The 144,179-nt window shown below is 36.2% G+C and overlaps 1 protein-coding gene across 5 annotated transcripts; it reads right to left on the bottom strand.

The window, feature by feature from the left end:
* Nucleotides 1-26,446: 26,446 nt before the first annotated feature.
* On the bottom strand, nucleotides 26,447-130,887 carry DNAJB6 (DnaJ heat shock protein family (Hsp40) member B6). Of its 5 annotated transcripts, XM_031939557.1 has the most exons (11): nucleotides 129,825-129,966; nucleotides 102,740-102,784; nucleotides 98,478-98,568; nucleotides 96,121-96,230; nucleotides 91,420-91,482; nucleotides 89,583-89,693; nucleotides 76,462-76,593; nucleotides 75,704-75,845; nucleotides 75,052-75,122; nucleotides 38,267-38,455; nucleotides 26,447-28,293 (listed from the first exon to the last, which is right to left on the bottom strand). In XM_031939557.1, the coding sequence occupies exons 3-11, from the start codon at nucleotides 98,540-98,542 to the stop codon at nucleotides 28,211-28,213; spliced, it is 966 nt and encodes a 321-aa protein (XP_031795417.1). In that variant the 5' UTR covers nucleotides 98,543-98,568; nucleotides 102,740-102,784; nucleotides 129,825-129,966; the 3' UTR covers nucleotides 26,447-28,210. The 5 variants fall into 5 exon arrangements, with proteins under 5 accessions (XP_031795417.1, XP_031795420.1, XP_031795418.1 ...); XM_031939560.1 differs by lacking the exons at nucleotides 102,740-102,784; nucleotides 129,825-129,966 and adding an exon at nucleotides 130,793-130,887; XM_031939558.1 differs by lacking the exon at nucleotides 102,740-102,784 and having other exon boundaries at nucleotides 129,825-129,985.
* Between the last annotated feature and the right edge of the window lie 13,292 nt (nucleotides 130,888-144,179).

Raw genomic sequence — 144,179 nt, 5'->3', positions numbered from 1 at the left:
CTTCAGGCTTTTATGGACAGGTTTTTGTGCACTATTTATTGGTTGATCTGTCCTTGCCCCGTCCTAACTCACTCTTGCCATTTACAGAATGGATTTGGATGTTAAAAAATTAAGGAGCAAGAGCTATGGGAAGAAAAGGTAAAAGAAGTTAAGAAGGATGTTGAGGGCTTTTGGCCCTTTCTATATTGAGCCAGTTCCCTGGAAGGGAAGGGAATAAATATTTACATAGTATACTATTGTATATTTACAAATAAATTACAGTATATTTATATACTAGGTGCTAGGCACTTTACTAATATTCTCTCATTTGATCAGGACAGATCATACTCCACCCTAGGGAGTGGGAGTGGGAGGTGAAGGAGGATAATAAAGGATTTTTAAAAAGAAGGTATATCATTAGCAGTGGAATGAGAGATGCCACAGACACCCAAAGATCAAAGGCATCATGAGCAATCTCACTCTTCTAGACGTCTACTAGGATACAGGTCAGTCAGTAGCCGGGATATTTATGGAAGAAAAAAAAGATGGCTACTACCTGTAGATAATTAGTCATATAACTGTAGATAATTTGATGCCTTTAATCAATTATGATATCCTTGTTATTGTTCAGTTTTTCAGTCACGGTCAACTCTGTGACCCCATTTGTTTTTTTGTTTTTGTTTTTGTTTTTTTGTTTTGTTTTTTGGCAAAGATTCTCAAGTGGTTTGCCATTTCCTCTCCAGATCATTTTACAGATGAGACAACTGAGACAAAAAGGGTTAAATGGCTTGCCAAATCTTGGAAATTTGGAAAGGGTTTGGCTTCATTGTCTAGATCCATTGGAAGTGACTTTGATCTGAGAATCTTTTCTAGTATGACCATCAGAGAGATAATTGAGAGAGTAAAATATATGTCTTTGTTTTTCTGGATATTTTATATCCTGTGGCAAAAAGTGGTATATCCCCCAGTAGCAGGAGGTTGGATTTCTAGCAAGGGACGAGTCTTTGATGATAAGTACTTTCTGAAACAACCCAGGCTGCATCTCCTCAGGCTGCAAATCTTAAAGCACTATATAAATGTTAGCTATTATCATCATCAGAGATGCAATCTGAGTTATTTCAAAAAGGCCTTATCATCAAAGACACAGCCACAGACAGAATATTTATAATGCAGTTTCTTGGGTATCTCATTTTATTTTTTGAATCTTTGCTTTATAAGATAGCATGATGGTTACTTCCGACTTTTTTGGTTTCATTTGGAAATGGTTTTTCCATCCTTTATTTTGTATGTCTTGGGTTTTTAGATGCATTTTTAATAACAGATTAAGGGCTTTGTTTTCTTATCCAACCTGTCACATTTTTTTTTAGATTTATTTATTTGATGCATTCACATTTAAAATTATAAGAATTAGGCTTATATTTTCCTCCATTTGTCTCTAACATTGGATTTTTTCAAGTTATGATTTTTTTCCCTTCTCTAAGTACTATGTTTCTCCAGTTACTTTAGCATAATCTTTTTAAAGGTAGCCCTATTCCCACTGGCTCTCTTTCCCTCACTCCAACTTCTTCCTCCCCTTCATTATCCTTTTCACTTTGGGGTTTTGCTTATTAATTCCCTTTCCTTGCTTGCTTTTATCTGGCTACTTAATTTGTGCTTTGTCTTTTTAACTCTGTCAAGTAGATTTCCCCTTTCTCTCTTCCTCTTCAACTACATATGTCCATTAAGTTTTAAATTTCATCATTTCCATCCCTTTCCAGAAAGGATTTCTCTCTCCCTCTCTTCATTATCCATCTGCTCTGTCTGGTCCAGACCTTTATTCTCTGATTCATGTCCCCTAACATTATTTAGCCTCTATTCTCTGTATGCCTCATGGAATCAAAACTTCCAAGGTATCCATCCTGGGCTCTCCTCTCTAGACAGTCTCTGCCATTGCCTTATAGAATTTACTCTGGGGATTCCCTTTTTCCATGGTGCCTCATTCTCAGAACAATTCAAATTTCTACAGTTAACAGAGAGGACACTGCCCGGTGGTAGTGTTAGAAATACACTCTAGACACTGAAAACCAAATATTGAGGAAAATTTGTTAAAAAAGAATCTTAAGAAATCGACTTAACGTTTCTAGCCAGAAGCGGGTTCCTGTCCTCTTGGGGAAGAGAGAACACTGAGCATTAACACACGAGAAGCTTGATACTTGTTACTTTGGCGCAGATCCTCCCTTCAGAGGCCAGATTGGTCCATTCCTTCCAGGCACAATCTTTCTGATATTCCCACTATATGTTCTCCCCTAACTATGTATAAGCAATTCTTCCCCACCCCACCCCCATCATGCATCCCATGTTCAAAAATGGCAGAAAACTCCTATGGGGTGTGTTGTTTAATATTCAATTAGCCTATTATTAAGCAGGCTCAGTAGTGATTTGATCAAGTCAGGTCATTGACCCCAACTAGTTTGTGGTTTTCTCCAAACTACAAAGCTCTTTCTGATTGGCTGAACCCACCTGTGCTTTCCTGGCTCCCCAATTCCTTGTTTGTTCAAGGCTTCCCTTTATCAATTAATTGTTCTGTGAAAATCTTAACCTATCAACCTCTCACCTTCTGAAAATCTCTTGGTCAGTGGTACCTGCTATCCCACACTACCTAGAAGCTTGCAACACTCTGTGGAAACCCAACTTTTCAGCAGTTCTCACAATAGAATACCCTACCCCTCTCTCCCAATATCCCTGATTACGCATCCAATCACTGGTCTATATTCCTTCCCTGGTTACCTTCTGCATTGCCTCAAAATCTCTTCCCTGAAGCCATATTCTTCCATTCCCTCATGTGCCAATCGCCCCAATAACTTCACCTCTCCCATCCCACTCTCACCTGGCAAGGTATGATGAGTGGTCTTTTTAAACAACATATCTCCAAGACAATGTCCTGTACAAGGTTCCATGTCCCTTCATAGAATATCTTTTTTAATTAAAGCGTTTTATTTTCAAAACATATGAATGAATAATTTTTAACATCGTCCTTACAAAACCTTGTGTTCCAAATTTTTCCCCACTTCCCCTCTTCCTCCCTAGATGGCAAAAAATCCAATATATGTTAAATATGTGCAATACTTCTATATATATTTCCACAAGAAAGCTCAGATCAAAAAGGAAAAAATGAAAAAGAAAACAAAATGCAAGCAAACAACAACAAAAAGAGTAAAAATACTATTCTGTGATCCACACCCAGTTCCCAGGGTCCTCTTTCTGGGTATATATAAGGCTTTCTTCATCACTGAATAACTGGAACTGGTCTGAATCATCTCATTGTTGAAGAGAGCCACAGCCATCAGAGTTGATTGTGGTATAGTTGTCTTGTTGCCGTGTACAATGATCTCCTGGTTCTGCTCACTTTATTTAGCATTAGTTCATGTAAGTCTCTCCAAGCCTTTCTGTATTCATCCTGTGGTCATTTCTTACAGAATAGTAATATTCCATAACATTTATATACCACAATTTATTCAGCCATTCTTCATATGATGGGCATCCATTAAGTTTCCAGTTTCTGGCTACTACGAAAATGGCTGCCACAAACATTTTTGCACAAGTGGGTCCCTTTCCCACTTTTAAAATCTCTTTGGGATATAAGCCCAGTAGAAACACTGCTGGATCAAAGGGTATGCACAGTTTGATAACTTTTTGACCATAGTTCCAAATCGCTTTCCAAAATGGTTGTGTTCGTTCACAGTTCCACCAACAATGTATCAGTGTCCCAGTTTTCCCACATCCCCTCGACCATTCATCATTAAATTTTCCTGTCATGTTAGCCAATTTGAGAATGTGTAGTGGTAGCTCAGAGTTGTCTTAATTTTCATTTCTCTGCTTTATAGTGATTTAGAGCACTTTTTCATATGACTAGAAATAGTTTCAATTTCTTCATCTGAAAATTATCTGTTCATATCCTTTGACCATTTATCAGGTAGAGAATGGCTTGAATTCTTTTAAATTCAAGTCAATTCTCTATATATTTTAGAAATGAGGACTTTATCAGAACCATTTATTCCTATACTCCCCAATGTTTTTAATAGGAATGGGTGTTAGATTTTATCAAATGCTTTTTCTGTGTCTATTGAGATAATCATATGATTTTTGTTAGTTGTTTATTGATTGTCAATTGGTTATTGATATATTCAATTATGCTAATAGTTTTCCTAATATTGACCCAGCCCTGCATTCCTTGTATAATACCTACTTGGTCATAGTGTATACTGGAGATAAATTGCTATAATCTCTTTGCTAATATTTTATATCTCTAGATGCTTATTTGCATAAAATAGAGAAAGAAAAGATCAACAAATTGGGCATACAACTAAAACTGCTAGAAAAAGAACAAATTTAAAACCCCCCATTAAGTATCAAATTTGAAATTCTGAAAATAGAAGGGGAGATTAATAAAGCTGAAAGCAAGAAAACTATTGAATTAATAAACAAAACTAAGAGTTGGCTTTATGAAAAAACCAATAAAATAGATAAACCTTTAATTAATTTTATTAGAAAAAGGAAAGAAGAAAACCAAATTGTTAGTATCAAAAATGAAAAGGGAGAACTTTCCACCAATGAAGAGGAAATTAGAGAAATAATTCGGAATTATGCAATTGAAAAATTGTCAAAGGATATAAACAGACAATTTTCAGGTGAAAAAACTGAAACCATTTCTAGTCATATGAAAAGGTGCTCTAAATCACTATTGATCCAAAAAATGCTAATTAAGAAACCTCTGAGGTGCCACTACACATCTCTCAGATTAGCTAAAATGACAGGAAAAGATAATGATGAATGTTGGAGGGATATGGGAAAATGGGGACACTGATACATTGTTGGTGGAATTGTGAATATATCCAGCCATTCTGGAGAGTGATTTAGAACTATGCTCGAAAAAGTTATCAAACTGTACATACCCTTTGACCCAGCAGTATCTCTACTGGGTTTGTAAGCCAAAGAGATCTTAAAGGAGGGAAAGGGACCCACATGTGCAAAAATGTTTGTGGCAGCCATTTTTGTAGTAGCAAGAAACTAGAAAATGAGTGGATGCCCATCAGTTGGAGAATGGCTAAATAAATTGCGGTATATGAATGTTATGGAATATTATTGTTTTGTACAAAATGACCAACAGGATGATTTCAGAGAGGCCTGGAGAGACTTACATAAACCGATGCTAAGTGAAATGAGCAGAACCAGAAATCATTATACATGGCAACAACAAGACTGTACCACGATCAATTCTGATGGACGTGGCTCTTTTCAACAATGAGATGATTCAGACCAGTTTCAATTGTTCAATGAGGAAGAAAGCCATCTACACCCAGAGAAAGGCCTGTGGGAATTGAGTGTGAATCACAACATAGCATTTTCACTCTTTTTGTTATTGTTTGCTTGCATTTTATTTTCTTTCACATTTTTTTATATTTGATTTGATTTTTTTGGGCAGCAAGATAATTGTTTAAATATGTATGCATATATTGGATTTAACATATATTCCTCCCATCTTAAAGATATGTTGGATTACTTGCCATCTAGGGGAGGGTGGGAGAGAAGAGGAGGGAAAATTGAAACACAAGGTTTTACAAGGGTTAATGTTGAAAAATTATACATGCATATGTTTTGAAAATAAAAAGCTTTAATTAATAAAAAAAAGTAATAAGGAGTTATTTTGTCCAACTATATGTCAATAAATTTGATAATCTAAGTGAAATGGAGGAATACTTACAAAAATATAGATTGCCCAGATTAACAAAAGAGGACACAAATTACTTAAATAATTCCATTTTAGTGATTAATCAACTCCATAAGAAAAAATCTCCAGGGTGAGATGGATTTACATTTAAATTCTACCAAACATTCAAAGAACAATTAATTCCAAAACTATGAAAACTAGCTGGAAAATTAGGCAAAGAAGGAGTCCTACCAAATTCTTTTTATGACACAGATATGTTCAGGTAGGGTCAAAACAGAGAAAGAAAATTATAGACCAATTTTCCTAATGAATATTGATACAAAAATCTTAAATAAAATATTAGCAAAGAGATTACAACAGGTTATCCCCAGGATAATACACCATGATCAAGCAAAACATCTTTCTTAATCCATAGGAACATTCGTTAGTGGAACTGCCTGCCTTTTATCACCAAAATAAGGCCCCCTTCATTTCTCTCACCTTTTCTTTTTCCTCCCCACTTAATATTTTATTTTTTCCAATTACATGTAAAGAGAATTTTCAGCATTCATATTTATAAGACTTTGAGTTCCAAATTTTTTTCTCTCTTTTCTTCCTCTCCCCAAGATGACAAGCAATTTGATGTGGATTATAAGTGTACAATCATTAAACACATTTCCACATTAGATATGTTGTGAACAAAGAATCAGAATGAAAGGGGAAAACCACAAAAAAAGAAAAACAAAAAGTGAAAATAGTATGCTACAATCTGCATTCAGATTCCATAGTTCTTGTTCTGTATATGGATAGCATTTTCCATCATAAGTATTTTGGAATTGCCTTAGCTCAACCTAAGCCTGTCAAAGTTATTATTGCACAATATTACTATTATTGTATATAATGTTCTCTGGTTCTGCTTACTTCTATAAGCATCAGTTCACATAAGTCTTTCCAGGTAGTGATTTTTTTTTTTAAATACATCTGCTGTTCATCATTTCACAATTAAGGGACATCCACTTAATTTCCAATTCCTTATCACCACAAAAAGTTGCTCCCTTTTTCAAGCCTTTTCTCCTCCTCCTCCTCATTCACTCCCCTTCAGGCTCTTCTCTAAGAGACTATAAAATCACCTTCCCTCATTCTTATTCCTTGATTTGACCCAGCTACACCACACATTCCTCTATATTCCCTGCTCCTCTTTTCTCTTTTATGCACCTTCCCATTTTATAATGTAATCCTACAAAAAATATTGATTCACCTCTAAGCAGGATGATACAAGGGTTCTATCTATTATGATCTAGGCTACTGCTTTCACCCGTCTCCTTGTACAAATTTAGAAAAATATCTCTTGCTGGTCTTTCTGCTGTCACTCTATTGCTGCCATTGTCCTTGCCTATGCTTTTATTTGCCCTTTCTGCATTTCTATTGCGTGTTCAAGAAGCAAATGATTTCTTCAGGTCTGGTTTTCTTTCTAGGAATTATTGAACATCCATTTTTTCATTTATGGTTAAGCTCAGGGCTGCAGGGCAGGTCACCCTGGGTTGCATCCTGAGTTCCATTGCTCTTCAAAACACATTGTTCCATTCCCTCCTGCATTTTCTGGTGGGTACAGAATAATCTTATGTTATTAAATTTTCCTTTCCTTTGTATCTGAAGGTCTTTCTCCTGATCCCTTGTAGAACTTGTTTCTGAATTGAGATGTTAAATTTAACCACTGTGTGTCTTGGAGTTTGCAATGTTGGGTTTTGTTTTTTTTTGTTTTGTTTTGTTTTGTTTTTACATCTATAAATCCTTGCCACTTCATTTTCTGTGTTCAGAAATTCGGGGCAGTTCTCTTGCATTGTTTCTTATATTATGATGCTCAGGTTATTTGTCTTGTCATGTTCTTGAGGGAAACAATGAACCTTAATTATCTCTACAAATACTGTTTGAGACTAGTATATTTTATTGGAAAATAAACATATTTTCTTTGAATATTACTGGGCTTTTGCTTCTCTTCTTATTGTCCTTCAATTCTGTGCATTTGCATTATCAATTATTTGTTCTCTCTTTTATTTTCTTGGTGAGACTTTACATCACAGATTCAAGTTTTTCTATTTTGGATTTTTCGTTTGTTTGTTAGTTTTGTTTTGTTTTTGTTTTTTTGCTGCACTGGCCATAATTCTACTCCAATTTCAATCTCCCTTCCCCCCTTATTTTTAACCTGTTGTTCACTTTTTTACTCCCTCCATTCCAAAGGTAGTTTCCCTGGGGACTGGATCTCAAAGCATCTCAGTGTTCTGCCACACTGGGCAATTAACAGTTCACTAGCCTCTAGGTCTCTAATCCAAGTGATTTTTGGAGGGATAGAACTGACTCCAGCCAGATGCTAGGTTCTTTGCCTCAGTGTTTAGTGAAGTGTGTTTTGTACCAGTGTCCTATCCTGTTCCCTCTATTCCTCAGTTCTTTGGCCCAGTACTAGCAGTTCAGAGAAATTCCATGTTGGTGCTCCAGGACTGACTTTCATAGTCAGGGTCTCCAAGATTTTGGATGAGGTGGTGGGTTTTAGCTCTATCCCAAGCTCAGACTTATCTGTATTATACATGCATATGTTTTGAAAATAAAAAGCTTTAATTAATAATCCTTTCCTTCTATTCCTCTGCTCTCCTAGAGATGTTTGTACACAGAATTCTACCAAAGGACTGGCTGTTTGTGCTCCAGAATACCTCTGTAGCCTGAAGCCCAGATCTTCATGGCACTAGAAAGAGAAAGGGGGTCCCAGAGTATGGGACTAGGTTTTGTTGCAAGCCTGTGAGTCATGTCTTTGGTTTGGCTATTGTACCCTCATTGCTAGTAACATGGTGGGGAACTTGGGGGAGAGAATGCTAAGTGAGCTCAAGGTAAGCATCATCAGTTCAGTTTATGGTGTTGCTTTTTTTAAAAACACACTTTCTGGTTATAGGTGTCCTAGACCATAGAGGTAGCTGAAGTTGCTTTACCTTTGGTGTATAATTTCTGTTTTAGAGAGATTTGAGAGATCATAAGAATGAGAATAAATGTCTAATCTTACATATTGTTGGTCACATTGCCTGGAAATCCTTAACAGAATATTTAGACCATATCATATTATTTATGGGAAAGGATAATAAAAATGGAAAGAAAATATCCTGAAAAACCATCAAATAAAGATTCAATTAGCAAATATTGGTTAAGAGAGACACTAAGTGCCCTGTACTTTTTCAGACTCTTAAAAAGAAAACTAACAATAGCAGTATATAATCAATGTGTTGTAGACCAAGATAAGACATATGTGTTTGTAGAAAGAGTCCAAAGCAGCCTTAGAATTGAGGGGCACCCAAGTTCCCAGCTTTATCTAGACAGTTGCTAATCTGCTAATCATAACCATCAGTCTTCAGTTCTGGGCCCAGTTCATTATCTACCTGTAATACCTATCTAAAATATGTGCACTGATGGACTAATTTACTGGTTTACTCACCCAACTGCATGTAACTGATTTTTTTAATATAATCTGCTATAAAATCCAGTCGCCTAAGTCATTTTGTATTTTATTCTTTTTAAGTTTAAGATAGAACTTTGCATTTTTCCTTATTACACCACTTTTTAAAAATTCTCAGACTTAGCTCTTTTCAACAATGAGATGATTCAAGGCAATTTCAATAGACTTGTGATGGAAAGTACCATCTACATCCAGAGAGAGAAATATGAAGACTGAATGTGGATCAAAGCAGAGGAGTTTCCCCTTCTGTTGTTGTTATTGTATGTTTGCTTGTTTTTTTTTCCCCTTTTGATCTGATTTTTTTTTTTTTTTTGGCACAGCATGACAAATATGGAAATATGTTTAGAAGAACTGCAATGTTTAGCCTATATCATATTGCTTGCTGTCTTGGGGAAGAGAAGGAGGAAAAGGAGAAAAATTTGGAACACAAGGTTTTGCAAAGGTGAATGCTGAAAACTATCTTTGCATATGTCTAGAAAAATAAAATTCTATTAAAATAAAAAATGACAATAATAAAACTTTTTTCAAAAATTTTCAACATTTCATTCTGTTGACATCATGCCAAACCTTGATTCAGCATCTTAGCAACATCTTCTCATTTTTGCATCAGCAACACTTCTAATAAGCAGGCCTTTATTTATTCCTCTAAAGCAGCTGTGAAAAAAGGGGCCAAGTAAAGAGCTCTCTGACGCTCCTAAGAGACATGACACAATGAGAAAGATACAGTATCTCCAATCAGAGAGTTCAAATTCCTCTTCTGCTGATTACCATCAAATAGGTAGAGCAATAGAGAGAACATTCAGGCCTAGTCAGAAAAATTCGAGTACAGATCCTGCCTCAGACATTTATTAGCAGAGTCATCTTAGGCAAGGTACTTATCCTTTGTTTGCCTCGGGTTCCATATCTGTAAAATTCAACAGCACCTGCTCACTTAGTTATTGTGAAGATCAAATGAGATAAAAATTGTAACATGCTTTTAGCACAGTGCCCAGAACATAGAAAACACTATAGAAATGTTAGCTATTACTATGTATGTAACCTTGGGAGGCCTCCCTGAACCTAAGCTTCCTTATCTGTTTTAATGAGGAAGCTAAAATAGAGGACTCTGAGGTCTCTTCCAGTTCTAAATCTCTTAACTGAGGGGTCCTTCCTCGAAGTTCATATCAATCCATTAACTTACACGCTCATGGGAAAAATTCAGTCTTTGATTAGTCATTCTGTAAATGATACACTTGAGTTTCTAAAATAAATCCTCACTGGATGGCTGACAGGATGACTCCTAAGGTATAAATTGTCCTGGTGATGGGAAATAACCTACAGTTCCTTAAGTTGTTAAATCTCAGACAGGGAGGCTTCCTAAACCTCAGAAAGAAGAACCCAACCAATTTCTCCTTTTCCATTAAGGTTGCAGATAATTATTAAGACACCAAAGTTTGAGTTGATATAAACATAACTTATTCCAATTATTCAAGAGTTGATCATCTAATATCATCGATTTAATAGGGGGAAGGATCAAAAGAGATTACATGCTGTATAACTAAAACATTTTGTAAACCCTAAGGGACTATATAGCCAATACTTAGGTGAGTGTCATTCTGGTACTTTTCAAAATTTCATCTCTTCATTCATTTAGTAAATACATATTGAGTTCTTACTATATACTGTAAACTGTGCTAAACCATGGAATTCAAAGAGAAAAATGAAGCCAAAAAACTCAAGAAATTTACATTCTATTGCAGGGGTCTCTTGCTCCTATTTGTCTTTAAGGGCACTTCCTTAAGAAAGGCTAACATTTGGGAAACCAACAAGAGCAAGAGTCATTAGATGTATGGGAAATCAATAGAGTAAGAATATATGAATTCAAAACCTATTTATGATAACTGTGTAACTGCAGGCAAGCTCTCTAGATTCCAACTTCCTCATCTATAAAAATATGTGAGTTGTACTCAAGGGTGTACTAAGAACCAACTTGAATTCACATTTGCAAGCATACGGTTAAATTTTTAATGTGAGAATTCATATCTCTGAAATTGGCAAATGCTACAAATCAGGGTTTGATTTATTAGTGTGATTGTTTAGCCTTAAGAAAATGATGGATTTTTTTCACTTTCTTTTTTTGTTGTTCAAATTTTCTTCCACAAAAAGGACTAAAATGGAAATACATTTTATATGATTGTACATGTATAACTTATATCAGATTGCTTACTGTCTCAGGGTAGGAGGAAGAGAATTTGGAGCTCAGAATTTTTTTTTTTTTTAATATATGAATGAATGGTTTTTACATGTGATTGGGGAAAAGTAAATTACATAAAAAAAGAAAGTAATGGAAAAAATTTTAGTAATGCAGATTAAACTTTTAAAGTACTCATATTTTATCTTGAGAACTGATCATTAATCTTTTATCACTATATCCTTGATTGTGCTCATTAAGTTCTTAACTTATGTTAAGTGTTTCTTAAGTCTTTTCCACGTCACATCCACATCTTATGAAACATTCTCTTATCGGTTTTATTGCAAATTAACCTTGCTATCCAAGGACTCCAAAACCACATGCAATTGAAGAGTGGATTTAAAAAGAGTCAGCCCAAATTTCCTCTAATCCCACCTTGCCATCACATACATGTACACAGGTCTGCAACCTCAGAAGACCCTAATGAGACACCTGCCCAGTCCCAGAGACAGAAACCCAATTCCTGGCGGCTGAGCAACCCAAGATGAACACTGTCTTATTTATGAGCTTCCAAATGTCAAAGGACCCAACAAATAGTGAAATGCATTAAGATGGATGGAGGAAACCCGGCCTGTGTCTGGACTCACAGAAGTAATACAGTATTAGATGTAGTCTCTGGTGAAACCAACTACTCAGAGCAATAAGGTCTGCACCAGAAAGCTATTTATCTTAACTAGACATTCCCCTTTTAACTTCTCAAAGTCAGATTCATTCACAATTAGCTCTCTTAACTACCTGGGAGCTATAGAAACCAAAAGAAAGGAGCTCAATATTGAGAAGAACAGAACAGCCCGTGAAAGAGGGGCCTCCTCATTTCTATGATATTTTGGGTTTGATTTCAGAGGAATAAAACCTAATTTTAGAAAACAAAAAAAAAAAAAATATTATCTGTCAATACAATCTGGCCCTATAATCTGGAGTAATAAACCGAACCAAATGTCTCCAGTCTTTCTTTATTCCGTGCCTGACAACCACCACCAACAGGCAAAAACTTCTGAAAAATTCCCCCCTGTCTTCTGTGTTTTGCAAAATAAATGAAGCTAACCCTCACTTCAAAGAACCATTGGTAAGGCCCATCTCCTTCCTCTTGGAGGCAAGGTGGTGGACTAGAGATGCATTAGAAGACATGTACCATCTGACCTGCTCTGTCACACACTGCTTGGGAGCTCTTGAGCAACCCCTGTCGGCCTGAGTTTCTCCACTTGAGGAGGCTGAGCTAGGTAACCTCTAAGGTCCCTTACAGCTCTCCATCTACAGACCACTGCATGGATCAAATGAGAATATCTATGAAGTGCTTACCAGTGCCTGCCACATTTGTGACCTCATTTGGGGTTTTCTTGGCGAAGACAATGGTGTGATTTGCCATTCCCTTCACCAGCACATTTTACAGATGAGAAAACGGAGGTAAACAAGGTTAGGTGACTTGCCCTGGGTCACACAGGTTATTATCTAAGGCTATATTTGAACTCAAGTCCACGCCTGACAATCTATACACTATGCCATTTCACATAGTAGGTCCTTGATAGTTGTTTGTTCCCTTCCCTTTGCCTAGTTTTGTTCTGCTGTGCTTCTTTGGGGGTAGAGTTACAGAATGGTGATTAGTGACAGCAAAATCAAAACAGAAGAACATTATTAAAACATTTATGTCAAAAATTTTAAAATAAAGATACCCCTTTTGGGGAGAAGTGCTCCCTTTTTGCCAGAGGGCGTGCCTGCCATGAACATTTTCATTTTTGTGTATAGACTATCCCAATCATATAGCTAATGGAATACTAATGGAATTAGCTGCTTACTGCTTTAATCTCAGCTAAAAGATTTTAGGGAAAGAACTAATGGGTATATTCACTTCCCTTTGCTCTCCTCATTGTCCACTTTAAGCCCTGTTCTCACAGAAAAAGAGAGAAAGCTACTCACTACCAGCTTCCCATAAAAACCTCCAAGGAAAAAGTCATTATTTCAGTGAACTGAGCTAGCTCACTCTCGGGCTCAGAAGGCTATTGATTGCCGCTCCCATAAATCAAATTTATTTTCTTAATGATTGGAAGATTCATTGTCTCTTGACAACCAGTGTCAATGGGTAACAGCCAGCCAGTCAGGAAAAACGATAATTTTTATGCCATAAAAACCGAACTCCGTTTGTTCACTGAGAAGAATGAATGCTGCTTATCAAGCGAAAACATATAAAATCCCAAGTGACAAAAGGCAAGGAATTAAGCCATGATGTATGGTGGGCCAGCAGACTTTTCATTATCCATGTCCATTACCCAATGGCTTCTCTCTCCCTCATTTGGGGGAATTTACAACTTGGCCACTCAACAACCCCTACTGCAGCCAGGGATAATCAAGAATCATGGAATCCTGAAGTCAGAATGGACCCTAAACACTCATTTAGTTCAACCTCCTATCTTGTATATCTCCAGGAACACGAAGCCCACACCCAGTTCAGAATATGTCAGCATTTTGTCCAGTACAAATACAACCAGGTTGTCCATCCCACCAAAAATGTGAGACGTGACCTAAACTAAGTATACCTCTCCTTGAAAAAAGAGGATAAGTTTCACACCAAGGAATCACACTGGAGCCTCACTATACTGATATCTCTAGGATTCTATAGAGATTAAAGGGTATTTATAGGAATGACTGACCCATGACAGAGTACAGTCAGTCCTGCTATAATTAACAAATTCATTCCTAAAAATCACTGAGCTATGTAAAACCTCACAATAAAAGCCAGAGGGCTTATGGGGAAAATAGGATTGGGGCATAAAGCTTAAAAACTTCATTCCTAACAAATTCTTCAAAATATAGGAATTTAATAAAAACAGAGGCATAGTTTTATTCATGTAAAATGGTTAAGAAATGCATAAATATAATTCATTGTTAGTAGTGACATCCTCAGCTTTGAGTTGATTAAGGGGGAGAGTGGAGTATATGAGTACAGACCATCCCTCCTCAGTCTATAGCTCCGATTGCATCACAAGATGTACAATAAATACACTACTTTACTTTTTTAAAAGAACTGAAACTTACTTGGAGAAGAGGGCTTCTGAATTCATCCCAAATCCAGCCTGTCCAACACAAATCCAGCTGGATGATCCATCCCTTCCAGAACGTGAGACATGTAAGCTCATCACAGGAGAACTAATGCCTTCTGTGCTTGACCTTTTCCAAGACATAACCCAGAAGCCACTCAGATGGCAGAGGTCAAAGAGATCAGCTCATCAGTTGGTTCTTGGTTGTGAAGGCAGTATTGTTCCCGCTACCTCTCTCTAATCTACTCTCTCTAGCTCTCCTGTCCAGGCCCCTCAGCTCCATATTGACAACATGCTGGACAGTCCCCTCCCACCACTAGACCCTCAAGGTCACTCTCCTGATGGAATGTCCCATCATGGTGCAATTTTCTTTGTTCTCCCTGATTCTGAAGGGCAAAATCCCACATTAGCAAACACAAAATTCAAGTTATGCTCAAAATATTCCCTAATATTTCAACTTTATTGAATCAAATTCACGTTTTCAACACGAGTATTATAGCAGAACTAACTACTTCAGTAAATTTCATTGTATCCCTTAACTGGTTTTAATCAAAAGGCATAAGCTTTGTTTCAAATTTTGTACCAAATTGTCCTGTAACAAAGTAACTAGGAAAATAAAGTTCCTACAAAAGGAATATACCTCATCCCACATTCTTCAGGAAACAATATTGCTGTAAGACTCAGGGAAGAAGCTTTGCTATTTAAAAAATACAAACTTTGCATGGAATTTCTAATACAAGTCAGACTTCAAAATCATTGTCACTGTGCTTGGCTAATTTACTTAACTGATTTAAAAATATCATGTAATTAAATATTATTTTATAAGAATTTATCTCTCCCTCCCATTGGTCTCCTCATTGAATAAATTTTTTGAATAATTTTTTTAAAATATAAAAAGCAAAATTCTCATAATAAACATGCACAGTCCAGCAGAACAAATTCCCACAATGTCCACATCCCAAAAGTATGCAATGTTCTGCATTTTCGGTCTGTCTGCTCTGGCAGGAGGTGAATGGTTTTGAACTGCTCTTTTTCCTCTTTCCTTCTCTAGTTTGGCCCAGTGGGTAAGAAAAGGGAAGATTTTATCTGAAGACAAATGTGATATAAAATGGGACCGCTAGATGGCACAGTAGATAATAGATAAGAGTCAAATTTGACTTCAAGTGTGAACCTGGTCCAGTCACTTACCCTGTGCGAGCAGAAAAGTAAAGGAAATGGCAAATTACTCTAACAGTTAGGTGGTAAAGTCAAGCACCAGGCCTAGAGTTAGGAAGACATGAGTTCAAATCCCACCTCAAACACTAACTATATGACCTGAGGCAAGTCTGTTCACCCTTTTTGTCTCAGTTGCTTCATCACTAAAATGAAGTGACAAAGTGTTTTTGCCAAGAAAACCCATAAGGTGTCATGAAGAGTTAAACACAACTGAAAAATGACCAAACTACAAATTAAAATGATGCAAAACACACATGCTGTAAAATAAGATAATTTTCTCAAAGGAAAAAAAAATATTGTTTTCAAATTATAAGCAATCGCCACAAATCAGTGATTCTCCAAAAGTAAGTGGACAAAGAATATTTATGAAATACATCACCAGTGAACAATGAGTTTGACCCAGAATTTAATTCTATTAAGAAGAGAGTGAAATGGATTTCCTTTTTTTTTAACTTTTTTAAAAAAAATGTTTTTCTGATTATACTTGTATATTCATTTTTTTAAAAATACATTTCCTTATGAATCATGTTGAGAGAGAAAAAAAAAGGGGGGGGAAAACTATAAGAAAAAAAACAGAAGAAAAAAAATAAATGAACATAGCATGTGTTGATTTACATTCAATAACTATAGTTTTCTCCCTTTGGATGCAGATGGCATTTTCTGTCCAAAGTCTATTTGGGATTGCTTTGAATCACTGAACCACTGAGAAGAACCAAGGCTTTCATAGTTGATCATCACACATTCTTTTTTTTTTTTTTATTGTGTACAACGTACTCCTGGTTCTGCTTGATTCACTCATCATCAGTTTGTGTAAATCTTTCCAGGCCTTACTAAAATCAGCTTGTTCATGTTTTATAGAACAGTAATATTCCATTACTTTCATATACCATAACTTATTTAGTCATTTGTGAAGTAGATTTCCTTTGTGAAATTGCTGGGCAGGGCTTTCAATCTTTCAATAATAATTGAGGGTTACATTTATATAATACTCTTAAGTTTGCAAAAGTATATTACATACATTCTCTCATTTGATCCTTTGAACAGAAGCAAAGCAGCTGTTCATCTGCACTGATAGAGAAAGAGCCTTATTAGGAATTCTCTATCCTAAGAAAAAATAAATCTGGTCCCAGGGAAAAGGGAAGAAGACCATGAATTTTAATCGTAAACACCTAAATGAGTACAGAGGAGAAAGAAGGTAAGGGGAACCGAGGCATCAGTTAATACTTCCAAAAATAGGGCAGTCACTACTGGATCTATATCTCATGGAATCTTAAAGAATGAAAAAGGTTCCACATGTGCAAAGATGTTTTGTGATAGCAAAGAACTGGAAAAAGAATAGATGCCCATCAATTGGGGAATGGCTGAACAAGTTGTGGTACATGAAGGTAACAGAATATTATTGTTCTATAAAAAATGATCAACAAGCTGATTATAGAAATACCTGGAAAGATTTACACAAACTAATACTGAGTGAAACAAGCAGAACCAGGAAGACCCTGTATACAGTAAAAGCATGAATGTGCAATGCCCAACTATGAAAGACTTGTTTCTTTTCAGTAGTTCAGTGATCCAAAGCAATCCCAATAAACTTTTGACAGGAAAATGCCATCTGCGTCTAAAAAAAGAACTGAGGAGACCGAGTGTACATCATTACATACAATGTTCACTTTTTTCTGGGTTTGTTTGTTTTCTCTCCCATGGCTTTTCTCCTTTATTCTGATTTTTTTTCTCTCAACATGATTCATAAAGCAATATATGTATTAAAATTAATTGATTTTTCAAAAATAGGGCAGTCAACCTCCAAAAGAGGGAATAGCAGGGAACAGAAACAACCAGGGATGTTGGTGAGAGACTCTGGGACATCGGAATTCAGGTCTAGACAGGGGGAAGGAGTCCATGTGCCCTTGTGAGATACGGCTACCAAGACTTGTTACAAATCACACCCCGATTTTGGTGCTCCTTCTGACATCAGTATGTGCATCAGGGCAGCTCAGGAATGCTAAGGGGAATCCATGCTTTATAGGCACGGGCAGGGTCCTGTTCAGGCCCCTCTGTTTGGCTTTCCACTTTGGATGCCACAGGCAGGGAATTCTGCCATTCCCAAGACTGCATGGAAGTTAGAAGCACCTAGCATGGAAGATCCCGGGAAGATTTCAGAAGAGGAAATACCAAATAGAAGAGAGAAGACTGTGTGTTTGTGAAAGGGAGAGACAGAGAGACACAGAGAGAGAGACAGAGACAGAGACAAAGAGAGAGACAGAGAGAGAGAGAGACAGAGAGACACACAGAGACAGAGAGAGACAGAGAGAGAGAGACAGAAACAGAGAGACAGAGAGAGAGAAAGAGACGCAGAGAGAGACAGAGAGAAAGAGACAGAGAGAGAGACAGAGACAGAGAGAGAGAGACAGAAACAGAGAGACAGAGAGAGATGCAGAGAGAGACAGAGAGAGAAAGAGAGAGAGAGAGAGACAGAGACAGAGAGACAGAGACAGAGAGAGACACAGAGACAGAGAGAGAGACGCAGAGAGAGACAGAGAGAGAGAGACAGAGAGAGAGAGAGAGAGAGAGAGAGAGAGAGAGAGAGAGAGAGAGAGAGAGAGAGAAGAAGAGAGAGAACCTCTGATTACTAGGCCAGCGTTGCCCCCGTACTACATGCGGAGAGTCTGGGTCAGCACAAGGGGGGACACTAGGTGAGGGGAGGGCAGAGTGCCCTGGCAGGAGAGGTTGGGGCAGGAGTTGAGAGGAGTCTGCCAAAAATAACTGCTTACCCTGCCACATTCCTTGGGGTGGGGCTGGCCCGGCCCTGAGAGAAGCCGGGCAAGATGCGAGCACCCGGCGATCTCTCGTTGATAAGCTCCGGGGAGAGGGCTCCCTGCCAGTCTCTGCCCACTCCTAACCCGGCTGCTGTGAACTCCCCACAAGCCCCTTCTGGTTCCAGAGTGAGGGCCTCGGGAGCTGGCCGAGGGGCAGCTACAATGGGCCAGAAGGCAGTGGCTGCTGCCTGAGCGACGGGCCCAGGGTAGGAGCCCTGAGGAGCCCCAGCTTGAGAAAGCTAAGCCAGCATTTACTCTCTGCTCCTGACGTCCCCTGCCCGGCTTCTGGCTGACACACAGCACTAAGAGCTGACGCCCTCAGTCTGATTCCAGGACCCCGGGCAATATGGTGAGACTTTTGGACCCCCTGCTGTTCCTTTGGGCTTTAAGGAAAGAAACACTAAAAATAAATAAATGAACAAACAAACAAAGAAAAGAAACACACAAAGAAGTTTAGGGAAATGAAAGGGGATGTTGGGAGGCCCAGGGGAGGCCAGGAGATTTAACTTTTAAATGAGATGGTAACGTTAATCTGTGGTTAGATTTTAATCAGAATCAGAATATTAGATCTCGGAAGGAGTTTAGACCAATCTAGTCCAGTCTCTGGGGTGAGGGAGAATCAACAAATCCCCTCCTTACTCACTTCCACCACCTCCATGATTTACAGGGGTCCTCAGACTTTATAAACTGGGGGCCAGTTCACTGTCCCTCAGACTGCTGGAGGGCCGGACTATAGTAAAAACAAAAACTTTGTTTTGTGGGCCTTTAAATAAAGAAACTTCATAGCCCTGGATGAGGGGGATAAACGTCCTCAGCTGCTGCATCTGGCCCATTGCTGTAGTTTGAGCATCCCTGCGTCCTTTCTAGCTCCAAATCTTAAGATCCCACTCCCACCTCCTGGGAAAAGGAGTAGAGAGAGGCCTGACCCAGGGGAAAATTCAATTCACTTTCAATTCAACAAGCATGGATCAAATTCTCACTATTTGCACATTCCCACTTTTAGTTGCTAGGGATTCAAAAAACAAAACAAAACTAAACTAAAAACAAGGCAGTCCTTGCTGTCAAGGAGTTTACATTCTAAGAAATGAAACATGTATACAGACAAGGTACAAGTGAAGAGAGAATGTATTCTAGCCTTGGTGAACAACAGGTACAGGGGTTTGGAGATGGAGGCTGGAATCCGAAAGTGGGCCAGGCTGGTTGTTAACACAGAGTATAAAAAAGTATATTATAATAAGTCTAGAAAAATAGGCTGAAGCCAAGCTGTGAAAAGTTTTAGATGGCAGATAGAGAATTTGGCTCCCAAAGGTGGTAGAGAGTCACTGTAGATTCCTGAGGAGGATGTGACTAGATACTTCAGGAATATTGGTTGGTCAACTATGTGGAGGAAGGTTTAGGAAAGGGAAAGAAGAAACAGGGAGGCTAATTGGAAGGCTAATGTGATGATTAAATTGAAAGGGCATGAATGGAAAGAAAACAACAGAGATGAGAAATATAGAAGTAGAATTGGCAATACCTAGCAACTCATTGGTTCCAGGTATTTTCCTCTGGCTATTCTCCACACTTGGAATTCTTTCTCTCTTCTATTGTCTATTTTTTTTTAAAGTCCCAACTAAAATCCCATCTTTTTTTTTTTAACTAGAAATCTTCCTCAATCATTCTTAATTCTAGTGTCTTTCCTCTGTCAATTATTTCTTATTTATCCTGTGTATGACTTGTTTTATATAATTTGTTTATGTGTCATCTCCGATATTAGATTGTAAACTCCCTGAAGGCAGGAACTGTTTTGCCTCTTTTGATATCCTCAGAACTTAGCACAGTGACTGGCACATAGTAATTGCTTAATAAATATTTAGTGATTGTAATTATGTATGGAATGAAGAAGGGGAAGAAGCCAAGGATGGCTCTGAGGCTGAAAAGCTGGGTGAGTAGAAGCTAGGAGTCAGGAATAGGGATAACTTTGGGAGGAAAGATGAGTTCTGTTCTACATATGTTAAGTGAAGATGGTGAGATGTGAATTATTTCCCCCATTTCAGAGTTGAGGCCAAACTTCAGTAACTTGCGTGAGGATATAGAGCTATTTGTTTAGAGGCAGGAATATTATGTCTCTTCCCTCCGAGTTCCCCATATCTGAAATCCCCACCTGTTGTTTTTCTCAAATTCTATCAAAATGTCACAGATCTGGGCAAATAGCAACATGTGGGCCTGTTTCAAAAGACAAACCTGTTCCTAAGAAAACCCAGGCCCTAGAAGTCCAGTACTGTCCCCATATAACCTCAGGGTTCCTTTCCAGAGACAGTATAGCACTTTCCAGTTTCTGGACTACACAAAGTCTTGGCTAAATGATCTAAACAAGGTCACGGCTACCCTTACTGTTAAAAAAAAAAAAAAAAAAAAAAAAAAGTTCACAGATCAGTAAGAAGAAAAAAGAAACTAGAGTTTGCATTATTAGTTCCTCATCCTCCACTTAATTTGAATCAAATCCTGATTCAGAGATAACAAACTTGCTTTTATCTTAAATGTTTTCCTTTCCCACTCCATCTTTTGACTTTTACTGAGATCTGACTCCCTCCTGAAGAGACAATCTCTTGGCAACTCTTTGCAACACTGGTTTTATTCATTTCTTGTTTCACTTCCATCAATGGTCAAAGGATGGTAGTGGAGTTGGAATATTCCTTGTCTCCTATTGTCACTTCCAACTGCCTCCAGCAAAGGAGACTCGAGGAATAGTCAGTTAAGTTTGAGGAAAACCAGGTTATAGTAGTGTCATGGAAACTTAGTGAGAAGGGAGTATCAAGGAGAATAGCGATAATGTCAAAACTAAAGAGAAGTCTAGGAAGACTTAGAAAAGGCCATTCTTTTAGGTAACTGGAGGGAGGTGTTAGGGTTGGATGATGCAGTCTAAAACCAGACTGACTGTAGAGGTTGTAAAGAAATGAGAAGAAAGGAAGGCACTCATTGTAGATGACTTCTCAAAGAATTGCTACAAAAGCAAAATGGAATTTAGGGTATTTTCTATCCAAAGTTTATTGGGATTGCCTTGGATTCGTTATTTTCTATTTCTCTCTGAGCACTGGCTATTTCCTAAATACCCATAAACTAATCTTTGTCTTCCCCATTCTCAAAAATAATCACTTGCTCCATCCATCCCACTCACTTGAGATAGAAAATACCATCTGCATCCAGAGAGAGAATTGTGGAAAATTCGAGTCTCCTTTGCTGGATCTTCATTCAGATCACTCCTTCCACTGGTGGGTATCCCCCAGGTACCCACCCCCAGGTGGGTATCTCAAAAGGTATCATGCCTTTTGAGCCTTTTTTTGCCTCTATACTTCACTTGGTCATCTTATCAGCTCCCATGGATTCAATTATCATCTCTATGTAGATGGTTCTCAGATTTGTCTCACCCTAATCTCTCTTAACTTCCAGTCTCACATCTCCAACAGCCTATTAAATGTCTCAATCTAATGTTCCATGGACATCTTAAACACAAGTCCAAAACTTTCTGATCTTATCTTTCTCTCCAAAATTAACTCTAATTTTCCTATTACTGTTGAGAGTACTATCATCTGTTCAGTCATACAGGCTTGCCACCTAGGTAACAACATCCTTGACTCCTTACCTCATCTTACTCCAAATCCAATCTTTTGCCACTTTATATTAATATCTCCCTTAATATTGCCTTTCCTTCCTCTATAACTCGACTATACACACTCTACCCCAACCCTCCAGTGCAGGTTTTCATCACATCCATCTTATTTAGCTGCTCTTCCTGACATGTCTCTCCCAAATTTAGAACATTCTCCACTTAGTTGTCAAAATTGGCTTAAATCGCAAATCTGACCATGTCATCCACTCTGTTCAATAAACTTCAGTGACCTATCACTTCCAGAATCAAATATAAAATCCTTTTATTCAAAGTCTTTTATAATTTGACCCGCCTCTTACCTTTCAGACTTCTTCACTTTGCTCATTTTGGATTCCTTGACTTCTCTTTACACAGGATGTTCCATATTATCAGCTGTAAGCATTTTTATCAGCTGTCCCCTTGACCTAGATTCTCTTTCCTGCACCTTATCTACCTCCTGACTTCCTTCCCTAGCTTCCTTCAAGTCCTGCTAAATTCTCATCTTCTACAAGGCTTCCCAGTTCCTCCTTATCGTTGGTGCCTTCCCTTTGCTGATTATCTCCAGTTTATCCTGTATCTATCTTCTTTGCCCCTAGTTGTTTGTATCTTGTCTCCCTGTGAGACTGTGAGTCCTCCTCAAAGGCACAGATTGTCATTTTTTTTTTTTCTATATCTGCAGTGTTTCACACAGTCTCTGGCACATAATCGGTGCTTAATAAATGCTTAGTCACAGTTCAGACTGAAGGATTTGGAAGTGGGAGTAATAGACAATGAAGCTGGAAAGATGGTTTCACTTCCCAATGAAATGGCCCACAACTGTAAGACACAGACAATGGAGTGGGAACCAAATTAGATTCCTGTTGTTTATACTTACCGGTCACATCGCTTCCAGTAGTCTATTAACCTCCAGGAGCCTCAGTTTACATATCTGTAAGGTGCACAGAACACTACTTACATTACTTCCTCCACAGTATCGTGAGGAAAAGCTCTTGGATAAGAACCGTCCCACTGTCACACAGATGCTTTTCTTTTGACCCAAAGCTATGGTGACTTTCTGTATGTCCACAACCCTGGAGAGAGGGAGTATCTTCTCTAGATTTGATACATCTCAGAACTAAGCATAGCAGGTGCTTTATGGTTGTTCACTGAGGGAAGCAAAAGCTTCCTTAAGACACCAATATTTCCAGAAACTTTACTTCCAGCATCTGAGGAATGAATACTCCTTAATCCTTTATTAAAGATAGAGGAGGCCCAAGGTTTGGGAGCTCTGATTTACTAAAGTATTGTTATGGAAGCTAAACAACTTTGCCAAGCAGACTCTTGGCCATTTAAGAGTCTCTTTTCCTATTTGACATGGGGACATGACCATACCTCCTGACTCTCTCAATGGATGCTAAAGAAAACAAAAGGAGAGGTGTTTTTTTTTTGTTTTTTTTTTTTAAAGGACGGAGTTTGAGTGAAAGGAGGAAAAAGAGGACAGAGCCAAAAGTCAATCTAATCAATGACTAGACTTCACTCAAACTCTGATTAAGGATTTCTGCAAAACACCCTTTTCTACACTTGTGATGGCATTGTTCTTTCCTATTCAGCCTCAAAACATTTTTTTTAAAGAAGAAATTCCAAAATATATTAAAGTAACTACTATTGTAAGGGAAAATAGCTTTGAAATGCTTCAGAGCCCTGATCATGTCAGTGACCCATCAGGACCCCAGAAAAATTTTAGTGAAACATACTTCCCACCTAAACTAAAGATGCAGATAATACATAAATTTTCTGAAATGACCAGCGTATATAATCTATTTTACTTGACTATACTTATTACAAGGGAAGGTTTTTGTTTGTTTGTTTTTTTTTCATTTTAATTTTAGTAGAAGAAAGCCATAGGGGAGGAAAATAAATAGGGGTAACAAAAATCAGAAAAGAATATTGATATATTTTTAAAATACACAGATTAGAGCAAAAGGAAGTCCAGAGACACAAATAGGATCCATGTTAAATTTATTATATACTTCTCAAGGATTATACATAATGCAACTTCCTATACAAATTTTTTTCTTCTCTTGTTTGAAAATGGAAATGATTATTTTCACTGACTTCTGTCAAGGTCATTTTAAGAGAGAAAAGCCTCCCTTTCCAATTTTGCCTTAATGGAAAAGAAAAGGGATTTTTTCCAAACCTTCATTAGCAGACTTAAGGATATAGTTACAGACACCACAGGAGGGGATAAAAGTGAGAGCATTTTTGCTCCAGAATTCAGACAAGGAGAAAACCCCTAGAAAGTTTAGAACCCCCTCCAATGCCTAAGCTACATCTTTTCCAGCGCAGGAAAAGCTCCTCTGTTCAATGATAGGGGGAAGACATAAGATAGCACTCTTAGCGGACCCACTTTGGATTGCTTCACAAATGCATCGACCAATTAGAAACCACTTCAAAGCAGGAATAATTTAATATTTTCCTGGTGCATGTAACATAAGGTTTTAATAAATGTTTGCAGAGTTAAATTGAAATTCCTGTTTCTCTGACCTTAGGATTGTTTGTTTGTTTTGGGGTGGAAGAGAGGGGCACTGACCACCTCTCATTTCCCATCCCTATCAGGATTCCCACATCAGCTGAAAAATCTTATCCTTAACTGCCCCATTCATTATTATTTTGTGGTAACATTCTTCTACAGCTGCTCCCATCCCTGATTTGATACTCTCCGGTCTTCCATTCCTACCATCTGTTTAGATATATAATCTCTGTTTGGGCACAGCTCCAATTGGGCCCCTAGCCTTTGTGATACCAGTTGCTATTTTATCCTCTGATCTCCTGTTGTTTCCTCTGTCTGCAAGCTGCATCTTTCATCTCCCTTCACACCCACCCACACACTCCTAGTCTCTTCTCCCTACTCTTTAGTTGTTCTGCTAGTCCCTGTTAGCACAGCTATATTATCTATTCTCCCCATTGCCCACCAAAACCAAAATTAACAGGGGAAATGTGCACTGAAGTTGTTTCATCTTTAATGGACAACACTAGTGTGTTGGGAACTGAAATAGATCACAGCATCAGCGATGAACTTTTAGTTCTATTTGTGGTTTTAATTTTTTAGATCAGGGGTTCATAACCTTTTATTAATTACAAACCCCTTTAGCAGTCTAGTGAACCCCTTCTTAGGTTTTTTAATTTAAAAAAATTTTTAAACAATTTACATTTTACTGGTGGAATAGAATATGAAAAAGAATATAAATATGTTCAAAATAATGGGAGAGAGTTGTAATACTAAGGGATCAGGAAAAGGCTTCCTATTATAGGTGTCACATGAACTGATCCTCAAAAGAAAGGTTTTAAGAGTTTACTATAAGAAGAAAGTAAATTCCAGGCATATAGCACTGTAATTGTAAATATAATGGGGAATAGCTAAGGCATAACCATTCACAACAGAGATCTTGGAGTGGAAGAGGTGGAAAAAATGAGAAGTTGGGCAGACTGTGATTCAGGCACTGGACTTAATGGTGAATAGGGAAGATTCACAAAAGACATCAATGAGGGTCTTGATGGGATAGTCAATTTGGAGGCAATTCTTGGAGTATATCAGAGAATTTCCAGACTTGGAAAAATGTCAGGTATATTTAAAAAAAAAGCTAAGTTTTAATGAGAGTTAGAAGATGGAACAAACATGGAGAGAGCTAGGTAGGATGAAATTAAAATATTGGGGTTTCAAGAAGCACAATGGAAAGTTAAGACAGAGAATTATAAAAACTGGATTTGACCATGGCCGAGATGAAAAGGGAGCAATGTGTGTGTGGAGAGATAGCAAAGCAAAGATTTTTTTGTAAGGCAGACCAAACTAGGAAAATGTATACCATGATACAGAAGGAACTGTGTATCTACTTCTACTTCCTCCATGATCACCACTGATTGCTCCCTTGGGGTCCAACCCTCCCCTCTCCCTACCCTAGCCACTACCCTCAACTTCTCAGGGTAGAGGCATAAACCAACAAAAGAGCTCAAGAAGTGAAACATAGGGAAATATAGTGGGGAGAATGGAGCAATCCCACCTACCAATCCATCAATGAGAAAAAAAACCTAGCTGTCCTACCCCAGTTATATTTTGGGTTGATATAGTTGTTTAATGGGCTCTGTCTGGGTCATTTATATTTATTATTTTCTGCATAAAAGGGGAGAGGAGGATGATAGCTTAATTTCCTTTTTTTCTAACCTGCATCTAACATTGACCTTATGCCACACCTACTTCACCCTCACACTCTCCAAATAAAAGTGTCTCTGTATTTTCATAGTAATAATTTGAAAATTATCTCAAATCCACTTGAAACACCTACTCCTCCACCTCCTCTCCCATCTCTCACCCCCAAAAAAGACAAAGACAATGAGAGAATTGCTTTTATTTTTAAATATTAGTAACACAGCACAAACAACTTAGTGGTACTTATCAAGTGACCGACAAAAAGGCTATGCTAAATCTTAATGTTTCACATATGTAGTACCTAAAATATCCTACATAAAAGTATCTTAATGTTTACTAAAGTTACAGTTTTCATGATAAGCATAAATACTAAACCACCCCAGGGTTCTAAATTAATCTACCCTCCCTCCCTCCCCTCTTCCCCCCACCTCCATATATAAGGCCCTTAAAACACAATTTTAACAATCAGTTCATACAAGCAGAGGCTACATTTGTATTCTGGCTTCCTGAAGCTCAGTATGTTGCTACAGCACACTGACATGCTGCTTTTTACCAGAGAGCTCGGCCTTCGACAGTGCTAGGTAGAAGCTGCTGGCTTTCTTCCCCTCCCACCCCCCCCCAATCACATCAAAGATTTCACAGTGACTACATCTTGAAGACACAAAAGAACAAACCAGTGTGACCCAGAGGCCCTGGTGTTAAGAGGGAAAGAATTCACTGCCAAGGAACATGCAAGGAATCAAGTTAAGTCAATACAAGGAGATTCTAGTCAGGCTCAAAGAAAAAAAATAATAATAATAAAGGTTAAGAAGCAATAAGGTCATGCAAATGAAATAATTATAGGAAGCTGGAAAATGATCCTGCCAGATTCAAAATGATTTTTTAAATGAAGAGAACGTTTGCAAACTGAAAGTCAGCTCGGCCTACTCACTCATGATAGCAGATGTCACTTTAAACTAGCTTATTCCTTCCCCTCATCATGACCCTATATGAAAAGAGTCAACCAATTGCTGTGGAACAAGGATTATTGGGGCAGAATCCTGGACATCCAATGAAAAGAAATCTTATAAATAAAATAAAGAAGAGATTCTGCATTGTACACACCCCAGAAAAAAAAAAAAAACACACCCCCCCCCCAAAAAAAAAAAACAACAGAACAGAAGTTTAAAGTAGAATTTGGACGGTTTGGAGAGTTTGGGAGTTAAGGTCATAATGAATGTCAGGAATGAATGATTTCACCTCTGGGGTGATTCAGTGGTCACCTGGCAGCATCTAGGAGACAAAGCCAGAGGTCTAGAAACATCTAGGCCCGGTTAACTTCTATTTAAGAGAAAGTACCTTCTTCACGACTCAATGTAACTCACAGTATGACAGTTTTCTTAAATTATGCAGTCTTTAATTATCTTGCTAAGTAGCATATGTTCTACCTCCCTTAGGGAACAAGGGTCACTTGGCAGATCCTTCAAGAGCCCATATCTGCTCACCAGTTAGGTTCACTAGGGCTTGGGCGTGCAGGGTTCTGTTGTAGCAGTCTGCATGAGTTGCATGGATGAAAAGAATGAGATGGAGGTTTAACACTAACCCTCAGCGGGGTGGTGCTCAATCCCCTCAAGGAGAGGACACAAAGTGAAAACATCTACGATCTTCCAAATCACCAGTACATCACACATCACCAAACCACCAATCACTAACCTGGCAGTCTTCTCACTTGCCTAACCCGACAACCCGTTATTAAAATGTCCAAAGTCTCATGAGAAACTGTGATGATAGTGCAGTTTTTGTACAATATTTAAACACGAGCTGTCTTGTACCTAACAATGTGTATGACCAAAACAACATACACACACACATGCGCACGCACACACATACATACACACACACACACAGATGTGTTCAAATGTTATAGGATCATGTGGTGAAAAGGTACTGGTGCATCTGACAATCCGTTTTAATGGTTCCCTTTGGTCGACTTCTTCTTCTTCTGCTCTTCTCTCTGTTTCTGTTTCTTCCTCTTGCCACCTTCTTTGTGTCCTGAGGAAATATGGCTTGTAAAACACTGTTCAGACATTAACTGCATTTCCTCTGTAAGAGGCAAATAGTTCTATATACCCCATATAAAATCACACACACAAATCAGCATCTTCACTTGCAAAAATTGCCATCGTTAAAACCTATATACAAAGGGGCAATCAGAGGAATCCCCTTTTCAGGGGTGTGGGGAGGAGGGAAGCCCCTGGAGCTGGGCAAGGATCCTCTGGCTCTGTGGGGGAGAATACATGCACTGTCCCCTTACTAGAGATCATATACAACCAGCAGCTTTTGTTTAGAGTTCCTGATTGCATCCTTATGTCCACATAACTAGGGGGATGTGCACGAGTCCCTTCCTATGGAGTCAAAGCCCATGCATAGGACAACAGATCAGGAGGTTCCCTCGATCAAACCAACTGCATCTAAAGCAAATCTAAATTCAGATTTTTTTTTTTTTTTAAGTTACAGCTGAAAACCTTTTAATATTAGGAAGAAAGAAGCCATTCAAAGATCTTCAAAGTCCTTCATATTTGACATAGAGGCTACCTATCAATCCATCTCTTTATCTGCATCCTCCTAAGTCTCTCTATCCCTTCTTTCAATTCAGGGGAATTTCAAACACCTTCCTAGTAAGCCGACATGGTAACAGAGCTCCCTCCTGGTGATAGGATTGGAGAACATTTGATTGTGTTGGAGCTTTCCAACAGGGCCAGCCTGAACTTCAGGGCAAGGAAGTTACTTTTCTGACATCTCTGCGGAAGATTGGGCTCATTCTGTGGCATGGTAGGATATTCTCCATTAGAGCACAAGTACCCAATATTCTGACTTGAGCAAGAATCCTTTACCTTTCTAGTCTACCATACTCCAAGTCAGGTTTTGCCTGCCCACGAGCAAAAAAGTCATTGACTCTAGACAGTGACAGCACAGCATGGCTCCATGCACTTATCTTTTGAAGTTCTAGCCAAAGGAGTCAAGGCCCTCCTTGACTCTCATCCTATAGTCACTCTGGTAGAAAGAGCTCCCAGCTGCAAAATGTGGAGGGACTACAAAATAGTTTAACAGATGGATAGGCCTGATGCTTTATGAGGCAATAAAAGAACATGAATTCAATCTGAATTTCTGGATTGGGAATCTGACACGTGAAAGTAGTAATACGGCAGAGCCACTACCACTCTGCACTTTACAAAACATAGATCTTTTAACCCACAGATATAAATCACAAAAACAGAAGATACTCCTCTTAACATGTAATAAATACTAGACTAAAGATGGCTGAAGAAGTTGAATTCTTAGTGGACAACCAGTTTTCACAAACAAACCCTAAAAATAGAATGCTATAAAATGCCTTCCATGCCTAAAAAGAATGCTCAATAGTGATCCCACACTAGTCAACTCACCAAACATTCATCTTAAGGAAAGCCTCTTTTGTTTTTGTTTTAGTTCAAGAAGGTTGTGCTGCAAAGCCCTCTCTGTGTCACAACCTGGCCTGAGGCCTGGGACACATTCCCCTATGGAGAGAAGCATCTTTCTCACGGCTAAAGGCCAACATATTTCACCAAGGGCATCAGCCTAATTATTTCCACATCAGCGCTAGCTGAGCTTGGCTCATCCATGCTAAATTCAAGTTATCTATCCATGTGGTTTACAGCCTTGGTTGAATGATGAGGTTTTTACTTAAAAACCAACTTTTAGCCTCCTAAACTGGAAGCTTAACCAAAGCATGACATATGGATTCTCTGATTATTCTTCCTTTATTCCACATTGGGCTTAGGCTTCAGGCATGACACCTCTAGGTATAAAACAACAATCCTCAAGACAGCCTCTAATCCCCATCCAATTTTATGCTGCTGCAGTACCTCTCTACTAACAGTCCACTTATTTCACTGGGACTAACCTGATACTCAGGATTTTGAAAAGTTCAAAGCTCTCTCAACATGGTCCTTTCCACAGCACAGTGAAAAGACGGATGCTCTTAACTCTTGAAAAATGTTCTAGCCATTCAATATGTAAATTGGTTTGGAGGCCCCTATGGATTTGAAAACAAAGGAAATTTTCCACTTCCCTGCCAAGATTCCACCATGGCACAAAAGGTTGGCCAGCAGTAGATGGAGACTAAAAGCCAAAGCTTTGCCAGCAGGAGGTGCGATCCAAAACCGAGAGCAGATCTCACTTGACCTCCTCCCACAAATAAGGATGGACGACAGAACTAGCTGAGGCAGAGAGCTTGCTTGGGAAAGAAAGCGTTGGTCACTCAGCTTGTCCCATGTGGTATGCGGAGATGGATGATTCCAATCCTCTTAATTCACCATCTCAGTCATTCCCGAAGCACGTTATGAAGCGGACATCCCAGCACGAAGCAAGTCTTGCCTACCTCACTTACTGTCACGGTGAAGAACAAATCTTTCATGGCAGAAAAAAAGGATTGCTTCAGTTTAGCTCCCCTTTTAATCAATCTGTGGCAACCTATCTTGTACCCCACCAAAGGTAGTTACATCTGGAAGCCTAAGAAGTCTTCTCTGACCTTCAAAACCATTCTGGGCACTCCTACTCCCTTTTCAGCTCCCTTTTTCACGTTGTCTTCTCCCACTGGGACATAAGCTTTCTGAGGACAGGGACTATCTATCTTTTTTGTTTGCATTTCTATCCCCAAATGCCTGACACTGAGTAAGCACTGTGTAAATGTTTGTTTTTAATCTAATTCAGGAATCTGGGGTCCAGATTCTAACTCTGAAACTTTCTACTTATGTGACCTTGGTGAAGTCTCTTTATGCCTCAGTTACATCTAAAAATTGGATTTGTGAATACTTTCACGACTTATTCTCCACATGACTGTCTTGAGGAAAGTATTCAGTGAACCTTAAAGGTACTATAGAGTGCTATCATCCTAAGGTATGGACTATGAACAGAAGAGAAACAGCAAAGACTTCTGGCTCTTGTTATCCTCAAACCTGCACCAGTTCTGGGAATCAAAGGAATCTATATCAGTGAGGGGAAGAGAAAAGATAAGAGAAAAGAAAGGCAACAAACTATACAACTCAAGTAACAACGATATTGAGTTGAGTGACAAGGCATGTATATGCCAAATAAATGCAAATTCATCTGGGATCCTTCTATTTCCTTCACTTGGGTTTTGGGGTGGAGGTAGAGGGGAAAATCTTACTAGACACTAGGCCCTGAATTCTTAGTAGGGGGCGGAAATAACAATTAATTAAAAGTGTGAACCATGTTTAATGGATATATAAAATGGTTATTTAAGATGGGGGGGGGGGGAGGTTTAAAGGAGAACTGATATCAAGGGAGGCACATTTGTCACTTTGTTCTAAGTCATGAAACATTGAAGAAGTGAACTTTATAAATAATGGCAAGTTAAGGATACTGATGACACCATTATTACTAATGGTAGATTAAATTAAAAAATCCCACACATCATGATGGAGAAAGGAAAAGACAATGTCCTTGAGAGGTGGGGGAAGAAGAGAAGACAGAAGCCATGAAAATTCACATGGCTTCCAATTCCAATTCCAATTCCAATTCCATGAAGACTGATCCTCTTAATAAATATTTATTAATCACCTACTATGTGCTCCAGACATGGTGCCAAGTTAGGGGAAAGAATAATTAATTCTATTCATACCAGTGAAGACCAAATAAAGTGATACTGTCTCTCAAAGGAGAGAGTCTTTCTAATTCCAAGCTGTACAAGTATAAACCTCATTGGAAATGTTTGCGGTTGACCTTAGCTTGGTGACTAGAAGCCTAGAAGCAGAGAAAACTGGAAAAATCCAGGCAAATATTACACTTAAAAATGCTTTCTAGTCTCCTTTCCTTGAAATAGAGCTCCTCCACCTTTCCATTGGTCACAGAGAAAGACGTAACAGGACTGGGCCACCTGCCTTGATGCAAAGAGAAAGAGAGTCTTAGTTTTGGTTCCTGACAGAAAGTTTGGAGAAATGCCTGTCAAAAGTGGTCCTTCAAAACCAATATCTGGGGTTTGAACCACATGGAAGAAAAGCCCAACAAGGGAGACTGGGCCTATTGTGATTAGGTTCTAAACAATCGTTCCTGCATAGAGATTGAGGACTAAATTAAATCCCATCATCATCAGCAAAGCCATGCTAGGCCAACACCAAGCAGAACTGTGAATATGTATTACTCACCAAATCATTGTGTAGCCCTGCCAGTAACTATGTTGAACTGTTAACTTTATGCCTATGGATGGTTCTCAATTATCCACAACAACGTGACTAACAGCACTGCACTTTCTACTAAGTTCTCTAGAGCTTTTATGCTCAAAAGTTATCTTTTTTACATACCATGGACCCCTTTAGCAGTCTGGGAAAACTTACTTTCAAAATAATGGTTTTAAAACAATTGAAAGAAATGCTAAATTTCAGCTGGAGGCTAGTGAAAATAAAAGATGCCTCTTGAAATCTATCCACAGACTCCTTAGGCTCATGGACTCTGTATGTAGAAGCTTTGCTTTAACCTAGATACCTCCCAAGGTTAAGGGGAAGAGGAAGAGACAGAGACTGTATAAAGTGACTTGCCCAGAATCACACACACAGGAAAGAAGCTACAAGCCCAGGTCTTCTGCCTCCAAATCTAGGGCTCTTTCCTAGGCCACCTTGAAAAAAGCCAGTCTCTTATTTTAAAATGTTTCACAAATGAGTCACATAGTGCTAAGAAGTGTCTGACTACAGTGTCTTCCTCAAGGTTTAGTTTGACACACTTTCTCTATTTGACCTTACATACAGTCAAGAGGTAGGAAAGGGGAGTGGAGGCAGTCTAAATTGCAAATTTTATCCATGTTCAAATGATTTTTTAACAAACTAGTAAAAGACCCAGCATCCATGACAGTTTTCTTTGAGGATTTTTTTTAAAGGCTATAATTCTTCTTACAAAAGTAATCAAATATACAGAGGTTAAGCTATTTATAGTAAAAATTATGTTTTTTAGGATGACAAGCTGAAAGTAAGATTAACTATGAGTGATTAGTTTGACAAGCTTCATGCTGAATGCAGTGTCGATCATTGCAATAACTGAAAACATTGGGCAGCATTTGTGGGCAAGTTAAGTGGTTTCTTAATTTAAAAAAAAAAAAAAAAAAAGGCAGTAGCACACACAACACTTTTCAACATAAAAACTTCTCAACAACGTTCATTGTCCAAAGGACTCCAGAGGCATCTTTTATAAGGTTCTCTTTTCCTCCAAAAGCCTATAGCATGTTTGGGATTTGTATGAATCAGAGGAAGCCCAAGTACATCCTTCTCCATGACGTATTCTGAGAAATGAATTTTCTTTTAAGATAAGCTATTAAGTTTGAAGCAACACAATCACTCTGGCCATTTGGAACAATGCAACTGAATTTTAAAAGTTTCAAATGGAGTAAGCAACAAGGCAAAGGACCAATGGGTCAAAACTGCACCATCTTTACAACACAGCCCATGCTATCGGCACAATGAATTATCTCATTAATCAGAAACAAAAGCAAGACTTGCTGTTGGCTCCCAAAAGAAAATGTGATCTGAGACTCTCCTTTGATTTTCATCCTCAAGGAAATTTAACTGGGAGTAGCTAGACTATTATTACTTATGAAGATACACCCTCATTTAAAACAAATAATGGATCATAAGTGAAAAATATTTTAGCACATCAATATGATTCATTAGAAGAAATCCAGGTGTATCCTGCACAGACACACACACATACATACACACAAACACACACACACACACACACACTGTGGCTGAAAAATTAAATGATTTCAGAGTTATACTTCTGGGTATCACACTAAGCTGTATGGCATAAGCTCTAACATCAAAATTCTCTGCTTAGCAACTAGTCAAACTGCTGAAGCATGAACACATCTGCACTATTCTCTTAAGGAACTCTTTACTCCCTTTTTGCTTCACTTTTCAGGGCCTAACATCTGGCTTTAACAAATTTCATCACAGTGTATACTGAAAGCTCCCTTCAATGGCATCAAAGAAATATTTCCCAAGAAATGTTTAACCAAGTGAGAACAAGCTAACACAGACTTGGAACAAAATATTTCTTAAGCATTCCTCCACTGAAGTCCTATTCTGATACTTTGGGGTGATATTGGAGGTAGTATGATGAAAACTCAGGCTCTGAAAAGATCACACCAGCCGAGTTCAAGCTGTCTAAGTGTGCTCATTGCCAAAAAGATAATCACTCCAAAGCTAGCTAATAGGGGAATTTTGAGGGAGAAAGGCCAGACCACTCACAGAAATCAATTAAGGTGGGGGAGAGGTTACCATTTTGATTGGTGGAGGAAATAGTATGTCATTGACATCATGAGTATTTAGAATAATGAGCACCCCCAGATATCTACCAAGTACCATTTCAGAAGTTGGAAATCAAAGTATTTCTGTCTCATTTAGCAATGAAAAGAATGACTGGTCAGAGGCAGTTTATGAAGATGATAAAACCAACATACTGAAGAGAGGGAATTAAACTTATGCATATAATAACACTACCATGGCTTTACATGAAGGCAAGGAGGAAACGGTTCCTAGGCCATGTGTCTACAATATAGTTATCTAGTTTATTCCTGTTCCAATGAACAAGAGCTTACATAGTGGATAATACAATGAATAGAACACTAAGCCTGAAGTCAACACTCTGAGTTCAAATTCCACCTCAGACACATACTTGAGCAAGTCAATCTCAATCTCAGTTTTCTCAACTATAAAATGGAGACAATAATCGAATCCATCCCAAATTGTTGAGGATCAAACGAGATTATTTATAAAAGCACTTAGCACACAGTAAATGCTATGTAAATGCTTATTCCCTTTTCTTCCCCCCCACTCCCATAACAGATGAAGCTCTTTCTTATCCCAGGCTTGCCGCCTAGAGAGGAAGGCGAGAGAGGCAACACACATAGCTAGGATCCTTTAAATTATTAAAGAGTATTTTGGAATGTACCAAATTCTCCAAACTCGGAGCAACTCAACTTTCTACGATATGGCTTGTCCAAAAGACAATAGTACCTGCTTCGGATTCCTGTGTCTTTCCCCAGTGTGTCTAAGCTCTACTCTTCAGCCCCATCCAACAAAAATACCTCTTTTCAACCCCTCCCCCCACCAAGCTGGTCAGTGCCCAGAACATTCTGGAAGTTTCTAACCCCACTGAAGTTAGCACTGAATTTATTCTGTATTCATACATGCTCCCCAATTGCCTCTATTTTTCATTCAATTACACAGGAAAGGGCTGATGCCTCTAAATCACCCATCTGCTTCTGCTGGCAACTCTCCATCTAGAATCCTAGTTTGATTTGTGCAGTTCAGATGGTTGCTATGCCCATCCTGATGAAGTTTCAGAAGAGAACTATTGAGTCCAGGTAGAGAAAATGGGTCACAGTACCAGAGAGTTTAGAGTCAGAAGGGAACATCTAGTCTCATTTTGTAGTTGAGAAAACTGAAAGTAACTTACCAAGGTCACAAAGGTAAGTTGTGCAGAATATGGACTCCAAATCCATTGTTCTCAACTCTACACAGACATTTTGCTTTTTATCAGGCTAGAACATTTCTAGAATATATCACTCACTAACTATACCCTTTCCTTTGCATTCTAAAATCATAGATGTGGAGCTAGAAGGATCTTAGTAATTAACTAAACCCTATCCGAGCCAGGTTAAAAAAAACTGAGGCTTAAATAAATAATAAATAAATGGCTTATCTAAGATTGGCCCTGCAATTAATGACTGAACTAATATTTAAATCTATACCCCTTCTCTATTTGTACATTATGTTGTTTTCCCAATTTATAAACACAAGTATGGTGCCCTGCTTTACCACAGAAAGATGAAAATCCCAAGAGAGTGCTGTTTCTTTATAAAATTTTAAGTTCTCCAAGAAACTAAGAAAAAGACCTAATCCCTCTACTTCCCAGATCAGAGCTTCAGACCACATTGCCTTTTAAGAGACAGAGATTTTCTTCTTGAGTTCTTACTATTGAGAATTAGGGGAAAAAATGTGGAAGAAGATTCACCAACCAAACATCTTTTGTTTCTTTTCCCATAGGAATAGTTTGAGTGGGTTCCACTTAAATTGTCCTGTGGGTATTTTCTCAGCATACCTCCAAAACTGACTATTTGGATTTCTGATAATCTGATTTCATCAAATTTCATGATAGCCAATCCTCTCACTTACCTAAATTAAGGAACCTATATTAACAAAGAGAAGAGGCATGGACAATATAAAACGATTATTTATGCTCAGCTTTGGGATACAGCCAGAGATTCACAGCTGTTCAGTGACACATACGAACCCCATACATGCACGTGTACACCATGCCTAGGTCTACTACCAATACCTAATGGTTTAGCACTAATAGAAACCACTGGGGAAATAAAGATAGAGGTGGTTGTAATAATGACTATAATTGGCTAACAGAAGAAATGCACTAATTCTATAAATAGCTTCAAAAGTCCTGGATCATAGTTTCCTTCAGTAGCAGCCTTTTAAAGTTCCTCATTTTTGATGATTGGGAGATCACAGGAAAAGATCTGTAAGAGGCTTTAAAGGTCAGCTTGTCCAACTCCTTTGTTTTAAAGATGAATTAACTAGGGCTAGGTTAAGTGACTTGCCCCAGGTCATGCAGATTATAAGGAGCCAAGATAAAACCAGGACCCAAGCCTTCTGACTCCAAATCTAGCATTCTTGCTACTGGGCCATTTTGGTGGCATTCTGCAATCTAGCTGCCATTTCTGTGCAGGTGCCCACATGAAGCCAACCCATGGCTGAACGGCAGAATGAGGACAAGTGGACTCAGTAATACCTGCAGCTCTAGATGAATGGGAGGTGGGGATGGAGAGGGAGGAGACAGACACACACACACACACACACACACACACACACAGTCTCTCTCTCTCTCTCTCTCTCTTCATGCTCACTCACAAAAGATCACTCAGTTTAGCACAATCCTTCTTACTAATAGGGTGTGTGGGGAGCTGAGGGGAAGATAGGGATGAAGAGAACAGGATGACTTCTGCAGCGGCCGTGAAGAGGAAATAGATGCAACACGTCTTTGGCACTTAAGAGACTTCCCACTTTACTTGGGCATGAGGGTATCCTATAGCTTATTACTGATACCAGGAAAAGGCATGAAGAGTATTTTTCCGTAGTTACAGAGTTCTCTACCTGCTCTACCTGTATGGAGTCCACCAGGCCTTAACGTTAAACATGCCTGAAACATGAGAATCCTCTTCCATTCCCATAGTTGCAGGTTAGGGGCCCAGCACATGTATCAGGGATGAGTTAGTCAGAGCCAGAGAACTAAGGCATTGGCTGATGTAGGGTGGGGCTTGAGAGTGTTTAAAAGGAAGCAGCCCTTTGCAGTGATAGCTAGCACCCGTTTTCTTGGAATAATGATGCACTTCACACACACAAAAAAGAACCATACAGAACCCCCCTCGTTTTAGAAGTGGGGGAAACTTGGAGGTTTGGAGAGATTAAGAGTTACTTGAAAGGATGTCTGTCTCCTGAGTTAGGGTAGAGAGTTGTGCATGGAAACCTAAAGGAATTCGCCTATGCCCCTGTGGGCATCTCCCCTAACTTCCCCCCAGCCTCCAGATTGCTCTGCCCAGGTCAGGTCAGGACACAACAACACTGGCTATCGTCTTCCTCTTTGTTTTGGTCTGAAAAAGGTTTTCCCTCATCTGGGGGGCTTTCTACATCAAGCTTTATCTGCTCTTTCAGCTCATTCTGCTCTTTCTGCTCATTCTGCTCTTTCTGCTCTTTCTGCTCATTCTGTTCTTTCTGCTCATTCTGTTCTTTCTGCTCATTCTGCTCTTTCTGCTCCTCTGCACAACTAAGGGGATCTGGGAGCACGATGACATTCTTTTCCTCATGGATATTAGTTTTAGAACTTTCACTTTTGGGAGAAACTGAAGGGAGTTTCTCCTCCAAAGGGATTGAGGAATACCCCTCATCAACCTTTTTTTCCACACCTGCTACGAATATGGGGGACTCCCAGCTGCTGCTGACCCGAGGTTTATCCTGCTCCTCCTCAAAAATATTTTGAGGTGCGGGTTTGGAAGGAGCAGGGCGGTTCATCTTCTGAGCACGGGACTGGAAAGGCAGGGCACTCTGTCCTCTGCGGCTGCACTCCTCCGCGAAGGCGTTTTCATCTTCTACACCTGAAAGAGCACACAAACGCAAGGGGACATAAGCAGCACATCCTAGGAATTGGCAGCCATCATCCCAGGCGGTTACACTCTAGCAGGAACAACATACCCAAAGTATTTCTTTGAGAAATTTGAAGCAAAGAGCTTGGCCTTTGCCTCATTCAAAGGTAATGATTCCTGAAATAGCAGAGAGGGCACCAATTTTAAGTCCTTCTTACAAACTGCATCTTTCACTATTTACAACCCATCTGCTTTCCATTTTAGCTCAGCTTAGAACAGAGCTACAAAGAGGAAGCACAGTGTGCCTTAAAAACCGAAGCCTGGACATCTCTGCCACTCTTGTATCCAATATTCTTCCTTCCATACATTTTTGAGAGTTCAATAGATCACTCCAGGGAATGATTTATCTTGTTCTAAATTTTAAAAAAAAAATGTTCCTGAGGTTGACAACCCTAGACAAATTCAACCATTACCATGCAGGGTGAAAAAGGCAAAATGACTTATTTCCAGGAAGCATTTATTCTAGAATCAGTGCAAGAAGCTCCTGAGTACTAAAAACATTTGCTAACAATTCGACATGAAAGGAAGAAGACTGATACAATGGTGGTGTCCTAATAGAATTTGAAATGATACGAACAGTCAATTGCCTCACCAAATTCTATCATCTATTTCCTAATTGACTCCAACTGGGAAGTAGTGTTCTTTCAAAGATTCCAGCCTTATTTGCACACATCATGAGAGTCTCGATGCCAACTTCTTGCCTTGGAATTTGAAGATTTATCATTCAGAATGTAGGCATTTCTAACTTGTTTTGCCAACTGGTGTCTTTTTTTTTTTTTTAAATAAAGCGTTTCAAAAATGGGGGTAGGGAATGGCATTGAATACTGGGGATTAGTTAAAACAAAATGTTGAACACCATGACTAAGAATAATTGCAGAATGATTTCAATTTAAATTCTTGGGAAATGCTTAGATTGAACTTTTGATTGAGTAATTAATGATGACACAGGAATAACTGAGAACTTGAAGCACTGGGAGAAATTCATTAATGTCATTTAAAAATCCAATGATGTACCCAATATACTTAGCATGACAAAGTGGTCCTATTCTCTAAACCTTCACCCATGACACTCCATCTCCCAACTGAGCATTTTCTCTGGCTGTCTTCCAGACTTGGAATGTTCTCCATCCTTATCTCTACTTCCTGGCTTCCTTTTAGTCCCAGCTAAAACTCACAGCTTTTGCAGGAATCCCTTCCTATTCCTTCTTAATCTTAGTGCCTTCCCTTTGAGACTGTATTCTGTTTCCTCCTCCCATTAAAACTGTGACCTTACATACACACACACACACACACACACACACACACACACGCGCGCGTGCGCGCCTACACTGTGCTAAGAGTTGGGGATACAAAGAGGACACTTAATAAATGCTGGTTGATTGGCTAAGTCAGGATACTTAGCACAGAACTATATACCAAGCAAATTACTGTTACCCTTAAGCTTTGTACCTTCACTCTTAACACATATCTTCCTCATCACCAAATCACAAAAGAAATACTGATGGGATCATGGAAAGTGTGATTTTATGGGGTTATAAAGTGTGCTTTTAAGAAGCATTCTTGATTGTGCCTCTCTGTAAGATTCAGTGCTCCCTCATCATCCTGTGCTGTTGTCCATCTTGGCTCTAGAAGCTAATTTAAAAAAAAAAAAAAAAAAGATTCTTTGACTTTCCACAATGGGACTCATATATAGATGTGTTAAGTCAAATTTTTCATGTCTCATCACTGGATCTAGGCTATAAAGAATCAGTTTAAATTTTTATGTTCTAAATGTATAGGCCTTTGGAAAAGGCTGTATCCCCCCCTTCTTGCCAAATTTCCACAGTTGGATGGGACCTTAGGGACCAGCAAATACTTTGCAATATGCCCAACAAATAATTAGTTGGATTTATGCCAAGTTGGTTCTTGCCGACAAGAATTCTGACATACTATTACCTGCTGTAAATATAGTAAATGAAACCTGTTAACAACAAAATGTTTTCTGGATAAAATGAACTTTCTCATCTCCCATTGTGATGAAATAGCTGAAGCCTCCTTCCTCTGATAACAGATCAATGAGTAAAGATTGTAATGATACTTCTGGGATTTTAGAAGATGATCTCATTGGGTAGTTATATGCAAATTACCAAATCCTCTTTTTGGCTGGAGCATAGGAATTTTGGCCTCAGTAGTCTGTCTCCTTAAACTGAGAATAAATTAGATTTTGAGGGTAAACTTGCAATCTTTTTATCACCTAAGGGAATTCCTGTTCCAATCAATATCCACCAAGTTACTCCCCATCACCAATCCATCACCAATATAATCTTCCATGAACAGCTCAATAATAGCTGCTTGTATTTACAAAGCAGTTCCCCAGACAATCATTTCATGAAGGCAGAGTTCTCAAGGTTTTACCCTTCACATGAAGAAAGCCTCCTCACATCCCAAGCCTACCCTATGCTCTCCTCCTCTCCCAAAAGGCACAGAACAGTTATTCTTGTAGGCATGGATATCGGAGTCCTCCAGCTCTGCAATCATCACATCCATAAACCAAGAGGCCAAAAGGCAATGGTCGGTAACTAATACTTTCATTCACAACATGCGATTACAACCAAAATGTAAAAAAGGAAAATCTGGTCTTTTATTTCCCACTCACAACCACATATTCCTTCCAAAGGCCTCCTGTGGACTCCAATAAAGACAATTATGAAAGCCCAACATTTACAGTTGGAAAAGGACCTTAAAAACATAATTACAAAGCTGGAAGAGACTTCAGAAGTCATCTAATCAAACTCATTTCTCAGATGAGGAAACCAAGGCCCAGGGAGCTTGTGATTTGCTCACAATTATATAGGAAGTTAAGTATCAGGTGGAATTAGAATCCAGATCCTTTAAGTCTAAAGCCACTGCAAATATTATAAGATCTAGGGCTAGGAGAGTCCTTAGATATTTAAAGTTCTAATTAACTCTTGAGTAGTTTAATGCCCCATTCACTACAGACATGAGGAAACCATGCCTCAGAGAGAAGAAAAGCGATAGAACAACTATTTACTGAAACCCAGGTCCTAACTCCCTCTCCAATGTTCCTCTACTTAACCATGGGGCCTGTAGGTCACTAGTCTCAGAAGACTTCTATCTCAGAAGTATATAATCTAATGACTGAGGAATCACTTCATTATCTGGTCGTTTCCTTGTTTCTAAAACAGAGCGACTGGACTAGATGGTTTTTCCCTAACTTTTAAATTCTGAGATTCTATATAGGGCTTACTTTAAGAAAAACAAAATGAAACAAAAGCCCCATACCAGAACTATCCATGGATACCTAGAAAATGGCTTTAAAGAAACATGGCAGAAACATTGAGTCTTCAAGCAGGTCACAACAGAAAGAACTTAACTGGGCTAATGGAAAAACTGGTCAGAGAACTCAGAATCTCCAGATGATTCACCCACAAAAGGAGTTTCCCCACCAAAGCTGATATAGCAACTAGAAACCAGTTTTGCTCCTGTCTGGGGTTTCTGTGGTATGATGCAACAAGCTGTGAAATTCCAAAATGTCCTGCCTGCAGGGTAAAGTAAAGCCCAGCATTGAACACAGACAGCAAACAATCAGGTTCCTACTTCTCTGTGAAAAGGAGTGGAGAAAAGGTATAGAAAATAGCTTTATACAGAGTACCACTACATCCTGATGGTTAAAAGCACAGTGTTTAGGACACATTTCAAAAACCCCAATTGTGAAACTGAACAGTAGGCAGGTAGGAAGGGGATTTTGGTGACCAAGTTTCTGTAAGCTCACCTGGCTGCTTCCTTTTGGTTTCCCTGGCAATAAGTCAGTTGCCAGTCAACGAAACACAGTAGAATCGCTAATCATATTCTCCTAAGAGCAAGCTTCTTTTTTTCAGCCCCTGGCCAACTTTTCAATTTCTTTCTACCTTGGGAAGGAAGAGGCTACTGAACCAATCCCACTTCAATAAAAAGTAGCAAATGCAGGCCACAGACTGGGATATGAGTCCCGGGACTGGAATGTTTGAAAGTAAGTCCACCTAAACCATGCCAGACATATGAGGAACTCATGAATTCATATAATTACATAAAATTTAACATATACCTTATTAATTAATAATGTAGAAGATTTAACAGTTTCTAAAGCTTTTAGCCTTGTGGCATTTTGCCTTTTGAGTTCAATATAAAGCGTTTCAAGATATTTTTCAGGTACTAGGAAGCAAAGAAGCAATGCTCTCCATTAGTCTAACTGCAGAGGTATTGGGTTGACATAGACTGGTGAAATACCCAGTCAGATCTCCAAGACAGCACCAAGACAGTGGGAATTTTCCATTCCCTGTGCCATGTAAATTTGAGAGATCATATGTAGAAGAGAGCAAGTACTGGATTGGTTCTGCCACAATAAAATGCATGACTTGGTCAAGTCACTTAAATTTTCTAAGACTCAGTTTCCTTGTTTTTAAGATGAGAACTGAAATTAAATAACCTTTAGGGTTCTAACTCCAAATTTGTAATCCTAAGAGGAGAAATTCATAATCAATATTAAGAGAGCATTTTTGAATGTGACTTTGTATGTAGGGGTGTGTGTGTGTGAGTGTGTGTGTGTATCTATCACACATCAGATGTTTCCATTTTTTAAAACTGGTAACTCCATAATTTTCTCCCATTTTTCTTTTTTTTTTTTAATTTGTTATTTATAAATCACGAGCTCTAAATTATCTCCTTCCCTCCAATTGAGAAAGCAAGATATATCAACTGATATCAATTATACACCCATATAAAATTTTAAAGAGGTAAAAAGTGATCTCAGCAATCTTGTCCAATCCCTAATGAAATCATTAAGAACCTTGCATAACAGTCTCAAAAAGTGCCAACTGAATTTTTGCTCAAATACCTAATGGGACATCCAAAGACAAACCATTCCATTGTCTGGCTTTTTTTTTTTTTTTTTAAATTATCAGTTAGTTTTCCTTTATGTTGAGCCAAAAAACTACCCCCTGTAATTTCCAATGTCCTAGTCCTAGTCCTGTCTTTTGTAGACAAAGAAACAGTCAGTCCCCCTTACCCATTAAAACCCTTCAAATATATCATAATTTTGTCCTCTTTTGAACTTTCTCTTCTCCCTAATAAATATTTCCATTTCTTTGAATGTATCTTCTTATGCCATGGTTGCAAGGCACATCTTAGTTATCCCACCTCTCTCTGTTTTCCAACTTATCCTTCATCTTATTTATTAAATTTGATAACCAGATCTATACACAAGATGTTTTCAGAAATGGTCTGGACAAGTGGACTTCATCAGGACTATCATGTTTTCCTAGGCCTGGATGTTATACACCTATGAATACAGTCCAGTTCACATTGGCTTTCTGGGTTGCCTACAACTTACTATGTAGTTACCATACTATGGACAGACCTGATTTAACAGACTAACAGAAATCCCTACTGATAGTTTTTTGACCTCCCTTTCCCCTACACTTCACCCATGTACTTCATTCTCTTTTAAACTTTATTAGTTTCAGCCCAACATAGGCATAAGAAGATGACAGTTTTGAATCCTATCATTTATCATATAAGTCATTGAGACATGGTACGTGTTAGAGATGATCTTCCACAGTTGCTTTAGAATTTGGGTCTTTCCTTTTACTTGCTTCAGCAGATATTTATACAACTTGCTGAACTTAACAAATTTAATATTCAACCAAGAAAAACTGCATTCCACCTTGAACACATTTCTACTCTGGGCCTTGCTATCTGTACTATATGTGTGTTAGGTTCTGTTTCGCATACTAAAATAAATCTTTTAATCACAATGAACTTGTGTTCCTTGAGTAAATCAAGGGCAAAGTACCAATTTGCACTTCATTTTCTATTCAATGTCCCTCAAATCAAAATGAAAGGCAATTGAAAAATGAGGATCAAGAATCCAATAATGCCTTCTATCCCTATCCAAAATTGCCACTTTGTATTCTGTTCTGATCTGTATAAAAAGGAATGATCTCCCAATAAAACTAGGGCCTATGAAAAAAAAAAGTTCAAAGCAATCAAGAAACATCTTAAAAAAAGAAAACACACTATTATCAGAGGTCATCGCAATACCACAAAACCTATGTTCATAGGTGGGCAGACAGTGAGGCATAATGAAAAGACCAATTTTGGAAACCAAGAAGCCAGATTTGAATATTTGCTTCTACCATTCTCCAGATAACTCAATTTATGCAAGCCAATTAGCCTATCTGAGCTTCAGTTTCCTGATAGAGATAACATTTGTAATTCACAGCACTATATTGTAAGCATCAAGATAATTACGGGAAGATCTTTATAAAATTAAAGTACTATCTAAATATATTTGATCATCATTCATTCAATATATGAATAGGTAGTACAAAAATGCAGTCAGCAAGTGTTTAAACAAACATTTGCTCCCACTCAACTCAAATTTTTATTAACATATTCCCTTCCTAATTTTTCATGTTTTTTCCTTTAGAAGATTACCCTATATTTAATTACCTACTTGAATGGTGATTTCCAAAGCAGAGCATAAGGCTGGGAGTATTTTTTTTTTTTTTTTGTATTATCAATATCTAGGGCAATACCTTGTACAAAGTACATAATAAAAACAGTACAGTGAACAGAACACTGAACTAGAGGTCAGGGCAGAGATCAGGAAGGCCCGAGTTCCAATTCTGTCACAAACATTTTCTAGGTCCGTAACCTTAGGGCAACCACTTAAAACACTCTCAGATGTTTCTTCTTCTATAAAATGGGAGTTATGATTAGCACTAACTCCCAAAGGTAGTGGTGAAGATGGAAGGAGGAATACCGAGTTAGGCACTAAAATACATAGACCAGCAGGAGTGCCCACTCTCATGGCCACACCTACCTAGGAATTTATGGCCCCTGGTAAGATCTATCACGATGATCTTTTTGCCAATAAATGGATGCAGGCTGGGCTGGAGCAAAGGGAGGGAACCTCGCCACAGTGTTATCTAAGAACATAAATACTATAAATTTGTTTTAAAAAGTTATAAACATTAAGATTTGTTCTGATTACTACTACCCACCAGCAAGAGACTATCCACTAATTGTTCTCCACCTGCTGCCGCCCACCCCTGAGGAAGCTTTTAGTTCTGACCATGGTACTTTTGACATTGTGAAAGCATCTGTGCTTGAGTCACAGAGCCACAGGCCTTGGCCATTTGCCATACAACAGTCTCAGAAAAGCCTGGCTGTTTCCAGAATCCCATGACTGAATTACTTCCATTGCCTCCTGGAACCTTAAAGAGTGAGGGGATAAGGTACAAGGGGATGTTAGGGAACTTAGCTACTTTTAGTTATTATGGCAACTGCACTCCATTATTCACTGTGGATGTCTCTGGCCTCTTTCTTAACTTATAATATGGGGGAGGGGAAGTGTAGGGGGCCCTAGAATCTCTTAAATTTCCTTCCAGTTTAAAATCTGAGTCCAAAACCCTAGAGAGAAAAGAGGCCACATTTAAGATTGAATCAGGACTACAGGCACCAACATTTCCCAAATTACCAATACCTTTTGAAAAGCCAAATATCTGGGGTGGGGGACAAACAACAAAAGTTGTCACTTTCATGGCACAATGAAGTCCCAGCTCCAATGAAGACCACCCTATTTTCTATAATTAAAGCAACCTGCCCAGGTCTCAAACAATGTTTGATTTAAACATTGATTAAACATTAAAAAATGTTTTGATTTAAAGATTTAAACCCAAATCTTTACCGAGGTAATCCACTAACTAAATCATGTTGCCTTTCATCTAGGCTGTTGATGGGAATTTCCAGGCACAGAATATAGTTATTTACTGAAATGAGTAGCAGAAATGAGGAGGGAAAAAAACTTTCCTATTTTGAGTCTGGTTGTTTTCTCGATCATCTCTGAATAATAAGTTAATTATTTATATAACACCTTAAGGCTTGGCAAACTTTCTATATTAACTCATTTGATCCTCAGAAAAACCTTTTGATACTCTGATTATCTCCTTTCATCGTTAAGGAAAATAAGGCTGAGAGAAAGTCACAGGCTCAGTAAAAAGAAGCCTCTTTCTGACGTGAAAAAATGAACTTATATTTTTAGAGTAGCCTTGGATATATCACCATTAAAATTCCAATTAGTGAGTCCCTAGCCAGAGCAAAATTACTTTTTCACACTTAACATAAGCTTTATTTTGAGTTTAAGTCTTTGGTGAGGCCTATATATATATATATTGTCATTTTTATAGCATGGGGAACAGGTTGGGATCCAAGCAAACAAACCCAGTATTCTCCCATGATTTCATAATGCTCTCTAAGTTATCAGCCACAGCAGGCTGGATTTTGGATAGTGACCCTGAAATGACTCAGCAAACTCCACACAGAGACTTGAAGTTGTAGACTGCCAAGGTTAAGAGCTATTCCCCTTTCCCACCCCCACCCCACCCCTCATTCCCTGGCCTGGCCATTGTCTGAAGCTATTTCCTTCTTCCCAAACCGGTTCCTCGGCTCTGAAAAGGTAAAGGAAAGAGCAGAGGGAGTGAAGGGTAGGGGGGAGGGAAGTTAGGAGGGGAACTAGGAAGAAAATTAAGGGAGAATACTCTGTTGAAATTTATTTTAATTTTTTAAATCAGAAAACAACTTGGAAGGGACTTGAAGCAAATTGTGGTATAAAATGATTTTTTAAAGTGGCTTAAAGTTTAAAAATAACAATAGAAGAAAGTGTAATTCTGGTAGAAGACTAGCAGTACAAAAAATATATGTGCACTTGCTTTGTAATAATGCATCTTTAATATTGTTGACACCCAGAGTTACAATTCCATAATTCAACAACATGCTGATGGCTCCTAAAGGAAAAAAAAAGACATAACTAGGTTTCTTCATTTGACCAACTTCCTCTAAGTTGAGATGTGTAGAAGGGCTTAGGTACATTCCAAGTAAACCACATGCAACAGTGTAGCTGCTCCTGATACACATGGAATACCTACAACTACAGAGCCAGGGTATTGCTGTCACAAAAACACTGGCCTCTTGGCTGGCTGACTCAAGGGTCTGATCAATCCTTCCATTCCTCACAGTATCACTTAAAAGACTCAGTCTCAATTTGGGAAAAACTATGGTATGCTCAAAACCATTTTAAATATACAAGTTAACTGTTACATTTGACTGAATATTATCTTTTAGTCTCTTTTTTGGGGAGGCAGGAAATAGGATTGCAAAACAAAATATCAGTTATAACCTTGGGACTTTTGACAAAGTAGATGGGTCTTTTTCTGCCCAGATCCACAAAGCCTGAACCTATTAAATTAAAGCAACCAGAAAGAAATCCTAGAGCAGGGGAATTCCCAAAAAGAAAATACATAGGTTTAGGTCTCCCAAGGATAGAGATTCAGGAGATCCCAGCATCACCTGGGAACCCTGGGTCGTCCTTTTTGCCACCTCCAACAAAATAATGAATTGTAAAAGCAATATTCAAATTGGAACTGTTATTTTTATATTTACAAAGTTCTCATGCTAGGTAATGGGCCAATATTTGCCTTAAATTCCCAATGGAGAAGGGAGTTTCACGTTAAGAGTTGCTTATGCTTAAACCCCTGAGTAGACCACTGCCATAAAGTAGGAAAAATCCAACAGGAGGTCAATGGTACTCAACACTCCAGAGTGGAGCTGCTGAACCAGATTAAAAAGTAATTGGGAATTGTTAAAAATAAAATTTTAAAAATATCCTGTAACCAATTTTTCCTGAATTATTTACCAGCAGAGGGCAATATTGTATACGAAGAGCTCAAAACAAGTAAAACATAGTTCCTAGTGTTGCTTAGTATTCTCTTCAAGATGATGGAGAATGCATTTGTTTGCTGCTAAAGACTTCACCTGCTTGCAGCAGCTTAGACAAAAAGCTTCAACAATAAAAACCCAGGAATTTGAGCAAATCCAGCAAAACTATCTCTACTTTTTGCCATCTGTTGCAAGGGTGACTAAATGCAACCTGTTTTTTTTCTGACCATGTGAAAAATACATTTAAAATCCAGAATGCTATGGATTGGAAAGATAACTTGCTCCTTGACTTGTCCAACCTTATTGTTCTACTAGAACAAATTCTACGAAAACAGGGCAATATGTATTTCCTTCTTTGTATCCCAAATGTCTAATACAATGTTATCTGACATCACACGTAGTAGGCACTTAATATTTTGTTGATTGGGCATAATATCCTTGATCTTTTATTAGGGAGCTGCAGGGTAGCTCTTCACTAAAGCAGCTTTAGAGTAGAGCAGCTTCACTAAACTCAGTCTCCTCTCCCTGCTGCCTTGAGGGCAAAGTTGTGGCTACCAGAGAAGTAATAAAGAGTTTATATGAGTTCTCTTCTCACAAAACCTCATTTAATTGCCAAATATGACCCTGTTATTTACTTTGCTCATTCATTATTCAGGGACACTCAACAGGTTTAAACCATTTTAGAGCCATTAAATTCATTACCCTCCTGTGTTAAAAACCCAAGAAGCAAAAGTTTAATGGCAGGGAAAGAAGAGTGTAGATTGTTTGAAAATGCATCTGTGAAATTTCTGGAAAATGCCTAGCCAAAAGGTAAAATGCAAAAGTAATATTCAAATTGGAACCCAGCTATGTATTTGTCTAAAGCTCTCCTGTGATCTAATGGTCTTCCTTTCTTACAACAATAGGGTTATTTACAAGGACCAAATATTATCACCTATGTAGTGATTTGCAGACTTTAAATATGTGGGTGCACATGTGTTAACTATTACATGAAAATCACTGGCTTCTAAGGGCTCAATAGAGTGAAGGTGATTTCCTAGTAAAAAAGAGATGGATTTTGTCTATATGTCTAGCCACACATTTCCCAGTTGCTGTAGGGACCAGAAGTATCTGTTTATTAGGTAGTGAGGCACAGACAATGTCACAGAGAAATGAAGAGGAGAGGAAAGCCCCTAGGATGTCTCCATGACTCCTTGCCCTCAATTCACTAAGTTAATTAACCATTCCATCTTTTATAGATCATATTATAAGGATTAAACTTCTAACTAGGAAAATAAATATTTCATCTCTGCATGGCTGAAATTGCAACTTGTGTGGCAGAAGAACAAACTGAAAGGATTCTCCCCCAAGAGTTTTTCTTCTCTGCCCCGCATCATAAAGTGATTTTGATATTATAAACCGTTAACCCTAGAAGGTTTGGGCTTTTGACAGCTGCTTTCTGCATTGTGATAATTCACAATCTTTTCAAGAACTCAACCCCAAAGCTGATATTCACATTGTAAGTTCGACTTCTCTGGAGCAGAGGTTCTATTTTAATACTCAGGAATAATAAGATGTGCCATTGGATAAACCATAAAAATTAGCACAGGCTTGAAAGACAAGTTGGGCAAAGGGAAAAAAGGGAGAAAAAGTAATGAATGCTAATAAAAACTGTAAATTAATGTTCGATAGCTTCACAGTGAAGAGGGCAAAATTCAAAGTTTAAAATTAACTTTAAATTCTGGTTGCCATTCTATGTAGTTATGTTGGGGAATATGATATAACAAATACTATGAACATATATACACGATGATCTAAGTTTAGCAAAGAAAAAGAACAATTTGGTAGAATTAGCAATCAATAGCAAGCCTTCTTAAATGAGTTCCTTTTAATAGGTAAAAAAAAGGTCTAGAAAGAGCCATCTACTTTAAGAAAGGTTGGTCAAGATCAGGAGAAACCAATTGTTAACTGGAATTTAGTATAAGATGTTAGGTTTGCCAAATAAATGTTTTTTCTCCCCAAAGTATGGGGGAAGGGCTAACATATGAAAATATCTATGACATACCACTTTTTATGATGATCAAAAACTGAAAACAAAGTCAGCGTCAAACAATTGGAAAATGGCTGAATAAAGCAAGGGTGTATGAAATTTTTGTAAAACAGAAAATAGATGAGATAGCTAGGTGGCACAATGGCTAGAGCTCTGTACTTGGGAGTCAGTAAAACTTGAGTTTGACTCCTAGGGTCAAGATACTGTGACCCAGGCAAGTCACCATCTGCCTCATTCTGCTCACCTATAAAAATGGAGAGAATAGAAGAACTCACCTCACAAGTTAACTCTGAGGATCAGATTATGTAACATATGTAAAGCACTTTTGCAAACCTTAAAAATATTATATGTAAAACATAAAACCTATAAATACACAATTGCTATTATTGTTATTAGCTTTTATTTTAGTTCATGCAGGATATAATCAATGAACTACTTGTTAGCACTTACTGAGTGTTCAATATGTGCCAGGTATTATGCTAGACACTGGCTATGCAAAAGAGCAGAATCAATACCACATACACACTTTAAAAAAAAAAAAAAAAAAAAAAGCTCAACTTTAGGTGAAAAGCCAACAATAGTCCAGAGAAATTCAGAGAAATTAATTAAACCATCTCAGCCTTTCAGTAGAGATGTAGAGGATAACTAGAACAGAATGTTTTAAATGCCGTAAGATTGCAATCGTTTGTTTTGTTATTGTTTTAAATCACTTTCATTATAAAATGTTCACTTTTGGGGTGAATACATCTCTAGAAATCATTTTGATGTTAAAACAAAAGGCATCAATAAAAGTATAGAAGAGGAATTAATTTGGTTTTGTAGATTTATTTTGTAAGTCACTATCATATTAGACATCAGAATATTATCTATTAAGCCTGAGAGATGTGCTAATCCCATGATGATTAATGTTCTGGATTTTTCATCATTTTCTTAAATATTAGTCACCTTCATGCACCAACGCAGAGAAAAGTTAATTACTACACACACACACACACACACACATAAATATAATCACTTATCACTAGTAATCACTAATAATCATTAGTGTTGTGATATACTACAAATCACTATAATCTCCATTTTACAGAATAGTAACTGAATCACAAATTTTCTTATGTCTTATTCAATCATTATTTATTAATAGCTGAGTTAAGGACTCAAACATAGACCTGATTCCAAAAACTATCCTCAAAATTCAAACTTAAAATGAGGTTATAAGTTATAAAATCTGAGATTTTGTTAAGAGTAGGTGAGATCTTGAAAGTCTAGTCCAATTCTTTGATTTTTCATGTGATGAAATTGGACCAAAAGTTAATGATTTGCCCAAACTCATAGGTCTTAAGTAGCAGTTAGGATTTGAACCCCAGGTTCTCTGAATGAAGAATGTGGGCTCTATCTACTTCATTGTTTTTGCCCCATTGCTTAAACTAGGTAATATGCTAGATAATAATTATCTAAAGAGATCTTGGCTTTCTTAGTTTAGTGGAATGAAAACAATTTAGAATCACTTTCTCACTGCCCTAAATAAGCACAGAAGGACAGTTTCACCAAATTAGGATAAAGCTTCACTAAGTCCTTACTAGTCTTACTTATAAACCGAAAGGCAGATGATTATCATTAAGTCCTGAATATCGATGTAAGCAATTCTAAACATTTCAAAAATGTTTTAGTTCTCAAATAATGCATTTCTACTGACGACTCTCACTACCAACTGAATCAAGCAAAAACAATAGGGGAAAAAAATCATAGAAAATCAAGTTATTAAGCTTCAAAAATCCAGGCTGGCCCAAATTTCTTATATTCAAAAAAGAACCTCAATTTTTTTAAAATTTTATTTAAATTGGCAACATTGTAAACGCGGGTACACAACTGTTCAAGCACCTTTCCAGATTGCTAACCCTAAAAATAGAACACTATAATAAATGGGCAAATAATTTTTTAAAACAAAGTAAGACAAATCTGTTGATATCCTCGGGTTTAAAAAGGGTGAAATCATTCAGAAGCTATCCTTGGAATGTAATGGCAGCTGTTACATTTGCACCATCATCCCACATATCTGTGCTCTTTCCCAAACTGGAGAAGTCCTCAGGCCATGGAGGAGTACAGTTGATAAAATGCAAACGAAAACATAAACCCAAATGCTCTTTTCCTTAAATACAAACTGAGAAACTTTGATCACATATGAACTGTTTTCCACAGAATGCGAAGATTGTGTTCTTAGTCTAATATTAGTTCCAGCAATGCATATCACCCATGAAGAACATTTTTCAGGATCACACCATTCAATACAAGGTATATAACAATAAACATTTCACTAAGAAGTTTGACCAGTCTTTGTTGGGAGCTACATTGAATCAGTAGGGGACATCAGGGCACAAACTCAAATTGTGGTACTAAGCATTGCCATTCTCAGGGCTTTGGATCTTTCTGACAAATGAGAAAACTGAGCCTCTAATAATAATTGCCTTTAAGAGGCAATACAAAAACTAAGGGGGAAAAAAAAAAAAAAAACCCAATTGTGTATTTAAATGGGGAAATCATCTCAATTCTCTTGAGCTTAGCTGCTGCTCATCTATAAAACAGGACTTCTTGCATTTCATGGGATTGTTGGTTCAAAAACAACATCTTAACACACAAAATGCCACAAGAATTTGTGGTACTGCTAATCACCAGTCCCAGAGCTCATGCCAGAACTGGAACTCGGATCTCTGTGGACTCCCAGGAGTGCTCTTTTCACTATTCCACACACATTATGTTCTTTATAGGTCTTTTCCCAAAACGAGTTCTTCCATTCTTCAGAGGAAAACCAAGATTTCAACTCAAGCCATACATCAGGAATTACTACTGGGAAAACAGTGTACTGAAATGACCAAGATCACTACCAAGTTTTTCTTCTGGTAATAATACCACAGTACCCTTGCAGTACAAGAACTCATAAATACTCAATTCTCAATGGTAATCCAGGTCAGGTTTTGGGGAAGCTCCCATTGGACAAACCACTTGTCCAACACTTAGATTCACAGAATGAAATATTTAGAATTGGAAGGCCTTGAGAAGTCATTTATTCCAAATCCCTAATTTTACATTTTAGGAAATTACACCCAAAGGAAGGGGATGTGATTTATCTGAGATGTATCAGAAGCAGATTTTGAGTTTGTGTCTTCAGGCTCCAGTATCAAAATTGTTCGGTATTACATGTGTCCACACATTTTTTGGAAGGGTCAGTGTCTCAACCCAACAAGGCATCAGTGGGGAAGAACAGAGAGAGAACTCCAGAAAAAGTACAAGAGACAAACCATAAACTGGATGACCCTGGACAAGTCACTTTAGGCAGACCTACAGAAAAGACATTTTTTTTCCCCTCTCAAATTAGAAAGTTGGTCTAAAGGACTTTCAGAGACAGAATCAGAATGGGGGGGGAGGGGAGGAGAGAATGAGAGACAAGGCACAATGGACAAAGGCTGGTTTAAAGGACTGAACTCAGTTGTTCTATCACTCAAACCCTAAGGAAATGATATGCCTTTAGAGAGTTTATATTTTTCATCTGACATACTAACCCCTCAAGAAATATCATTTGACAGTCATTTGACAGCACTGCCAGTTCACCCTGTTCCTCCCCTTCATACAAGTTAATTTTGTCGGGTGACTCAGTTGCCACCCATTAGGACTTGGGCAGTTCAGGGTGGAAAACAGGCTGGAAGGGAAGAGACGTCAACATAAGAAATAGTCCTGCCCCTTCTACCTACCCTCCCTCCCTCCCTCCAATACCCTGTAAAGGACTACTTCATGGGTATAGGGCCTGTGTGTACAGACTCGCTGAGATAAGGGGGAGGAGGAGCAGGGGAGGGAGCCGTTTGGGGAGAAGATGAAAACAATTTGGTTATTTGAACTTCCAGTTCTTCAAATACAGACCCAGAGGAATGATTCATGCCAAAACAAATCTAGCAACCAAAAGCCTATATTGACAATAACTAAAAATAGATATGTAAAACCTTTTCACCCCAAATTAGCTCACAGGGCTGCTTTCTCCATCAATACTCTTTTATCATGTTGGAAATGATACTGGTGTTATGGGTGATTTAACCATGATACGTGGTAATGCTGTTCACAAGAGTGGTTCTTATAATTTTTAAGAGGAAAAAACTATAAAATTATAAGACAGCTGAAATAAATCATTAAAAGACGCTCTAACTTTAGATGGAGACATGGTAACTTTCTTCAAGTATTTGAAAGACAAAATTTCATATGCAAAAGAAACTTGTTCTTCTGATTTCCAGCAAACAGAATTAGGATCAAGGAACAGATGTTACAAAGAAGTAGGCTTGATATATAGGAAAACTTCCTAATACATAGAATTATCTCAAAATAAAATAGATTTACCTCAAAGTTAGTAGTTTTTTCCTCTTTGGCAATCTTTAAGCAAAAGCTGGAGGACGTTGGATGTATTGTAGAGATTTTTTTTCCCCAAACCTTGGTTGGAGGAGATGGCTTTGAGGCCCTCTCTAATTCTAAGGTTCTGTGACTATGCAAATGTGTGTGAAAAACAGGTGACCCAATTTGAAATTCTGCCTCTAATTTACTAGTTGACTTGGGCTCCAAGCTCTTTAAGAACAGAGGTGGTCTTAAGTGACAAATACAATGAATCTCCTCCAATGGTTTCTATATGTACAATACAAAAACTTGAAAAGAATTGAGCTTACCATCTATTTACACTACTAAGATTTATGACACTGGGAAAATCAAGTAAGTCTTCTGAGTCTAATTTTCCATCCCTATTTAAAAAAAAAATTGTTAACATATTAGCAATCTACCTAAAAGGATTGTTAGGAGGAATAAAAAGTATATGTGATCATATTTATATGAATACCAAATAAATGTAAGTTTTTAAGACAGAAAAAAAAATGCTCTACAGGCCAATAACAAAATGCTCCAAGCAGTGACATTTTTTAAAGAATCTAATTTCTACAAGTGTTAGCTGCTCTATTAGCGTAGATAATTCCCAAAGAGGCACCAATCCTTTTTTTGGTTATAAGATGAACTTTTTCATTCAAGATCTATCTGCAGGAAACTTTGGAAAAAATGCAAAGCCTGGTAAACAATGCCAATCAGGCAAAAATATGAGTATATACCTCATTAAGCACAGTAATAACTATCTTAAACAGCTGTCCAAATGGCAAAACATTGTGCAACAAAATGCTTAATTCCCCATTCGTTTATATAAAGGGAAAGATGCTGTTGCAGAGCAGGGCAGGCCATACCTATTACACTTACTGTAATCATTTTAAGGGAACTCCTGGAAATTATCTTCTTAGAGTTTCCCTTAGATTAGCAGGAGGTAGGCAATTATCATTAGAAGAGACCCAATGAAAAAATTATAGCATGGAGTTTTCTCCAGAGCGTTGTCACTGTGGAAAAAATATACATGGGAGGAGATAGTAAAACTAGGTGGTACTCCCTGGTATTCATTAAAAAGCACACAGTCCCAGGATAGCTAAAGCAATTCAGGATTCCAGCCTGAGGTGGTTTCTAAGGGGCACTGCTACTGTTCCACAGATATATCATTCACTTGAATGATATTTGAGTTGTTTTCTTAATGGTCCCTTGACTATGGCTTCAAACTCAAAAACTAATCTAGAAAATATAACCCTGTAAAGATTTTTATTTGATGTTATAATGACTTCAAAGGGACTAACAAACCATTGTAGAAAAAGAACTTACAGTCTTACCTACTATATATACAACATATATATAAATAAAATATACAACATTATAACTATAAATGAATCCTCCCTTTACAATGGCATCAGAAGAGGGGTAGGGAGGAACCATCACTGCTAGGCTGACTATCTCACCTTCAGTTAACAAACACATACTATGTGCTAACACTGGCTTATTTAGGCAGAATATTAAATGGAGTGGAATGTCTTTTTTATGATCCTTCCTCTTAGAAATTTTAGTTCATAGGACTGGCCTCATGCAACCTTTTTGACAATGGAAGTTTGGAGAGAACTATTTGAAGGTTTTTTTTATCAATTCCATTCTCCTATAATAAAAATTAATTTAGCATTAGCATACTCTGGGGTCACATTTTTTTTTTGCGGGGGGGGGGGGGGGGAGAGACGAGTTACTTCTTTTTCCAACACAATTAGAAGCAGCTTAAGTTACACTGGCTTGGCACTTGTTAAGCTACACCTCCCCCACTAATAAATTCACTTGATGATTCTTGGTGAGGTAGGGGAGAAGTAGGGAGACTACAAATGCCTGCAGGTCCTAAATGGGTGATACTTTTACTATTTTTACTAAAATTCCTAAATTCAGTTTAAATTCAGTAAAGGTTCATCCCTAAGTTGGCTATGAGGTGATGAATTCTTCAACCACAGCTATTCTCAAAAACCATCTATTAAGCTATACAAAAGGACTGTACTTGGCACTCATGAAAGAAAATAGCCAGTTATATACTGCAGACTGCTGTATATAAGATTTTTTTAAAAGTACATAGTGGCTATGTGCCTAGGGACTGTCATTGGTCAACTCCTACAGTGTTACTTGTATTCATGTCTGCAAACACAATAAAAAATTGTTAAAATTGTTTTTAAAAAAAGGGGGGACTAGTGCTTTACATATCTCATTTTGAGTTTCTGAGTTTTATGATTTAAACACTACAGTATCTACAGTATTTTACAGATGAAGAATCTAAAGTAGAGATGATTTGCCCATAGTCATAGCTACTAAGTGGCAGAGGAAGGATCTGAACACAGGTCTTACTGTTCAATTCAGGACCCCATCTAATGTTGACAACAGCTGACAACTCTTAGCACATTGCTGACAACTCTTAGCACATTACAAAGAGCTGAACACAATACTCACTCTTATCAAGATTATAAGGCATAAGAAAAATGGAGTTTTTCTTAAAATAAATATTGAGCTAAAACAAACAAAAAACCCAACAAGATTATCAGTAATATGGATAAACTAGAACCTCTTGCCATAATATCAAAGGTGAAACAAGAATGTCCCTTATAATAATTAATGTTATACTTTAAATGTTAGCTATAGGAAAGGAAGTGAAGGAATACACATGGGGGAAAAAACACTTTGCAGATGACAGGATGAACTCCAGAGTCAACCAAAAAAAAAAAAAAATTAACTTCAACTAAGTTGCAGGATATGAAATAAACCCATAAAATATCAACATTTCTATATATTTCTACCTACCACAACACACAGGAAATCAAAACAATAACATAATATTCTTCACATAAACAAATCTAATTATTAAAGAAATCAGTTGTTCCCAGACTGATAGCCAATATAATAAAGATAACAATACTACTTAAAAACTATTACATAACACCCCAAATTACCAAGTAATTACTTTTCAGAGGCAGGGAATAATAACAGTAAAATTCATCTGAAGAACAATAAAAAGTATCAAGAGATATTTTTGTGTGCCTCCAAGTACCAGATCACACCATCCTACAAAGTGGTAATCATTAAAATAATTCGACAAAAGTAAAATGTCCTTGTTCATGTCTGGAACATATTTAATTCACATTATATAGAAAGAAATGATCACAGTAACCAAAGTTAGTGGGCCAAATTGGCTGGGAAAACTCAAAATATGCCAGAAACCAGGCACAGATTAATATCTCATAACACATACCAAGATATGCTCAAAATAATTTAGACAAAAATGGTGATATCAGAAGCAAATTAGGAGAGCAAGAAAAAATAACTGGTCAGATCCCAGACCAGAAAACTAATTCATGACCAAGTAAGAAAAAAAAGAGGTTCACAGGAGGTAAAATGGTTAATTGTGATTAAATTTAAAGATTTCTCAAAAACAGAAGAGCAGGAAATGAGAATAATTTTTGTAGCAAGTTTCTGATAAGGGTCTCATTTTTCAAATATATAGGGAACTGAACCAAATTTATAAGAGCCATTACCCAACTGATAAATGGTCAAAAGATATAAAGCTTTCAGAAAAAAGATCAAAGCTATCAAGTAGTTTGGAAAAAATGCTCTGAATTACTAATGTTCAGAGAAATGCAAATTAAAACAACTCGCAGGTATTACCTCAAATCCGTCAGACTGGCTGAGATGACAAAAAAGATGCTGGAGATGATATGGAGAATATGCAGTCTGGTTGCAGCTGTGGACTAATTCACCTATTTTGGAGAATTCCCCAACACTATAAAATTATTCATACCTTCTCATCCAGAAATAACCCAAAAAGATCAAAGGAAAAGAAAGCCTATGTACAAATGTATTTATAGAAGTACTATTTATAGTAGTAAATTGGAAAGTAAGGGGTTGCCAATGGCTGAACAAATAATGTCGTGAAGATGTAATGGAATAGTATTGTTTAAAAAAAAAAAAAGTTTCCAGAAAAATCTCAAAAAACATGAGCTGATTCAAAGAATCAGAATCAAAAAACAGCAATGTTGTACAGACTAACAACTTTTTAGCTCTAATCAATACAATTAATGATCCACCACAATTCAAAGGGCTCAGAATTGAAAATACCACCCACCTTCATTTAGAAAACTGATGAACTTGGAAGGCTGATTGAAGTGTATTTATTTTATACTTTCTTGTTTCTTCAAATGATGACCAAGAGAAATATTTTAGGCGACTCCACATGCATAATGGGTATTGTAATCTTTATCTTTTTAATGGGTGGAGGTGGGGCTAGAGGGAATTTGGAACTGAAAATAAAAATAAAATTGAACTTTTTTTCCCTGAGGCAATTGGGATTGACTTGCCCAAGGTCATACAGCTAGGAAGTGTTAAGTGTCTGAGGTCACATTTGAATTTGGTCCTCCTGACTTCAGAGTTGGTGCTCTATCCACTGTGCTACCTAGCTGTCCCCTAAAATTGAATTTTTTACAAGAGCTATAAAAAAACAATAAGTTTGTTATTTTTAATCAAGTATTTGGAATGACAAAAGTAAACATAATCTTGTCACATTCCAAACTCAAAACCAAATTATTAGTGTTTTTTAGCTAGGTTGCCCAAAGGAGAGTCCTCAGCATGGACTACAGAAAAACCGAGTTTAAATCCTTCCTGTCTCACATACTTGCTGTGTGACTCTAGGAGACATTTAACCATTGTCTGACTCAGTTTCTTCAAATATCAAATAGAGATCCTAATATCATCCACCACACAGAATGATAGCAAAAATCGAATGAGATACTGATTTTTTAAAAGCCTGATGCAGAGCAGGTGCTTAATATTTGTTCACTTTTCCCTCCCTCCTTTACCCTTGAGCCAGAAGGCAGCTGTCATTTTTTATCTTTTCAGGCCTAAACTTCATGTGTAATGAGTACAGAATAAGTTTTCTTTCTATCTATCATTTTCAGCAGTCTGAAGAATCTTTCAATTAAAAAACTCCTCTTCCAATGGAGATCTGCAGTTTCACTAACACAGAGTCTCAGGAACTTGCCTAAAAATCACACAGCTAAGTATGCATCAGAAGTGAGACAAACTCGGATCTTCCTAACTATAAAGCTAGGACTCTATCAATCTTGCCTCAAATTGGAAGATGAAGATAGTAATACAGCTTAATAAATGAAGTTACTACTTACCTCATAGAATATGTTAAAGGTACATTAAATGCAAATTAGTTTGATTTTTTTTTTTTTTTAAAGATCTGGAAGAGGCCCCTTAAAGCTTGCAAAAATTAATCAAAGCACGAGGAAGAGGAAAAAATGAATGTCAATGGATTGATGGTCAAGGAACATCCACACTGACTCTCTGTGTATGTAATGAAAAGCCACTGAGTCCTCAGTGGAACTAGAAGCATATTTAACATGCTATTTTCACCATGTGACCATGAAGACCTTTAAGTGCAGATGAGTGACAGCCCCTCCTATTTGAATTGGATACCACTGCTCTGAATTATAAAAGAGCCTCTCTCTCCTTCCCAAAATACTTCCCCATGTTATCTATGCCAATTCCCACAAGAGACTCAGTGCAAGGGAAGAGGGGTGGCTGGGTTTTGGAGAACAGACAAGATAGTACAGTACCTGGGATAGGACTCAAGGAAATATGTCCTGGCCCAAGTCTTGTGCATTTTCTATTACTCTCATCATTTTAATAACTTAATTAGAGCAACTCTTTCATATCATCATCATAGCTAATGTCTGGGGCAGAACTTAATCCTGACTCCAAACCTCAAATCCAATCCACTATGAAACCTAGCTGCAATAGCTACTTTGGTTCAGGGCTGAGTTTTGAATTGCTAAACTCAAAAGATTACTCCTTATTTCATCAGACAAAAATATTAAGGCACCTTCCAATGGAAGAAATAGTATCTTCATACAGGCATCTGTGAAAATGTGAATTAATGCACATGTCAATTGGAAACGCAAAGCTCCAATACTCAACTAAACTAGTCAATCTACCCCAACCATCTTAAAAATAATTCATAGTTTCCTATCCCCATGTTTTCCTTTGTGCCATTCTTCTGCAGCCAAAATACTGCTGCTCTATCAAAATCATATTCATTCTCCAAGGCCCACCTCAAATTTTACCTTGTCACATTTCTACCATGATGGAAATCAGTATTTAACATCTGTACCATTCACATATGAGATTTTACATATACAGTCATCTTCATAATCATTTTTATATATATTATTTTCCCCAATTAGACTAATCTTCCAAGAGGGCAGACTTTTAAAATTGTGCAATACCTGGAGGACTTAGGGGGAAAGAGAGCAAACCAGCAAGAAAGTAACTCATAATGGGAAAAGTATTTAATTAGCAGTTAAAAAAGTTAAAAATTCAAATTAATCATCTAAATTAAATGAAAAATACAGGTGAAAATTTCCCCCTATGACTCAAAAAGATTTGGTCCCCCCACCCCCCAAATGTGGCAGATAACCCGAGTTTATCTCAAAAGGGTTGATTAGTGGAAGATTATAATAAACATAAAGGGCAAGGAGAAAAATACATTTTAAATGTCTACCTATGAAATTAATGGCCCCAAATATAAAGAGTCATCTAGAAAATGTGAAATGGATATTGAAAATACCAAGATGTCATCACATTGAGAATACAAATTGAATAAATGTCCTCACTATTCATTTTCATGAAACATTTGGCTAATAAAGGTTAAATGAGAAGGAATCCTTTTATTGACAACAAATTGTTTTCATGTCATTTGCTTTTCTTTCTTATCCCTCTGATTTATGCCATACACATCGGATCGATATCCAGCCCAGCCCCCAAGCTGATTCCTTTAATTTCCCCCACAGGGGGAAAAATGTCTTCAACAAATGTTACAAACATGCTCTATCACCTGGACACGTTACAGTGCTTTTTAATTTCGAATTTTATCTGTAAAATGGGAGGGCTGAATTTAAGATAAACTGGCTGGTCAATTCTGTTATGTGACTAACACTTCCACCATACAGTTTTAATCATTCCAGACAACTGCCCCAAGAAAAATGATTATAATAAGTCTTTGGGAACTAATTAGAAGCTTACATGCTCATTAAAAACAGACTACAGTCCACACCGTAGTTAATTGCTGTTGCAAGGAGAGTTTTCTCACTGACTCCATGGCATCAGATTTGTAAGCAGACACTCAGGTTACTTTTTCTCTGGGGCCAGAGGAAAGTATGACTAAGCAAGGTTACTTAAATAATCAAAAGCTTATTGCAGAGTCTGAGAGGACTAGATGTCTCTTCTGGACCTAGAATTTAGCACGGCAAAGACAATGTCTTTAAACAATTTCCTTGCCATCACTCAGAGCTGTTTTCCTTTTGAATAAACAAGGAACCTGGCCTAGATGATATCCAACAAGTCTTCTCCAGCTATAAAATCCAAATAGTCTTAAGATTATTAGCAAATATTTAGATACCCAGTCTTCTGAAGTCTGGTTTGGTTTCAGGCCAAAGGAGGCAAACTAATATAGATCTAATTGATCTCAAATATTGGAGTGGAGAGAAATGGGCAAAGGAGCTTGCTCAAAGCCCACAAGTCCCTGGTATAATTAAATATTCTGTGGAAGTGACGATCAATTATGGTCAACTCTAATAAGGAAAAACAGCAATATAGAAAACATTAAGTAATTTACATGAGTATATATATTACATGTTCCCATTCTACTTACCTTCCTATTGATGTTGTTTTCAAATTAGGCTCTAAGTATTTCAAATGGAATCATGTTCAACCTAAAACCTACCTCCTCTTCTGAACTTCCTAATTTCTATAGCATTCTAACATCCTTCCAAACTCCCAGGTTCAGAGAAAGTCTCCTTTGGCTTCCTGGATTCCTCAACTTTTGCCCCATATATTCAAGCAATTGCTGATTCTTGTTTCTATTTCCACCCTATCTATCCTTGTGTCCACTTCCCAACCTATCTATCCTTGTGTCCACTTCTGTCTCAATAGTTCAACTCTTTGTTCACCTTTTGTTTAATCTACAGAATTGACCTTCCTGGTTCTTCTCGCTGTATCAGTCTTCATAAATTTTCAAATCGAGACACTTTCACATTCAAGCAACTTTTGGGCTTCTTATACTCTCTAAAAAACTGTCAATTTACAATTTAGGCACAATGTACTTTTCTATTCTAATGAAAACTCCCCAAAGCCAGTCAACCTGGCTTTTTTGGCTTCCTTCAAACTGATAACCCATTTCCTAATTCCATGGCAGTGCACTGGCAACTCATAACCTTCTCCTTTTACTTGTAAAGTGCACCTTCCTTACTCTGCCTGATGAATAGAAAATCTTTCCCCATCCTCCCTACCCCCAAAATGTTATTGCTTCTCCTCCCCAAAATTACCAATGTAATTAAGCTCTTTGAGACCAGGGACTTGTCTTTGTATACTAGACACACTGGTAGCTATTTATGTCTGTTGACTGAATTAATCAGGACAAGACTTGGGAACCTGGCTCTAATTTTTCCACCAATGTGAATGACCTTAAGGTAATTTTTATCCCACTGAGCATCAATTCCCCAGACATATGAAGAAGCACTATTACAGTAGCTCTCTAGAGGTGCCTTCCACCTTTTATTTTACAATCTGACAATGTGCAGTCTCTAATGCTACTAGCTATATGACAGCAGGGAAGTCACTTCATCTCTCATCTCACCAGTCAACTCTTTTTACTTGATATTGGTAGTTTCTTCACCTTACACCAATGTAAACAAATGGAATGTTTTTTTTTTTTTAATTCAAAGGGTCATGTCTTGACAGGATATGACATAGGCAACTTTAAATTTAAAACTCATTCATAATACTTCATTCATAAATAAGCAAAAACTAATGGTGTGAATTCATAATATATACTGTCATAAGATACTTTTTTATCTCAATTTTAATTTCATTGGGGGGAAAAAAACTCCCTATTCCCCAAAACGGATTTCCCTCAATTATTTTCAATGCAGTATGTACAAACATTTTTTATTATCAGGGGACTTTGATACATAAATATTGTTTGCTACACTATTGAAATATCTTTTTTGCCCTCTCTCATATGGATTTAGTTAGTACTAATTCCAGAAACACAGACTTGATTATCTTTGGAATCTGAAGGTCAGGTTTTTAAAAGGAAAAACTGAAGCAATGGAACACTGCATACTCTAATGCTATTTCATTATCACTATGGCTCAAGTCTAGAGATAAAGATAAGGATAGAGATCGAGTCCAGGCAAAATGGCCTAACAGTTCTGTAAGATCTTCTACAAGAGCTTGTCCTGATACTGTGTTTCATCCTTCAGAAACTGTGTTCTACTACACTTATCTGCATTCCTAGTGGAGAGTGCTTAATATGTGTTTTGTGGAAAGTGTTAATAAAAGGGGTGACTAAGAGGCTATATATTTAACTACAGTGTGCTCAATGCTCAATACACATTCAAATCTTTGAAATCAGCTAGATTATTTGCGATCATCTTACACACACACACACTCACATTCTTCTCATTACTTCATGTACAATGTGCTTATTGACTAGCAAGTCTTAACGATCATCATTAACCTACCTTATTCAGTTTTGGCTCCAAATACATTCTGCTGTTCTTTTCCACCCCCTTCCCCTTTACCCCTTTCTTCCCAATACCCTCAATGAAAAATGAAGTGCCACTAGTGAAGAAAGTAAAAAAGGAACAATCTGGATTTCTACAAAGCATTCCTATAAAAGTTTTGAAAATATTCTGGATACTAATTGTTGGTTAATCCTTTAACTCCTTCAGAGGAAATACTTAGTTACGTAAGACACGTGTAAATTTTTTAAAATAATCCATTACTTTTTAATAAAGGTACAAAAACAGCCCTGTACTTCAACTTTCTTTTCATCTAATTCAACAAATATTTATTAAAGATCCACTATATTCCAAGAAGGAACTGAAATTTGATAAAGGCCTCCTTCGTAAGGAGGAGGCAAACAATATATCAAGACAGAAATAAGTCATAAAATGGCTAAATAATGATATACATCATCTTCTTGAGCCAGCTCCCATCACATTATTTTGTGAAACCATTCTTATCTTCTTTAGAAAACACTACTTACCAAAAAACTCAACCAAAGGACCTCATTACCCTAATCTCTAAAACAAGGTAAAGAAAACTCAACATTACATATTTAAAAGCAACTTGTTTCTATTTTTTTTTTCTTGTTTCTATTTGTAAAGAAATGCAGGATGCTCCATTCATCTACTTTTGAAGACAGGAAAAAAAAAATAACTTTCCTAAAATGCATCTTCCATAATTATGTCTGGAATACTGCCATTCTCCTGATCACACAGGTTTACAACTTTAGGGTCATCTCCATCTTCTCACATAGGCCGTCTTGTCATTCTATATCATATTCAAATCATCATATTCAAATCATCTCCTATCTATCTCCTCCTCTCCAACCACCTAAGTTAATCAACAACTCATTACCTCTTGCTAAGAGTGGAGGGGAAAAAAAAACCCAGTATCTAAAGCAGTTCCTAAGCTTTGATTAAATTAGCCCCCCTTCCCCCTATCAAAATACTTCCCATTACTGTTAGGGTCAAATAAAACTCATTTGGCACTGAAGACCCTTGACATGGTTTCCATCTAACATTCCAGTCTTATTTTACTCCTCCTTCATAAAAGTCCTGTCAAGATGGCAGGTTCTTCACAAAAGTCATCATCATCCTGTATGTCTTTAATCATTCCAGACAATTCCAGATAATTTCGTTTGGCTGGCATGCATATTTTTCTCCCCGTCCTATATATTTTCCTGACCATCCCCATTTCATGCCTAGTCAAAAAAGAAAATTACCTTGTCTTTACTTTATATACATTCTATATATGCAGTAGAAAGAACCTAGCTTTTTATTCCCAATTCCCAATAGTATATAGTACTAACTTCATAATAACATTCATAACAAATACAATCCTTGACCTCTGGTTACACCAACTTGTAGAACTGAACTATCAATTCAGATACTTATTTTCTCAACCTATTTCCAGCTACTTTCATCAACTTGTAATTTCATCAATATTACCGTTCCCACCAATGCCATGTCATCTTATGGAACTCGTATTCAGTTTCCAATTCCTGGCCAATGGGATATTTACTCAACATCTGAGGGCTTTAAAATATAATGGTGTTACAGGATTACCACTAGATCACATATAGTCAAGTTATCATTTAACTGTCACTGGACAGTTGAATGAACAAAGTTATTTAACTTAAGCACTTATCTAACAAAGCACTATGCTAAGCATTTAGGATAAAAACAGAAAGCAGTTCTTGCTCTCAAGGAGCTCTTCAGCCACCAATCAGATGGAAATATCTCATCGCTCTAGAGGTGTAGCATCAAAGCAGGCAGTAACATGTCCCTTCTTTCCTGTCCTTTTCCACCGACAAAAATATCAGTTGTGATGCTGAGAGATCTGACAACCAAGGACCAAGGATGACAAAACTTTTGGAGTTTCTTCAAATTTGGGGTTACAACAACAAGGTTTCCAGGCTAGATCTCCAGAAGGATTGATTCCAGAAGATGGCAGAGGTCCCAAACACTCCTGAGATCAAAATCCAGGCAATGCCTCCATCAGGTCTGAACTAAAATGGGGTGGGTCAAGGTGGCTTTCATGCCTGTTCAATTTACTATGACCTATCAGTGTCCTTTTCTGTATACCTGGTTCTTAATAGAGGCAGGAATTAAGCCCAGATCTCCCCAACTGATGTCAGTTACCCCTGCTGCCACACCTCAAGAGCTTAATTTGGAGCCCACATGACTAATCCATCTGTTCCCTTCCAGGCATGCACTTCTGATGAGATGCTTTACAATGTTTCTCCTGAAAATCTTCTAATTTATGTGTTGCAGCCTGCTTGTATTCTTTGAGTAATGTTGAACTTCAATTATTCAAAAACTGGAATATTCCATGTCTTACAATGACATCACTAAAAGAGTAATGGTGTTATAAAATCATTCTTTCATGGAAAAGCTTGAAAAAGTATTCTTGGCCTTCATTTCTGGGTCCATTTCAATGTCCACGTCCAGCATCTATCCAAGACATATAAAAAAACTTACTGATACAAATAGTATGCTTCATCCCCTTGGTTTTTCCTTGGTTTTGGTTTTTGGATATTGTGCATTTCATTAAAGTGGTTCCACACTGTTCTAGAAGTTGATAAAAATAGATAAAAGGAACACTTTCTCCATCTCCATCTATTTCTCCATCTTATTTATACTTAATACTGAATATCTACCATGATATTTTAAAGATGTTTTATGTTACTTAATATTAACAAGGGCTGAACAAAAATATCAAAATAGTTATTTGAAATAATTTTGATTTTTTGCATATGCAAAAGAGATATTGACGAGTTCTAGCAAATCAAATGTTCTTTTTTTAAAGTCATGGAAGCATCTAAGCACTATGAAATTTTCTATACCATTCAGACAATTATAAAAACAGTGTATGTGCTCTATACATATATAATAAAGTATGCCCTAATAAAGCCTCTCATAAAAATTTTGCAGAGCTCAAAAAGTAGGTATAAGTCAGTCCATCATTTCTTTTGTGACATTATCTAATAAGGCCCAAAATCTTTCCAACATCATTAGCATATTTCTATACCTCAAAGTCAATTATTAGAGTCAATGCTTCAAATGGCTCAAAAAATTTGGAGAATGTCACTTCCTTTATATGCATTTGGTCTAGTTCAATGATAAATTTAAAAAACTTAATATAACATATTCAGGATACAAACATGAGGTCTACTAAACTTCAACTGTCAAAAGTTTGCAATAAAAATCCTAGCTGTGATCTGAGGTTTATTTTAACTCTTTATTTTAACAATGGATTTAAATTGTCAACCGAGTCTCCCGCCAGGCTCTTGTTCCCTCCATTGGCTCAATGTTTTTATGAAGAGTATTGTTCATAATCTTCTACTGAAATTTTTAAAAGGTTATATTCTGAACTGGAATAATGCTTGGCTGTACTTTCCCCTTCTGGTTAGCAAAGAGATCAAGTATTTACTCATAGATGGTTGATCACAATCTCTGTTCTCTGGCAACTGATTTAAAAGAAACTTCCTTAGGGCAAATGTCTACTTCAATATACATTCTTCTACTCATTTTCCATTTTTCAGTACCGAAAGCTCTTAAAAGTCATATTGAAGAAAGGTCTAAATTATTGGACTAATGTCCATGGAGTTAACTAGAGAACAATTCCCACATTATTATTAGCCATTTTGTGTCTCTTAAAACACATTTGATTCCATTTGTGTTATTTAGTCATTCCCACATCTATTGCCTCTCTCACTTCTTTTCTCAAAATGAATTTTCATAATAAAATTTTAAAAAATTAAAAAAAAAATAAAAAAGTCTTTGGCCTTACTGACTTCTTAATCCTCTACCATATTTTCCAACTTGGGGAACGAACGGATTCTTCCCTATGCACTAACGTCATGAAGAAACCAAGGTGATATGTTTAACTTGGAAGATTTATACATCTGTGATAGATAAGATATTGCAAAAACATCAATTCTAGACTGAGATGACCAAATGTCCCATTAAGTGAATTCTCTTGGCTTTTAGATTGGCTTTTCAGCCAACTTCTTTTCTTTGCTTTTCCAAGAACTATAAAAAGCAGCCTTTATCTGCAAAACTTTCATTTCTTGAAAAAGTTTTCATAGATCAAAGTCAAGGTTAATATGACTTTTTTTTAAGAACATCCATAGGTTATTTTTTTTAAAGACTCATTTAGAATAGAAAGAACAAAGTTTCTGATCTATACACTGGGGAAGTGGGTAGGATTAGAGGCTATTTTTATGAACCTTTTCATATTTACGCTATATTTGTCACTGAAAAACATGTAACACCTTTTACTAGGGGCCATATTCCAAGTCTAGCATAACTTGCCAGAGTTTGTGTTCCATTGAAACAAAGCAACTTTCCAGAATTCAGGGACAATGCTTTGCTATAGAGGACAACAATCCTATAATGCAGGACAACTGGGGAGAGGGAGAGGGAAATTATATGAAAATAGTGACAGTGACAGTAGAGGATTTTAGTAAGAACTTCAGAAAACTAAGGAAAAAGACCATGTTTCTGTTTAACTCTTTTGAAAATTGTTGGTGATTTGAATAAATTCCTTCAGCTGAATGATCAAGAATTTTATAAAAACAAAGATTGTTAAAAACAAAAGCTATTAAATGTAAAATGTAAATGTATTAAATGTAAAATTCTAATAGTTCTTAATAGAATAATTTTATACATACAAACTATGTCCAATTTGAATATACCAAAACAAAAAAACAAAAAAAAAAAAATTTAGAAAGCCCTAATCTGATTTTTATTTTATGTTAACAGCTCTAAAAGAAAAGCCTTTTTAGGGGAAAACTCCTTTAGGGTAAATTGCAAAACTCAAACCTACATGAAAATTTAAATCTAGTCCTGTTAAAGTCAAGTCTATATTTGGAAAACAGGGACTACCTTATAAAATAAATTTATATGCATCATTCAACAAAATTTTCAAATGCATATTTCTTCCCTATCAAAGTTATAAGTATTTTCTGATAGTTCATGTCAGAACTTTTAACTTTTCTTCTTAATAGCACAGGATAAAGACAAAATTCAGACAATACCCATATGATCAACTATCTACTATGTCAGATGAATGTTGTTTTTACAACACTGCCTTTTAAGAATCTATGTTCTTCTCTGGGAAATGAGTATGAACCACTACACAGAATTCCCAATCCCTCTATTTTGGTCCACCAGCATTTTTTATTTCCTTCACAGATTAATGTACACCATTTCAAAGTCTCATTCTTTTTGTGCAGCAAAATAACTGTGTGTGTGTGTGTGTGTGTGTGTTGTGTGTATTGTGTGTATTGTATTTAACATACTTTTAACATGTATTGGTCAACCTGCCATCTGGAGGAGAGTGGAAGGGGAAGGAGAAAAGTTTTTAACAAAGGGCTTTGCAATTGTCAATGCTGAAAAATTACCCATGCATATATCTTGTAAATAAAAAGCTATAATAAAAAAGAAAAAAAAGTATATTCTTATATGCCACTATGTCATACCTCCTTCATTCTTTTTACAATGTTAGAAGTCTCCATCATCTTGCTTCCCATTACTACTCCAAACCTCCCTTTCCTACTATGTTCAATAACCACTCCCCCATGAAGTGCAAATCGTCTATAACACCAGACCAAGCAGGTAATGCTACTATTTCAGCTACTTAGGAGCGTCATACTTTATCAAAGAGTTTAATACCAGTCCTTCCTTGGCCTTCTACTTCATAAACTTGATACTATGATCATCTCCATTCCCCTCTCCCCAAAGTATTAATCATACTTTGTTATTTCATCCTCCCCTACTCACTTCTCCAAAACGTATCATAAATATCAAATGAATGCTGCTAAGTCTAAGTCTAATAATAATATGTGAAAAACAAATAAGTTACCAGAAATTCACTAACTGCATAGCAGGAATGTCCTTAAGAACTTGGCTCTTCTAGCTATCATCAGTATTCCTCAAAACTATCTAAAGCTTCAACCTCCTTAACAACTGTGACTTACATCTTTCTTCAACCATAGCCAATTCCTTCATCCAATCATTTTAAGGATTCCAGTCTTTTCAGCATTCTCACTAGACTTTTTGTCTTTATTTTAGCCTTCCTTCCCAAGTTGTGGTACTCAGAATGCAAAATTCCAAATCTTGATTATATTAATTGGACTAATTAATGACATGCATATTGGAAACTATCACTTTTTACCTGGAAGCTATATTACCTCTCAATTGCTTGCATAAAATCACATTACCTTTTGTCCCTGAAATATCAAATCAAATACTTAGCTTATACCAAGTCCACAGTTTACTAACCACAGCCAAATCTTTTAGAGTAAAAACAGGTCGCTCAATTCATATCTCTGAAACTGATGTTTTGAATCCAAAGACAGAAACTTAATGATGCTATACTAGAGATGAGGTTAGTAGTAATAGCAGCTAAATATTGCTATATACCAAGATGCTTTCTACAAATCCTTCACAACAAATCTGGGAGGTAAATGCATCACCCAATGTTTAGTTGGAGAAAATTAATGGTAACTAAAATTAGAAAATAAAAAGTATCTAAGTTCAAATTTAAATACTACCTAGCTATTATTACAATTTAACTTCATAAATTGAGATCAATAGTCATGCTAAGTTGTCTATAATTGCTGATTTTGTCCAAGTTATATTTCTTTCAGCTCTGGTCATGTGAGAGTCCTGTCTTTGCCATAACCTCAGGAACAGGCAAAAAAGTAGAAAAGAGAAAATATAAGAGAAAAATCACAAGCTCTTAGATAAAAAGATTCAGTCAAGGAGTTGAACTTGTCCAATTCTGAAATGTCCTCCACCTCTCCCATTGACTTCAACCTTAACTTGCTTCAAGGATTTGTTTAGTAGGCAAGGTCTATGGGAAGTACTCATACTATTCTCTTACTCTTGATATTACTTAATATTTGTTTTGTTACATTTCCCTCCCCAAAAGAACTAAAATTCCTTAAGAATAATTGTATTTTTAATTTTGCATACCTTTCCAGTCTAAATGTCCTCTCACCCACAGAGTACCAAAGATGCTTAGAAATATTTGTTGAATTGAATTTTTCTCATTTAAGTTCTGCAAAGATGACAACTTGATATATATTATCCACAATTGACTTTTGACATTGAAGATTAGATCAGATTCTTAAAAATAAAATTCTTAAAAATAAAAATTCAATTCCTTCCTTTAGATGAAGGGGAAAAGTGCATAAATATAAAAAAACTAACTGTAGTTTAGGAAAGCATTTTACAATAATTTGAAAGAGATACTATCACCAGTCCAGTCAATAGTTTAGCTCTTAGTGATTATTATCTTCATAATTTGCCTGAAGGATTTTAAAACCAGTCATGTCCACATTCAAATTAAATTATATGATGCATTTCTCTCAAATTAATTTAGCTTGGTGGCAATAGGTGACCTATTTCACCTTCATTTAAAACAATAAAACCCCAATGCCTTAATTGTTTAAATATAAAACAAAGCTTATAAAACACCCTGAACATCCTAAGTAATTTTTCCACATTTAACAAATAATAAGAGATAATGGGGAAGTTATTTGACACTTTTATATATCAATATTATAAAGAAATTAGGAAAATATATCTAAACACTTGTTAGAGAATTATGATTGCCAACAAATTTCGTTAAGGATTTATTTGTAATCATGCAAGAGAAATGAGAATCATAAAAGGAAAAATCCTGCTGCCCCCCAAAACTTGTGTGATAAGCATTTTATTCAACTTCATAAAGTTTCAAGATAATTTATGAAAATTTGGGTCATACAGAGATTAAAGTCTAACAACACAAGATTTTCCATGGAGTCCACATAACTGGATCTCAGAATTATATTAACAAAAAAATACCATGGAATCATTACATTTATGTTTCAAGTGTTTTTGTATAATGCGTACTTTTGAGGTACTGCAGGTATTGGAAAGACCAAGAAAGAGCATAAGGAAATGTTTCCTATTCCTAGATTCTGGCTATATAATAGCCTTTGGTTATATAGTTTTATGTTAATAAAGAACATCCCCAGGTTCTCTTTCTATTCAAAACTAAATAGTTCTTGGCCTTGGGTGATGGGATTTATTTTCCCTGTGGCAATAATGCTAAATAGAGAAGAAAACAAAATGAAAGGAATAAAAGAAAGTCTCACTATATTTTACAAGCCTAAATCAATCTACAACTAGTACTTCTTTTTAAGCAATTTTTTTTTAATGTAAAGAAATGAATCTTTTCCCTATGATCAGTATTTACCAGGGCTACAAATATCACATCATACCCCAACTATTCAAAATTATCTAAGAATCAAGGAACTCAGGAAAGCAAACTTAATTACTCCTGCTTGACTAATAAACTTTTAATGAATATGAATTTCACAAAATTCTTGTCATTTGGAAAACAGTACAAGGGTAATGAGAAACAGATTGATGAAAATTTCACTTCCACATAATCGATGAATCAAAAAGTCAGAATGTAGCTATCTAACTTCTGGTGTGACAAAGAAAATAAGCAATCAATCATATAAGACAATCATAAGACAAAATAAGAAAATGTGTAATTACTCAAACATACATAACAGTATCGTAAAAGTTTCCTCATAAAAATAATTTAAAAATCATGTTAACTTGAACAAGTAAATTGTAAAGAAATAAATAACACTTAAAATCAAGATTCAGTCATCAACATAATGTTCTAAAATTGCTGAAAACAAGTATTCTTAAAACAAACAAAAAAAACACCACAATCTTTTTGATTGTTTTTAATAATAGAACCAGACTATTATTTTCTCTTTAAAACATATTTCAAGTATAGAAAATCCCACACTACATAATGGTGGCTGAAACCTAAAATCTCAAATCTCCTGACTTCCTTACCAACATTGATTCCTCTCACCCACGTATATACCATTTAAAACCTACAGCATCGAAACATGTTATTAACAGAATGCTTTTCTCATCCTAACTGCAAACATGAGATTTTTAATTCCTGATTGAAGTTCGTTCAAATGATTGCTTTGCCACCACTGATATTGGGGGATAAAAACCACTTACCTTATTTTTGAGGGAAGATGATGGTGAATTATCACTTAAAAACATATGTATAGATATCATTTAAGAAATGTACAAAAACCTTTTGTTTTAGTTTAACCATGTGCTCAAGATCTCTTCCAACACCTAACATAAAACTAAAACAAATTTTCTCAATTGCTTTGTCTTTGGCATGCTAAATCATGTTAGCTGCATTATGTTTATGATTATGTTAATCTAAACATACTTTTTTAAAGCTACCAAACTAAAATAATTGAAGTCACAGCAACCTTCATATTTTTTCTAAATATATAGTGTCTGGGGTTGTTTTTTTTAACTTTTTATCCCCCAAAATGAATCAAGATTAGTCTACCTCAGGAATTTTTTCATTTATTTGTACATACCCTATCAATTCACAAAGTTTTAAGACGGTAGATTACGATAGCTTAGATGCAAAATTCAGTACTTTGTATTTTTCCTTTGTGTAAAATTTTTAGCAATAGTGATAGCTTAATTTAAATTATTTCATCCATGTTCCAATTATGCCAAAAGATTTAACTATGCAAAGTGTCTTCAACTGTGTGCTTTCACAATGATTTTTTTATTCCATACAGCACACACATACATGCATGAACACACGCAGGCATACATGTATACACACACATACACACATCCCTCTCTGCCATAAAATCAAACTCCCTCTTTAAAAAAAAATAAAGTAATAAATAAATCCAACAACTGAAATGTTACTCAAGTCTTAAGAATTACCCTGCAGGTATGGGAAACTACATATATTTTGCAATTGTAAAAAGAAAACATCTGCATATAAAAGGCCCATATCCACCAACAAAAAGAAATTGGAATACTAGTAAAGCAGCTGACTTCCCAGGTACCCGAATCACACACAGACACAAGAAGGCTACAAATCCCATTCATGAAAGAATGCACCACAAACATTAGCATTTATTCATTTTCTTTTTTTCTTTTTTTCTTTTTTTTTTTTTTTTAGCAAATGACAAAGACCCAGTTTACCAGATTTACTTTTTTTGTTTTTGCCTAGGCTTAACATTACATATTTAAACAATTGTCAAAACTTACTAAGTTTTGCAGCATTCATGCACAACTAGAAAACATCCTTAATTTATTTCAAACCAGAAATGTATTATCATTAACGTATTAATACCTTTTTTTTTAACTACTAAATACTTTTAAAAAATTGAAATTTAAAAAAAAAAAAAAAAAAGATTCATCCTGGAAATGTTAACTTCACAGCAGACTTAAACTACTACTTGGCTCACATTTCAAACAAAATGGAAAAGCAAGATTCATGCTGGTGTTAGTGTACATTTTGCCCTAGCACTACTAAAGGATCACTGTTCACCTTGGATTAATTTTAATAAAAAGCAAAGTGCATACAGAAATTTACAACAATTTTAAAGACACAAAAAAAAAAAAAAAAAAAAAAATGGTCCTATTAATGTGGTCCCAAACAATAAACTCAAAAGTCTATGACAAATAGGTGCTTCGATGAGCCGTTTATAAATACTTTAGATTAGATACAGTTATACTGAAAGAGTTCTTTTGAAATCTTCAAAAAAATGTTCCTGTTAATCCTCAAATGGTGCTTGTAATAGCTTAATATTTCTGTTAAATGCGTGCGTTGAATTACTTGTTATCCAAGCGTAGCAGCTGCTCCTTACCATTTATTGTTAAGGACTTTAACTGGCCATCTTCTTCAACTTCTACTCTTTCTTGACCATTCTCAACAGTTCTGCAGGACAAAATTCATTTAAAAACCTTTTTGGAGTATGTTTATTAAAGTAAGTAACTGCTACAACAAATACAAGAAAAACCTAATCTCCATTCTTAGGTGACTGAATACACTATGATATAACAACTACAGTAAGCCAAGTTTTCTGCCATGAAGTTTGCTAAGCTACCTTTCCTACCTAAAAAGATTCTTTTCCAAATATGGATAAACTTTGGCTCAACAAATTGGTGGTTTAATCCTCAAACCTACAGAGATAATCTCCTGATCAAGAGAGATTAAAGTATTAATGATTTTTAAAAATTATTACTTTTCCAATTTGTAGATTACACATCAAAATAACTATTTGTAATTCAAATAACAAATCATATCAAGCAGAAAGGAAAAAAAGAAAAAGGCTTTTAATAATCATGGACTTTCCCCCCCACAAAAATATACAGGAACTCATAGTGAAACAAATTTATAATTTCAAGACCTAAGTTTATCACTGAAAATAAGCATATGAACATAAAATTTGTTAAGACTGACAAGAAATCATTAAGAGTCATTTAATTCATAAGATAGTGTTTAAAATACAACTGTACCTCTTTGTAGTGATTTTTCTGCCATTTACTATTTTAGTTGTAGTTGATATGGATTTGAAGTTACCCATCCCACTACCACCAAATGACGTTGAAGAGAAGGAAGTAAGTCCTCCATGCCCCACTGAACCAAATGAAGAAAATCCTGTAAAAATAGAAAAGTTATTACAATTTATTAAAATACTGTTCCTATTAAATGATATTAAGAGACAACTATTAAAAAATCCAATGTTGGAAAGTAACATGACCGAAATATAAGTCAATACAGCTACCACAAAACAAGGTTCATTAAAAAAAGAGCCCCAATTATGTCAAACCAGAAATATTGTGGAAATGAATCAACGGTCTTAATCACAATGATGTGTCAACAGAACCTAGAGGTAAAAGGATTTTTTTTTTTAAACTTTTAAGAAGTTAAGAACTTTTTAAGAAGAAAGATATATTCTCTAGACTTAGAAAACCAGTCATGCCCTTTTCATCAAAGCTCATGCTTTCAGTCATAAAAAAAAAATGCTTCAACTTTTGATTATTGTAATGTGAACATGGCTTAGTCCAACTAACAGGGTCAGGTAGCACATTACTTCCTATTCTTAGCTGTGAAAAATCACCATCAGCATCTTTCCTAAACAATATCATTTTCCCATTTTATTCTCCCAACTTTTAACTATGAAAGGACATGGAGCTATATTAAGTAATTCTGTTCAAATATTGCAGATACCATTAAAAAATTATAGAACACCTATAAGTTAAGTGTAAAATACCTGTATCAAATGAAGCAAGTCCACCTCCAAAACTTGGAAATCCACCAAAGGCAGAGAAAAAGGGTCCTGCACCTCTGCTTCTGTTTCCACGATTCCCTCTTCGATTTCCAAAAAAGTCCTCAAATGGATCTTCTACAAATAAACACAAATTTGTTATTTAAAATTCCATTTAAATTACTTGTTTTTACAAATGGGTAATAAGAGTAATAAAATATGAGGCACTTTCAATTTCAATATAGTATTCTTTAATTGCTAAGGAAAGTAATTCCATCATAGGGAAAAAAACTTACCAATTAGGAAAAATATAGCTATACTTATAACTGTCATTAGAAAAAATCTTTCCAAACAGCTCTTTTCTCTTACTGAGGATGAAAAATTTAGTTAAAACTAGAAAGTCATCATGAATAAAAATATTCAAATTTTCAAAGATAAGCCATAATCACTTAATACCTATAGGGCAAAATCCAAATGGATAAAGAATACCTCTAGTTCAATTCTGGGCAAACAGGTGAATCGGCAGCCTGCTGAATTAAAACATTAGTGCATACATTTTCAAACTACTGTAGATGGCACGATGGGATTGGTCCGGGGGGAGAAGGGGGAAACCACTCCATATTTGAAAAATATACTGCTTTAAAGCATTTTAAATAACACACCAAGATGTACAAAGATAAACCATCAGACAGCATTTTTAGAAATGAATGTTCTTTTGTTGATATCATTGTGATCTTAACACAAGAATTTTCAAAGAACAAAAGGGCAGTCAAGCAGGCCAAAGAGATTATTATGGTATATTTTAAGTGATGATTGTCACAAGTTAGCATAAAATATAATGCAAAAAAAAAAAAAAATAGCATGACACTGCAAAGGTAATGGACTGGTCACATACTGAAAGAGACAAATGGTCAGGATTAAAATCAGTACAGAGAAAGTTGTAAAAGAACTAGAAGGCCTTTACTGCACACCTAACAAGAGAATTCATAGAACCACATAAAAAAAAAATCTTGGACTGAAAAAACCCTTACTCTGGTGTAGAGAATACACACATCTTAAAAATAATTATTTCACATGAATATATAATTACATACACACACATATATATACATATATTACATCTTACATAAAATTATTCAAATAAGACTTTCTGACAATCTTTTATTTAGTTAGATGAATACCCCAAAAATACCCCCAAAACAAAACATGAAGATTTATAACTATTGTACAGTATGCAAATCATGCAGTAATAGTTTCAGTTAAAGAAGAACAAGGATACTGACTAACTTCCATGAAAAAAAAACCTTAAAAGATGAGCACTACTTAGAAACATGAAGGGCAGAACAAGGTAGGTGATGGGATCAAGGAAAGATATATCAAAATTAGTATATTGTACAGTGAGGATTGTATAGATTGCATAGTATATATTCCATCATCTGGTTAAATAACAAAGCGAATGTTGGGAAATAGTAGGAATTAAGATTATAGGTGAGCTATATTGAATTTATAGAAACCCATAAAATCAGGTAATTAGTTGTTATACACTCAAAAATGAGAAGCCACGTTTTTGAAGAAGACTAATAAGGATGTATGGCCAAAGTGAAAACACTGGACCAGTTGTAAGACTAATATTCATGAGGACCTGTGAAGAATGCTAGAAAAAAAAAATCAATATATTTGGTTACTAGTTGATGAAAATGAAGAGGAATATGGTAAACTACTGACAAAAAGGATTTATAACTAGTTGTATTTAACTACTCCCTTCCTACCCCAAAAAGAGACATGTTTGAATCATTCTACCAGGAAACAAATAATAAAAAATAAGGCTTAAGAACTTAACTTAAGAACTTTGCTAGTACCACTAAGATCAAGGCTTTTTAGAACTTAAATACTCATTATTTAGGGAACAGATGAACCAACTATAAAATACTAAAGTAATGCTTGACTATATTTGATAGATGAGATTCTGGTTGGAGGCCGTTAAAAATCACTGGTAAATGGTGACAGAAATATACAAAATATGTGTAAAAAAAAAATCTACCTATGCAGGGATAAAAAGCTCAAATTTTCAATATGGGAGGTGTGATTATAAAATTAATAACTCTGTGGAAAAGTTATCTATGGGTTGAGTAAGATGACAAGGGGTGCAAAAATAAAACATGAATAATATTCAAAGATAAGAGTTAAGTTTACAAAAGAACAACAAAGGAAAACATTAATTTGACTAGGAATTCACTAATGACTGAGGTAGATTCCATTAAAGTGATAATAATGGAAGATTATAAAGCATTAAACAACATAGTGAATGAATAGGAGTAAAAATATAGATCAACATACTAAACAAGGCTTGTAAATTAAGAGAAAGGGATAAGGCTTAACAAGTTTAAATTAGGTGTAATAGAAATATGACATCAGAAAAGGTTTAATAGTGAATAGTGCATAGCTGAATTGCTAACTACAGGATCAAATCTACAAAGAATTTCAGGATTTAGAATGATGATAGTAAGGTCAAAGCTAAATACTTTTATGGATAGCTAAACATACCCATAAAATGTAGGCTGAAATGACAATGTAGATTCATGAGAATTAAGGTTAATGAATTAGTATATGAAAATGTCAAAGGGATTCTTATTAATGGGTATTAAATTTAAATTCAAATATAAGAGCAGGGGTTGGAAACAGGAAGTGAAAGGCTGTCAGATACCAAACTAGAGGAGAAATGATATGGACACTAATATATGACTACAACAAAAATGTGCACTAGGTGATATAGAGGATGTTAAACTTACAAAGGCAGTGAGAAACAATATAATCAAGAAACATTTCCAGTATTTCCATCAATACCCTGTAGTGGAAAGGACTGTCAAGTTCTAGAGAGCTAGATTTATATAACCAATGAGTTAAGAGTTAAGAGCAAAAGAAAGTTTCTTGAAATTGTTTTTACAGTACAGTACAGTACAGTGGGGATGATGGAACTTTTGATGAAAGAGGAAGGCAGAAAAAAATGTGAAATGGAAAAGGTAGATGTGTGAAGAGTGTGATCTGCAAGTTTCTCACTTATAGGGGACAATGATCTGAACACATATTGAGAGGCAAAGGCTTATAAGAAAAAGTCAATATGGGACAGAGATTTCAATTTCTACCGCTAAGGGGTAATAATTTTGGAGGAGACAAAGAAGGGAAGAATATGCTAGAAACGGGCAGCAGGGAGCTTTTTCTAAGCACCTAGGGCAGATCTCGTGCTCAATGTTATCCCATAGAGGATAGGGCATACCCAAATATGGACAAGCGCTTACTCAAAAGTTTCAACAATTTTTTCTAACATGGAACATTAACTTCTAGAAATAACCATAATTCAATTATGCCTGACAAATATTAAAAAATATTAAATAATATTAAAAAACTGAGTTTTTAATTGCCATTAAATTTAATTGCCATTAAATATCAGAAATAAATTAAATTAAATTAAATTAAATATGGAAATAAAACTGCTGTTCAGATTTTTATTGCTCACTTACCCTACACCAAAACAAAAACAAAATCAACCATTTAAAAACAACTTAAATACAAATAGCTGAAGTTAAAAAGTCAAAAGGCAATTTATATTGTGCACTATAAAAAGCCTAGGGGCAGTTAGCTGTTATAGTGGATAGAAGACCACCAGTCCTGATGTCAGGAGGATCCTGTCAGGAGTTCAAATCTAGTCTCAGACACTTAACATTTTCTGGTTATGTGACCCTGGATAAGTCAACTCCAACTGCTTCAGCAACAAATGAATGAATAAAATAAAACCAAATTATTTCAATTTTACAATATCTATACTTCAGAGTTGTATTTTCACTGTCAGGTAAAATATTAAACAATTCTGTAAATAAACTTACAGTGACTCATTAACAGAACCACAAATCTTGTACATACATACAGGTGTACAGTCTCTATTAGATTATCCAATTATGCTCACTATTTATACTTCACCTTTTTAAAGCTACTTAAGTCCTTTCATTTAAATCTCATCTATTAAGACCTATTAGTACAGTGGGGAAAGAGCTGAATTTGGAATCAGAACCTATTATATCTTTTTTTCTGGTATATACTACTACCTTTGTGCCCTTGGGCAATATAATCATCTGGGTCCTAGGCTGTAAAATGAGCTCAACCAAATAACCTCCAAAGTGACATCTAGTTCTAATAATATGAGTCTTTTTTCTTACAATTCAGTATACTCTATAAAAGAAATGAGGTTAAATCTAAAAAGGGTAGAAAATATGGGGGAAATTCAAGGTTCTAATCTACCTTACAATTGATCAATTTATTTTTACTTTAAATGTCACATATATTTTTTAATAGCTCTACTACTCATTCTATATACTACCTACATACTACAAATTCAATTAGTAAAGAAAAAAAAAACCATGATTTTAGAGTTTGAAAATTTGCTCTAGAGGGAAGTAAGGGGTTATTCTTAAAGTGATTTGGATGTAACAAAATTTATTTCAAAAGAGAACTCATTTTTCTAGTTTGTTTTGTATCTGCATTCCCAATGCCTATTAAATGACCATATATGTTAAGCATTTAATAAATCGACAACTAAATAGATTCACATTTTGACAACTATATTTTGAAATGTTAACGTTTATCTATTAAGATAGTCAAACATAGTAACTCTACCAGAAAATCTTTTCACAAAAGTATTGTTAGTAACATTCACATGAATATGCAAAATCCTGTTATTCTAAAATACAATGTATTCTGGTTTTGTGAAATTAAAATTACCGAATACATTAAAAACAACAGATGAGATAAATATTAGGTTCAAGGCAGCATTTTTAATATGAAAAAATTATATAGATATGACTTGCCTTATTATTTAACTAATGTGACAATAGTTCCACATCTCAATAAGCTTTCACAGATTTTCATAGTCTTCTACTACAGCAATAACCAAAAAGATGAACTAATAGATTCCATCTGTCAATAATCTATTAAAGAGACCTTTCACATTTTTGGATTCTCTCATAGTGATAATGCAATGATTAAAGAAAATTTCTTTAAAATCTTTTAAACTTGTCTTGTTTGAACTTTCTGTATTACTTTTTCGATTACATAAAACTAAGTAATAATTCCTAGGATATATCATTAACACTTTTGAAATTAAACAGTAATTAAGATATGCTACATGTTTTTATCAAATAAAAATACTATTTAAGCAAAATCTTCCAAAAAAAATTATATATATATATATATATGAGAGAGAGAGAGAGAGAGAGAAGAGAGAGAGAGAGAGAGAGAGAGAGAGAGAGAGAGAGAGAGAGATTGAGTGGGACAAAATCCAGTTAGAGAACAACTTTTGATATTGAATACATAAATTTTAAGTAACATAAACAACTTTGTATAATCCTTATCAAATTTTTAGCTATTCCAAAAGTACACAGAATAAACTGCAATAAATGATGCTTTAAAAAAAAACATTTGGAGCATCTAAGTTACCAACCCTGACCTCAAAGAAGATCTAATCCACAGGTGGATGAGAAATGATATGGACAATATCCCATATAATAAAAGACAAGCACTGTCTTTTGCAGGGCTCTATGATGTGCCCTTGTGAAAGGGTCCCTGCCTTTAAAAGACTGACATTCAACTAAGGAAACACTCACAAAGAATTAGATGTGCAACTTGCATTAACCTAGAGCTGAATCTTGAAAGGAGATATTTTTCTTGATAATTTTCCATGTTTGGAATCCCTAAGAAAAATATTCCAAAATAACAGATAACAGTTTAGGCTAGAATTAATGGTATTCATCTGACTAAATGTAATGAGTATGTAATAGAGCCCAATTGAAAAGTTATTATTTTACCCTTCAGGTAATGAGAAACCCAATTCCCTAAACAAGGGGGTACTATGTTAGGAATTATCAATTAGGCAACATACTGGAGGCAATAAAGTTGAAATATAAGAGGATAGACTAAGAAGGGTATTCTAAACAATCCAGATAATAAAGATTGGAATATAATGGTTGTGATCCAAATATAGAACTATAAGCAGAGAGGGGAAGAAAGAGATGCATATGAAGAGGTGCATATGAAAATACATTAAAAAAAATATGTAAACTTGTATTACTTGCTAGAACCATAAACGATCTAAACAGCCTAACTCTTCTTTTACAAAGGAATAAGATGTGACACAAATAAGCTACTTATCCATAATAACCCAGCCTCCTAGTATCCAGGTCAATCTTCTTCCCAGCCAACTACATTGCCTTCAACCAAAACATCAGGAGATTGGAAAAGGGTTCTGCTGGGATAGGGGTTTGCTAGTACCACTAAGATCAAACCAAGAATCAACTACTTATCCACAGTGTCAATATTAGGTTTTTTAAGTTATTTGACCATTAAATTCACAATCATTAATCACTACTTTAGTGATCCCAAATCTCTCATTCATTTTATTTCTTTACTCTGCAAACCAAACAAATGAAGATAAGGAGTTTTTAATCTCCATATGCCTATATTTAACATTCTCCTTTTTAATATTAATTTAATATTAAATCAGTCAAATGTTAACAGGAACAAAATTCAAAAGATTACCTTTAAATAATTTCAAGAAAGTGCTAATTACCTAAATTTCTAGATGAAAATAGACTAAAAAAATTAAAAAAAAAAAAAGGAATTACAACTCAAAAATTTAGGAAAAATAGGTAACCATGTAACCATTTAATCCCCTTTTATTTCATCATCTAAATTTTCTTTTAAGACAGCCATGCTAAAAATCACACTTTATAAATACCCAAAAATAATTTTTAAAAACCTCAAGCATTGGATGTTTTTTGCTGATTGGGGGAAAAAGTAACACAGAAAACACTCATAAATGGAAAGTTTAAGCAGCTCATTACTGAATTAAAATATATCAAGATCTTAATCTCTTGCCTGAAAAGATCAGGTAAGTAAACATTAAAGAATAAGGAAGAAAATTAGAACATGCTGCTAAAAAAATTTAATTTAATTATCAAATTTAATTAAACAATTTTAAATAATTCCAAATTTTCTAATAGAAATATATCCTGCAATAAAATAAAATGCTAATATATGGTTTTCAATTCCTTTAAGAAAAGCTAAAATTTTAGAATACAACAATCTTTTTTAAATTTAGATTTCTTTGAGAAGTAATTTTTATTTCTCCATAAGAATTACTTTTTTCATTGGAGAATTGTAACATTTGAAGCTACTGTAAATTGTAATTCAGGCATTATTCATTCATTCCCTCAAATATCATGTACCTCTTTGTAAATTACCTTGGGTTTAACATGTTATATTTAAAAATTATTTAAGTTATACAAAAATATTTTAACAATACCCTACACAATTCATAGTCACCATCCATAATTGCTTCAACTTTTTAAGAAACACAAAATTTAAACCCTTGAGCCCAAGATCTAAGTGATTCATACTAGATGACCTTAAGTGAATACATTACCATATGAAGACTTAGAATTCTATGATATTCATAATAAAGTTTTCTTGGCTGTTGATCTTAAGTCATTCAAATTTTATATATATATATACTGTCAAAGCCGAAATACTTGCAGAAAAACATACACGTACAATGCAGAGACACATCAATAGTACTCACTGTGATTTTTCCCTATTCTATTGAACTTTTGTTAAATAACTGCTCACTAACATACGTGCACTGCCATCACCTCAGAGCAAGTTTACAGAGTTTCTTCTTGTTCCTGGGATGAACTCTAATTCTTCACGAAGATAATTACAGGTTAAGCAGGAAAGTATAAGTTTTGGGAAAACCAGCATCTGAGATCTTAAAACTCTGGTGCTGAGATGAACTTCTCAAAAATGTATGTATTTGTGTAGGAGTATTAAAATGGAGAAGTGAAAAGAAATATTAACTGTTTAAAAAAAAAAAAGTCGAAACACATCTTCAATTCTAAATGCTCCCAAGTCTCTTGCTCATCAGAGGCAGTTTCAGATGGCTCTTAGATCATTTAGTAAACTAATCTTGTCACTAGATTTAATAATAGCATATTTCTCACATAAGACTGATGTTATCATTGGATAGGTGGATGGGGAAACAACTTCTGGACTACTTTTTTCCCCCACGTTGAATATTTCCATGAAGATTTCTCGATTTAAAAACAAACGTTGGAAAAATAAAATATCCATAAATTATCTTTCTCCACCAAAACAGAATTAAATCATATTCAGGTCAGGATCTGGAGATAGAAATGATCACTGAGAGTTAATCCAATTATGTTAGTGGCTTTCCTGCTAGAGGGAGAGGAAAAGGAAAAATGGCAGGGGAGGGAAGGGAAAATGGGAGAAGTGAAGAACTATTTCCTTTCATGAAAAAGGGAACCGAATCAAAGATTAAATTACAAGGATCAGTTATCATATTACATCATACAACAAAGCCTTCTCAAGCCATTATTATTATTATGCAGTAAAGATAGCCCTTTACTACTTCCATGTTTTTTCCAAAAGAAAAAAAAAGAAAATCCACACCCACCCATAAACAAAGCAAAACAAAAAACTTTTTCTTCCCAGAGATCACCTTTTATTGCAGACATGGGGCAAGACCTCTTTCCCACCCCCATTTCTAATCTGTATTCTAGGGAACTACAAACTAATGTCTAAAACAAAAAGGCTATTAAAGTGAAGGGCTGAGGGGTTTTCCCAATAGGTAGGAAAATTCTTGAGCCTTAAATGTTTGGATTATGTGGCCTCTTATCTTTGAGTCCCCAAATGTTTTTTGCCTATTTCCTGGTGTTCTTCAGGATAACTGAGGTTCCCTGTTTTTGGTTACTGAGTAAACGGGTTACAGAATTCTGTTAAGTATCTTATAAAACAAAAATGAGTCATCACCCATATTTTCTTTTAATGTTTATTGTTAAACCAGTAGTGCCTCACGTTCCGCCTCACTATGTTCTTCCTCGCTGAGCAGCTCTTCATATTCTTCGCTGAGCTCTTCCATATCCCCATAATAGGGAAGCCTTTCACTTGCTTCTTCTTCACTAGATATAACTTCCAATTCCTCACTAAGCACTTCCCCTGGGCCCCGACTGTTCACCTCACTTGGTTCCTCTTCACTAGAGATAACATCCAGTTCCTCACTGGTCAAATCTTCAAAAAACTGATGTCCTGAAACACAGAGCTCATCCTCACTGGACACCATATCCAAAACCTCACTGCTATCTTCACTGGTAATTTCGTCAAACCCATCACTTTTCTCCTCAAAACCAGGCTGATCTAATTCCTCATTAGCATCCAAATCTTCACTGGTCAGCTCGTCGAATCCTGGTAGGGTAAAATGACTCACCATATTAATGTTTATTCATGGCTTAGAAAAATATAACATTAAACTATCTCAGATTCATATATGGACTGTGTTTTCAAATGGCCTAAACTCTCTCCTGTATTTCTCTTCTTTTGATTCTTATCTTTCTCTAATTCATTTATCTTATTTATTACCAAAGCTAAAATAAAAAACAATAAAATAAGGGAAAATGTTTAAATAAAAAACCACTGTGAACACTTGAGCTCATAAGCATTTTTAAGATTAGGATCCTTATGCCTGCCTTAATGAGTTCAAAAATCAGATGATAATTGCAAGTAATATAACTAACTATAGTCACCCCACCCCAAAATTTTATGGGAAAAAAATGTGGGTTCACAGTAAGGAAATGTCTAAGTAATTTACTTTAATGGTGCCATCAATGACATTAAAATATTTAAGTGGCTCTAAACCAAGTTGTATAATCCTTTTATGCTAAAAATTTCCAATTAACATCCTGATAAAAGTATGGACACAAAGCTTTTAATCACTAACTAATCTACTAGCCTCCCATAAAGGTAGGTATTTATAGCCACACCCTGTTAATCAGTTTTCAGAGTAAAGCCAGGATATGAATTTCTAAGCTCTATAGGGAACCCTTATCAACTTTTGAATCAAAGTTCATCCTAACCTCTATCCCAATTTTTTTACTGCTATAAATTAAACCCTCTTATTATTTTGTCCTCAAGAGATACTGCCTACCACCACGTGTAACATGTCCTTAGACATCAACTATATCCCTTTTTCAGACTTCCCCTGGTTTTTCTACCTAAATCTATTCTAAGATTTTAAACCAAAAAAGGATATTGCTCTTCTGCCTAATCTTCTTAATATTCCACATTAGTTATGATGCAGGGCACCCAAACAAGAAATAGTATTCAAGGTGCTTATAATAATTAAAAAAAATTCAAGTGTGTCTGGTATTATCACTTTTGAAACGAACAGTACACATATGTACATACATACCAGAACACTAGGAATAAGACTTGAAAAATTATTTTGTGTAATTAAGATTAAAATTAAGTTAGCTCAAACAAAAACCATAAAAATAAAAAAATAAAAAATAAAAAACAGCATATTCATTAAAGAGCTTTATAGATAATCTCCTGCATCGTGGAAATAACAAAAGGGGGGTAAAAAAAGCCCAATTTCAAAATAAAGCTATCAATCCCTGAATTCACCCAAATCTACACTAAACATACCACCAGCAGGACGGACAGTTACTTCATACACGTGGAAGCCATCAAGCATCCTCTTTTCCCTTGCGTAAATCCTTAGTGACTGAAAATGGAAGCCACCTAGAAGACCTATAAGAATGGAAGAAGTGTCACTGCCAAACTAATGTAAGTCATAAATATAAAAAAGGAGCAGGCAGTGGTAAGATAACAAAGGTTTGGAAAATGAGAAGTTGGGAAATATTAAGACTTCCAAAAAAGATATTTAAGAGAAAGAGTGCCTTTTACTATTACAATTGTGAAAGTTTTTGAAAGCCTTTATTTACATGTAATATAATCTCTTTACTATCAACTACTTTACTTTTTCTTATAAACCATATTCATACATAAAAACACTAAGCTTCCCTAGCAATAACCATTTTTAGTTTAAAAGATCCATATCTGAAAATTACTCATGAAAAATGTTTCAGAGAGGTCTATTTTGAGTCGTATAACCTTTTTTTTCTCCTAAATGGAAGATGGGATTTAAATGAAACAAGTCATTACAGAGTATTTCCCACAATGTTATCATTAAAGAAAAAACCATATTCAACAAGTCAAAATTACTAATTACTCTACTTCCAAAGGGAAAAGAGTTAAAATTACCTCCCAGAGAGGAGAATTCAAAGTATGAGTTTTCACTTTCTTCTGTCTGATTACATTATATATAGTCCATCCAAAAAGAAAATCTAAAAATTCTCTGCCCTTACTTTCCTTTTCCCCTAAGAAAAATGAGCAGCATAAGTACTCTATATTAGCTAAACATAGCAAGAAAAATACTGACAGAACAATTAGCAAGTACTAGTTCTAGTATTTCTACCATCTCTAACAATTTCTTGTTAAGAGTTCTGCCTTCATTAATTATGATGTGAATATTCATACATTGGACATTTAGATATACTTAATAGCCACATAAATTTATACTTGCAATCAAAACTTCTAGACAGAACCATAAAAGGCGTTATAAGCACAACCTGCTAGTGGCTGCTGGGGATCTAATTCTTATCAGCAGAATAGATGCCTTCACATGAAAAGATGATAATGACACAAGGAGACTGAGTAGTTGCACTCTCTAACCACCTCTTTCTTCTTCCCTCCAATTTATTTTCAGTCCCAATTCACAAGCAATATTTGTGTCAGTAAAGGCTGCTTTGCAATTCCTTGAAGTATATTCACAGCTGAAGGGGATGAGGGGGGGAGGGGCACGCTTCCAGACAACTGGTCCCTTAACATTTATCCTTAATAAAAAGGATTAACAAGATCCCCATATATTCACTGTGCTTTTCTTGCTATAAATATCTGCCCTTTTTTTTAGGTATGTACTTGGTCATTAGCTGTTACTTTGTATAAATGAAAATGGCAAACAATTACTATTGTTTTTCCTTTTTCCTATCAGGTTTCTTTAAAAGACTAAAAACGTGGGATCATGAGAGTGAATGATGGAATTTTTTCCATTCCCACACGATATTGTAGAGTTGCACCATAAATAAAACCTATTACCTACCCGAAGTGCTGATGATTTAATTCCTCTTCTGTGCCTACGATGGGCAGGGGGCTCCACTTGTTTTCCCCTGTATTCTTTGTAGACAGAATTGCTCTTCTTGTTTCCCTCCTGGGGGGAGGTCCAGATGGTGATCACTTTCTCCAATCAGGCTCCGGGGGAAATGAGGGGGAAACACAGGGTGTATTTCCCCTTTAATGAGCCAGAAGACAAAAGTGGCTGTAGCAGCACAATTTCAACCCTGACCTCCAACATAGGCAGTGCATGCAATTGAACACCCTGATAGTTCAAACAGCCAACTAGAAAAGGGGGAAGAAACACTACAGCAAAATGCTGACTTGACATCAAGGTACCTGATAAGCCTTGAAGGATAGCCAAAGCACAGTTCTTTGAAGAATAGGCGCTTAGTAAATGCTTCTTTAATAGTCCCGGTATATGTTAAAAAGTAGCAAAGACGAACAAGAAACCTACGTGATCATGAAGTCCATAATCCTAACCAAGGAAAAAGCAATCCTAATCAAACACTACCTACCTCTCCTTACAAAACTATTTTTTCACTTCAAATAACATCTCCAGGATCTGCATCTGGTGATATCTTTCCCACCCTCCTTTTGGCAAAACTGAACCCAAAGATCATACTCCACACTTAGGAAAAAGAGGATTATTGATAGATTAGACTAAAATTTCTGCTTCTAAAGAATACCTAAGCTATCACTTATGGTTTCTATACATGGCAAACATACACTTAGCTTAAGAACCAGTTTTCCAAATGGCAACCAACATATGTACGCAACATCAACAGCTGGCAAAAGAAAGTTAAATTCTTATTTTATACTTTCAACTATCTTAAAGAGATAACGACTATTTAAAAAAAAAAAAAAAAAAAAAACACCATGAGAAGTCGCTATAACACAAACCTAAAATGACAGTAAGAAATTTTCCATGTATTTTAAATAGAAAAGCACAATTCCAGTTAAATGAAAAAATCTGATTAAGTAAATCTTAAACACTGTTAAATTTTACATAGTGCCATCATACCAGGAATACAGTACCATAACCAGTAGCTTACCAAAGAAGTCAAATGAAAATGGGTCCCTTCCACCAAAAAATTCCCTGAAGACATCATCTGGGTTCCGGAATGTGAATCCATATTCAAATGGATTATCAAAATGACTTCCACCTGTAGAAATGGTTTAAGAAAATTATGTTTTTAATTATCAGTCTATTGCATCTATATATCATATCATACACTTTAGGAAGACATAGCCAAGTCCTACATGGAAGAGGAACATTTAGTCAATTCATAAATCTGGGTTTCTAAAGCACACACAAAAAAAGTTCATGTTTTAAGATACTCTGCCTTGATTTGTACAGTAGAGGGAAAAATACTACATTAATCTTGTTAATGCACACAACTCTTTAAACACAACTTTTTAAAAACATACTGAAGAGGAGATTCATGAGTTTCATGGTCACCACTACAGTACTGAGCAAACTTAAGGGACAATATTTTCTGCTATATTTTTAGAATGTAACTAAGACACCATTATGTTTCTGGTTTTACTCCAAATGGTATAGATTTTATATCAGCTTCATTTATACTGGTTTATATATCATTGATTTTGTACTTAAAAGAGCTAATATTAAAAGACCAAATAATTTGTCTTCAGAAAAGCCTTATTAATAACATTCACATGTGGATCAATTATGATAGACACACAAGACAATTCCAATAGACTACAGATGAAAAATCCCATGTACATCCAAAAAGAATTACAAAGACTGAATTCAGATGAAAGCACAATTTTCATTTTTAAATATTTTTTTTTGCTTTTTCTTTCTCATTTTTTCCCCTTTTGCTTAGACTTTCTTTTTGTAACGTAACTAATAGGGAAATAAGTTTAAGATGATCATACGTGTATAACCTATATCATCAGATTAATTGCTGTCTGATAAAGGAGGGAAGGAGAAAAATCTGAATTTCAAAAACTGGCACTCAATCTTACAGAAATTAATCTATTAACTATCTTTACATTTAATTGATAAAAATAAAATCCTATTCAGAAAAGGGGGAGGGGCAGAGACAGAAATATACACTCGCACACAAATGGGGGATGGGGGAGAATTCAAATGTGGGAAACAGCAAAGAAATCTAATAAATTTCTTCATTTTTAAAACAATCTTGTTCAGTCAGTTAAATTGTCGGGACTATCTACATTAAGAAATGAGGTATTTAGCAGGAGAGTGAAGGATGGCAGCAATGCAGTGAAGGAAGAATTCTAAAGTGTGAGCTCCATTTTTCCTTACTTCCTGACTTGATTTTGACTAGATGAACCATATTTAAACAATTATCTTGGCTTAGTAGCATGAAATAGGGTGTGTATCTGTGTGGTATTTATATATTTTCTAAAGTAACGGATCCAAAATATTAAAAATCATTTCTCCCAAAGAAACTTGAATACCACTCAATGCTTTAGTAGAATTAAGCAACTTTTAGGTTTGTAAAACATTTCTTTCCCTCTTTTTTTTAATGTTTTATTAAAAGTAATAGCTCTCTAGAGAGTTAAGATAATTGAAAATAAAGATCATGTAAAAATAAAAAACAAAAGTTTAAAGCACAAAAAATAAAAATAAAAACACTGGCTATGTAAATCAACATTTTCAATACCTACTTATATATTTATAAATATGGCACAAATGAGCTCAAAAACCCAAATTTGCTCCAAAGACATGGAGTAGCATTTTATCGATTCTTCTTTGGGTCCAAGCTTGATCATCATTATATTTTCAGCTCTTGATGTGTTTTTTCCCTAAGAAAATTTAGCTTTCATAAACTATTCTATACTATTATCAAGAGAAAAAAACAAAAACAAAAACCTGTACTTTTGGTGTAAATAATTACATACCTCCTCCACCTGAACCATTTAGTCCTTCTTTTCCATATTTGTCATAGATGTCCCGTTTTTTGGCTAAATAGTGGGGAAAAAAATAAAGCTGAGATATATCTACATGTATATATATTCATATTCTTTTCCTCCTCAAATTAATAGCAAAGATATTTACCCAATTATATACTATTGTTAACATAAACATAGCACCATATTTTTCAACAATTGGGTACAAGTCAGAAGTAAACAAGTAGTCAAAGGAAAGAAACAAAACCCATAAAATGGAAATTGTTCAATAATACTCCAAAGAAAACTTCTAAATACTTTACATAAATTATCTCATTTAAGGCTCATACTAACCCTGTAAGATTCTTATTCTCATTTTAAAAAAAATTTGATCAACAATAATAGGAATTATATTAGGCATGAAGAGAAAAATGAAATCGGTCTTCTGTCCTAAATTAGTTATGTTTTTAAATCAGTTTTTAAGGATTCCAGCCTTCTGTTTCTCAAGCTAAAGTAAGGAAATAATGGGAAATGTCTCATTGCTGGAAGAGCTGTGAGAAGACAAAAATGCAAATTCACACCCGATTTTCAGCTGTGTTTTCTGGCTCAGAAGCATGGAATTACTATAAAATTATGACTATATCCTCCAAGGTAAATAACAGAAAGAAAAGGCTCCCCCCAAATGTACAAAAGAATTTGTATCAATTTTACTTGGGTGAATAATAAAAGAAATAAAACACATAAAATGAATGGGGAATATTTGACCATTATTGATTTAATAATAACAATAGCACTGTCATTCCCTCAAACATTTTGGGGGAACACACTTTTTAAGACATTTATTTCAGGAATTAGGGGTGGGGTAGGGCGAGAGAGCAGGTGGGGATAAGTAACAAAAGGATCTGCAAGCAAATGTACTTCATATCAGAAATTTTTATCAGGTTCATGTTAAGTCTCTCCAGATCTCTGAAATCATTCCACTTACTGTTTTGTATAGAACATTAAAGTGATTTTCTGAATGCTATGGAATATTAATCAAATTATTATCAAACCAGGGAAAGATTGTGGTTAAATCTCAATTTGTGTAGTGTTGGTAACTGGCAACAACTGAGAACCTAATTCAATAAAATTCCCATTTATTCAGTACCTAAGAAAAGCACAAAGTCAAAGTAGCATAGGAGGAAAAGACAAAACAATCTTAAGAGATCTTGAAAGACACATGATAGAGAGATCCTAGTCTAAATTCCTATTCTAAATTTCCCTCCATCTTCTAAGGACTAATCCTAGTACACTCATTCCAGTATGCTGGGAAGGGAGTGAAAAATAAATATAAAACTTTGACAAAAGGAGACTGGAAAGGACATCCTTCCGAAGATGGGCCAGAGCCAATCCTGAAAGAAAGCCAGTAAGAAGTAGAAGAAGAAGTAGATGAGCAGGAGAGGGGTATGGAAGAAAAATGCCACAGAAACCATAGATGGAATAACATGTGAGAAGAATGGAGAGAAATTATGTAAGCATATTTATGCTTGTGGGAACCTTTAATCACATATGAAGCTTATAATAAAAGATAGATTCTTGATAAAAATTTTATATAGACATTTATCTTAATATTCTAAATATGAAATTTAAGATTTTTCAAAATATTTCACTTTATTCTAAACCTTTGCATATATTAAGGAAACAAAATTAAAGGCTCTGGGGGATGGCAGTTGGGGTATGTGGAATAGAAAAGGGAGAAAGCATTACAACAGCTGTGATTTCATTTCCCATCTAAGCTGCAATTAAGTCTTATAAGAATTGCCTGGGAAAATAAAGAGATTAAGTAGTGGCAAAGCCAACATACCAGTCAAGGAAAGACTCCAACTCTTCTCTATTCCACTCCACCACAAATACCCATCGGTACTTCTTTCATGGTAAAAGAAAGCTGAAGCTTTCTTTAAGTAAAAAGAACACTAAAGCATCCTATGTCATGGTAAATAAACCAAATATTTTACCTGTAATCTGATTGCATGCATGCAGAGGAAAGTTTATAACGGTCCACTATGGATGAAATTAATATTTAGTCTAAAAGTCGGTAACTTGGTGGCTAATTTTTTACTTTTACACTAAATACTATCTGCCTGTAGTTTTCCACTGAGAAGCTCAGATTGAAGATCTGTAATAGCACTTGCTTGTTCCCCAAGACACCTATCCCTACTAGTTCACAATCAACCATTCATTCTCAGAGATCCAGGTCAGTGGATATAGCTTTCAATAACAACTCAATATCTAAGAACTAGTTGTACTCTGCATTTGATATAAAACTTGTAAAAAAAATCTTGTAAATTCAAAGGTCTGGAATGTAATGGTTTTATGATTTCATGAGTCTGAAATTTATTGAAACACGCCTTAGCTTAAACAGGTTTGTATCATCTAATAGTGTTATTAGAAAGGACCCCAAGTAATACAAAAAAAAAAAAAAAAAAAAAAATATTGCAGGTTTCAGTTACAGCCCAATAATGAGCATTTCTGTCTATGAACTTTTAAAGTAAAACAATCTGACAAAGTGGGGGGGGGGGGGGGGGGGAGGAGGAGAGATCACAGCTGCACAACTACAGATTTAGGGAAATCATTTTTAACTGAATTTTCTAAAATCTATGGTTTCACAGCAAAAATGAATCCGTAGGGAACATCTTTCTAAAATTGTCTTTAAAATACCTTTACTTTGCACAACTGAAGAAAATTTTTTTAAAAATTCTCACTGTTTATTATTACTAAATATCAAAATGAACTATAAAGGATTTATATAATTTTGGCTAATTCCAGCTCCAAATACAATTTTATTTATAATCAGCTTTTCTTTGGAAAATTCAAATCAGATGTTATTAACTCTGAGTAGATTTGCTGATTAGATGTAGTAAATGTTACAACATAAAATTAGGTTCCAATTCTTTTACATATAGCCATTTAACTGTTCTTGAATAGAGAAAAGCAGTGTAATAGTCTGCATCAGATTTATGATTGTGATGAATTTATTCAATTCTCACAAATTATCTATGGGAACTAATAGTTCAGAATTGTGGCAGTTGGTGTGTATATTTATAGACTTTATGACTGGACAAGTACAACATCATAAAATAGAGAAGTGAAAAAATTTATTTAATCTTATTCAATTGAAACAAATTATAAATAATTTCAACCTTTCAACAACCTTTCAACAAGTGAGACATCTAAGACTATATATCTCTTATTTCTTCTGATTAAGTTTTACTCTAAGACCTTCCAACACCACAAGAATATCAGCACTGTACTATGAAGTCTAACAAGACTCAAGAAAAATCTTGCAGATTTACCTTACTTTAAGGATATTTTCATTGCTGATTTAGCTTCTACACTAAATAAAAAGGACCTTCCTTTGTTTAGGAAACCAAATAGAATTAACTGGCTTTGATAATTATTTCAGAAAATTTTATCCTGAAGATTCATCAGAATAAGACTATTCCACCAATTCCAACAATAAGTTGCTAACAAAATGCTAAATATTTAATATCCAGTCAGTCTGTCACAAATTATAAACCAAATAAAATTTTCTTTCAAAACCCAGGATACCCCCCCAAAAAAACAAATTCCATTACATACCATTTGAAATGAAAACCGAAAACACCCCAAGCTATTTCAAACCATTCATAGCTATTATTGTTAAATCATTTTCCTGAATGTTGTGAAACCTAGATCTTCATTTCCTTTCTGCTTAAAATCATGATGTTTTATTGAAGCGCTTTCCCCTGATAACACTAAAATCTGCTTAAAAAGGCAAATTATTGTACATTCATTACTTGTACTATTATCTTCTGACAGGAAAAAATGACAAACATTAGAGATGTGGGAAAACTGGGACACTGATACATTGTTGGTACAACTGAACAGATCCAATCATTCTGGAGAACAATTTGGAACTATGCTCAAAAAGCTATCAAATTGTGCATACTTTCTGACCCAGTAGTGTTTTTACTGAGCTTATATCCCAAAGAAAGGGAAAGGGACCCACATGCAAAAATATGCAAACTGAATGGATCCCCATCAACTGGTGAATGGCTGAATAGGTTATAGTATATGAATGTTATGGAATATTATTGTTCTGTAAGAAATGACCAACAGGATGAATACAGAGAGAGGATTGGTGAGACTTACATAAACTGATGCAAAGTGAAATGAGCAGAACCAGGAGATCATTGTACATGGCAGTAAGATTATATGATGATCAATTCTGATGGACATGGCTCTCTTCCACAACGAGATGATTTTAACCAGTTACAATTATTCAGTGATGAAGAGAGCCACCTACACCCCAATGTGATGTTTGCTTGCATTTTGTTCTCAGGATTTTTTCTCCTTCTTGATCAGATTTTTCTTGTGAAACAAGATAACTATAAATATGTATACATATATTGGATTTAACATGTTTTGTTAAAACATGTTAAATGCAGACATTGAAGCATCTTTTAGATGTTATTGCTCTAAAATTTTAACATATTAAACATTAAACTACTTATCATCTAGGGGAGGGACGGGGGGAAAGAAGGGAAAAATTTCAAACAAAGTTTGAAAATCAATGTTGAAAAATTACTGATGCATTTGCTTTGTAAATAAAAAGCTTGAATTTAGAGAGAGAGAATACTTTTATCTCAACCATCCAAAGTTACATACAATTACATACAATTCTATTATACTTACCATCTGATAACACCTCATATGCCTCAGCTACTTGTTTGAATCTCCTTTCTGCTTCTTCTTTATTTTCAGGATTTTTATCCGGGTGCCACTTAAGTGCCAATTTACGATACCTAGAATAAACAAAGGTATAGAGGAAGGAATTAATTATACATAAATGTATAAAATAAATTCACCTTCAATGGCAGCTTAATTTCAAGAAAAAAAAAATTCCAAAATCTTTTGCTAGATAGTGGGATTCACAGCTGGCTGGCCATGGATATAAGAATGTGATTACATAGGGAGTCACAAATAGTTATCACTGTGTATATGTATCAGGAAAGAATTTTTTTTTTTTTAAATCAGGAGGTCCCCATCTCTTTAAAACAGAATTCAAAAGAGAGGGTTAGGGATGTCAATTCAATGTATCAAAATAATAGTGAGGCTCACTAGTGCCTAAAGAAATCTGGCCTATCAACAAATTCTAGAAATAAAGCAAATATAAAGGTTTGGGGAATGGCAAAAATTCATGTAAGATATGAAGGTCTAGAAACTACTTATGGAATTTTCTCATGAAGTCCTAATTCCCCATGGTCATTAAGCTACTGCTCTACTTTATACTTAATCCAACATAAACCTTCCTGATGCAAATATATTATGTAACAATTTACTATATAACTGGCATATATTGAAGCATCTTTTAGATGTTATTGCTCTAAAATTTAAAAATTATTTGCTTTTAATATTGAATATTTTTACAAAGCATTTTTATTATAAGACAAATAACAATTAATTAATAACAAACTTATTTGTTTAGTTAACAAACATTTGTTAAATAGCTAGAAAGCAGGCATTATTTTTGTTTGATGGATGAGGAAATTGAATTCACTTGAGAATTCAAGTGAATTGTCCACAGTCAAATCCAGGGCTCCCCTCACTTAAATCCAATGCTTTCTCCACTCTAACAGCACTGCTATTAAGATCATCATCCCTTTGGGTCAAAATCCCATGGTTAAGATTCTTTTTTTAAAAGGTATCTTCAAGCAGGAGCAAAATGAGTAACTTGAGAAAAACTGAGTAACTCATTTAAGACTGGATTAAGTTGCCAACTCTAGAACAAAGATACTTCAGTCTCCAATCTATTCAAATGTGTTAAAACACACAAAAGCCCATTTCTAGGCATGAATTAATTTCTTCCTTCAATGCACAATAATTCAATGGTAGGTAGCATTCTTCTAAAATTAAAATGTAAAAAAATCATCAACTCCATACTTTAGTAAGAAAATCTCATTTGTAACAGAAGAAATAAATCCAAATTCTAAGAAATCTCAACTAACTGAAAATCTGGAAGTCAAATCTGGAGATGGAACATTTGATCTTGCACATTTATAGCCAATAAGAAATTTTTATTTTTTTATGATAGCTTTGTCAAAATACACATGCAAAGGTAGTTTTCCACATTCACCATTGCAAAACCTTATTTTTTTCTTCCTTCCTCCCCATTCTGTCTTTCCTAGACAGCAAAAAATTCAATATAGCTTCAACATCTGCAAATTTTTCTAAATATATGCAGACCAAGTTCTGGCCTCCAGCACTAAACTGTTTGATCATTCAATTGATGAAAGCATGAAATGTGTTATGGTATAGTTTGCTTGAAGCTGTTTGATGGAAACAAGTTGATGTCCTATGATTTGTGTTGCTGCTTCTACTACAGAATGTTTACTTCTGTAGTTATTTACTTAATAACTGCTACTAATCAATCACTGAAATTCATAGTAAGTGTACCATGTCTTTTGGCTCATTCTCCTACCACAGAATTACTTAAACTCCCTGTAGAATATATTCTCTTTCATGAATTTTCAAGCTATGTCTAGCTTGGCATAATTGTGCCAGAACAAGTATGTCATAATCTCTTTGGAGGCAAATTAATCTTATAATTGCTATTCGATCTAGTCTATAACTATCCTGACACCATTGTATCCACCAGTCTCTTTTGAGTCAACTTGTTATTTCCATCAAACAGCTTCAAGCAAACTATACCAGGACAAAAACATAACCCAATTCCTTCTTATGTTCAAAATTCCTTATGTTTGAAAATATCTAGATTACTCATTCTAGGTAACTGAGGTCTTGTCTTCTTCCAATATCCAGTAAAATTTTCAGTCACAAAGGTTAAAAGTAGCCCTATGTGATCAAGTAAATATTTTCTAAACCTACTCAAAAAAAGTTTGCTTCAGGCATAGGAGTCAATGAGCTGTGTAGCCCCTTTGCAAACCAAACAAGATTAAATGCCCACCTACCTAAAAAGATATTCTAATAAAATTTATTTTATTATTATTTTATATTTATTATCATTATTTTAAGACAATAAAAATACTTACGCTTTTTTAATATCCTCGGCTGAGGCATGTCTCTGCACACCTAGAACTTCATAGTAATCCACCATGTTTTAATAGTTTGTTGGAATAAGACCTGAAATAAAAAATCTTTTGTAAATTATAACATAGTAATTCCTGAATTGATGAATTAAAGAGCATGAGGCCTACTGACCCACTTCCATTTTGAGTATAAGGAGATGGCTTACGTTATTTAATAACCTAAATCCATTAATAGTATGGATAAGGATTATGGTAAGGCTGAAAGTCAATGTCAAACAAAGCAAATTTCTAACATTCATATTTTCTTTGCTTTAATGTTTTAGACTCTGAACTAAGCTGGTAATAATTTAGGAAGGGAGACTCATGTCTGCAAACAATCACAAAACAGATACATATTCTAAACAACTCTTATCATCCCAGTTGCAGAACCCTGAAGATACAGGCAGAATTTAGTTATCAATAAGGATTTATTAAGCATTTAGCCAGGCACTGTGTTAAATCATAGGGATACCCAAATAGGGGCAAAAACATTTCCTGCCTTAAAGGAACTCACGTTCTAATGGAAAAAAAAAAAAACATACAACTATGTACACATAAAATATACAACACACATATTATGAGTGGAAATAATTGGGAGATGGAGATAAAAGGAAAATTAAGAGAAAGGTTTCCTGCATCCAAGACTTGTAACAGTTGAATTTTGGAGGTCAGGGAAAGAGGTGGGAGATAAAGGAGAACATCTCAAATATGGATTTGAGTCAGTGCAAAATCACAAGATGAAGGGTATGAGAAATAGCAAGTAGAACAGAGGACTGAATCTTAAGAGATTGTGGAAGAAAATCAATTTTAAGATCTAGAAAGTTAGAAAGGAGATGGGTGGGCTTTAAAATTCCCAATAAGAGGATTTTATATTTTATAGTTAAGATACTGGGAAAAAAATCATTGTTGAAACTGATTAAAATGATGACAATATCACACCTGCACTTTAAGAAAACTGCTTTAAGCAACTAGAAGAGTGCTAGCCACTAAACTAAGCACTGTGGATAGAAAGACAAGAAACAAATAGTCAGTGACCTCCAGGAGCTTTTCATTATAATGGTGAGGCAACATTTATGTAATTATATACTCAAAATCAAAAAAAAAAAAAAAAAAAAGATGAATACAAGGTCTCTCTATCAAATTGGAGTATAGAAGGCAGAGGTATTAGAAGAAAACCAGGGATTCTAAGAGGCAACAGTTAAAATCAAGAGAATCAAGAAAATCAAGCATCAGCCAATGCAAAGGCCTGAGAAAGAGTTGACATGTGCAGAATGTCAGAATCAAATCCCCAAGGGCCTTCATTTCTCCCCAAATATACTTCCCTGTCCAACTTATTCTATGATCCTATATATCAATGTCATTCAAATCTAAGAAAATTGTATTTGGGGGACAAAAGAATGGAGGGCAGTAAAGACCTTCTAAAAGAAGTGAAATAAAAATAAATGGCCCTGAGGTTCTAAATATTCTTGGTTTCCAGATTTATTCAGATGGCTACTCAAAAAAGAGTTTTCAAAAACACTCTTACCCAAGCATCTATAAGCATATGAGATATACTATGGCTATTTGGAGGTAACAAAACCAAAAAACTAACCTACTATGCCTCTGCTTCTGATCAGAGGAAATCTCCAACAGTCGTTGCACTACTACCAATTAATTAACCGGTTCATGAAGGTGCCCAAGGGAAAGTGAGGTAGCAAGAAAAAAATGATGACACTGGTAGCTACAAATTAATCCATGAGATCCATTGCTTATTATCTTCTTAATTTTTTTCCTTGAGAATTTTCCCGTTGCCTAAAATTATTGTATTTGTCACTTTTATGGATTTATACTTTACCTTAACTCCCCAAATCTGTAAAGTAAAAACCAAGAAAGTTTATCTGATTTTTTTGTACTGTTCAAAATGGCTCTTGCATGTAGCATCTAGTTAAGTAAAATTTTCCCAGGCTCATTCCCAAACTAGGTATTACTCATCTAAGTAATTTTACATTAAAGGCATTTTACATTAAGTTTATCCTTTCTTGAAGATGTTCAAATCAAAACTTATGACTTCAGAAGTATATGTGAGGGGAACCTTGGGTAATGCAGTGGGTAGAATGCATGGGCCCTAGGATCAGGTGAACCTAAATTCAAATTCAATACCAATCCCAAACACTTGAAACTGTCTGTATAAATTCCCTAGCAAAAAAGTACATGTGAAATAATATCCATTGTAGAATTCAAAATTCCATGTTCTTCTAATCTCGGCTAAAAATGAGTTCCAAAATTGAATCATCTCTTCTTTTCATACATTATTTTGCTTGTATTTTTCCTCTGAACTGAAATAACTCTGAATATTAAAAAATTTACTTACACCTAGTGATCTCATAAAAATATTAAACTGACTTAAAAATGTAAGATTACTTGTGTTTATCTATTATAAGTATGTCTAAAACAATGCCAAACTTATCTCAAAAAAGTGATTAGCCAAATACAATACAAAGTTAAGATTGGTTGGGTGTTACCATGCAGGTCAATTGGGAAATATTTAACAAAATAAACACAACAGAACATATGTAAGACTTAGTGGTCTTCATTTCTATTCGAGTTTGACACATTGTATGAAATGACTTTATGAGGCACATATGGTAAATATTACTATTAAAAAAAAGAGAATTTATTTGCCTCTTCTTTGCTAAGACCAACATGTTTTTCTGCCCCAACTAAGTCAAGACACATCCTATAGCTTATAGCTCCAGGATTTAGTTGTAGAAATCTCCCACTTCTCTCCCTTTATACTCTAAACTCTATACTCCCCCCCCCCCCCCCCCCCCCCCCCCCCCCCCCCCCCCCGACTCCCAAACAGTGGAAAACTGTTTCTGATCGTTTTATCTATTCTACTGAAACCAAAGTACCACTTTGTCTGCCTTCCTCAGACCAATTCAACTCCTTGCAATAATAGTATTCTCCAAAGTTCTGGTGTCTCTCCTTTAACTATTTTCTTGTTCTTATCATTAAGGGAAAGAAAAAAAAAAAGCACTTGGAACAGAAGACACTTAAAATAATTATCGACTAATTTTTCCCTTGAAAATTTCATTCATGTTGCAGAATTGTCTTCCAAATCTTCAATCTAGACCTCTTTTGTGTTCAAGTTCCACACTTAACCCTGCCCACATTTCGATCTGAATGCCCTGTTAAAACCTCAACCACCACAGTCCAAATTCTAACATATTACCCCTTCCTTCCAAAACAACTGATTTTTCTATTCCTGTCAGCAGTACCATCTTCTATCTATCTAAGGTGTAAATGTAGAATGAAGTTCTACTGTTTCTACTTCAATAATCTCTCCCATTCATCTTTCTCAATATTACTTCTACTTTTACTCCTACTATCATAAGCAAGGCCTTAATATCACCCAATGGGACAGGGGTGGGATGGGGGGGGGGGGGGGGGGGGGGGGGGGGGGGGGGGTCTGTCTTATCAGTTACTCTTTGATTTTGCTGCAAGACATCTTAATGTCTAATCTGCTCATGCCATTTCCCTGCTACAAATTCTTCGTAAACAACCAGGGAAAGTTCAAAGTACTTTGCCCAATCTCAAAAAAAGGCCAGCACAACCTTTTTTTTTCCTATCTTGTTCTTGTACCACCATTCCCATTCAAATACTTTCTACCATCACTGTTCCACTTCCAAAGCTTTTCACATATTATTGCTATTCCGGGAATGCCATCCTCCACACATCCTTCATCCTTCAAGTCAAACTGAAATCGAGCTATTCCAATACACCTCAACTCACCAATTGGTAATGACTTCTCTGCTCTGCTCTCAATAAGTTTTTGATTTTTGCATCTTTTATAGCCCACCTTTACAAACATTTTATGAAGCACTTTATAAATTTGATCCCTATAATGGACATATACAAGACTAACTTGTTTTAAAAAGAGAAAAATAGCTGAAGAAATTAAATGATAAAAATCTCCAAAATAGGTATTTAAAATAAATGATAAACGCTTTATGAAAACAATCATAGCATAGCATTTTATAACTGGAATGCAAATTTCAATTAAATTCGATTTAGCAAACACTTGTCCATTTCTTCATTTCTTCAACTAGAGAGTGTAAAAGACAACTGAAGTAGTAACAGAGAATAGAATTATTCTCAAACTGAAATGGTTCCCCATTTAGTAAGAATCAAATGCAAATACCTTTTTTGTGGCATTTAAAGCACTTCACAATGTGGCTTCAACCTACCTTTACAGCCTTATTATTGCTCCCCTGAACCACCTTCAGTGATCTCTGAAAAATGAAACAGGAGAGGTATGCCTCAGGAGTGAAGATGGGCAAACAATCTCAATTTCTGGAAGGGGGAAAACGCAATTCTTGAAATTATCAGCCAAAGATATTGACAAAATCTTGGCAAAAACTATAACATGATTTTGTTAAAGCTTGCAGGAGGGAAGTAAACACAGAATACATTCATCAAAAATAGGTCACGTCATTTGTTGACTGGTTTTATTACATGGTATAATCAAGGAAATGTCTTAAAGCATGTTTTAATTCTGATACTTCTTAATTCTGATGGCCCTTTTCTTGGCCAATGATTTGTGCAACTACTATATAAATCACCTCTAATTTTTATGTTTTAATGCATTCATTCCTGCCTGAAAAAGGTAAACAGAAAATGGTATGCCTCTTGACTGAGATTATGACATATGATGTATACTAAAATGGAAATTCTTTTCCTAAGTTAAAAGGAATAACCCTTTTGGATAGCAGAGCTAAAAGGGACTTTGAGAGTCATCTAATACAGCCTTATCATTTTACATATTAAGAACTTAGGCCCAGAGTTAAGTAACTTCTCCAGGGTTCAACAGCTAATTGGTACACTACAATTTGAACTTTCCAAGTCCTCAGACATCAAATCTTCATTCTATTACATCTCATTACCTTAAGTTGCCTATAACCTTCCACTTGGCATACTCAATGTTTAACAATACTTTTTCCATTTTGCATTTACCAGTTTTACCAAAGGTTGATTGACTCAAATACAATCTTGATATGATTAGCTTTTATAAACATCCTATTATCTGTTCAAATGGTTCAAATTTTAATTTAAAATCTTATTATCTTCTACTCGGACATTAAATTGTTTTTTGGGGACTGCATCTACTGGCTGGATCTGCCACTTCAGCAAAAATGCAAATAAACCACTCTGAGCCTCAATTTCCTCATCTGTAAAATAGGTGACCTGCATCCTGCCATCTAGGGGAAGGGGTGGGAGAAGGAGAGGAAAAATTGGAACAAAAGGTTGAGATTGAGAAGCCACGAGTCAGAGCTGGCTGGAGGCTAAAGAAAGCAGAGGCAGAAGCCAAGGACAAAGCTGCAAGATCTCTTGGAGCCAGGCAGAGAGATAGGCCTCAACTAACCGGGCTAATTTGGAAGGAGAAATAAACATTTGCACTTTTACCAGCTGGCTGTGATTTTGAAATAATAATTTATTTCAACTGAGACCAAGGCTGCCTCCAAGAAAAAAACGCCACATCTTGGCAATTGTCAATGCTTGTAAATAAAAAGCTACTTAAAAAAATAAATAAATAAATTAGGTGACCTCTAAAGTTTCTTCTAGCTCTTAATCATTATAATCTTTCCTACGAAATATCAGATTGATATATTGCTGGGATTTATATTAATAGCTTTTTTCAGAAATCATACAAAAATTTTTTAGAACTATGCACAAAAAATTACATATATAATAGATAACATATACATAATAGATATATGTAATTGAGAGAATTTCTCACAAAATATCTGCAAATACTGTAACCATTCCTTGCATTTGGCTAAAGTAAAAATGCTCACAAAAAATGTAATCAAGGCACCCTTTGGGGGAAGGGAGGGGAATCACTTTATATAAATCTTAAAATTCTTTCCGATTTTCTAAATTAGGAGGGGGGGAAAATTAAACACCAGTATTTCAATGTGGAAATTCCCAGAAAAGTATTAAATGTACAAAGATAGAATTAGTGTAGTTTAAAATGCGGGCCTATAACTAGGGAATATATAACATATCAGTCTTGGAATGGCATAAGGGCTATTAGTCTATTAAGTAAAAACTAGAAGTCATTCTCAAAACTTGGATGACATAAAAATTCCTCATCAGCCTTTGCTTAAATGCTTAAATGCTACTCCTACCAAAAATATCAAGCGACCTAGCAGCCACTTTTCAAAAATAATGCAACAATGAAGCTCTTTCAAAGTACAATTCAAAGGTTGTGAGAAGTAAAATGATTTTTAACAATGGGTGCTATACTAATGAAATGAAATACTAAATGTTATCTTAGTGATAACTTGGATTGAAGAATGATGAAAGAAAATGATAAACTGGAATGAAGGGATATACTTCTTCGATATACTGATTCTATTCTCTCAATATTATAGTAATCTAATATAAAACACACTTGTTATACATTTAAGATCAACAAGAATGAATGTTGAAAGCAACCAATCTTTAATTGCTTGCACCATTTATACATTGAATGCATACTATATTTTTAACAATTTTTAAATGCTGTGTTTGTGTCCCTTTAATTTTGTGTATATTGTTTATTGTTGTTGCTTTAAGATGTATATTCTTTCATTTAGCATCACTTTACATGGTTAAAAAGCAAGATCCATGACATTCAAATTCCCTAATGGTTGGACATTTGCTTCTTGTTTACTACCATTGTAATCAATAATCCTGATACAGATAGATCTTTTCCTGTAAATAATCCTACCACTAGATCAACAGTTTTATAGAGTATACCCTGTTGATTTCCAAATATACCAACATATACTACATTACATATATATATATATATTCATATTGTTTACTAGTTTTTGCATTCAATCCTACAGTCTTATTTTTTATTGTCTGAATTTTATCAGTACTACATCCCCAACTAAGTTCCTTGAAGTAAGAGAACTGCATTATACATCATTTGTTTCAAGGAAACAAGAAAAAATAACAAAATTCATATGGAATAATAAAAGGTCAAGAATCTCAAAATAATTAATGGAAAAAAAAAATCAAATGAAGGTGGCCTAGCTGTACCTGATCTAAAGCTAATATTATAAAGCAGCAGTCACCAAAACCATTTGGTATTGGCTAAGAAATAGATTAGTTGATCAGTGGAACAGGTTAGGTTCACAAGACAGAATAGTCAACTATAGCAATCTAGTGTTTGACAAACCCAAAGATCCTCACTTTGGGGATAATTCATTATTTGACAAAAACTGCTGGCATAACTGGAAAATAGTATGGCAGAAATTAGGCATGGACCCACACTTAACACCGTATACCAAGATAAGATCAAGATGGGTCCATGATTTAGACAAAAAATGAGATTATAAACAAATTGGAGGAACATAGGATAATTTATCTCTCAGACTTGTGGAAGAGGAAGAAATTTGTGACCAAAGATGAACTAGAGACCATTATTGATCACAAAATAGAAAATTTTGATTACATCAAATTAAAAAGCTTCTGTACAAACAAAGCTAATGCAAACAAGATTAGAAGGGAAGCAACAAACTGGGAAAACATCTTCACAGTTAAAGGTTCTGATAAAGGCCTCATTTCCAAAATATATAGAGAGCTGACTTTAATTTGTAAGAAAGAGCCATTCTCCATTTGATAAATGGTCAAAGGATATGAAGACAATTTTCAGATGATGAAATTGAAATCATTACCACTCATGAAACAGTGTTCCAAATCATTATTAATCAGAGAACTCTTGAGATACTACTACACACCTGTCAGATTGGCTAAGATGACAGGAAAAAATAATGATGAGTGTTGGAGGGGATGTGGGAAAACTGGGACACTGATACATTGTTGGTGGAGCTGTGAACGAATCCAACCATTCTGGAGAGCAATCTGGAATTATGCCCAAAAAGTTATCAAACTGTGCATACCCTTTGATCCAGCAGTGTTTCTACTGGGCTTATACCCCAACGAGATACTGAAGAAGGAAAAGGAACCCACATGTGCAAGAATGTTTGTGGCAGCCCTCTTTATAGTGGCCACAAACTGGAAACTGAGTGGATGGATATCCCTCAATTGGAGAATGGTTGGGTAAATTGTGGTATATGAATGTTATGGAATATTATTGTTCTGTAAGAAATGACCAGCAAGATGAATACAGAGAAGCTTGGAGAGAATTACATGAACTGATGGCTAAGTGAAATGAGCAGAACCAAGAGATCATTATATACGTCAACAACGATACTGTATGAAGATGATGGAAGTGGATTTCTTTGACAAAGAGACCCAATTCAGTTTCAATTGATCAATGATGGACAGAAGCAGCTACACCCAAAGAAAAAAAACACTGGGAAATGAATGTAAACTGTTTGCATTTTGTCTTCCCACGTTATTTCTACCTTCTGAATCCAATTCTCCCTGTGCAACAAGAAAACTGTTTGGATCTGCACACATACATTGTATCTAGGATATACTAGGACATATTCAACATATATAGGACTGCTTGCCATCTAGGGGAGGGGGTGGAGGGTGAGAGGGAAAAGCAGAACAGAAGTGAGTGCAAGGGATAATGTTGTTAAAAAAAAAAAAAAAATTACCCTGGCATGGATTCTGTCAATAAAAAGAAAGAAAAAGAAAAGTAGCAGAGAGCTAGATACAAACTAAGTCATAATAGGCATGTGTATGAAAGTAAACTGAAACTTTGAAAAAGTTGTAACAAAAGGTTCTTAACCTGAGAATCTGTGGTCTTTTTTTTAAAACTATTTTTAAAGTTGCATTTTGGTTTTGGTTCATTATAACTATTTTCCTTTTGTAATTCCTATTCAAAGGTTTTACCAGATATTGTCAAAATGACACAAAAAACTCCTAAAATGAATGAGGTCCATTACAACTCTGTTAAGATTATTTGTTGTAACAATACTATATGAGGATATATTCTGATGGAAGTGGGTATCTTCCACACAAAGAGAAGATCTAATTCGGTTCCAGTTGATCAATGATGGACAGAAGCAGCTACACCCAAAGAAAGAACACTGGGAAAAGTGTAAACAAAAACTGCATTTTTGTTTTTCTTCCCAGGTTATTTTTACCTTCTGAATCCAATTCTTCCTGTGCAACAAGAGAACTGTTCAGTTCTGCACACATATATTGTATTTAGGATATACTATAATATATTTAACATGCTGCTATATATTTAACATGGACTGCTGGCCATCTAGGGGAGGGGGTGGAGGGAGGGAAGGGAAAAGTCGGAACAGACGTGAGTGCAAGGAATAATGTTGTAGAAAATTACCCAGGCATTATGAATAGTCAATAAAAAATTACAATTTAGTAAAATATAAACACCTTCCATTTAAGGAGGGTACCCAGGCATTTCCCAGAAGGCTGCTCTCCACTGGAATTCTCCCATCATGCCACAGAAATATCTTGAAGCCCACACAGTCCTGAAACTTAAATACTTTCTGCCCCAGAGGATAGGTTCCCTTCTGGCGATTGAAGAGCTCTTCCCAGAACCTTCATTTAAGGAGAGGGCCGGCGCAGGGCAGTCATCTCTTCTGGACTTCTTGATCACACTTCCCCCTACTTTCTCTCCCTTCAGCTTCCTGAAGGTTCCTGAAGGTTTTGCTACTTAAGGTCAGGAACTGTTTTCCCTTTTGATTGTACTTGTATTCTCAAAACACAGTGCTAGACATAAAGTAAAGCATTTAATAATTTTTTTGTTGGCCAATAACAGAACCAGGAAATGGGTCAGTAAAAATAACTACAAAGAAATATACCAACAATCACTACACAACAAGCATTTAACAAGTTCTATATATTATCTCATTTGAAATTTGAATTGTTACTTTATTTGATTCGATGCTGTTAAATGTTAAAAAATTACTTCAGACCAACTTCCTTATTTTATATGTATGCTGAAACAAGCCATCACACTCGAGTTTTGATACAGGAAGGCATGAACTCAAATCTTACTAGTGACCACTTAATTATTTGGTCACTATCTTATTGCATGGATAACTTTTCTGTAGGTCAGTGAAATCAGTCTTATAGTTATTTGCTTTGTTAAATCATTATATTTTCTTTTTTCTTTTATTTTAATAGCTTTTTATTTACAAGTTATATGCATGGGCAATTTTACAGCATTGACAATTGCCAAACCTTTTGTTCCAATTCTTCCCCATCCCCTCCCCTAGATGGCAGGATGACCAATAAATGTTAAATATATTAGAGGGTAAATCAAATACAAAGTAAGTATACATGTCCAAACCGTTATTGGACTCCGAAATATTGTTTAGGAATTAGGAATTCCTAATTAGGATTAGGAATTCTATGTAATGGGTCTTAGTCATCTCCCAGAGTTCTTTCGCTGGGTGTTGCTGGTTCAGTCCATTACTGCTCCATTGCTGAAGATGGCCAGGTCCATCAGAATTGATCATCATATAGTATTGTTGTTGAAGTATATAATGATCTCCTGGTCCTGCTCATTTCACTCAGTATCAGTTCATGCAAGTCTCTCCAGGCCTTTCTGGAATCATCCTGTTGGTCATTTCTTACAGAATAATATTCCATGTTATTCATATACCACAATTTATTCAGCCATTCTCCAATTGATGGGCATCTATATATCATTTCCAGTTTCTGGTCATAAATTATATTTTTAAAATGTTTGTTATAAATATTTTAGCATCTGGAGAGGCTGATTTTATTCAAAAGACAAAATACAAGATTTCTCCCAGTTCATCTTGTATAACATTAAGTTCTTCCATAATGGAGAACTTCACAAGCAAAGGCTAGATGAATACTTGTGGGACACAGAAAGGAAGATTTTCAGGTATAGCTTCATGTCACTGATAAAAGAGGGGGGAAGGGGAGGAATAAGAGAAAGAGCAAGGCCAGAACCCTGTGGCATGCCCCTAGAGAGTCCTCCTATCTGACTAATCTATCCATTAATCAATATTCTAGATCAAATAATTCAATTCCAAGTCCCTTTATCCAGTCCATTTCTGTTTTAGTCACAAAGTTTATAACAAACGATTTAGTTATACTACTATAAATGTCAAGTACTTTAATAAAAGTATAGAGATGAGGAGGATCTCGGAGACTAAATGATTTGGCAATAGTTTTAGTTGTAATTTATTAGTGTGATTTTGACAAGAACTGAGATTGGGATAGGGAGCTTCCTAACTCAATCCTAAATGCCAACCAATTGTTCTACAATGCTACTGGAGATTTTTGTCAAGTATGTTGCTACTATGCCTAAAGGACTATAAAATTGTGCATACCCTTTATACAATCTTACTACCGTGCCTGTATTCCAAAGATCATATAAGGGAAAAGTTAGCACATGTGCAAAAAATGTTTGTAAAGCAGCCCTTTTTGTATAGGCAAGAACCAGAAACTGGATACCCAACCAATTGGGAAAAGGTCGATTCAGTTTACAGCATATGAATGCAATTGAAGAAATAATGAGCAAGCCGATTTCAGAAAAGTCTGGAAAAACTTACATAAACTGACGCTGAGTGAAGTGACCAGAAGCAAAAGAATACTAAGCACTAACAAGATTAAGTGATGTAATGGATTTGGCTCTTTTCAGTGTGGTGATTCAAGGTAATTTCAACAAACTTGGAATGGAAAATGCCTTCTGCAGAGGACTACTAGGGAGACAATGTGGATTGAAAGCAAGCTATGTTCACCTTTTTGGTTTGTTTCTCTTCTAGTTTTCTTCTCCTTTTGTTTTGATTTTTTTCTTTCCACAACATGACAAATATTGAAATGTTTAGGATTGTACATATTTTACAATCCTTCTACTTGTAATCATCTCTCTAGAAGACTGTCCCCACAAATCTCAGTTTCTGCCTATTGATTCATTGCTTGTTTAAAAAAAAATGATAAAATGTCTCCCTAATTTGTCTTATGTCCCTAATGCTTAATATTAAAAAAAAAAATCTTTCTAGGACCCTCAAAGTCTTCGTACTATAATTTATATGTTCTTTTCTTTCACAACACGATGCCTAGAAAGAAAAAAAAAACTATTGCTTCTCCTTAAGCTCTTTATAACCTCCTCCTCTAACCCAGACTTTTAGACTACACCTGCTTTTCCTCTTCAGTTACCAATTGTCAAATATCAGAGGCCACTGCTGGGTTTCAAAAGAATCTTATTTCCTATCCAAAAGCACAAATTTCTCCCCAGATTCCCCATTAATTCGACGTTCAGAAGTTTCATAATGTAAATCTCCACCTCTCATTACATCTCACAATTCTCCATCCTTGATCATATCCCTTTTATTATGTGCCAAGCATTGTGCCAAACAAACCCAGACAACACAAGTGAAAAAATTAGAGTACAGAGGGTTCCTTTTCAAATCTGAATCCTCCCACCCCTAATTATGTTACTTTTTCCAGGTCCCAGTTTCCCATTTCTCCAATTTTTTCTCTATTTCTCCAATTCTTGCACTTCCCAGAATAAATTGATCATTTCTAATCTCAAGTCTTGATTGAATGAACCTCATCTTCTCCCCTTTGAATGAGGATACAGGATAAAACACTAATGCCAACACACACACTCCCCCCCCAAAAGTTTTCCTTGAGGTTTCCTTGAGTTCCAGCTTACAGCTCCATCTCCAACTCTTGTCTACTTTCAACTCCTTGGAACCACATGAGCCCCTATGTCCAGCTTCCCTTTTTTGTGTGCAATCTTGATCATCTCCAATAAGACAGTAAGATCTTTGGAAGTATGAAAAATGGATGGCCATTTATTTGATTTCCAGTTATAAAAATTAAATTGGAAAATGAAACAAATTAGTCAACTAAAACTCACAAAGCCATCAAAGAATAATTAGGAATAGAGGTTTAGATTTGAGGAGGCCCCTGGACTTTGACCTTCCAGATTATGGATAATCTTCCTCCAAAAAGATGAAGAATGCTCTTCTTGGGGGCAGGGACTGGCTATGTGATAAGGATGGGGAGTTTCCTTCTTGGACCAGGAAAGACTCAAGAGAAGGTAGTCAGACCAACAGAGCAAGCTCAAAATGCCAAAGGAAGAACTGCTCAGTTTTACTTAAAATTGGATATATATCTTATAAGGGAAAATATCAGGATCCTGATGGAAGAAGTGGGGCTAAACACCCAAAAAAGGCTTAGTCTGGCTTCTCTAGGTGTGATCCCATTCTACACAATTGGGGTACTCATTTTTTTTTTTTTGCCAAGAACATAAAATAAATCTTTCCTACAATCATCAGCGAGTCAATAGAGTTCTTGGTAAGGGCTATTTTGTCTCTTAAAGGGGCAAGGCTTTTTTTTTTTCTTTAATCTGCATTCCCAGCTCTTAATAGGGCCAAGCACATAGTACTGAATAAATATTTGCAGAACTGATGGCCTTTTCTCAGTACTTAGTATTCATGACCTCTTTGCAAGACTTCATAAAGTTGAGCACCCTTTAACCATATACTTTCTTTTCTCTGGGTGTTCAAGAGGTTACCTTCCTCTTACTAGTTGTTCAATCAATCTCAAGATTCTTTGTCGTGACCCTCTCCACCCAATGTTTAAACACTAGCACATGTACCCTTGGTCACCAACATTAATTAGAAAGTCACTGCTTATAATACTATCATTACCTATATATCCCCTTTTGTTGGATGTTTCTTCTAGGTTCTAGTTGATTTTCATTTGAGGGCCAACAACAATGCATCGAACCACCCTCCAGATCCTAGAATTCATCATCCATTTGGATGTGACCCTAACAGGGTCTACTCTTCACCCAATGTCAGGAAGCAGTTTCAAAAGATGTTCATCCCTCACTCAAGTTTTAGGGTCCCAATTGTTTAAGGGAGGGAAATGATGATATCCTGGGTAGGTAGCACAAGACATAGACAAGAGAAAAATCTCTATTACAGTAAGCAATCTGGAAGTCTAGCTGCTCCCAATGGGAAAGCAGGGAAGAGCACTAATGGATCATAAAAAGACCTTTTAAAAGATTGTGCCAGGGTCATCTCTAGTCCTGATCTTTGGCCACTGGATTCAGATGTCACTGAGGGAGAAATGAGACCTTACATAGCCTTCCCTCACTTAAATGCAATTCACCTGCATGTCACACCATCATCTCCCAGATGGGTGTCCTTCAAGAATGAAGGCCTGTTTGTAGTGGGATAGAAACTGGAAAATGAATGGATGCCCATCAATTGGGGAATGATTGGGTAAATTGTAGCATATGAATGTTATGGAATATTATTGTTCTGTAAGAAATGACCAAGATGAATACAGTAGAGGTTTGGAGAGACTTGCATGATGCTAAGTGAAATGAACAGAACCAAGAGATTATAGACTTCAACAACGTTACTATATGAGGATGTATTCTGATTGAAGTGGGTATCTTCCACAAAGAGAAGATCTAATTCAGTTCCAGTTGATCAATGATGGACAGAAGCAGCCACACCCAAAGAACACTGGGAAATGAGTGTAAACTGCTTGCATTTTTGTTCTTCCCAGGTTATTTTTACCTTCCAAATCCAAATTCTTCCTGTACAACAAGAAAACTGTTCGGTTCTGCACACATATATTGTATCCAAAATATACTATAACATATTTAACATGTATAAGACTGCTGGCCATCTAGGGGAGGGGGTGGAGGGAGGGAAGGGAAAAGGCGGAACATAAGTGAGTGCAAGGGATAATGTAAAAAAAATTACCCATGTTCTGTCAATAAAAAAAAAAAAAGAAATGAATAAAATAAAAAAAAGAATGAACATACAACTTTGCATTGATAAAACTATAACTAGCTACTATATCCAATCAAAAAGGCAAGTTCTATCAACACCCGAGGTTATATTTCCCAAGCTTTAAAAACAAAACAAAACAAAAATTCCTTATGAATTTAGTCCAATTTAGTCCACAGATTAATAAAATCTTTGCCCCTAAAAAATCCTCCAAAGTCATCAATCAACATTCTACTCACCTAGTGTTATTGATTTCTCACCTTTCCTCACTGCCTTTTGTTGCCATGACTATATCATGCATGCTGAATCTATATCCAATAACTTTTGCATACATGCCCTTTTGTATATGGGGCATGGGAGAACCAATTTACATCAGGGCCTTCCTACCTTTTGTGAACTACTGCAATAATCTCGTAATAAAAATGTCCCTGCACGCGCTTCCCAATGTATACTTCACAAAGATACCAAAAGTGGCATTTTTAAAGCACAGTCAGATGTGACCCTGTCATTCTTCACCCCAGTAGTCTTTAGAAACTCCCTTTTACTTCTAAAATAAAATATAAAATCCTCTTCTTTGCAATTCTAAGCCCTTTCCAACCTGGATACAAGACCTTTGGGGGCTTACTTTGTGAGAATTGGACGGTAATTTAGTTTCCAATTATGAAAAATTGAACTGCAGAAATGAAACAAATTGGGAAATTGAAACCCAGGAAATGGGAGCCTAAGACCCACAAACAAATCAAAAGAATATGAATCAGTGGTGGAAGTTCTAGATTTAAACATGCCCCCTCCCTTTCCCAGATGTGGTTATTCTCCTCCAAAAGAAGGTAATTTCCTTGGGGGCAGGGACTGGCTTCCATAATGAGGAGTAGAGATCCATTAACACCTAAATAGGGAATTGTCATGTCCCAGAACTCTGAAACAAGGATTCTTACAAGGTGTTAAGTCAGTAGAATTGGTGATACAATGGTTATCTAGTTTAACAAGGTGCTTAATAGTTCTCTAAATTCAGTATGATTGATTTAAGTTTATACTGGAGTGCAGGGTATATAAATAAACTGGGGGTCTCAGCCAGAGTGAGGGCAGAGAAGACAAAGGAACTGGAGGCGGGAGCTCAAACTCTTGGAGCCAAAGACAGAGATTCATTCCATATTCAGTCAGGCTCTTGGTGGCTCTCCTGGAGGACTGAGAGAGACTCATTCATCCCATCTCACACCCTGCCCTATCCTCCTACATTTTCTCCATCCAAGTTCCCTCTGAAGGCCACCAGAAAGTTAGCTGAGCACCAGGCAAAGGAAATAATTCTTTTGGACTTTAATTACCACAAGAATAGCCAAGTGTTAAATCTGCTGAAAACTGCCCCAAAGCCTCCAGAAAACCAAAGCGAGAACATTACAGGGAATCAGTGGAGGTATTTGGGCTTCAGGAGGTGAAATAAAAGACTGCTTGGGTTATAAAATTCCTACTAGGCTAGGCACCCATTCTGGCAAGAATGTGAAATAAAATCTTTCCAATATTCAGGTTGTTTTCAGTAAGTTCTTGGTAAGATATTTTGTTTCTTAAAACTTCCACCCTACCCTGTACATGCAAAAATGTTTGTGGTAGTCCTCTTTGTAGTGGCCAGAAACCAGAAACTGAGTGGATGCCCCTCAATTGGAGAATGGTTGAATAAATTGTGGTAGATGAATGTTATGGAATATTATTGTTCTGTAGGAAATGACCAACAGGATGATTTCAGAAAGGCCTGGAGAGACTTACATGAACTGATGTTGAGTGAAATGAGCAGGACCATTATGTACTTCAACAACAATACTATATGATGACCAATTCTGATGGACGTGGTTCTCTTCAACAATGAGACGAAACAAAATCGGATCTAATAGAACAGTAATGAATTGAACCAGCTACTCTGGAAAAATGAGTATGAACCACTACATAGAATTCCCAATCCCTCTTTGTCTGCCTGCATTTTTTATTTCTTTCACAGGTTAATTGTGCAGCAAAATAACTATATGGACATGTATACATATATTCTATTTAACATATACTTTAACATATTTAACATTTATTGGTCTACCTGCCATCTAGGGGATGGAGTGGGGGAAGGAGGGAAAAAATTGGAACAAAGGTTTTGCAACTGTCAATGCTGAAAAATTATTCATGCATCTATCTTGCAAATAAAAAGCTATGATTAAAAACAAAACCAAAAAAAAAACTTCCACTCTCATTACTCCCTTTCATGAATTCTTGAGTCCCGCCAAAATAACTTTCAAGATATTCCTAGCCCTCAGCATTCCTTCTTCCATCTTTCTTCCCCTATGTCTTTGAACAGCCCATCTCTCCATGTCTGGAATCAACTACATTCCTTCTCTCAGAATCCCCAGCTGTTTTCTTTAAAGTTCAGCTCAAATGTCATCTCCTGCAGAGCCTTCCCTGATCTACCCCCCAGTCACTATGTTTGGCAATTTCAGATATCTACTCTGTATATATGCTTGACATAATATTTATGTATACTTGTCATCTCCCCACCATATAACAGAACATAATCCTTGAAAGCAAGGGCCTGTATGTACCTCGTTTCTAACTTTGGCATCTAGTACAATTTACAGTTATGCCTGTGAAAATTGAATGTGGATTTGGTTCTCAGAGTTAGAAAAGTTGAATTCATTCAGAGAAATTAAGCTTACAGTGAAATCTAATAAATAGTAGTCTGGGACCAGAAAAAGGAAATATAGTCAGGGGTTTTAGATTTGAAAAGGAATTCTCTGTACTTTTCCCCCTTTTCCCTACTTGGGTTCCTTCAGAAGTCATCTTCCACTAAGAGAAAGTAAATTCCTAAAAGCCATATCCTTTTTGCTAGTATTGGTATTTCCAAAGTGTGACACATAATATACAAGGGAAGAGAATTAGACTAGAAGATACTTAGTAAAGGGATTGGAGTCAGGATAAGAAATAAAAGACTGCCTTTGCTGTTTCAAAAAAGAAACTGTTTAGACACCAGCTCTTAAAAGAGTGTAAAATTAAATCTTTCCAGGATTCATCAGGGAAATTCTTGAAATTTTAAAGATAATTTTATTATAATAGTCAACAACTTTTATTTACAGTATTCTAAGGGTATGATGCAATCAAGTTTTTTGGAAATATACTACAAAGAATCAAAAACAAAGCATAGGTATTCTTGGAGGAAGTGGCATTTGAGTTGGGCTTTTAAAAATGGGCAGATAAAAAGGGAAAAAGACATTCCAGAGATAGAAAATGTAGCATACTCCCTAAAAAGGTAAAGCTGGATGGCACCAGATAGTGAAGGAGCCTGAATGCCAATAGAAAGGAAGAGCCAAGTGGCTTTATCAGGCTGTTGGCAACAGTAATAGTAGTAAGAGGACAAAAATAGGCAAAATAAATAACACAACGGACATGATAAAGGGTTATATTTGAAAAATAAGAAAGTTTAAAAGATAACCCTGTAGGTTAAGAACAATACCATAAACCCTTGCCTTGTGTGAGGCTAATTTTTCCCTAAAAGGGAACTATCCTCAAAAATAAATTGGGTTGGGGATTAAAGGTTCAGATTATCATCCCTTTTTACTCATCTAAGTAAAAACAAACCATAATAAGGAATTTAAAGTTCTCTAAGGGTTGGTAGACCAAAATGGCAATTCAGTCAGCTGCTCAAGTGAAAATGTCCTCTGTATATGTACTTGTTGAATATCTTTTCTACTATGACTAAGTCCATCTCCTTTTGTTAGCTCCTAATTGAATGACCCCCAACTACTAGAGTTGAAGAACCAGCCCAGAACTCATTTTAACAAGTTTAGAAAAATTAAAAACCACTTAAATGCGGGGAGGGGAGAGGGGGGTGTGCAATTGGGAAGTGAGAGCGCTGCTATTCCTGGGTCAAGACCAAATTTGGAATATTATGTTCAATTCTAGGTAGCACATTTTAGTAGAGTTTTGAGGATGGAGAAAAAATTGAGAACTCGCTAATAAACATTTTAAAATGAATGTTAAATTGTCTTTACATCTAACAGGGGAAAGTCTTCAAAAACTACATTAAGTGCAATCTTTGTTTGAATACAACTTTAAAGTTTAAAGTTGTATTCAAACAATCATTAGGTCATAATTCAATTTTAGCTCTAAGGTTATCACTACTCAACATAGAGAGGTAATTTTGCTTCCTCTTACAGTTAAGTCACATTTTTAGCAAAACTGTCTCCTCCAAATATAGAGGAACAGAACAGAACTATAAGAGGCTTAGTTTAGATGTCTCCTACACAGTAGACATCCAACTATTTTTGGTATAATACACAAAACATTCAAGATATAGTTAAAATACTATACATAATAATTTCTGCCTTCAGGAATTCACAACCTAACAGAAATATAAAATGTATACAAATCATAATATGGGTTTACAAGATGAATTAGGTGCCAGGATAACCTCGTAGGGAAGAATGTTTTATGCTTATACAAAAGAGCTGAAGAGAAAATGAAATCAAAGCTAATAGCCCAATTTGGCTACCAAAGCACATGGCAATTCAGAAAATTCAGAAAATGAAATGAGGCTAGAAATAAATGTAAGCTGGAGCTAAATAGCAGAGGCTAAAGTAGTTCAAGCTACAGGCAACAGACAGCTTCTGAATTTTAGTTAGATTTCCTAATTTAGAATATAAACACAGACTCCTCCTCCAAACAATGGGAGAGAGAGGGATCTTCATTTGTGTTTTGCAGTTTTCAACTTTTTACTGACAAACACCTTGTCAGATGGGAGATGCCCTTTCTTATGAGATAATAAAAGAATGGGATTGGAATGAAGTTTTCTAAGTATTGAGATTGTCACATGATCCCTCCCTATACACCTGAACCCTGGGATGCAGGACTTTAGTGGAGTTAGAGGAAGTGACATGACCCACAGGAAGCAGGCAACATCAAGGATGGTTATGTCCTTTTAGTCCATCCAATGAAAAGGCTTGGTTCTTTGCCTTCTGAGTCGTGGACAAGTCGGAAGCTGGCCAGGTTCCAGGGGCACAAGGCCAGAGTTGGGATGGCTCCCAGGTGTGTGTCTGGGCCTCTCCCTACAGGGATTATATAAATGCTTTCTCTTTGTACCTGAAGATATTTCTGATTAGTTAATTTGGGAAAGGGGGTTTGGCACCTGTCCTATACAATAAGCCTCTTTTTGCTTTATCTTACTGAGTCCATTTTTGTGGTCTAGATCATTTTACACATGAGAAAATTGAGGCAAACATGTTTGAAATCACTTGCCCAGGATCAAACAGCTAATGTCAGAGGCCGAGTATAAACTAAAGTCTTCCTCACTGCAAGACCAAGCTCTATCCACTGTGCAACCTAACTCCCTTTCCCCCTCCTTTTTCCCCTTCTCCCTCCCTACTTGCAAGCAGCAATGAGTTATTAAATAAAACTTTAAAAAAAAAAAAAAGATGTAGCAATCCCTTGTTCAATTACAACTTCAATTAAAAATAATCATTGCTGACAGTCATTCAGTAATCTAAGATTTGCAAAGCACATTACAAATATAATCTGATGTTCATAGCCACTTTGTGCTATTTACAAATTTACAAGAGTCCTAGATGAAGCAGGTTCAGAATTTCAAAGATGACTTGACCACGATGACACCATTAGCTAATTGTTAAAGTTCCTCATTAAGGAGGAGTTTGCTACCACAGTGTTCAAAAGACTTGGAAGAATAACTATATCTGAATCCCATTTTATGAGCATTGGCCTCAGTCTCTTCATCTGTAAATGAGGATGCCAACTTGCCTCAAGTTAAAGGCAAAAAAAAAAAAAAAGTACATCACAAACTTTAGAACTCTATACAATGTGCATAGTTATTAGAAACAAAAAAGTTTAAATTTATTGATGGATTATCGCACATTTTTGTAATATATTACTTTCTGGGAGGAGGAAAGCAAGTTTAGGCAATGGAAAATGTAATGATGCACCAAAGAAAATAATTTTTTGGATTAGGCCAAATCAGAAGGCCACTTTTGATCCATACTGGTTATAATCCTGATCAAATCATTGAACCTCTCAACGTCCAGGGAAACTAAAACTACAGATTACAAAACTTGCTGATCTGCACTAGGTACGGGCAGATTTCTACACTAAGTAATAAACAGTTCAAAAAAATTATTTTAAACTTTGATTTCTTGACAAGAAAACATTTACCTTAAAAGCACTTTTGGAAAGCTGGGTTCTTCTGGGAGATGACTAAAAACCATTACATTGAATTCCCAATCCCTTTAGTTATGCACACCTGCATTTTTGATTTCCTTCACAAGCTAATTGTACAATAATTCAGAGTCTGATTCTTTTTGTACAGCAAAATAATGTTTTGGTCATGTATACTTATTGTGTATCTAAGTTATATTTTAATATATTTTAACATCTACTGGTCATCCTGACATTTAGGGGAGGGGGTGGGGGGGTAAGAGGTGAAAAATTGGAACAAGAGGTTTGGCAATTGTTAATGCTGTAAAGTTACCTATGTATATATCCTGTAAATAAAAGGCTATTAAATAAAAAAAATTTAAAAAAAAAAAAAAAAAAGGAAAGCTGGGTTCTTACCAAGCCATGAAATAAATTTTTGTGTAACAAACATTTGAGCACCTACCTATTTGTAAAGCACCTACAAAGTTACCAAGTAAAAACAACCCTCTCTGTTCAAGGTTTTATAGCATAAGAGAATGAAAAACCCTGAATAACATGAGTAAATAGTATGGATGTAACAAAGTCTTAAATGAAATTCAAGAAAGTAGTATCACTATCCAAAAGGAACCAGTAAAGATGTAACTGGAAAAGGCAACATTTGAATAATAACCAACAATTTCTCATCTCTGGAATATATCTTTGTGTATCTCCCATTTAAGTTGCAGCTTCTTAGATCCAAATTCTGGATTTTAAACCTTTCCAGATTCTATTTATTTTATATACCTAACATACAGACATGTTCTTTCCCCAAAAATGTTGTCTTTGTTAGCTGATTGAATAAGCAGCATTTTAATAAATGAAAGACATTTACTGGAGCAAATCAAAAAAAGATCCTTTAAAGGAAGCAGCATCTGAGCTGAATTTAAGGAGGTAAATATTCCAAAATATAAAGGCAAACACAGAAAACAATTCAGGCATACTAGACTTTTGAAAAAGGAAAATGCACTTAATTATTATGAAAAGTAGAATGGGTTAGAGGAAAGCCCCTATATATCCCCTCACTATTTAACAGAAGAGTAACAAAAGGGGAGATAAATATCAAAAAAGCTTCTGGAAGGAGAGGATAAGAAAAATGTTTTCAGATATAGAAAACCAAAAAAAAAAAAAAAAGATATGGAAATGGCCAATAGCAGTCCCATTTAGCTGATGTAGAGTAATGGAAACTGGTAGACTGTAGTTAGAATTTCCAAAAGGCACTGAAGGTTTATGAAAAGATTTGCACATGGAACTGAACCAACCATTCTGGAGATCAATTTGGTCTCTACTGGGTCGGTAATCCAAAATGATCATAAAAAAGGGAAAAGGGCCCACAAGTATAAAAATATTCACAGTCCAGGTTTACATCCTAAAGGAGGAAATCTATCCCAGAAACAAAATACTAGTAAATAGTAAATACTCTTTAATTATTAAGTACTTAAATTGCTAATTGAGGTAACGAGGAAAGACTGGAAGAAAATGTTCATCTAAAATAATCCAACACCAGCAGCTTTTAGTATAGCTAAAGGATTGCCAAAGTCTCTTACAATTAGGAGCATAGGATTAATTTATAAACTTTGTGGAAGACGTACTTCCTATATTTATAACAGAGAAAAAGGAATCTTTGTAAAAAGGCAACTGGTCAAAGAGACCCAGCCATTTACTGCAAAATTTACTGCAAAAAAACCACAAACTAGTTAAGTTCAGAATTGTAAAGACATTTTCTGGTCAACACACCAGAAAGGTTAGGGTAGAATGAAAGTCAACCAAATGAAATGAACCATGGTTCTCAACAAATTTAATATACTACTTTTAGCATTGTGAAATTCCTTAAAGGATAAAGATAGTTTTCAGTATTTATTGATGCAGTCAAGCAAGAAACTAAAGCTTATTAATGGAGACAAAACATTCAATACCTACACTAGGGCCACTAGATGGCGCTGTCAATACATTATTGGCCCTCAAGCAAGGAGGACCAGATTTATCAGACCCTATTTTGATTCCTGGGCAAGTCACTTAACATTATCTTGGAGGGGAAGAGATAGGAAAAGAGGGAGGAGAAGAACACCCTCCGTGTCCTCCACTCACTCTGGACTAAGAGGTCTTCAGCCAATCAGGTAAGTAGATCCAAAGACTGCTCCAAGAAAAATCTAGGTTGATATTCCACTCCACAAATCAGGATTTTTCCATAGACAAAGAATTTGAATATTATTACTTCCTCCATTTAAGTCAGATAAATACATTTGAGGGCTCCACTAATAAGGCCCTCAAAATTCATAACATACAAGTTTGAGATTAAAACCTAGCTTCTCCAAAATTAGAGGCACCCATCCTATAATGATTCAAAACTTAATGAGCCAAATCATATCCCTTAAAAGTGTTCAGTTGACACCCAGTAATAATAGGAACTAAAGATTCTGAAGACTGTAAAAATATAAATATTTGATTTAAAATTTTATGATTTATTTAAAAATTAATTGATAAGCAAATAATACTCAATGAAAAAGTTACAATATTTAAGGGAAAAAAGTATGAATTATCTGAAATAATAATAATAAAAATAATAAAAAAAATAATAAGTTCCAACTTCCCATTTTTATAGGCAAGTAAATTGCATCCCCCTACCCAATCAATGCTTTTTATCTATATTCAACCAATAACTATTCAAACTTCACTTGACCTTAACTTCTCCAACTTCACATGTGCCATATTACTGCTTTCTCCTCTCTTCACTAAACAGTAAATGAATTCTCCCCTGACCTCCATTTTTGGTGAAGACTGAAATGAAGGCATCCAAGAAAATAAATAAAAAAAAATAAATAAAATCATTTCAAATGAAATCCTTCAGTATGAGCTTTTAAGTATCAAGTTCACATGAATCTGTAAATTTCTTAAGCCAGTTCTAGCCCTTTCTTACTTGTCCAGATTTTAGTACATTACACCAATCGAAACACTCCATGATCTAGGCATATTAGTTTGCTCTTCACACAATTGTCCACACCTCCCCATAATCTCCACTTTTATGTGCTAGGTTTTTTGCCCAGGCCTGGAATGTTCTCTTCCTGCCATGTAGCCACCTTTTGAAATCTCTTGGGAGTCCTTTAAAACTCATGTAGGTGTCACTTTTAAGAGATCCTTCCTGTTCTGCCCTCTACTCCCCTTTTCTTTCAATATACCTTAAACATTCTTTTTAACCATGATCTAACTTCTAACCTATAACCTATACTTCCATACAAGACAAGACAAATGTAGTGCAAAAAAACATCAGCTGTCCAAAACCCTAAGTTTTTAAGCAGCAACACTTTAACAATTTTATATTAAGATTATTCTAAAATATATTAATAGCTCACATATAAATTTTATTATAGTTTATTTACAAGATATATGCATGAGTAATTTTTCAGCATTTGACAATTAAAAAACCTTTTGTTCCAACTTCTCCCCTCCTTCCCCCACCCCTTCCCCCAGATGGCAGGTTGACCAATACATGTTAAATATCACATATAAAATTTTAAAATTTAGAAATCATTTTCCTCACAATTAATTAATTAAGTCTGATTTCATCAGTGTGGGGAATTCCTAGTATAAAAACTCTCTCAATTATTAATTATTGCAATGTATTGTCTTACCCAAGTTACTGAGAGATCAAGTTGTCACAGAAGAACAATATTCCAATTTTACAAATATACAAAGTAAGGCTCAAAAAAGGACAAGTAATTTTTTCATGGCCACAAAACCATTAAGTGGCAGAAATAGGATTTGAACACAAATTAAGCCCCAATTTAATACTCCTCACACTAGATCATGTTATTTTTCTGTATTTAAAAATTAAGAGTCTATTAAACATAATCTGTTCTTTTCCCCACAACTCAGGATCACTATGCATTGAGAGGTAACCATATTTGTCCTCAAAGCTGAGAACTTTTGTTCTTTTTTAAATTTTGGGGTCAGCTTTCTGGGTCTTACTCCGTCATTTTTTTTTTTGCATTTTTTTAATATGCCCTTCTCTGTAAAATTGTACATTTGAAAACCTGATAAACAAGCTTATTTCAACTATGTTTAAAGTTTGAGTCAATAAACTCAGCATTAGGAAGCTTGAAGGTTGTCCCATGAGTCAAATATACAAATTTAAAGCATCCCACTGAACTTAACTCTCTGGATTTCTCCACCTCCTTACTAACATAGCAGGCCTTACCACAGTGACTTAGTCGTTAAGCCTGCCTCTTTATTTTATGCCGTTTTCTTATTAAAATATAAGCTCCTTGAAAGAAGGAACTGTATTTTGTACTAGCACATGTAACCCAGAATGTTGCACAGTTCCTGGTACCTTAACAAATTTTCTTTTTACTGTCTGAAATAATTATGAATTATTTGCTTTCAAATTAATTAAAACATTGATTTAAGCCAAGATATAACTGCAAGCCCAATCAAATCATCATAAACTGAAGTACTGAAATAAATTCAAGAGAATTGGTTTAGGGCTCTCACTATCAACTACACCCTTCCCTTATCCAAGAGTAGAGCCCAAAAGCCCAGAAGATAATATAAATTATAATAATTTTTCCAAAAGTTCAGAAAAGAATCAAAACAAGTGTTTTGTTTTACCCAGGAGCAATGGATTAGTCTGAAAGCAAGAAGCTAGAAGAAAATGTGGAATGAAGATGCTAGACAACTTTCTAGCTTTCTTCAAGTCAAATCTTGAAAGAATGATTTTATAGTCTGGTTGCAAGCACTGTGAATTCACAGTCAGACCAATCCATATTCAATTAAGAAAATGTTCTACATTATCATGAGTCATTATTCTGCACTTACTAACCTTGCTTACTAGTGCTCTTGGTACATAAAAGGGACTCATACACTCAAATGAATTTTATACTTTAAGATCAGGGACTAAAATTGTTTTTGTTTTTTTAACTCTGCTTCCACTACAAAGTCTAGTACATATATGGAACTCTTGAGTAAGAGGTATAGAGTACTGTCTCAAATGGTCCATACACAAGTTGCTTAATCCATAGTCAGTCTAAACATTTATTAAGTGCCTATTGTGTGCCAGACGCTGTGTTAAACAGTAAGGATATAAAGGCAAAAGACATTCCTTGCTCTCGTGGAGCTCAGTCTAGACGTCACACAAACTACACACACCTCCCCCTCTTTAAAAAAAAAAAAAAAAAAACTTTCTGTAGAAGGTGGGAATTTAAATACAACTTCAAGTTAGGGAAGTTGGAAAACAGAAATGAAAAGGATAAAGCATTACAGGCACGAGAGTGAAAATTCCTGTGTTGGGATATGGGAGTGTTTTGTTACAGAAATAGCAAGGAGGTTAGTGTTACTGGTGTTTGGTAAATGGAGTTTCCTCAACAAGAATTCCCAATACCAATGAACTTGAAAGTAAAAGGTTAAAAAAAAGTAACTTCCTGTCTTAGTTTAAAAAAAAAAAAAATTACTTCTACAACATGCAAGGATCACAGAATTATACAATGTTTGGTAGACTTCTCCTTGATTGAATTCCCTAAATTGAATCACATATTTGATACATCGATGTTGTTACTTTTCCATCTCAGTAGTAGTATTGGATAGGCATCCATCTTCTCCTTGGATCATACTGACCTCCAGAGCAAAAAAGCTAGCAAACTTACTATTTTGAGATATAAAACTATAATGATAAAGTGTCTGGAAGAAGTGAGCCAACTCAAAAGTTTTAAATAATCCTCTCCTTTTACAGAAGTATTTGAAATCCAGAAGTCAAATGAGTTGACCAAGGTCATTCAGCTAAATATCAAAGAGCTGGAATCTGAACCTTAGAAATGCGTTTTGAATAAATAAATTCCTATGGAATAAATATACCAATAACCTAATTTCTACACTTTTAACAAGTAAATACATCCAAAATCATGTTGATGCAAGTCATTAAGTAAAAGAATAAATGAAAAATCAGATAGTGATATTGGGCATTAGTTTAAAAAAAAAAAGTAGTTCTTCCAAACTAAGACTTCAAAACCTTGTAATCCTAGCCTTACAATCCCAGATAATATAAAGAATCAAAGAATTTAAAATTCAAATTACCTTTCAATCGTCATTTCAAAGTTTGCAGTTTCCCTAATTTCAAAGTTTCCCTCTTTTCAAGACAGATACCAAGTTTAAAAAAGAAACAATACACCACTATCAACACTTAAGGAAATTATAAACCACGATAATGATACCTTTACAGGAGGCTCCAAATAGTCAAACAAATACTCTGCCCTAGCTAGTACTGTTAAATAAAAGATTAGTAGATGAAGCAAAAACCCAAGAAAGTTCTAACAGCTTATTACATCTTTAAATAAAATCAGATAATTTTTAAAGCTAAATCCTTATCTTGTGGATTTCAGTTTAAAGCAGCATGATTAACCCAAATTAATGTTCTATTAAAACAAAACAAAACTAAATGTTTTTCTCTTTACAATCATAATGTTAACCCTGAAAGGAAAATGCTTCTTCCTTTACAAAAATTTACAGAAAAAGTACAATGAGTAATTGTAAATTGTAAACTATCTACATACAGGGGTCCTCAAACTACAGCCCGTGGGCCAGATGCAGCAGCTGAGGATGGTTATCCAGGGCTATGAAGTCTCTTTAAAGGCCCACAAAACAAAGTTTTTGTTTTTACTATAGTCTGGCCCTCCCACAGTCTGAGGGACAGTGAACTGGTCCCCTATTTAAGAAGTTTCAGGACCCCTGACAAGGACAGAAACCCATAAAAATCCCTAAGCATTTCTCTGAAGTCTAGTCTTCAATTTGAGCTTTGTTTTTAATACCTCCTACATATTTCATTTCCATTACTGTCTCTACCAACTTATTTTTCTTTAAAAAATTCAATTTCTTCAGTCACAAAGAAATTATCTTTTAAATCCATTTCCATCTTAAGTACCGCCTATTTCTTACATCCATTGATTGTAACTATTTGCTCCCATGTTTGAAAAGCTAATCAAATCCTTGCCATATTTCTCCACTAGGTGGTGTTTCTATGTGAATTTAAAATACCAGAATTTTGAGGGGAGAAAATCTTTCAGATACATATGTACTGAGACCAAAATATTCCCGAGAACATCTCTTAACTTTAAGAGGAACATCTCTTAACTTTAAGAGGAAAAGAGAATGTTATGTGGATTGTAGATTCTAAAGTACAATAAATTAAAGAAATAATCTTAAAATTTAGGGTTTATTTTTCATAAATTTAAAATCTATAAAATTACATTTGAAGGAATTCCATGGTAAATATTTATAAAAAAAAGGCAATTGCTTCTTTGAGTCACCACCAAAAGTCTTTTCCATGGTATAGTCTAAATGTGATTTCTCTTCCATCAGAGAGTATTCTTTTCAAACTGGAAAGGTTTCTGGTCCAGTCTTTGTTAAAAAGTCACCCAAAGATTAGTTTAGGTAGGTACAGAGAATTCAATTGACTTTTTTTCAGGTACATCACTCTTTAAATCAGAAATTCAACTTGACTGGAAAGGTATTAAATTTTTATTTTGGATTTTTTTGTTTAATGGCTTTTTTCATTTTGGTAACTTCTTTCAATGTAATTTATTCAGTTTAAAACATTCCGGTAAAGAGTTCTTAATATACCTTCAACAGTCAGAAAGGTCCATGTATCAAACTGTCCACTGAAGTAATGAAAGATTAGAATCAATATATATATATATATATGTATGCATAAAGTATACCCAAACCTATGAAATTGCTGTTTTGAGGCTTTTTAAAATGAGATGTTTGATGTTTATTAAAATGTTTAGTAAAGTGTGAGCTTAGAGCCAAAACCTAGTTTAAAATTGAGATCTTAATTTTTTCATTTACAGATAAAAGAAACAGAAGCACACATAGGTTAAGGTCACAAAGCTGGCTAGTGGCTAAATGGGACAAGATACATACCAGCCATCAGTCTAATGCATTCTATAACCCCATTGTTTGCTTAAAAAGGGACATAAATGTAATTCTCCCTTGAACCAACTTTTTCTAAGTCTATTGTAAAGAAGGCATGACGTGTCAAAAGTGAACATAAAATTGGCTTTGAAATCAGCAAGACTTGGATTAAACTGTGGCTGTGACTCCAGGCAAATTGCAAATTTTAGCTTCCGGTTCCAATCATGATTTTGAGACCTTAAATGCAAAAGCTGTTAATAAGCAATGATAGTTTCCTCCTTGACTGAATTCTCTAAACTGAATCACATATTTGGCAAATGAATGTTACTTTTCCAAGTTTTAATCATCTTAGTAGTATTACTGGACAGGCATCCATCTTTTGTCTTCAGACCATTCTGATCTCCAGAGCAAAAAGCCTCCAAATTTTCTACTTTGAGATGTAAAACGTCTGGGGGAGAGGCCCCTAATTCCAAATCTTAATTAAACACCCTTTGTCTTTAAAGACACTTGTTCTATCGCCTGGACACTTCATTTTCTCCAACTTCTCTAACAAAACAGTAAACAGAACATACTGTACACTCAAAAATGTGTGGTGTGAACACCTAAAGCAAATATGGCATATTACTTTCTAGAGAAGCTTAACACATTCAAAATTCTCTCAAATTGTAATTTGAATTCAAAATTGGAAGGAAGGAATAATTTATTAAGTGCTTGACCCTGTGCTTTACAAAAAATCTCATTTGTTCCTCACAACCACCTTGGGATTTATTTTCCCCATTTTACAGATGAGGCAAACGGAGGTTAAATGACCTAGATAGAGCTAGATCTGATGCCTGACCTGAATTAATGGACATATTTTATATTACTCATCTCCTGAAATTTTGTTTTGCTTTATCTATCCAGTGTCAGTTCCTTGTGGAGAATCATTCGACCTGTAGATGACACAAAATAAACAACTAGAAACTGCAAATTTGATAATACTGTAGGGTTTTGGGTTTCTTTTTCCTCTTCTTTTAAACTTTCTTATGAATTGACTGATACCATTTTACCAGGAATTGTAACCTAACTGCCGTGTCAAACCAATTGATGTGTAAAATTCAAGTACAAGTTACCTTTATACTAATAAGACATTCACTTGCCCTGAATCTATAGTCATATGAAGACCCGAGCTCTAATTATCCCTCAGTCACTTGTGTGAACTTGGGCCAAGTCATTTAACCTGTCTGCCTCAGTTTCCTCAACTGTAAAAATAAAAACAGCACCTAGTTCCCGAGGCTAAATTGAGCAAAACCTTAATAAAGCCCTAGCAAATTTTAAAGTAGCAAATAAATTCTACTAGCTGGTACTATTATTTCCTCCAACTGGCTTATTTTATTCTCAATTCATGCTAAAAAAAAAAAAAATAAAAAAATAAAAAACATCCTATTTCCTCTGACTACTTTATTCTTACCCAAAAAGGGGGGATGAAAAAAGGGCAAAGTTAGGCGAGTTTTTTAAAAATTCCCCTCGGGAGCCTCCCCTCCCCAGCCGTACTTGAGCACCACAAACCATGGCCTTTCACCAGGAAATTTCAAATTCAGTACGCAAGAAGCTGGGCAACTTTAGGTTAAAACCATTTGACCACCTCAGCCTTTAAAGACAACCTCCCCAAAAATAAAACCAGCCCCCACCCCCGCCTTTCTGGAAAAGCTCCGATTCTGGCGAGTGATCCGGCCCTTTCCCCTCCCCCACCTTAGATTTGCCGCTTCCCGCGGGCAGGGAATGGTACTTTTGCCTTTCTCCTAAGGCCGCCGCTGAGCATAGGGTCAGGCACACAGGAGGCCGTTAATAAATGTTGGCTGAATGATAAAGAACCCCAAGTGCACACCAACGTTGCTCCCATCTCGACGTGGCGTTGACATTCGGATCCAACCGACCGCATTTTGGGGGAGAAGGGGCCCAATTTTGCTCACGCGATGACAGCAAAGGAGAGGCACTACACTAGCCTGGGAGACTAGAAAAATCAATCCGCCTTTTTCCGCGGCTCCCGAGAGGAGCCACGACCACCCCGAAGCTTCTCAACGCCCTCCCTGCCCGGCCCGAGGTTCGAGCTTTCGGACCCTTGGGATGAAGGGGGACGGGCTAAGAGCGGCCTTCAAACGGACATCGAGGCCGAGGCGGCCAAGAGCCGGGGGGAGGGGGGAAAGAAGGCCCCGAGCGTCCGGACGCGTCCTCCGCCCCCTCCCCCAACGGCCCGGGCCGCAGCAGCCCGATGCCCGGCGGCGGCAGGCCAAGGACACTCGGCTGGGCAGCCGGTGCCGGAATCGGAGCCACCGGGTCCCTGGCCCGCCCGCAGGCCGCGAGGCCCGGGGAACCGGCGCGCCGGGCGGGTCATCAACACCGCCGTTGCTAAGGCGCTGGGAACAAGTCGGCCACCCGCCCGTCCTCCTAGCCCTTGCCGCGGTTCGACACGGCTGCCTCCTCCCTGCCCCCGGGCCCTACCAGGGGCTTCCCTTACCCGAAGGAGGTTGGCAGCTTGCGACTAGGAGGAGGAGAGGCTGGGCGGCAAGGCCCGCGGTCTCCTCTCGGCTCCGGCGCTGCTGGTGGTGTTGGTGGTGGTGGCGGCGGCGACTCCTCGCGCTTTCCTTTCTCTCCGTTTCTCCAACAACAAACAGGAAGTGCGTCAGACGTCGGAGCTACGCTTCGACGCCGCACTTCCCTTCCACCATTAAATCCGCTGGGCCAGAGGCGGTGGCTGCGGAGGGGGAGGGGAGTGGCGGCTGCCGCTTCTACCCGAGGCCGGCCCCGCCTACGCCCCGCCCCTACGCCACCTTCCCGAAAATTCTCCACTCATTTAGGCGGACGCGCCGCAGCCTGTGGCCGTTGGCGCCATCTGCCGGCCGTCGAGTTAGGGCCGATGAGGAAACGCCGCTGCGACCGCCTCAGACCCTCCCGCATGGGTCACGCCGCTATGTCCCCCTAGTATCTGCTCCTGAAACACACACGTGTACACTGGGGCCCCCTGTCGGGATGCCGAGAGGCTGCGGCGGCGGGCGCTCCTCACCCTGGCGACCGTTAGGGCCGCCTGGAGGAGGGGGAGGGAAAGGAGGGAGAGCCGAGGGGGCACCTTCGGGCTTGGGCCTAGCGGGAAAAACCCCATCGACCGGGCCGCGCATTTGCCGCCGTGGCGTCGAATAAATGAACTTAAAAGCGTGATATCTTATTTGTGCCGGGGCGGTAGAGCTAGATGCCAGAGGGCAGAGCCCTGGGCAAAGGAAAGAACTCCCCAGATAGATCTGCCAGTCTTTCCCTCCCAGTCTCGGTCTCTCAGTCTCTCTCTGTCTCTCCCCTCCCCCTCCGAACAGGCAGATCTGGCGGTTGTCAGTTCCCTTTGCAGGCTCATCACCGACTCCTGCCGCCTAACGCTGGGTCTTCCCCAGCCTCCCTCCGAGGCCCATTTTTTCTCTCCCCGTTTCCCTCACTTGCCGTTCTTCTCATCAGTTTCTGTAGGCAGGTTCTGTGGTCCTTTCTGTGTGGATGGCGGCGGATAGAATGAGCGCTAGGAGTCAGACCTGAGCTCCGATGGGACCCCGGGACAGTTAGCCCCTAGGGGAGCGCAAGCATAGCGCCGACCCCTAGGTGATTGTGAGGATTTAAGGAAGATAAAACTGGTCCTTGGCGCATTGTAAGAATTACCATTAATGTCATTTCAGATCTCTCCGACCTAGGTTGGTGATTGAGCTCTAAGAATACACCATCCACTATCTTAGTTATTTCCAAGAGAAAATAACCCCTAAGCGTTCCAAATTCAACATGTACAAAATGGAATTTATTATCTTTTTTTTTAAATAGCTAATTTTTCAGGTAACAAAATTTTCCCCCCTTAATCTGACCTTCCCACTTTTCTCACTGAACATTTTTTTAACTGAAAAAATCCTTCTAATAGATAGAAGCGTGGTTCAATCAGACAGATGAATTCCCACATCAGCCAAGTCCTATTTCTGCACATTCACCTCTTTCTCAGGAATTGAATGAGCTGTTTGGACTTAGGGTTTATCTTTATCATTATAATGATCAGAATTTTATAGTCAACTTTTTATTTTCTATATATTCTTGTACAAATTATTCCCCTTTCTGCTTCATTTGCTTTCCATCAATTCACATTAAGTTGCATCAATTACCCCTGAAATTACACACTTCATCATTTCATGTGATCAAATCATTTTCCACTTCATTCATGTACCACAATATATAGAGCCAATTCTCCTATAAGAAGGCTCTTCTTATTTTACAATTTTGCACTAAAATATTTTTGCACATATTGATCCTTTTTCTCTTTGAGGCATAGATGCGCCTAATGGTAATGCAACTAGGTCAAAGGGTCTTTACAGTTTGATAACTTTCTGGACATTGTTCAAAACTATTTTCTAGAATGGATGAACCAATTCATAGCTTCATCAATAGTATATTAATGAAAATATTTTCCCAGAAGTCTTCTAACAATTTTCTGTTTGTAATTTTCTGATTTTGTCATCTTTGCCATTGTAGAAAGTATGAATAGAATCTCGAGTTGCTTTAATTTGTGTTCTCTATTAGTGATTTAGAATATTTTTTTCAAGACTGTTGATAAGTTGGATATCTTTAAAAACTGCAGATTAGTATCTTTTGCCCATTTATCTATTGGAAAATGGCTTAGTCTTTTCTTTCTTTTTTCTGTTTTTTATTTTTTATTTATTGTTTTGGATTCTTTTTTAGGTTTTTTTTTTTGTTTGTTTTTTTTTTTTGCTGCTCAGGCAATTGGGGTTAAGTGACTTGCCCAGAGTCACACAGCCAGTAGGTGTTAAGTGTCTGAGGTAAGATTTGAACTCAGGACCTCCTAACTTCAGGGCTGGCGCTCTATTCCCTGTGCCACCAGGCTACCCCTTTTTTCTGTTTTTTAAAGACTGATTTCCTCTATTTGGTCCAAACTGAAAATACAGTGACCACTCCTGGGCTGATTCACTGCTGACAGACATAGAAATTTTATTTTGGATCTTCCTTGGGCAACCTGATAGTCCCCTGCTCCTGGAGATAAACCATATTAATGTGAAACTTCATTCCAACACTCTTCTTAGCTTAACCCACTGTAATTCATAACTCCTAAAGTATAGAGATCTGTGAATCTCAGTCTCTCCAAACTCAGGGCATCCACCAGCTTCAGGCTTCCTGGTAAAAGGAATGACAGCCATTCACCAGCATGCACAGCAGTCTTAAAATCTGAACCAATTTCTTATATATTTTGGAAATTAAACCTTTATAAGAGAATCTTAATGCAAGGAATTCTCTCAGTTATTTCCCTTATAATCTTTACATTAGATCTGATTACACAAGAACTTTAAAAATATGTAATTAAAATTGTTCATTTTATCTTGTGTTACGTGTTTTATCACTTGCTTAATCATCATCCATCCAGAGATTCAAGAGGTAATTTCTTCCTTCTCCTATAATTTCTTTATAGTATGATTTTTTAATATCTTAAGTCATTTGGAACTTATCATAGTATATAGTATAAAGTGTTGGTTTAAAAAGTTCATTATCTTTTCACCAAAAATCAACAATTTTTATTTTTGTTCTTATTTTGCACAATCAAGGAAAATAAATTCTTTAATAACAAATTGGCCATATATAAAAATGTATACCTTTTTCTACAACTTGAGTCCATTGTCGCTCAGGAATTCAGTAGCATGCTTCATTGTCTTTCCTTTGGATCACTAGTAGATGATTGCATTGATCAGAGCTCTTAAATATTTAAAAGATGTTTCTCTTTAAGATATTATTATTATAAATTGTTCTCCTGATTCTGCTCAGTTACTACATCCATTCATATAATAGGTTTTCTCAAGTTAATCTGAAATCATCCCTTTTGTCATTTTTTATGGTTCAATAATATAATATTGCATTTAAATATCATTACTTGTTCAACCATTCATTAATTTCAAAGTACCCCCTTAGTTTCCCGGTCTTTGTTATAAAAAGAGTTGCTATAAATACTTTTATTTTTTTTCTCCTGCTTTGATCACTTTCAGGTAAAAGCCCCATGGAGATACCATTGGGTCAAAAGACATTCTTGGGCTTAATATCCATATTACTTTCCACAGAATAATAATTCATAGCTCCAACAAGTTCATTAGTTCACCAAGTTTCCCAAAATCCTTCCAACTTATGTTATCCCTTCCCCACTTTTTTTGTCATCTTTGTCAACTTGATGGATGTGAACTGGAACCTGAGTTTACTTAATTGGCAATTCTCTACTTATTAGTGGTTTTTAGCAATTTTTAATATGCCCATTGATAGTTTCTATTTCTTTTTTTGAAAACTGCCTTGTATATTTAACTATCAGAAAATGGTTCAGTTTTACAAACTTGCATCAAATCCTTATATATCTTGTATCAGAGAACAAGAAAAAGTTTATGTATAAAACTGCAAATCTGTATCATGTACATACATCTTGCTTTAAATTATTTTAAAAGTTTAAAACATTGAAAACTTCCCTGCTTGTCTATAATTCCTACTGACCTTCCTTCTGTTCTCTTTTCTGTATTTTTATAAATGCTTCAATGATTTTTCTATTTTTTTCTTTTCTTTTTTCTTTTTTTTTTTTTTGGCCAACGCTATTACTACCCAACCCTCTCTCTCATCTCTACCCCCACTGCCGCCATTTAAAAAAAAAACAAACCATACCAAATATTAATCCATCTACTCTTCTCTTTCAAAGACCAATAAGGGGACTGTCACATCTCAAAGTAGTGAATACCTCATCACTGAGACCAATATATGTGCTTAATTAGAACCAGAGAGAATCTCTGCTCAAGCTCTGTACAAGTATCCATATACATGTATACATAATATGTTTATTCAAAGCTGAATTGTATTAATAAAAACTTTTTAAGATAGTTGTGTAGCAGAAATGTATTCCTTCTCTACTATGGAATCTGAGTTAGCATTTCACAGGCAAATACTAAGGCTTTGCCTCCCCACTTGAAAGAAGTCAAGGCCATTCTGATATTTGCCAAATTATTTAAGGCTAACTTCTTTGGATAGATTCATACATCACATGGCATGTATTGTTCCTTTTTGTTAAAACCAAACAATATCTTCCCCACTTTTCTCAAGAATAACTTAATAGAAAGGTTTCTATCTGGGCTCAGATGATCTTACAGCACTTGACAGAGAAGTCTTTCCATATTCCCTTAGTTATCAAACTTAGAGTTTATCAGGGAAAAAATCCAGTTGCATACTTTCATTCCCTTCAACTATTTTCTGTGCTCAAAGATCCCAAGACATAGCTTTAGACATGAAGATAGCAAGTAACAGTTTTTATCCACCAAAGACTATTCTCAACACTTCTATACAGAAACAACATCTATAACCCATGTCAGAAATGTGGAAGTTTCTCTATTTCTATGTCTCTTTCCTATAGGGGAAAAAAAAAAGAGGAAATCTGGAAAGACACTTTTAGAACTTATACTCCCTCAGTTCAGATATGATTCAAAGGACCATAGAATCCCATTTCCATCTCTAGCTCTCCCAAGACCTTGGGACCATACAGATATCTTTTAATAGTTTTTAGACACATTTTTTCCTTTTGATTTTGTTCCTTTTTTCTCCTCTTATAGATGTTGGTTTGCCATATAATCATTCATTTGGAAATGTCTTTGATATAAATATATAGGCTCTAACTGATGGGGTATGGAATGCAAAAGCATTGAACTTCAGAAATATATTAGGTCTGAGACTCTCCCTGTATAATGGGGAGTGGGCAAACCTCAAAAATAATATGGGTTATGGGTCAGTCCTGAGATGTTTCCAAAAAAATCTGTGTATTTAGACCATCTCCAAATTAAGAGGCAAAGATTTTATTATGCCATTGACTGGCAGACTTAAGTTCCAAAAGGGGGGTTTAGCAATTAGCCAGGGGAAAGATTTGGGCTAAGTTTCCAAGTGGAATGCGACATAACAAAGGGGAAGAATTCCTAATGAATTAACTGTAACAGGGGAAAAAACAATATATCAGCCACAATTCCTAGAGAACTAGCTGCCATAAAGCAGCCAGGACCTAAAAAATCTGCCATTGTGATGCTTAGTAAGCAGGCTAACCCTAAAAGGAGTTAGCAAAGAAGTGGGGTACTAATAGGCTCTTTTATGGGAGAAAAAAGAAAGAACTTTTTCCTAAGGAAGGAGGAGGAGAAAATACTAGTCTGCCAATTTAACTCTTCACTATGGTACCTATAAGTAACATCTACAAAGTAAACCAAGGGGAGGGAAATCAGAAAAGGCTTTGGGCTGCCCTTTAAAAAGACTAGAGGAGAGGAGTGCATTCCAGGCCCGAAGGGTTGTCTGTGAAAAGGCTTGCAGATGGAAAAGCACTGGAATGTGGAGAGAAGGAAGTAGGCCAGTTTAGCTAGAAAGAAAAAGTGTGAGCAACCAACCCGGACAGGCATAATAGAGCTGTATTTGGAAGGACTTTATTAGAGCTGGGGAATAACATTGTCAGATTTGTCTTTTTAGGACTATCCCATCTCAACACTGATGTTTTGACTTGGAGCGCTGGCAGCTCTTTTCTTGGAATGGCAGTTGAAGCTATGGCATTTCTGTGTCTCCCAGGATGGGAAGCCACTCTTTGTAATCCAATTATCATGATCCCATAATTACTGTATCCACTAAGTTATGATGCCAACCCCTGAAGTTATTTTTCTTACCTACAGTAAAAACCCCTACCTTAAGTAGCTAGCTCTAGGCCAAGCTCTTTTCTCCTCTATCACCCTGTTCTCAGGATTGGAAATTTATTTAGTCACATCCAAATTTGAATAAGATTAATAGTTTAGAAGCAGAACTCCAGATTGTTTTTTTTTTAATTTTAATAGTATTTTAATTTCTCAAATGCATGCAAAGATAATTTTCAACATTTACCTTTGCAAAATCTTGTGTTTTAAACTTTTCTTCTCCCTCCTCCCCCCTTGCTAAGAAAGCAAATACAATATAGGTTGAACATGTACGATTCCTCTAAACATATGTCCATATTTATCATTCTGTGCAAGAAAAATCAGATCAAAAGGGGAAAATACAAAAAAGTGCTTTGATCCACATTCATTTCCATAGTTCTCTCTCTAGATGTGGATAGCTCTTTCCATCACTGGTCAATTATTGGAATTGTCTAGAATCACTCCCTTGTTGAAAAGGATTCAATATTATTGTAAACTGGATCTCTAACCTGGGTTTGTTTATTTCTTTAACCACACTCATAAGCCATTAATCTCAAATTCAAGTAAATTCAGTCAAAACAATTGTTAAAATAAACAAGTATACTGACTATTATTTGAGGATTGGAATTTCTCCAATCTCATTACAACATCTAAATTTGGAGATTGTTTTATCTTTGCCAGGGAAGGTCTAAAAGAGGTACTGTCAGACCATTCTTAAGGAAAGTATATCCTCTATCAAGATCCTGTCAACCCTCATTCAGGGTCTTTGGTTGTTTGTTATGGGCCAGAATTCTGAAATCAGGATTCTTACAAGGTGTTAGGTCAGTGGAATTGATAATACAATTGTTATCTAGTTTAGCACGGAGCTTCATAGTTCTCTAGTTCAGTACATGTACTTAGTACTTAATATAGTTCCACAAGATTCACACCAACGATGATGTAATTAAAATAGAGCATTTAAGCTGGGACAAATGCAGCCAGGGTGGGATTGAGAGACAGATTTATTCCATTGTCCACCTTTGTGGTGGCCGGAGGGTAAAGCACAAGCCCTGGGACTCGGAGCCAGATTCATTCACTCCATCTCACGCCACTGTGGTGTCAGGCCTCTCCTCCTCCTCTTCTCCACTGAAACCAAGACTCTGAAAGGCTCTCAAGAAAGCTGTCATGATAGGACATTGGGTGTTCTCCTGCATTTTCGTGTGCCTGTCATTCACTCCTTTTGGAAGGCACACAGACTTGTTTACTACATTAGTTTTGATGGCAAAACCCACACAAGCTTCACACACTCCCTTTCACTGCAGTAACTCCAGAAAAATTATGTATCCAGCTCCCACTTCAGTAAGGTGGCCTTCATTTGTCAGTCTTGTTTCATTCAAGGCTGCTGCTATTTGGATGTGATATTAGTTGAGTTAGATCGAATCAGGAGCTATTCATTGTGTATACCATTACCACACCAATGTGTACCATTGGTACATGGTGAACAGAATCAACTTTGCAGAAGTTTTTGTATATCTTTTTGTTTCAACCACAGGGTAGGATCCCTGCCTGCCCCAGCAATCAGGCCATGGCTGGATAACCAGGCAATTTTTAGGGTGCTTTTTCTAGCCCCTTTCCTCACACCTGGAGGTGAGCAGCGAGATCCTTAAAAGGCTACTCAACCACCCAAGGTACTGCCAATCCACTGCTGCTTCCAATGAGAAGATGACCCTATTGCCTACCCCACCTGTGTATAGAGTTGTGACTACTGCTCCCAGGGCATCCTGTCACTGCTCTATCACTCCCCCATCACCACACGCTTTGAGAGAGGCAGAAATAATAAAATGGTATGATAATTCACAGGTCAATTGGATTTAAATCAGAGTTGAATGAAGTCATGGGCCTCTCTCTCTTTCAGAGTCATCACTATCCAGTGGCAGGAGAGTCAAGATGACTGATGATGACTCAAGATACAGTGAATAATCTTGGAGTCTCTGTCTAATGAAGCTCGAAGCACTCTACATCTATTTCACCTGCTTTCCTGGCTGTTGAAACAAATTGGTCTCATCTGCTTTCACATGCTTGGGGTAGACAACCCCCTAACTTACTGTGAGAATTGGGTGGTGATTTAGTTTCCACAAAGTTATAAAAAAAAAAAAAAAAAAAAAAAAAAAAAATGAATTGGAGAAAGGAAACAAATTAGAAAATTGAAACCTAAAAAATAGGAAATTGGGATCCACAAGGACATCAAAGAATGTAAGCAGGGGTGATGGTAAAGGAGCCCTCTGGATTTTGCCTCCTTCCCCTTCTCTGGTTATTTTCCCCAAAAAGAATATAAGCTCCTTGAAGGCTGGGACTTTAATGAAGGGTGGAGATCCATTTCTGTAACTTCTGTAATACCCAGTTAAGGGGGAATAGGGGAGGAACTTTTGCTTTAGGATAGGAAATAAAAGACTGCTTTTGTGGTTTTAGTTCTGACCTATGCACTCATTTGTGCAAGCATATAAAATAAAATCTTTCCTGCATTCATCTGTGACTCAGTGAAGTTCTTGGTAAGATATTCCATTTCTTACATTATCATAAAGTAGTTCATCTCAAAGAAGATTATGTTCAGTTCCATCAAAAGCAAAGTACAAGAGAGATGCAGGATTCTTGGCAAGTAAGAAAACAGATGAAATTAATACCAAGAAAACACAGGTCTTCCACTGGCCAATACCACATCCATATGTGGAACCATCAATTATAGAAAATGATGAAGTTTTGAATATTGTGGATAACTTCACTTACTTTGACAATATACTTTCCAAGGATGTTAACATTGATAAAGAGAGTGACACACACATTGCCAGAGCTAGTTTAGTGTTTGAAAGGCTCTAAAGGAAAGTGTGGGAGAGGAGAGGTATTAGACTGACCACCAAACTGAGCTCTACAGAGCCACTGTGCTAACTTCATTCTTGTGAATCCTGGATAGTGGTTTCATATCATGCCAGGAAACTGAACAGCTTCCATTTGAATTGTCTTAGAAAGCTTCTGAAGATCCCAAAGGATAAGACAGCAGACACGAAGGTCCTTTCTCAAACCTAACTGCTAAGCATTCCAACTCTACTATTGTAGTGTTCTTAGTTCAGTTTTCTGGGGGTCTCTGTAGGCTTTTTTTTTATTATTTATTTAATAGCCTTTTATTTATAGATTATATGCATGGGTAACTTTACAGCATTAACAATTGCCAAACCTCTTGTTCTAATTTTTCACCTCTTACCCCCCACCCCCTCCCCTAGATGGCAGGATGACCAGTAGATGTTAAATACATTAAAATATAAATTAGATACACGATAAGTATACATGACCAAAACATTATTTTGCTGTATAAAAAGAATCAGACTCTGAAATATTGTACAATTAGCTTGTGAAGGAAATCAAAAATGCAGGTGGGCATAAATATAGGGATTGGGAATTCAATGTAATGGTTTTTAGTCATCTCCCAGAGTTCTTTCTCTGGGCATAGCTGGTTCAGTTCATTACTGCTCCATTGGAACTGATTTGGTTGATCTCGTTGCTGAGGATGGCCAGGTTCATCAGAACTGGTCATCATATAGTATTGTTGTAGGCCTTGGGAGCAGCCTTCCTTTCAGTTTAGTAATCACCATGAGAACATCCAGGAGTTAAAATTCAGATCCTTTATTGTCTCCTTACTGAGGCTGGGCAGCTTTCTCAGAGGGCTTTTGGAGTCTTGGTTTCAATGGAGAAAATGTAGGAGAGCCTGCCACCAGAAGCCTGATCAAAGATCAAGATCGAATGAATCTCTCTCTCTCTCTCCTTGGTTCTGAGAGCTTGAGCTCCCGCCCCTAGTCCTTTGTCTTCTCTGCCTCTCTATCAGCCTAGCTGAGGCTCCCAGTTTATATGCTGTACACCAAAAATAAATCAATCATTATATCACTAGGAAACCATTATTTGTTGTAAGATTAAATCAATCATACTGAACTGAGAGAACTACCAAGCACCATGCTAAATTAGATAACCATTGTCTCATTAATTCCACTTAGTTAGTACCTTGTAAGCATCCTTGATTTAAGTTCAGAGTTCTGGCCCATAACATACTATAGAGAACACAACTCTGCTGGGCTGGCCACAGTGTTTGAATGCTAAATATATGCTTGCCAAAAAGATTATTTTATGGAGAAATCATACAGGGCAAGTTCTCATAAGGTGGTCAGAAAAAGCAATACAAGAGCATTGTCAAGGTCTCTCAAGAACTTTAGAATTGATTTATGGCATGGGAGATACTGGCACAGGACTGCCCAGCACGGTGTGCTCTCAACAAAGAGAGTGCTGTGCTCTACGAGCAAAGCAGAATTGAATTAGCTCAGAAGAAATGCAGGATGTACAAAGTTATTGAAGTCATCCCAAATGTTCATAGAGACTATTTGTATCCAACCTGTGGCAGAGCATTCTGAACTCACATTGGTCTGTTCAGACACAGTAGGACATCCTGTAACTCAACTCTAACATAGTAATGTCATTTTGGTCCCCTTCAAGAACAATAACAAAGGACAACAACCAACCAAACATCATTTACTAAGCAATGATTATAGGCTTTTTCATAATTGCTCCCCAGCAGAATGAAAGTTCCTTGAGGGAAAGAACTATTTTTGTTTTTATTCAGGCATATAAAGGGACTTTTGAATGAATAAAAGGAAAATTAAATAATCTAACTGATTGAATTTGAACAGCTCTATTGCAATTGATTGAATTTATCAGCTCTATTGATACTTTTCCATTGCCACTCTCTCTAATGCTTAGGAAAATTTTGTCTCCTACCTCAATTTCTCTAAATATAATCATTTTGTGTTTCCCATAACAAATTAAAGTATGGATATGTGTGTGTATATACATATATACAGTTTAAAACTCCTTGAAAATGCAAAATGCTATAGCAATGCTATTGTTGAGCCACAATGGAATTTACAAGCACATTCTCAACTAGTTCAGCATTTATTAAATTCCCTCTCATGTAAACCCTTGAGATTCATAAGTAAAAGGCAATTCCTTAGCAACATTTTATATATTTGCAATAGCTTTTGAATAATTTCAAACTGAGAATCCTGAGTTTGTTGAAGTGCCCAACAAGATTAGGGTCCCCTGGTCAGTGTCATGGGTTTGATGAAAGAATTCACACACACAGTCTCCAAGTTAAGGGACAAAGATTTACAGGCTATTTTTCAAGGGAATTTTAGCAAAGAGTCAATATCAAGCAGAAAATTTTAAAGGAAAAAGAAGATTAGATCAATATGTTCATATGATGGCTCAGAGGTACAATTAAGAGGTCCTAGAGCTGGGGTAGTTCCTGTCATTTGAGTTCTACAGCTTATTGACCAGATTGGCCAGCATTGTTTAGGACACTCCCAAAGCCTTAGGATTTCTCAGGAATTACTACTTTTTCCACTCATCATTCCTCCCTCAAGTAATGGAAACCCAAATTCATTTGGGGCAAAGGAGCTGCTTCGAGCTGACAAGGGGTGTGGAACTGGTCCCATTTAGCTGAGTTGACTGAGGAGGGGAGACTTGAAGAAGATGGCAGCAGAGCCCAGGGGGTGTTTTGTTTTAGGATTAGATAGCCAGTGGTATTTATGTCAGGAAGTTCATGGCCTAGAGTCTGGAAGATACAAAACTCACAAGACGGGGAGAAAACAATTACTTTGGAGTAAGTTTCCCCAATTCTAAAGCTCTGGTAATCCATCTTCTGAGCAGAGGTCCCAAGGGGGAGTGGTTTAGCTTTCAAGATGCTACTGAGGCTTCCCACAGAGTAACCTGCCTTCCTTTCCCTGTTTAAATTAGGAAGTGCTAACTAACCCTGGGGCAGAGATCAACTTAGCTTTCTTTGAGCTAGATTCAGGGAGTGACAAGATCACCTGTTTCCTCTCCTTTGTGAGTGAATGGTGGGGGTTAATTCATGGCCCAAATACTTACCAGATTGACAGGCAATGTGGCCTTAGACAAAGAAACTCTATAGCCTCAGGAGTCTGGAAAGTTAAGGGTTTTTATAGGCAGCCAGAGAAGCCTCCAGGATTGGACTACAGAGCAAGATATCATCAACATACTGGATGCTGCTGCTATTAAACAGCTTCAAGCCTCTTAAATCTGTAGTCAGTGCCTGTACAAATAAATATGTGGGGGCTGTCTTGGAAGCTCTGGGTAAAACTGTCCTTGTTAATTGGTGGGAATTAGGCTCCTTTCATTTGCCTATTCAAAGGCAAAAAGAAATTGTGACTTTATGTAGTAGTATACAAAAGAAAGCATTTTAAAGATCTAAAATAGAAAACCATTGTATGTCTCCCGAGATCTGAGTCAGGATAGTAAAGGAATTAAGTACAATGGGGTGTATGAAAATAACTGCCTCATTAACAGTTCAGAGATCCTATACCATACAGAACTCCTCATTTGATTTCTTAATAGGAAGGATAGGATTATTACAGGGAGACTGACAAGTAACTAAAAGCTTGTGCTTTAGAAATTTTTCAATCAGCGATTGCAATCCCTCTCTAACCTCGGGCTTCATTGGGTGCTGGATCCTATGAGGGAACACTCTGGGATCCCAGAGGCACGGTATTGCTATCCGGGCATGAATAGCCCCTTCAGAGACTCCTTGGTCTCAGGTAGAGGAATCTACTTCCTCTCAGATTTCAGATGGAATATGGGGGGGCTTTGAAAGAAGCAAAGTGGACCGGGAGGTCTGAAAAGAGAAAATTGGGACCCCAACTTTAACAAAGTGCACCAGGAGGTCTGAGAAGAGAAAATTGGGACCCCAATTTTACCATTAGGTCACACCACAACAAGGAATCGGGACAGGAGGAAATGATAAGAAAAGAGTGTTTGAAAAACAGGTCACCAAACTGACAAAGCAAAGGGAAGGTCCCAAAACAGTTCCTACGTTTTCCTTTAATTCCCACTACTCTGTAAGGAGAGGGCAGGTAGAGCCAGAGTACCAGGGCAGGACAGAATAGGTAGCCCCTTTGTTAAAGAGAAATTTAATGGACTTACCTGCCACATCCAAAGTTATCCCGTGTTTGACCATTGTGACGGCCTGGCCAAACCCCAGCATCGTGGCTCACGGTCCTGAGAAGACCCGAGGACAGGGCATTGGGGAGAGAGGCAGCTGCACCGTACCGCTGGCAATCTCTCTTCCAGTGCCCCTCCTGTTTGCACTTAGGGCATGGGCTTGGGGGTTTTCTCTGAGGACAGTTGTGATTCCAGTGGCCCTGGCTGTGGTATCTGATTCTTAGAGATGGCAGCAGCTAAAATTTGAGCCTCCTCTGATTCTTGCCCTGGCCCTGCATTCATTCTCCTCTGCCTCAGCCTGGTCCCTATTATTGAAACACCCAACAGCTGGGTCTGTGGAGTTTGAGGACCCATGATTAACTTCTGCAGCTTCCTCTGAATGTCTGAGACAGACTCATAAAATGCACACTGAGGACAATGGTCACTTCTGGAGAAGTGGGATCCAGATTAGTGTAATTCTTTATGTAAGAAACAAAATATCTTACCAAGAACTCTATTGACTCACTGATGAATAGAGGAAAGATTTATTTTACATTCTTGCAAGAATGGGTGCCTAGGTGAGTAGACATACCTTTGACACTTCAAAGGCAGCATTTTATTTCCTGTTCTTCAGCTCAAGTCCCTCCCCTGATTCCTCATTAATTAGATGTTACAGAAGTTACACAACATGAATCTCCATCTCTCATTATATAGTCAATCCCTACCCCAAAAGAGCTTCCATTTGAGAAGAGGAAAGGTAACAGGAGGGCTAAGGGCAAAGAACAAAAGATTCTTTTAAAATCTAGACCTTGGGTAGCATCCTTAATTTTTTCATAATTAACCTGCTTCTTAATTCTCCTCTTCATGCCTTCAATGAAGCAGATTAGAAAATGATTCCTTCTCTCTCTCTCTGCTTTCCTCCTAATAGTCCCCAGTTGAGAGAGTAATGGCCTCTGGGGGCATATCTACCAGAAGAGGAAAAGGACTCAGCTATATTATCTCCAAACTTCTGGGTTAAATCCCAGGTTCTTTTTCTCCAATATGGTACAGCAAGAGGAGATAATGATGTTAGCATCTCCCTAGGTAAAATCAAATTAGACGGAGATGGCTTTAAAGCCCTC

Source organism: Sarcophilus harrisii, chromosome 5 (assembly GCF_902635505.1).
Source record: "Sarcophilus harrisii chromosome 5, mSarHar1.11, whole genome shotgun sequence".
NCBI lineage: Eukaryota > Metazoa > Chordata > Mammalia > Dasyuromorphia > Dasyuridae > Sarcophilus > Sarcophilus harrisii.
Note: the sequence above shows the minus strand (reverse complement) of the source record. Positions and strands in the feature narration are given on the sequence as shown.

Bases quoted from the DNA above. Each gene is read 5' to 3' on its own strand.
- DNAJB6 (XM_031939560.1), bottom strand. From the start codon at position 98,542: ATGGTGGATTACTATGAAGTTCTAGGTGTGCAGAGACATGCCTCAGCC. The intron at 75,123-75,703 runs GTACAGTTGTAT...TTTGTCCTGCAG, and splicing joins AGAAAAATCACTACAAAGAG to AACTGTTGAGAATGGTCAAG. The intron at 38,456-75,051 runs GTAAGGAGCAGC...GTGCTCTTTCAG, and splicing joins AAAGTCCTTAACAATAAATG to GTGTAGAAGATGAAAACGCC.